The following is a 104,120-nucleotide window of genomic DNA, read 5'->3' as shown; positions in this document are numbered from 1 at the left end:
CTGTGCCACCATGCCGCCCAATGATAGATGAGCTACCACTCCCTCCACCCCAAACTTCAGGTGGGGCTGTGTGTTCTGGATCGAGTTGGTTAGGGTCCTGTTCGAATACCTGCCATTCCATTAACTCTCAACCCTCTCATCCCCAATGAGAATATATCCAATTCACATACCCAATTCCCGTTATCCCCTCAATCATTCCGCTTGGCCTGATATTATGTTTGTTTGGCACCGATCAGAACTTCTCAACCTTATCAAGTGCAGTCACTCCTAATGAATTATGAAGTTCAGGACTACCTTGCCAATAATACCTCTCACCATCTAGATTTCTTTGCTGGCTGCCTCCATGAGCATCTATTGCAACAAATCCATTTATTGTCTGTCTGCACACACTGATTTCTTGCACTGACTTTGTGCATTGTTTTCTTTAAGAGTCATAGAACCCAGCAATATTTGTTAGTTCCTATCTAACACGTCCCGTTATTCCAGATTGAATTCCGACCTGTTTTCTCAATTCCCTAAATACAGTCCGTTTTGATATAACGCGATAGTTCCATTCCCATGCATCCCATATAAGGAAATTGTGTAATAGCAGTACCACTTAAACCAATGGGATCAGAATTGCATTAGGAAAGTTCTCGTTCCACAAATAATGGTCTAAATTCTTGAACCATATTGAATCCAACTCGTGTTGAAGAAACATGCGTTATAGCATAACCAACTGTATATTTGAATAATTAATCCTGTTTAGCTTTGGATTCTATCAGCATTATTTCCCATCAATTGCAAACTTAGATTCCTGCGCTTGCAGCTTCAGTTTGATCATTTCCCATGATATTGAGCAAAATAAAAGTCTTCAAACAGATCCCCAGGTATCATTGACCCCTGGGACAATGATAATCCTGCAGCTCCATCCCTGGGTCCTAGCCATCAATGCCTGAGTTGAGAATCTGAAACGCTAATTAACATAAATTACTCTGCTTTTAGAGTGCTTGATACCAACAGCCAGTGATTGATTGCTTTGTAGAAAAAGCTGACTGCAGATTTTTAAGAAAACCTATCATTATTTTTTTCTCAGCTTTGTTGATGTAATGTGCATTGGCCACAGAAACAGAGGGTGCCCATTACTCTGTTTGTACAGCACTCAGTTTCCACATAATTTAAACAGACAGACTTAGATTAGACTCGCTACAGTATTGAATTAGGCCATTTGGCCCAATAAAGTCCACGCTGACCCTTTGAAGAGTAACCCACCCAGACCCATTTCCCTACCTTATATTTACCCCTGACTAACGCAAGCAACATTATGGCAATTTAGCATGACCAATTCACCTGACTGGCACATCTTTGGATTGTGGGATGAAACCAGGGTGCCTGGAGGAAACCCACGTGGACACAGGGAGAATGTGCAAAGTCCACAGAGTCGCTCGAGGCAGGAATTGAACCCAGGTCCCTGGCGCTGTGAGGCAACTGTACTAACCACTGAGCCACCGTGCCACCCTTATTCAACTTTCTCATTAATGTACAAGTATAACTCCTTATGGTGAGTTTTGTAGTGGTAGTGATTCTGGAAGGTTTGGGTTTAAATTCAGATGCATGTAATAACATGTTTGAACACATTTAAAAGTTTTAAAAGCTCTGCAAACAATCAGTAAAGGTCACACTGGAAAGATGGAAGTCAACATTACAATCTTCAAGAAAAATAAAATTTTACTCAACTCTATCACCTGATATCAAAGGCCTTGATTAATAAAACTAGTGGCATCACCTATAATCAGGGAATTGAGAGATTGGTTCAAGTTTCATTTGGATGGATATCTCCATATACATTACATCATCCTCTGCCACCAACATACAGACCCCATCTCTAAGTATATATTTCCCTCTCCACCCCTATCAACGTTCCAGAGAGACCATTACCTCCATGACTCCCTTGTCAGATCCTCACCTCCACCAGCCCACACCCTACTCCCGGCACTTTCCCCTGCCACCACAGGAAGTGCAAAGCCTGTGCCCACACCACCTCCCAAGGCCCAAAAGGATCCTTCCACATCCAACAGAAGTTTACCTATACCTCCACAAATGCCATCTACTGTATCGGTTGCACCCAATGTGGTCTCCTTCACATTGGGGAGGCAGGACACCAACTTGCAGATCATTTCAGAGAACATCTCTGGGATACCTATACCAACCAACCCCACCACCCTCTGGCTGAACACTTCAACTGCCCCTCCCACTCCACCAAGGACATGCAGGTCCTGGGCCTCCATCGCCAAATCCTAACAACCCAAAGCCTGAACAACCTCATCTTCCGCCTTGGGACCCTCCAACCACACGGGTTTAATGTGGATTCCGCCAGTTTCCTCATTTCCCTCCCCCTACCTTATCCCAGACCCAAGCCTCCAACTCGGCACCATCTTCTTGGCCTGTCCATCATCTTTCCCATCTGTCTGCTCCGACCTATCACCTTCTCCTAACCTTCATCTACCTATTGCATTCCCAGCTACCTTCCCACCAGCCCCCCCTGCAAGGGCCCCGGAACGACAGTTTGGCCTTTGAGCTTGCGCTGCCGTTTAATACCATCATGGCAAATCTCATCTTAGCCTCAATTCCACTTTCCTGCCTAATCTCCATAACCCTTTAACCCATTACTTATTAAAAACCTGTCCACCACCTTTTACATTTACTCAATGTCCAGACATCCACCACACGCTAAGATAGTGAACTCCACCAATTCACAACACAGAATAAATTTTTCATCTTGATTTAAATCTGCTACCTCTTATCCTAAAATTATGACCTTGTTCTAGACTTCCCCACATGAAGAAACATCTACTTTATCAATCCCCTTTAGCATCTCAATTTAATCTCTTCTCATATGTCTAAATACTGCAGATATAGGCCTAAACTGCTCAATCTCTTTTCATAAGACAAACCCCTCATCTTGGGAATCAATCACGTGAACCTCCTCTGACCTGTCTCCAAAACAACTACATCCCTCCTCAAGTAAGGGGACCATAAATTGTACACAATACTCCATGTGTGGTCAATTGCCTTCAAACATATTGAAACATCACAAGGCGTTTTCCCAACTTGTAATGAAACCAACTTTAACTGAGAGCTATATGAGATGACATTAAGATGGAGGACCAAAGACCAGCTTAAAGAAATCCATTTTACACTGCACATTACAGGGAGATGGAGTGTGTGAACAAGTTCCAGCATTTAGGGTCCAGACAGCTGAAAGAACACAGTGAAGTATTGGATTGCAGCAACAGTGGAAACCTGGTCGATTCTCTTAAAACAGGAGAATTCAGTGTCTTCCCTCCTATGCTACAACAAAACCCAAGGAAAGAAATTGTGACAGTTCAGATTAAAATGTTCAAAAGTTGAACTCTTGTCTGTATTGGTGCTGAGCCAGTACTAAAGTACACTACTACATTTCTGCTGATCTGAGCAACAGTGATCTGGAAGAGATTACTGCCACCCGATGCTATCCTTCTCGAATTTCTTTCACATTTAGAGAAAAAAACGAAATGGAGTAAACAGCTGAAGGCTCAAAGTATTGCCTGAGCATTCATTACTAAGGGTTCTAAGGTACTGCAACATTTGCCTAAGCAGAGTCCGGAATAGGAGGAGGAGGAGGAGGAGGAGTAAGAGGAGGAGTAAGAGGAGGAGTAAGAGGAGGAGGAGTAAGAGGAGGAATAGGAGGAGGAATAGGAGGAGGAAGAGGAAGAGGAGGAGGAGGAGGAGGAGGAGGAGGAGGAGGAGGAGGAGGAGGAGGGAGGAGGAGGAGGAGGAGGAGGAGGAGGAGGAGGAGGAGGAGGAGGAGGAGGAGGAGGAGGAGGAATAGGAGGAGGAGGAGGAGGAGGAAGAGGAGGAGGAATAGGAGGAGGAGGAATAGGAGGGGGAGGAATAGGAGGGGGAGGAGGAGGAATAGGAGGAGGAATAGGAGGAGGAGGAGGAGGAGGAGGAGGAGGAATAGAGGAGGAGGAGGAGGAGGAATAGGAGGAGGAATAGGAGGAGGAGGAATAGGAGGAGGAATAGGAGGAGGAATAGGAGGAGGAATAGGAGGAGGAATAGGAGGAGGAATAGGAGGAGGAGGAGGAGGAGGAATAGGAGGAGGAGGAATAGGAGGAGGAGGAATAGGAGGGGGAGGAATAGGAGGAGGAATAGGAGGAGGAGGAGGAGGAGGAGGAGGAGGAGGAGGAGGAGGAGGAGGAGGAGGAATAGGAGGAGGAGGAATAGGAGGAGGAATAGGAGGAGGAATAGGAGGAGGAATAGGAGGAGGAATAGGAGGAGGAATAGGAGGAGGAGGAGGAGGAGGAATAGGAGGAGGAGGAGGAGGAGGAGGAGGAGGAATAGGAGGAGGAGGAATAGGAGGAGGAGGAGGAGGAGGAGGAATAGGAGGAGGAGGAGGAGGAGGAGGAGGAGGAGGAGGAGGAGGAAGAGGAAGAGGAAGAGGAAGAGGAGGAGGAAGAGGAAGAGGAAGAGGAAGAGGAAGAGGAGGAAGAGGAAGAGGAAGAGGAAGAGGAGGAGATCGGATGGATTACTGCAGTTCAAGTGCAGTTCAGCATCATCTTCTCATGGACAACTAGGGACAAGCAAGAAATGCTGATCCAACAAACAATGTCCACATACCATGAATGAATACATGACTTAAAAACTCCAAGTATTTCATTGGCTGCAAGGCACTCTGGGACCCCACCTGATATTATAAAAAAACGTGCTACAGAATTGCAAATTCTTTTGCAGACAGCCTTCTGACTTCAGTTGCAGGGCTTTGCTGAAAAAGTTGGAAAAAAAAGGCCACAGAAGAATAAGTCAACAATGATGTATTTACATCACAGATTTAACCACTAGAATCAAATGACATTTCCATTTACATTGTCTCATGGTACACACTCTACCATGGATATTAAATTAATATTTATACTGAAAAGCTTTCATCTGAAACCTTACCATCTCAAATTACAGGTCAGGTGGCTTGCACAGCTGTCTATTTGTTTCTGACTGTTTCTCTAGTTAAGCATTTATAGGTGCCTTTGCGTTTAGGATGACGACTGTTCCATTTATCAATCCTTTAATTCATTAGTTGATTGCAGTTTATGGTCCTTATGCTGCACATTTGTTTGAAAGCACTCATTATTGCAATATATCATGCACATTGAGTGCATTCTTAAAAGGAGACAGCTTCTCTTGTAAATAATCACCCCATTGATCAGTAAAACGCATATTTATCCACAACAAAATGCACAAATGGATACTTACAATATATAAAATTCTTCAGAACTTTACTGGATTAATGTCATTGAGTCATAGAGATGGACAGCATGGAAACAGACCCTTCAGTCCAACAGGGCTCTTTTTCTCTTATTTTGACTTTCCATAACTAAAGGTCACAAAGCTTGTGATGTGCAACGCACGTAAAATGTGGGAGATTTTGATCTCACAAGACATGAGGACAGCCACATCTGCATGAAGTGCCAGAGGGCAGCAGTCCTTGAACAACATGTGGCTAATTTGAAGCAGTGACTCTCCCCACAAGGAAAAAGGTTTCAGAATCAGTCATATGAGCATGTTCATCCACATCATGACAGGTAGACAAGGTGGTGTGCAGTGATGACAGGTGAGTGGGTGACCATTTGCCAAAAGGAGACAAGCAGATCCAGGAAAGCCAAGGCTCCCTGGAGTTGTATAACAGGAATCGAATTTTAGATGCCTATTTTGTGAGCAATATAATGGAGTCGTTTTGGATGACCTGAGGGAAAACCACAGTACAAGGTTAGTTTGGGGGAAAAAAAAGAAGAGGCTGGTCGGCAGATTAGTAAGGTAATCATGGTGGGTGACTTAACAGTTCAAGGGATACAGAGTCTAACTTGTATCCATGATTGAGAGTCCCATATGATCTGTTGCTCCCAGGTACAAGGGTTCAGCACATAACAGAACGACTGAATAAACATGTGAAAAGGGAGGGTGAACAACCAGTGTTTTTTTTTGGGACCAACCACATAGGCAAGAGATTGGAGGTCTTGAAGGATCAGTTTCAGGAGTTAGGGAGTAGTTTGTAACACAGCGCTTCCAGGACAGCAATCTCAAATATTTCCCACACCATGGGCTTCACCATTTAAGCAAATCAGGGAGGTAAATGTGTGGCTTGAGGGGTGATGCAGAAGAGAGAGGCTTAGACTTTTGGGACATTGGAATACCAGAGAGGGAAAGAGAAAGGAGATGGTGAATGGGGAAAAGGAAGTGAGGAAAGGCTTCAGTGAACAAAGAAATGATTGCCTTCCAATGGGCAAAGTTCAACTGAATGAACACAAATACAGAGAATAGTGAACAAAACGGAGGAACTGGAAGCAGAAATTGCTCTGGGGGATATGACATAGTAGCATTCATAGAAACTTGGTCAAGCCAGAACAGGATTGGATACTTAACATCCCGGGTTAGAAGGCTTCCAGAAAAAGCAGGATGGGTAAGAGGGGAGGAAGTGTAGTAATCTTGGTCAAAGATAGTATCATTGCCCTGAACGAGATACAGTTCGTGACTTGGAATCTACTTGAATGGAGGTGATAAACAGGAAGGGAGCAGTGGCCTTGTTGGGTATTTATTACACACTCCCAAACAGTGGGAAGGAAATAGAAGACAACATTTGTAGATAGATTATGGAAGTCTGAAAGATAGGTAGGATTGAGAGAGTTGATGAGTTTAATTACCCCAGGGTAGATTGAGAAAAGGTAACGTGGGGGGCACAGATGGGGAGAAATTCCTGCAATATGTGGAGAACTTTGTGGAATAGTGCATTTTTAAACACAATGTATTATATTTGGACAATTTCAGCTGAATTTGAATAGTTTTAAATACCAAATTTGCCAAACAGTTCATGTCAACAAAGCTGGAATTGATCAGCCTTCACTCTTGATGCAAACTATAATTTAATTGCTTTAAAATATAAAGATAGAAATTGCAACAGAGGCTGTTCTCAAATAAAAACCAATTGCTCGTGTCAAGTAGCTCTTTGCAATTTTTATAACAAGCATTAACGTAGAATCTTAACTACCAAGTAGAATTCCTACAATTTTCTGAATCTATTTGCTAATCAAACAACACCCAATGAGAATCAATATTTTATATTTTAGATGATGCACACTACTTGCAAGTAAGTTTCTTCTAACTTGCTACACAGTATACAGTAACATTGAACTTATTTATTTTTTCTACTTTTTAAACCTATGATTTTGTAGCAGTTGCCTTTATACCTAAGATGGTATCAGGAATGGCAATTTTGTCTAATTTTCACTACCCCTGTATCCTTGTACTTGAGCACACACGACAATAAACTTAAGTCTAATTTCCTGTCCTAATAGGGAGGGGCTGTGCTGCGTCTGATCCTAGGAAAGGAGGCAAGCCAAGTGGAGAATGTCAGAGGAAGGTAGCATTTGAAAAATAGCAATCATAACATAAGGCTCAACAGTAATATGGGAAAGCATAAAAATCAATGATTAAGATCTTAGACTGGAAGGAGCGGGTTTTAGGGGTCTAAAGGTTGAACTGGAGCATGATGATTGGAAACACATTTTCTGGATAAAACAGTGAATGAAAAATGTCAGAATTTTAAAAGGGAGGTGAATAGAGTAAAAGCTATGACATTCCCAACAAAAGTACATATCCAGAGGCAGAGTACCCTGGATGACAGAATATTAATGAGAAAATAAGAAAAAGGAGGCATATAATTCATACCAGAATAATAGCAGCAATAGAAATCAGGAAGAGTATCTCATGTGCAGGAGAGAGGCCAAGGCTGGAATATGAGGAAAGGATGGCAGGCTGTGCTGAAACAGAGTACAATGTTTTCAAGCATATTAATAGTAATAGATGAGGAAAGAATAGGTTGGGGCCCATAAGAAACAAGCAGGGTAAGCAGTTCACTGAAGTAAATGATATGGCAGAGGTACTTAATGAATATTTTGCTTTTTTATCTTTACCAAACTAGAACATAGAAAAGTACTGCACAGTACAGGCCCTTCAGCCCTCAATGTTGTGCTGACCTTTTACCCTACTCCAAGATCTGACTAACCTACATATCCTTCATTCTACTATTATCCATGGGTCTAACCAAGAGGTTGCTGAATGTCCCTAATATATTTCACTCCACTACCACTGTTGGCAGTACATTCCATGCACACATCACTCTGTGTAAAGAACCTCCCTCAAACCTTCCTCCAATCACCTGAAAATTATGTCTCCTTGTGATAGCCATTTCCGCGTTGAGAAAAAAGAAGTCTCTGGCTATCTATTCTATCTATGCCACTCATCATCTTGCACACTTCTATTACATCATCTCTCATCCTTCTTAGCTCCAATGAGAAAAGCCCTAGCTCCCTCAACCTTTCTTCATAAGACATACCCTCCACTCCAGGCAGAATCCTGGTAAATCTCCTCTGCACACTCTAAAGCTTCCACGTCCTTTCTATGGGACGGCAACCAGAACAGAACATAATATTCCAAGTGTGGTTTAACCAGGGCGCTATAGAGCTACAGCATAACCTCACAGTTCTTAAATTCAATCGCCCGCTAATGAAAGCCAACACACCAAACGCCTTGTAATAACCCCATCAACTTCAGTGGCAGCTCTGAGGAATCTATGGACATGGACCCCAAGATCTCTCTGTTCCTCCATACTGCCAAGAATCCTGCCTTCAGCCTTGTAATCTACATTCAAATTTAACCTTCCAAAATGAATCACTTCACACTTCTCCAGGTTGAACTCCATCTGCCACTTCTCAGCCCAGTTCTGCATGCCCCATCAATATTCCATTGCAACCTACAACAGCCCTCCACACTATCCAGCATTCCAACCTTCAACTCATCAGCAAATTTACTAATCCACCCTTCCACTTCCTCATCCAAGTCATTTATAAAAATCACAAAGAGCAGAGGTCCCAGAACAGATCCCTGCAGAACACCACTGGTCAGAGCTCCAGACTGAATACTTTCCATCTACAACCACCACCTTCTACAGGGCAGCCAATTCTGTATCCAGCCAACTGTCCCATGCCTCCTTACTTTCTGAATAAGACTACCATGGGGAACTTTATCAAACACCTTACTAAAATCCGTATACACCACATCCACTGGTCTAATGTGTTTTGTCACATCCTCAAAGTTTCCAATAAGGCTTGTGAGGCATAACCTGCCCCTCACAAAACTATGCTGACTATCTCTAATAAACTATGCTTTTCCAAATAATCATAAATCCTGTTCTCAGAATCCTATCCAATAATTTGCCCACCACTGACATAAGACTGACCAGTCTAATTCCCAGGGTTAACCCTATTCCCTTTGTTGAACAAGGGACTAACATTTGCTACCCCCCAATCATCAGTTACTACTCCAGTGGACAGTGAGGACACAAAGATCATCACCAAAGGCATAGCAATATCTTCCTTTGCTTCCTATAGTAACCTTGGATATATCTCAGGGGACTTATCTATCCTCACCTATTTCAAAATTTGCAGCACATCCTCCTTATCATCAACCTGTTCCACACTGCCTCACAAAATGACAAGGTCCTTCTCACTAGTGAACACTGAAGCAAATGCTGCCTAACGTGAAAACCAATATGGCGTCCCTCTAGTCAGCCTATCCACATATTGAGTCAAGAATCCTTCCTGGACATATGACAAAATCTGCTCCATCCAAACTATTTGCACTAAGGAGGTTCCAATTAATATTAGGGAAGCTGAAGTCACCCATGACAACAACCGTTACTTCTGCACCTTTCCAAAATCTGCATTCCAATCCACTGCTCTAGTGGTGGTGATGGTGTCTACAGAAAAGTCCCAATAAAGTGACTGCTCCTTTCGTGTTTCTGAGTTCCACCCATACTGACTCTGCATAAACCCTCCTTGATGACCTCCATTTCTGCAGCTGTGACACTATCCCTGATTAGTAATGCCACTCCCCCACCTCTTTTACACCTCCCTCACTATTCCTTTTGAAACATCTAAACCCCGAACCAGCCAACTGGGATATCCTAGATTCTAATGGCCACAACACCGTAGTACCAAGTACTGATCCATGCTCTGAGTTCATCACGCTTACTCCTGACACTTCTTGCATTAAAAGACATTTCAACCCATCACACTCACTGCAACTTTACCCTGTTAACGGTCTATCCTTCCTCATACAACATGCAGAGAGTCTATCTGCCTGTTCACCAGCTACCTTATCCACTGATCTACACCTCAGGTTCCCACCCCCCTGCCAAACTAGTTTAAAACCTCCCGAACAGCTCTAGCAAACCTCCCGCCCAGGATACTTGTGTCCCTTCAGTTCAGGTGCAACTCCTTGTACAGGTCCTACCATCCACAGAAGGTATCCCAACGATCCACATTTCTGAAGTCCTCCCTCCTACACTAGCCCTGCAGCCACGTGTTCAGCTGCACTCACTCTGTTTCTAGCCCCTGGCACTGGGGTTACTACTCTGTCCTGCTCTTAGCTTCCAACCTAACTCCCCATATTCACCTTTCAGATCCTCATCACTTTTCCTCGCTGTCACTGGTACTGATGTGCAACACAATTTCTGGCTGTTCACCCTCCCCCTTAGGGATCCTGTAGACTCGATCCGAGACATCCCTGACTCTGGCACCCAGAGGCAATGTACCATCTGGAAATCATTTTTCCAACCACAGAATCTCCATCTGTTCCTCTAATCATTGAATCTCCTATCAAAATCACACTGCTCTTCTCCCCCCTTCCCTTCTGAGCCACAGAGCCAGGGTGAGTGCCAGAGACCCGGCAACCGTGGCTTTCCCCAGTAGGTCTTCCTCCCATCCCCATACACCCCCTCCCCCCAAGAACAGTATCCAAAGCAGTACGCTGACTGAGGGGAACAGCCACAGGGGATCCCTGCACTGACTGCATATTCCCTTTCCCAATCCTGACAATCACCCAACTAATTTTATCCTAACACTTAGGATGATAGGAGTTATAGGGAGGTAGTCACACTTGTCAGCCTCCCAAACGATCCAAAGTTCATCCAGCTCCAGTTCCCTAACAGGTTTTTGAGGAGCCGGAGTTGGGTGCACTTCTCGCAGGTGAAGTCAGCAGAGACACTAGTGCTGACCCTTACCTCCTACGTCCTGCAACAGGAACATTCAACTGCCCTAGGTTCCATTTCCTTTGCTCTAAATTGCCAAGAGTTAAAAAAAATCTTACCAACATGCCACACAATCTTTGTTAGAGGATGACGATGGATAGGAGATACGTGGTGTTTCAGGTCGAGCTGCTGCCTGAATATTTTAGTTCACTTACCAAGCAGTCCCTGTGTCCGCTTCTGTTCCTGTTCAGCCTTTGCTCTGCTGATTCACAAGGTAAGTATATTGTATTCAAACTTCCCTTCCCACTGTCCCCTAATCCCCTCTGATTCGCCGCACTTCTTCGCTGTCTCATGGAGGGTGTCCTGTGGAGGTCTCCTGTACAGTTGTGATGACTGTGGCAATGTTTCCCAGAATTCTGCTATGATGACTCTTAACCGTCGTCTGATTCACCACCTTTCTTGACCATCTCACAGAGGGTGCTAACAGTCACTTACTCGAAACCACGAGTGTTGAGCAACTGAATGTCATAGTGATAAATAAAGGTGCTAAAAAGTCTGGCAACACTCCAGATAGAGAAATCCAGATGAGATGATCCTCGATTGCTTAGAGAGTTAAGGGAGAAAATTGCAGAGTGGTTGACAGAAATTCTCCAAGCCTCTGGACACAGGATTAATTCCAGGGGTCTGAAGGATTACAAATGGAGCACCATTTTTTAATAAAGGGACAAAGGATAACCTAGAAACTACAGACTGGTCAGTTTGACAGCAACAGTAGGAAAACTGTTGTGGCCATAGTCCATGATTCCATAAAGATACGCTTAAAGAAAAGTAAGTTGATAGTAGAAAGTCAACATGGCTTTGTGAAGGGCAGATCATGCCTGACAAATTTAATTGAATTTTTCGATGAGGTGACACAGGCACTGGATGAGAATTGTGCTGTTTGATGTTGCATATTTGAAAAGCATTTGCTACAGTGCAACATGACAGGTTGGTTAGCAAATTAGAAATGCTTGGGATCAATGGATCCTTGGCTGCATAGATTAGAAGGTGGCTAAAAGCTAGGAAACAGGAAATCAATGGGCATTTCTCGGATTGGAGACAAATTAGTGTTGGGACTATTGCTTTTTCGTATTCATATAAACTACTTATAGACGAGGATATTGAAGACAGATGATACTAAGCATAATGAATTGTGACGATAATGCTGAGTGACTTCACAGGAACATTGAGAAGTTGACCAAATAGGCAGACGCCTGGCAAGTGAACTTCAATGCAGAGAAACACGAAGTAATGCATTTCGGTAGAAGAAATACAGGATCAATGGTACAACATTTAGGGGAGTACAGGAGCAGTGGAACCTCAGGGCTCATGTGCATGATTCTCTGAAGGTGGCTAGGTAAGTTCAAACGGTTGCTAAGCAAGCTTTCAGGATTTTTAGGTTTATAACTAAAGCTGTACAGTATAAAAGCAAGGAAGTGATGCTACACCTCTACATATTATTGGTCAGCCCACATTTGAAGTATTCCGTTCAGTTCTAAACACCCTATTTACAGAAGGATATTAAATCCCTGGAGAGTTCAAAGCAGTTTTACTAGAATGATACCAGGAACGAAGGGTTTTAGAAACCAAGGAATGATTAAAGGGATTGGGTATATTCTCCTTGAAGCAAAGATTAAGAGGTGACCTTACTGAGGTGCTCAAAATTGTAAACAATTTTGACGGGGTAAAGAGGACTTTCTGTTTCCACTGGATAGTAGGTCAGTAACTAGGGGTCACAATTTCAAGACTGTCAGCAAGAGAGCTAAGAGTGAGATGATGAGAAACTTCTTTACTCAATGTTAGGATTTGAATACACTGCTTGGGAGAGTGGTAGGGGAGGCAGATTCCATAGGCAGTTTAAAAAGAGAGCTAGATATAGATGTGAAAGTGGTGAAGTTAGAGGACCATGGAGTGGGACTAGCTCCATAGCTCTTTCAGGAATTGATACAGACACAATGAATCAAAAGGCCTACTTATTTGCAGCAAAATTCAATGATTCTATAATTTTTAAGGGACAAACTACTTGGGACAGGGAGAAATTTCTTCTGAAGATTGCGAATATTGTGAATTCTAAACCCTCAACACAAACCCTAAAAGGGTAGTAAATATCAAGTGAATCAAGGGATGTAGGTAAGGGCAAGAAAGAGAAACTAAGGTCACATTGAACAGCAGAGAAAACTTGCATGGTCTATCCATTTTCCTGTAATGAATTATGTAATGTTACAAATGTTTCTCAAGTATCCAGAAAGAGCAGTCATGAAATAAAATAATTCTCATAAAAAGATTTTACTGGAATATATAAACAGAAGTTGTGATTTTTATATACATGCACGAGACAAATCTCACTAAGTCCTGATATATGAATCTGAGCATCAAACTGGACCATGCATTTAGAGCTGCAAGATCACAGAGCATTGTCCATCAATACACATACAGACTTAAAGATGTCCACAGACTCATTTGTAACAACACTTAAAAAGTTTGAATATTGTGCAACATTGTCAGATACAAATACAGATAAGACAACCTTACAAAATAATCTTTATTTTACATAGCTCTGTATGTTTGCAAGATTAACCTGCAAATGAGATTGATTTTGGAATGTGCAGCAAACTAACAGTCTATTCATGTGGCAGAACCAAATTAAACCAGGGTTGACAGGATCTGTCTAGCTGAACCATCCAGGTCTTCTTTCCTGGCAATTTCACAATCAATATTAGCCATAAAGGTTTTCCCATGTACAATTTGTGCAGGAACAGAGTTGCACCTTAGAGTAATTGTTGGGTAACCCCATCCCATTTTTATTAACCTCTCCATTGAGGCTTCTCCTACTTTTAAGATTCATTGCAGTCCTTTGTGCAGGATGGCATGAAGATCAAGTCGCAGTCTGTGTCACCATGGTACGGTGAACAAATTTCTGTTAAAATAATCTGTGATTAACTAGCAAAAGTTTCAATGAAAAGTAGTTTTATACAGGGCTTGAAGATACAATTGATCACCCTTCCCTGATGGGCTAGTAACTCAAGCAGGCTATCACAGCATAGTACTGATCTATATAGCCTGGAAAGATTCTGAACTTGAGCTAACTAGGTTCGATCCATACAGGCATAGCAGCACCCTCAGTCAGCGAGGATTGCCATTTGCTCATTAGTTAATGGCTCCAAACTTCACTATGTGGACACACGATAAGGGATTGCACAGGAAGAATAGTTAACAGAAAATTATTACAAAAGGCTGCTCAAATCTCTGCAAGGCTGCACCTTTAGGAGAGGAGATAAAATAATACTAGTTCTTTAAAACTATCAGGAGGAATAAATTGCCTTATTCTTCAAACTCACTGACAGCAATTTTCTTCCTTAAGGATGAAGTGTGTTGGGCAATGAAACTGTAGTTTCAGCATCAGTATTAAGCACACAGCTGTGCGCCTTCACAATATAAACCACTGACATGAATTTCTTTCACAAGCAGGATAAAAATCCAGACATGCAGCATCAATACATTGAAACTCAGCTTTTTAAATCATCAAGAGCTGAAAATGTCACATCTATTTTTTGGTTATCCGGGAACTAGTGTTCAAAACTAGTTCAATCCCAGTCCAATCTTGGGTCAAGGCATCCAAAACATTAAAATGCCGAAACATTCTAACTATAGATAATCATGATCAGAAAATTATATTCATTGAACCTTCCTCTTAAAATAAAAATTGGAAGATTGACGAAGCAAGTTGCTCTTTTTAACCCAAAATGACAATTTTCCCACAAGAAATCCAGGAGGGGAATGAATAACCATTAATGCTGTAGTCCACTAAAATGGCTTACAGATGACACCGGGAACTTCATTGCTACATGTACCACTGGCAGTGTGTTGTTGATTGGTTCATCTGTAGAAAAGAAGCTACATATGCAAAAAAGAACTCCCAAAAAAAATCACAAGTGCCAGAGGATAAAGGTAATTCAATTACCAAGTCACACGGCTTTGCGATGATATTCCGGTGGTGCGACTTCGTAATCACTTGGACTAAAGAGACTCGAAGCATTCTTCACCAAGTACCTGAAGGGTTAGGGACGAGAGAAAAAATTGTTGAGTTGGTAATGTAGCAATTGAAAACAGTTCCTGAAAAGCTCCGTGACAACTTAGTTACATCCCCTCTGCATATAATGAGACCTTCCTGGAGAATATTAAAGAGCTGAGTCTCAATTTCAAGGGCAGTACACTTGCAAGTACAGCAGGAAGAGGTATACAGAGACCGGTACCACCAAAATTTAAATGCAAGTATGAGAAAGCAAGGTGGTCCTTTAAACCCGCTTCAAAATAATATCATAGTGATCTTAACTGCCCTCTGCCTGAGCTTTCCCGTTCCCTGGCACATTAAAGGTCCAGCAGCCAGATTACAACTATTGCATGCCACTTCACCTCGTCTAATATGAATCACCACAATTTGGATGAGAAAAACCAGATTCACTTCATCAACATAAAAGATTTCTCCAAATATCTCTGGCATCTTCCAAGCCACAACAGCCTATTTCAATGCATCAAAAGTTTGAATTTGCCCTTTCTGATTTACATCTCTTGTCAAATCATTTGATTCTTCCCTTCTTCCATTATCATTCAGTTTAGGCTTGAACCAATATCCTTATGTCATTTAATCTTTCTGTCTTCCACTCTCTCTCAGATTACCCATCTTGCCTCACCTCTGCACTTATGTAAAACAATTAAATCTCAAAACATCTTCTGGACCTGATGGAAGATCAACCTGAAATATTTTGAGTTTCCCTCCCCCAGGGATACTGTCAGACCCATTGAGGTTTTTAAATATAACCTTAACGTAATGAAACATCCCATGATATTTTAAAAGGCCATTACAGCAGAAAGTATAGCAATGAACTACAAAAGATGATGCTAGATCAGATTATCAAAGTCCTAACCAAAGAGGTATATTTTAAGAAATATCTTAAAGGAGGACAATTCGGGAGAGAATTCCAGGTTTGGACCTGAAGTAGCTCAAGGCATGTCTACCAAGAGAAAAATTATAATTGGAATGCTCAAGAGGTCAGAATTAGAGGAACACGGGTATTCTGGAGAGTTGGGCAGGTATTCTGGAGAGTTGGGCTTGAAGGAAATAAAAAAAAGAGAAATGACAACTTTAAAATGAAGATATTGGCTAACTGGTGGCTAATATAGTTCAGTGATTAGAGATGATAGGAGAACAGCAGTTGTTGCAAATTAAGATGAGGACAAAGCTTTGGATGGCCTCAAGTTTAGGAGAGAAGAAAGTGAGAGATCGACCACGGCTGTATTAAGTGTCTAGAGGTAATGAATGCATGGATAAGGCATTTGATGATTTTAATTTGCACTAATGCATCAACAAATTTTAAATCATGCATTAATGCATCCCATTAAATTCCCTAGTGATTCTTATCCCTGTAGCAATTCATGATTACTGAAGTTGACAGCACAGAAGAAGCAATTCCATCTGTGATTTTTTTTCCTAACAGCCATGAGGATTTAATAATTCAGCTTACTTTAAGAAATCGTGCAAGTAATTCAGCAACAATGCTAAACTCTTCTCATCCAAAGGTGTGTATGCCAACATTGCTCCAATTCGCACTGTGGAGAGAAGCAAAACACTTAGCATTTAAAATATGAAAACCAACCATTCACCCCAACTGGTTCAGGTCAATGTTTATGCTCAACTGAGAGATAGAGAGGAATGCAGATGCTGGAGAAGTCAGTTGATAAAGTGTGGCGCTGGAAAAAGCACAGGTCAGGCAGCATCTGAGGAGTGAGAGACACAACATTTCAGGCTCAGCCCTTCACCAAGACCTACACAATACTCCACACAAGGCACCTTTTCGCCATTTAAACTCTTCAACCTCTTTGAACCTAATCAACATGTCCTTCTCTTTAGAAGCCATTTAACTGGGCAAGAACTTTCTTTTTTTTTTCTTTTCTCATTTATCTATTATTTGATATTATAATTGGATGAAGTTAAACTTTAGACTAAAAATGGCAGGAAATCTGAGACCCGTGTTATGCTCCTCTTGCTTAATGTGGGAGCTCAGAGACGCAATTGATGTCCCTGACTCCTTCACGTGCAGGAAATGTGCCCAGCTGCAGCTTTTGTTAGACTGCAAGATGGCTCTGGAGCAATGGGTGGACTCACTTTGGACCATTTAGTGGATACACATTTAGTGAACTGGTCACACCACAGATTAGCATTGCTGACGGAGAAAGGGAATGGATGACCAAAAGGCAGAGAAAGAGCAGGAAGGCAGTGCAGTTGTTCCCTATGGTCATCTCCCTCCAAAACAGGTATACCATTTGGAATACTGTTGGGTGAGATGGCCTACCAGGGGAAGGCAGAAAGAGCCAGGTTCATGGCACCATGGTTGGCTCTGCTGTACAGAAGGGCAGGAAAAAGAGTGGAAGGGCTATAGTCATAGGGGATTCAATTATAAGAGGAGTGGATAAGCGATTCTGTGGTCAAAAACAAGACTCCTGAATGGTATGTTGCCTCCCAGGTGCCCAGGTCAGGGGTGTCTCAGATCGGCTGAGACAGAACATTCTGAAAGGGGAGCGTGAACAGCCAGTTGTCGTGGTGGATATGGGCACCAATGATACAGGTTAAAAAAAAATGGGGATGAGGTCCTACAAGCAATATTTAGGGACTTAGGAGCCAAGTTATAAAGTAGGACTTCAGAGGTAGTAGTCTCAGGATTGCTATCAGTATTACGTGCTAGTCAGAGTAAAAAATGAAAGATAAGGCAGAATTAACGCATGGTTTGAGAGATGGTGCAGGAGGGAGAGGTTCAGATTTTTGGGACATTGGGACCAGTTCTGGGGGAGGTGAGACTATTACAAATTGGTCTGGACTGGAATCAATGTCCTAGGGGCGCTTTTACTAATGCTGTTGGGGTGGGTTTAAAACTAATACAGGGGGGTGGGAATCAAATGAGGTTAGTGGACAGTGAGGAGATAGTAACTAAAGCCCATAAGAAACTAGACAATGAAGTCAGCGTGATTAAGGGGAAAAGTAGGCAGGGAGCAGATGATGAATAAAGAGTACTGGGCTAATGTTATGATTCTTGGCAGTGTAGATGAGCAGAGATTTGTGCCCATGTATATAGATCCCTCAAAGATGCCACCCAGGATGATAGGGTTGTTAAGAAGGCACACATTGTGTTAGCTTGTATTGGAAGAGGGATTGAGTTTCAGAGCCCTGAGGGCATTTTGCAGCTGTAGGGTGGCACGGTGGCTCAATGATTAGTACTGCTGCCTTGCAGCGCCAGGGACCCAGGTTCGATTCCAGCCGCAGGTGACTGTCTGTGTGGAGTTTGCATTCCCCCTGTGTCTGCGTGGGTTTCCTCCAGGTGTTGCATTCAGTTCTGGTCACTGCATTATAGAAAGGATGTGCGATTTACTGGGATGTTACCAGTACTTCATCCTGGGATTGTATTCATTAGAGTTCAGAAGGTTGAGGGAGATTTAATAGAAACTTACAAGATAATGCATGGTTTAGAAAGGGTGGACGCTGGGAAACTGTTTTCATCAGGCAGGGATACTAGAACTCGTGGGCACAGCCTCAGAATTAGAGGGGGTCAACTTAAAACGGAAGTGAGGAGACATTTCTTCAGCCAGAGGGTGGTGGGCCTGTGGAATTCACTGCCACGGAGCGCAATGGAGGACAGGACATTAAATGTCTTTAAGGCAAAGATTGATAAATTCTTAACCTCGCAAGGAATTAAGGGTTACGGGGAGAGTGCGGGTAAGTGGCGGTGAAATATCCATTAGCCATGATTGAATGGCGGAGCGAATTCGATGGGCTGAATGGCCTTACCATTCCTATTTCTTATGGTCTTAAAGGAAGGAAAGTTACAGACAGTCAGAGAAAATGGGTGAGATTCTTAATGAGTACTTTGCATCGGTATTTACCGGAGGAGAGGGACACAATGGATGCGAAGGTTGGGGACAAATGTTTGATTACTCTAGGTCAAGTTGGCATAAGGAGGGAGGAATTGTTGAGTATTCTAAAAGGCATTAAGATAGACAAGTCTCCAGCTCCAGATGGGATCTATCCCAGGTAACTGAGGGAAGTGAGAGGGGAAATAGCTGGGGTCTTAGCAGATATCTTTGCGGCATCTTTAAATACGGGTGAGGTCACAAAGGACTGGAGAATTGCTAATGTTGTCCCCTTGTTTAAGGAGGGTAACAGGGCAATATTAACCAGGGCATGGTTTTAGCCCTGGGAGGAGGAAGCTGGGAAAATAGGAGTACAATGATTAGTGCTCCCAGGGATGGGAGCTTCAACAGAGGTGCAATGAGTGAAACAGAATAAAGTAATGTATGTAATTTACTTTAATATGAATTCAACTTAAACTAAACTGCAATCAAATTAAATAAAAGTTAAGTAGATATGTTTGTGCTGGTAGAATAGTAGGTTGTTTATTATTCAACACCAGGTTATAGTCCAACAGGTTTATTTGGAAGCACTAGGTTTCAGAGCACAGGCTCCTTCATCATGTGGTTGTGGAGACCAAGATTGTAAGACACAGAATTTATAGCAAAAGTTCACAGAGTGATGTAACTGAAATTATATATTGAAAAATACCTGGATTGTATGTTGAGTCTCAACTTTTAGAATTACCATGTTGGTTTCAGTTCTTTCATATGTAAATTGTAAAACTTTTTAAAAAAAAAGTTACATTCTCAAATGAACTTTAACAATTGGTATCATGTTGGCCCAGATAATGTATTGAAGGTGTTAGCTCCCTGCATGAGACTGTCTGTGCCCCAATGGTTATGTAAAAGTTTTGAAAAAGGTTTTAATAAAAATAATTTTAAAAAAGGTTAACAGAGATGATCCAGGTAATTATAGACCAGTAAGCCTGATGTCAGTGGTAGGGAAGCTGCTGGAGAAGATACTGAGGGGATCAGATCGATTTACGTTTGGGAAAAAAAAGGGCTTATCAGTGATAGGCAACATGGATTTGTGCAGGGAAGGTCATGCCTTACAAGCTGAATAAGATTCTTTGAGAAAGTGACAAAGTTGATTGATGAGTGAAGGGCTGTAGATGTCATGTACATGGACTTCAGTAAGGCGTTTGATCAGGTTTCCCATGGTAAATGATGGAGAAAGTGAAGTCACATGGGGTGCAGGGTGTACTAGCTAGATGGATAGAGAATTGGCTGGGCAACAGGAGACAGTAGTAGTGGAAAGGAGTTTCTCAAAATGCAGAACTGTGACCAGTGGTGTTCCACAGGGATCCGTACTGAGACCATTGCTGTTTGTGATATACATAAATGATCTGAAGGAAGGTTTGGGTTAATAAGTTTGCAGTCGACACTAAGATTGGAGGAGTAGCAAATAGTGAAGGGGACTGTCAAAGAATGCAGCAGAATAGGTAGATTAGAGAGTTGGGCAGAGAAATGGCAGATAGAGTTCAATCCAGGCAAATACAAGGTGCTGCATTTTGGAAGATCCAGTTCAAGAGTGAACTTTACGGTAAATGGAAAAGTCCTAGGGAATGTTGAGGTACAGAGGGATCTGGGTGTTCAGGTCCATTGTTCCCGGTCAATACAGTGGTCAAGGTGGCACATGGCATGCTTTCCTTCATCGCACTAGGTATTGAGTACAAGAGTTGGCAGGTCATGTTACAGTTATATAAGACTTTGATTCAACTACATTTGGAATACTGTGTGCAGGTCACCACATTACCAAAAGGACATGGATGCTTTGGAGAGGGTGCAGAGATAGTTCACCAGGATGTTGCCTGGGATGGAGGATGCTAGCTATAAAGAGATTGAGTAGATTAGATTTGGAGATGCCAGTGTCGGATTGGGGTGTACAAAATTAAAATCACAAGACCGGGTTCAATTGGGAGCACACTAACTTTCGGAGCGACGCTCCTTCATCAGGTGATAGTGGAGGCTCAATCCTAAAACCGAATTTATAGCAAAAATTTACAGTGTGATGTAATTGAAATTATACTTGAAAAATTGACTATCTGTTAAGCCTTTCATCTGTTAGAATACAGTGATAGTTTCACTTCTTTCATGTGTAAATCACAAAACTTTTTTTTAAAAAAAGTTGCATTCTCGGGTTAGCTGTTAACAATGGTGATAGCTAGACAATATGTTGAAGATGTTGGCCCTGTGTTCTGTCTATGCAATGATGTTTAGATTGATTCTAATCTAAAAAGTGAGATAACGGAATTCTACATGAATGCATGCAGTTTTTGAGCAAAGTACAATGTAACCCTGAAAGTACAAATGCACCCTACAAAATATATGTGCGCGCATGTGGGTCTGGGGCAAAGGCTACAACAACGGATGAATGGGCACCGCACAACAATCAACAGGTAGGAGGGTTCCCTCCCAGTTAGGGAATACTTCAGTGGTCCAGGACATTCAGCCTCGGACCTTCGGGTGACCATCCTCCAAGGTGGACTTCGGGACAGGCAGCAGAGAAAGGTGGCCGAGCAGAGGCTGATAGCTAAGTTTGGTACCCATAGGGAGGGCCTCAACCAGGATCTTGGGTTCATATCACATTACAGGTGACCACCATTGCACTAGACACCCACACAGACACAAGACACTCTGCAATCACCACACACACACACACACCAACCCAGACAGAGAGACACACAAAGACCCGCATGCACACATTTTGTAGGGTGAACTTGCAGGGTTACATTGTACTTTGCTCAAAAACTGCATGCATTCATGAAGAACTCCATTATTTCACTTTTTTAGGAATCAACCTAAACATCATGGTATAGGCAGAGAACACAGGGGGCCAACACCTTCAACATATTGTCTAGCTATCACCATTGTTAACAGCTAACCCGAGAATGCAACTTTTTAAAAAACGTTTTTGTGATTTACACATGAAAGAAGTGAAACTAACAGAAGAAAGGCTTAACAGACAATCAATTTTTCAATGTATAACTTCAGTTACATCACACTGTAAATTTTTTGCTATAAATTCTGTGTTAAGATTGAGCCCTCCACTATCACATGATGAAGGAGCGTTGCTCCAAAAGCTAGTGTGCTCCCAATTAAACCTGTTGGGACTACAACCTGGTGTTGTGTGATTTTTAACTGAGTAGATTAGGATTCTTTTTATTAGAAAGACAGAATTTGAGGGGGGGTGACCTGATTAAGGATTACAAAATCATGATAAGTATAGACAGGGTGGATAACAAGAAGCCTCCCCCAGAGTGGGGGACTAAATTACTTGGAGTCATGAGTTCAACGTGAGGGGGGGAAGTTTAAAGGAGATATGGAAAGTTCTTTATGTAAAGGGTGTGGGTGCCTGGGATCCATTGCCAGCAGAGGTGGTAGAGGCGGTCACAATAGTGTCATTTAAGACTTATCTAGACAGATACATGAATGGGCAGGGGACAGATCCTTAGAAAAGAGGCGACAGGTTTAGATAGAGGATCTAGATCGGCGCAGACTTGGAGGGCCCATGGGCCTGTTCCTGTACTGTAATTTTCTTTGTTACATCACATTTCTGAAAAGCACCATGCAAATGCAAGTTCTATCTTGAAAATTTTTATCAGTGGACCAGAAGAGGATTAAGTGTTTAGTAGCATAGCACTTGGTGCCTGTTCTCAAGTGAAGAGCGACAGATTAGACTAATTTATCCTATCGTACCCACAAGCTCATTGGGAGCAAAGAATAAAAACTGGAAAAGAACCAAAACCAAATTTTAAAAGCCAACTAAACTTACCAAACAACCGAAGGAGATGTGGTGCTCCATAAATCTGTGACATGGGTGCATCTGGATGATCAGCCAAGATTTCGGCATACTGTGGTCTCTCAAATTTGTACAGTAGTTGCGTACCCAACATCACATTGAAATATTCCTTAATTCCAGCAACTACTTCATTAACTGCATATTCCCTAAGGTTGAAAAGGAAAGATACTAAGCAATCAGTAGGGACCCTATTATCAGCTTGTTAGAAAGGATAAAGACGTGGGAATGACACATATAGGCAAGCATCAAAAGAATTCAACTTGTGTCAGTGCTTAATGTTTTTTCTCCGATCACCAGTCTTGTTTCCTCCCTTTGGTATATGTCCTTTACAAGGGTCTGAAGATGGGTTTTTAATCGAGGTCACACACTCACCCTCAAACATCTCATGCGCCCTGCTCTTAAATCACAGGAGATCAGAGCAAAAACTTCAGGGATCAGTTTACTTTGTACTTTGAAAGCAAGTTACCACACCAGAGAAATAAAATCACTCACTTGTTATTGTCAGTGTTCCCACGTGACTTTTTGTAGTTGGCATATTCTTCCAACACTGTGTCTACATTCTTTTTTGCGGGCAAGTGAAACAGCTTTAGTGAGAGGAAAGATCATTGTTAGGTTATATGGCCATGTGTTAAACACTACTGAGCATGCAAATCTTGAACAATAAAAACTGATAACAAAAACCTATTCTCATTTCTAAAAATAGCAAACCATCAACTGTGCACCAAAGGTTTCCAATTATATTGTCAAAAAATAATGTCTGGCTTATGGATCAATTCTTGATTATTTATCCGATGCATGGTTATAATTTCTGGAGAGCAGTATATGAAAAATACACTAACACAATCACCAAAAATGTAAAACAAATGGTCACTTTTAATGCATGAGGCGAATTGCTGCAGCAGTGAAGAAAATGCCTTTGTCTCATAACTAACATGTCACATACTTTCAACACAGCCTGTGAAATTGGTCTGCAAGTTATTCAGACCACTGACAAGGCTTCTGATCTTATCCCAGGCAGGAGCAGATTATGTCCATTGCCAACACAAGTTGAGGGTAACATTAAGAATACATAGCATTCACAGCATGGATACAAGCCGTTTGGTTTTAATACTCTACACAAGTCTCCTCCCACTCTCATTTCACCTCATTTACAAACCTACTTATTCTTTACTCGTTCATTGTGATAGCATTTTCAGTGTAAGGAAGTTTTGCTCAACTATTTTTGGATAGATTAGCTTCACTATATCGGAGTAAAATACCCGACGACAAATTAATTTCTCGGCTGTCACCAGATCGTCAGCACCTTCCAAATCTACGACCACTTCCAACTAATAGGACAAGGGCAGTTGATATAAGGGATCACCACCACCTTCAAGTTCCCCTCAAAACCACTCATCATCCTGACATGGAAACATCTCACCATTCCTTCACTGTTGCTGGGTCAAAATCTTGGAATTTCCTCACGAATGGCATTGTGGGTCAATCCACAGCAGATGGACTGCAGTGTTTCAAAAAGGTTGCTCAACACCACTTTCTCATGGGCAACTAGGGATGGTCTACATGATGGTCAGCCAGCAACGCCCACCTCCCACAAATAAATACATTTTTTGAAACGCAGTCCAGCTCTATGGTTGCAGCATCTTTTCAGTACAGTCTTGCAAATCACAATTAATTCCACCCCAAAAGTAAAATTGGTTATTCTGTTGCCTCTGTTTCAAGAAATCAAAATAAAGAGTTATCTTGGTATAAAAATCCTTGAAGTACTAGCTTGGTTTCAAAAAAGTACAAAAAATATGACAGATTCAACATGCAAGTGACCTTCAGGCAGCCATGAACAACTCAAGAACTGCTGTCAAGATGTTGACCATTTTATGAAATCACTTTCCAGATTCAACCAGGTGCACTGAAGAATGACATTTTAACAAATGGAGACTCAATTCCCCTAAATTTTCCCTCTGAAACATCACTCTTCCTCAGGGAAATATAGTGCAGTCCTGCATGTGAACAACATTCATTACATTCAAGAAGCTTAATGTGTACAACTCCCAAGAGTATGACCCTCATGAGAATTAAAGCACATCACTGGAAAGCAAAGTCATAATGAACTTCATCTTGCCTTGCTTGCAGGGAGCAAGAAAAAATATAAGGAAAGATGTGTGCAGACCTGTTAAATTCAAGGAACAGGGTATATGGTGGACATTCTACTTTGATGTTAAAACTGCAAAGTCAGGTAGCTTCTGTACTTGGGCCAAAAAATGCTTCAACTTCAAGCATGCTCTGACTCTTCTAAACATTTTCAATTTACCGTCATCTATTTGGTGGCACAGTGGAAACTGTCAAATTTGTACTTACTGATTATGTGCCTTTTGTTGTGGGCTCCTGCTTACTTAGAATTTGTATCAAGGCTGTGCAAACAATTTTCAATAAAGGCTGAACAATCAGGAAAGGAGACCCTCATTTAATTAGTCTGAAGGCATCTGAACGCAATTCTTAAGCTGAAATGCCAGCACTGAACCCATGTCATCACTAATTATCCTGTCTTAGCAGGTTAAATATTAACTTTCATTGTGTAATGCTCCAGGAGCTTTTCTGTACGGTCACAATCCATGCACTCAGCACCTTCCAGCATTTAAGCACGGCAGGAAACTCAAGACTTCAGGATGTATGCATCTCAAAATAAATGCCTTAAAAATACATTCCCTGTAAAATTATCCTAAGCAGTTTAAATCTAATCAAGATCCAGAAAGGATACAGAAAAACACTTTTGAAGCTTTCAACCATATCCGTGGGTAGCAAAATAGATTCATAAATAAGAATTGAAAGATAACCATTTTAAGAGTCTTTAAGAATATTTCAAGACGTTGTTTTATGTTTTTATCAATGCTTTTTTTAAATACTAACTTTACAGGACTGCTTACAATAGCACCCAGCAGCTTGCAGTGTCAGCAAAACCTGTGATATTACAGGTTCAAAACAGATCAATCCCAGCATTGCCAAACTGAATAGTACAACTGTTCTAGACATGATTTCCAAGTATGAGCTGGCATTAATTGAGTACTTTTCACAACCACAGGAAGTCATCAAGAATTTTTGAGCTAGTGAAACACTTAAGTGTAATCAGTGTGGCAACACAGGAAACAAAGCACAGTAAGATCTCACAAATAGCATTTGACAGCAGCCAGATAAATTACTAAAAACATTGAAAAGTTTAGGGTGTAGGTTTGCTCGCTGAGCTGTAGGTTTGATATCCAGACGTTTCATTACCTGGCTAGGTAACATCATCAGTGGCGACCTCCAAGTGAAGCGAAGCTGTTGTCTCCTGCTTTCTATTTATATCTTTCTCCTGGATGGGTTTGTGGTGATGTCATTTCCTGTTCGTTTTCTGAGGGGTTGATAGATGGCATCTAGATCTATGTGATTGTTTACGGTGTTGTGGTTGGAGTGCCAGGCCTCTAGGAATTCTCTGGCATGTCTTTGCTTAGCCTGTCCCAGGGTAGATGTGTTGTCCCAGTCGAAATGGTGGGTTTGTTCATCCGTGTGTAGGGCTACGAGGGAGAGAGGGTCGTGTCTTTTTGTGGCTAGCTGGTGTTCATATATCCTGGTGGCTAACTTTCTTCCTGTTTGTCTAATGTAGTGTTTGTGGCAGTCCTTGCATGGAATTTTGCAGTTGACGCTTGTTTTGTCCATGGGTTGTACTGGATCTTTTAAAAGTTTGTTAGTTTTTGTTTGAGTGTGTTGGTGGGCTTGTGTGCTACTAGGATTCCGAGGGGTCTTAGTAGTCTGGCTGTCATTTCTGAAACTTCTTTGATGTACGGTAAGGTGGTTAGGGTTTCTGGCTGCGTTTGGTCTGCTTGTCGTGGTTTGTTCTGAGGAATCTGCACACTGTATTTTTTGAGTATCCGTTCTTCTTGAATACGTTGTATAGGTGGTTCTCCTCTGTTTTCCGAAGTTCGTCCGTACTGCAGTGTGTGGTGGGTCGTTGGATTAGTGTTCTGATACAGCTTCGTTTGTGTGTGTTGGGATGGTTGCTGGTGTTGTTAAGTATTTGGTCAGTGTTTGTCGGTTTTCCGTATACACAGGTTGGTAGTTCTCCGTTGTCCTTTCTTCCAACTGTGACGTCTAGGAATGCGAGTTTGTCGTCAGTTTCTTCCTCCTTGGTGAACTTTATGCCTGTGAGGGTGTTGTTGATGATGTTAAATGTCTCTTCTATCTTGTTTCGTTTTGTGATGACAAAATATTAACCAGGGCATTAAGGGAAAACTCTTTCAAATGGCGCCACTGGATTGTTTTGTGCCCAGGACAACTGACAGGACCTTAATTTAAAAATCACACCAAAAGACACCACTTTTATCTGTGAAACACACCGTGAGCCAAGACTTTGCTCTTAAGTCATGACAGTCAAATCCACAGCCATCCGATTCAACAGTGCGGGCATTATTCACTTACAGTTCTCTTCTAACCAGCTTCTGACCAATTACAGGCGGCAATGTAATCTTAAGATGGAACTCAAGTACAAATTTCGCACATGCCCATATTGGTGCTATTTCAAACCTGTTATGGATGAGGGCAGTGGCTTTACATACAGTGAAATTGGAATTATCGGAAACAGCTCAACAATGCTTCTCTAACAAAGTGCATGCGCGCGCCCAGAGAACTTTTACTTTTCCCTTTCACTTTTCAGCTTTTCTTAAACTAATTAATTTCAGCGGCTAGTGTTAAAGGAGAGTTAAGGGAAAGTAAGATTGCACTTCATCTTTACAAAAGCTCAGTTAATATCTGTAAACAGCTAACCACCTTTTTGTGCGACAACCTTAACCTCCCGCATCCTAAGCTTTCCTCTGGATATGCTGCAATGATATAGAGCAATATGCTTGCCTTGGAACTTAGCAGCATCTCATTTCATAGTGAATGACCCCCTCCCCTCTCTTGCTCAGGGTCAGGGCAAAGGTTTAAAATACAGATAAATACTTGCTCCAAACCAACTGCATATAAGTATAATACATCCATGTCATCAATTCCTAAAATCCTCAAGCAGCAAATACTACATACTTGCCCTCAACTGTTTTTTCTGAATATTTGATTTACAGAAGCAAAGATCTCCTCAGTGAAAAGACAGATATTACCTACAAGGTAATTGATTTCTGTTACACAACCCTTGAAAATCAACCTTATAACATCGCAGTGGTCAAGGACAATTTGGGAACATCACATGCTTTATCTGTCCTCCAATCTGGATAGCATCCTAAAGGGGGTGAACAGGAGTTGTTAGATCAGCCAAGATCCTACTGAGCGGGAGGGCAGGTTTAAGGTCTCTGTTCCTAATTTGATTTTTTATAACTTGGGATATAATTATTATTTCTCCACTGTCACTGGTCAAAATTCTGGAATTCCCTCCCTAACACCACCATATCGACAGACTGCAGGAGTATTAAATGATGCATTACATAATTTACTATTTCTCCTGACTAATGCAAAGATGTCTGCTGTATATGCACATTTCTTGGCACTAGGTGGATGACTGTGTACAGAATTGCTCAACCTCAGGAGCCTAGGAAGCATTCAAAGCTTCACAGTGCACTGAATCGTTTTGAAGTGCAATGATTGTTACGGAGAGAATTACGGCTACTCATGATGCATTGGTCAGAGCATATTGTCCAGGAATTGGGGCTTAATGTTAAGATGTACAAGACATTTGTATGGCCACATTTAGAGTACTGCCATATTTCTGGTCACCCTGCTATAGGAAGGATGCCATTAAACTGGAAAGGGTGCAAAATAGATTTACAAGCAATGTAACCGAGAATTGAAGGCTGGTTATAAGGAGATGCTGGGACATTTTTCGCTGAGGCATGGGAGGCTGAGGGGTGACCTTGTAGGAGTTATAAAATCATGAGGGGCATGGATAAGGTGAATAGTCAAGGTTTTTACCTCAGAGTAGGGGAGTCCCAAACTAGACAGCATAGGTTAAAGGGAGGGGGAAACGATTTAAGGGAGATCTGGGGAAAGTTTTTCACCAAGAGGATAGCCCACATATGGAATGAGCTGTGAAAGGAATATGTAGAGGCAGGTACAATTAAAACATGTAAAAGTCTTTTGAACAGGCACATGGATGTTCAAGTTTTGAGATGGCTCAGGGAATCCTTGATGGACTCTACCTGTAAGCCTCTCTTGATTCAGCCCGGAGATCGTACTGTGGTCGTCTGGAATACAAAACTTTTACAAACAGTTTAGTTTGAATTATTACCTTTATTTACCAATGGCATCAATGTTACACTATAACATAGATACCTACAAGCCAGGCTTGAGCTAAGGTTGTAAAACCACTAGCAGTGTAGCAGCGCCAGCTCGTACCCCTAAGAGCTCCCTCGGGCTACTCCTCACTGCTGCAAACAAGTTGGCTTTAAAAAGAATTTGGTATTAAAATGACAAAGCCACCTGTCCTTAATCAGATAAGCAGCAATAAAATGGTAGAAGTTTGCAGAGAAAGAGAAACTCGCTGACAGGTCTGAGTATGCTTGACTAATTAAGCTACATGCACAAAGTGGGACACCCTGATCAAGCCAAGCCAAATGGCTAATTGCTTTGACTAGATTACCTTCTCTTAACAGTACATCATAATGAAAGGCTAGTCTAAACTATGTGGAAAAGGTCATAAGGCAACCTTGCTCAGCTAACATGCTGTTATGATTGTCCTACAAAATGGCTTTTTCCTTTAAAGTCATCTTAGGCTCCCAAAGTGCAAGTTAAATCCATAACATTCCCAGATCTCGAGCTCTAGGGAACAATACACAAACATTCAATCCATGATAAACCAGTGTTCACTAAAATCTTTCCACCAGCTTCAGTCGTGTGTGTGTGTGTGTGTCCCTTGAACCCTTCAGTCAGTGACTGAAGAATGCTTTCTCTCTCTCACACGTGAGCATCTTTCAACTTTCTTACTATGTCAATTTCACCGTGTTTTCCTAGCTTGTATGGGTAATGAGACATTCACCTTCCAAAACTGTCAAGATTAGGGAGCTAAGCTTCATAAATCCAAACCTGCACAGTGTGGTATACATGAAAATGTATCAGGATTGTTCTACTACGTGCATATTCCACTCAGCTGATCAAATTACAAGTTCTTTTCCTACTGAGTATGAGTTTAGTTAAGAGTTTTCTATGTAAAACAGAAATTTAGTTATCAGGTATTCAACTGTGGAATATGCACACCTCCAGTCCCCTGGGTGAGAAGGAAGCTCTGCCACACATTCCACAAGTGAACAAATGTTATCACCTTATATATACACCAATCCACTGACACTAAGAACAGATGTCCTTAATTCTTTCCCACATCTCCTTAGCGGATGTGTAAGGCTACCAGCTTTCTCATGGATAGGAAGTGATTAGAGGGATATGGACCAAACACAGGCAAATTGGACTAGTTTAGTTTAGGAAACCTAGTCGGCATGGACAAGTTGGATTTAAGGGCCTGTTTCCGACTATCATTAATTGAGAAATCCCATAACCAATGATCAGTCAAATCTGTTCTTTATGATATCGACCAAGGATGCAATGCTGGCCAGGGCACCAGGATAGCCTACTATCAGTTGGGATGCTTTCAGGATAATCAGAATGTGCAATAAATTATAGCAAAACTCACATGCCATTATCAATTATTTAAAAATACTTGCTAGCCTTGAGTACCACAGAATGCTTTTGTTTTACCATGTCTACTTTACTTTAAAACCCAAAACATTTTTTCCAGTCCACTCTCAAGGGTGCATATGTATTTGGAGGGAAAGATAATCAAATATTGATGCATTAAGCCAAGACAGCCTCTGCTTCTTCAGGTTGCCAAACATCCTAACTAGTAGGAAACTATCCTGATCGTCCAATTGTTCAGTGCTTAGTTTTTGTCTAAGCAATTGCTTTAAAGTGGTATGACTGTTAAGTGTAATGTAAAGCTTGAAATGCCACTCTGGCTCATGAGGTTTAGAGTAATTCTGTAAAGATTCATCCAGCTAGTGCTAAGTAACGTGTATCCAATGCAGAGACATCTTGCTAAATAATTTCCACAGCAACTTCCAAAATGTACAATGTGCAACATGTATCAGACTGGAGAAAATTAAAAGTTACGTGAACTCAGCTTAGTAATAAGTAAACCTCGCAATAATTATCACAAAACACAGCACACACAAGTAAATCAGCTGGAAGACAAGAACCTGCTTTATTGCAAGATGAATGTTCCTTCTTGAAAGTCATGCATCAATCGATTTCTGAGCAAAATTAGATGTTAAGTATATGCTTTAATTATCTAAGATTTAGTTGGCAATCTCCCTAAAAATAGAATCTCAGAACGAAACCACACAGAAGAAAGCCACCCAACATGCAGCACTTTTAATACAGCTATTCCATTAGTCTCACTAATGTTATTTATCCACAGTCCGATAAATTTCTCACCTCCCACTAGTTCTCCAATATTTTACCGATAAAGTTATTACTGAATCTACTTCAGCGCAATTCATCTACTTCAGCGCATTTCAGAACAACTGTGCAAAGGCACAGTTTCTTCATATCAATCACCTTAACCCTATGAATCTTATTGCCACTGGGTGGAGACGATCTGGGTTTGAGTCCCAGTCTACAGCTTGATAGTCACCAAAGTTTATTCTTAATGTGGACCATCTGATTATCAGTCAATAAATCCTTCCATTATGCCCACGGCTGTTAGAGGAGGAGAATGCAAGTCAGACATGCTTGAGTTAGTGTGGCATCCCTCAAGCTAGTGCCTCTGGTCACAGGCTAGTGATCTGTCCCGGGTAAAATAAGCTATGAAAACATACAAAACTACATGATTTGTTGGTCACATCATCATGGAAAGCCTCAAAGTTTGTAACTGGAAACAGGCTCTCTATTTACTATGAAAACCTCTCAATTTAGGACACCTTTATTTATTTTTTTTTCCTTAATCTACATCGCTCTAAGGAGAGTTCACTACAAATCTTAGTTCTTCAGGTTGCTTAAGTAAATTGTTCAAAGCTCGCAACATGAAAGGCAGGCCACGGTTCCTAGAGAGCACTCTGCCCAAAACAAGATGACTTAATTTCATCAAAAAAATTCTGAAATTTGATTTTAAATGTTTTTTTAATATTGATATGAATTCACTTTAGACTGAGAACCGAGCATCATCTTTCAGTTTCTATTGGTAGAATTGCTGAAGTTACAGCTCTGGCAATATGGGATGGAAACTCATCTTAGCAACCAAAACACAGGAGCAAGTGGGCAGACTGTACCCCCCCACAAGCTGAGCTAACCTAGTGACAAGTAAAAAATCTATTGTTGTGAAATATTCACAGCACAGAAACAGGTGATTTGGTTCATGAATCTGTGTCTATGCATCTTTCCAACCCTTCTTTTCCTCATCCTATCAACATATCCTTCTTAGGTGTTTTCACCTCATCTTGTTACCTTGCTTGTCTGCAATAGCAAATTTGTAGCCAAATTTACAGTGGCAGCAAATCCTGCTTTGAAGCAACCAGATAGACTGCATACCTGTTTTTGACGTGTGATCAGGTCCCAATCGTCCACGAGCCATGGTTTCAACTCCTCTGGAATCTTAACCTTGACTTCTACCCTGTTCATAAATGTCTCCTCCTGCAGAAGACAACAATTTACCAAGTTACAGCTTCTTCCTAGGTCTACACACAAATTGAACTTGCTGCACACTGCATTTAAAAAACACACCCACAGTCCTATCACCTCAAGGTAACTCTTTATGAAGTAGTAGGAGTGCTCAATTCGATAAAAATTGCAGAATTTTAAAAACAGGCTTCCCGTCTTCTCAAAGCCTCAACCAGCAAAAGCTCCGAATACCTTAAGGACCAACCATTCAGGGGTGGAAGTTGTGTCATAGGTATGTAGATTTCCATTTTGGTTCATTTGGAGATGAGCCTTAAACATGTCCCATCTCAAACAAATAAAGCTTGGAAGACATAAGATGTGATAGAATGATACCCAGTTTAAAAATGTTGGGACAGCATAGATTTAAAAAATTAGGCATGAACCAACTGTAAAGCTCAAGATCAGGAAATAATATGACACCATACAAGACAAAGACTACTTTTTTTCTTGACTGAGTCCAGTACAAGAAAGTGTAACCTCCTTTGAGTGGGCTATTTATAGGGAGGAAGCAGGAGAATGGGGTTGAGAAACATATCAGCCATGATGGAATGGTTGAGCAGACTCATTGGGCTGATTATCTTAATTCTGCTCCTATATCTAATCGTCTATTCAGTCATCATGTCAGGCAGGACTTCTTCAAAACAAAATTTACTGAAAATTTGAAGCTCTCGCTCTAAAAAGTAATGAAGCTAAAAGTAATGAAATCTCAGAAATATCCATCTAATCCAGCTGAATTTCAAAGCTTTTTAAAAGGTTACCTACTAAATTTTGATCTATACTAGTCTATGTAGACAATCCTCAATGTAACACTTTTAATCCTGCCAGCCTTGAAGTAAAAAGTAAAGGATTGTGATTTAATATTAAGTCCACAAGCACTTAAAACTTCCCTGCAATACAACTTGTACATCACATTACACATTCAACCAGACACTGTGCTTATTTAATCAAGCTTTTTTAAAAAAAATCTCTTGGTACCATTAAACAACGTGGATCTAGTTACACCTCAGATTTCTGATGAAATGTAATTAGAACTGAGCAGAAAGTGATATGAAGCAGTAATGAAAATTGCTGAAGGGAAGATGTTGAAGCTTTTTGTCTTAAACACCAAATTAAGGAAACAATTATTTATACTGCATGAGAAAAAGGCAAGTTGCGTCTGATTGGTATGTCCCCATGGCAAAGACTTGACCAGGGAACTGTGGCCTCCCAACATGTTCTTTCTACTTATAAAGGACAGTTCCCACACACATACATGCAACCTCAGCAAGCATAGGATAAAAAGACCTTTGACAATGTCTTTTTCCACTAAACACTCAAGTTCCACACAACTACGTGACTGTACATGATGAAAATTAGCAGGTAATCAAATGATATCTACCAGGAACTATGTTATCGAGATTGGAGGGTTTGAGTTATAAGAGGAGGCTGGGATAGAGGAAGAGATAGGGGTGGGTACAATGACAACATTTAAAAGATATTTGGATAGGTAGGCGTGTAGGAAAGATCTAGAAGGATAACAGCCAAACGTGGGCAAATGGGGCTGGGTCAGTTTAGGAAATCTGGTCAGCATGGACGAATTGAGCTGAACAGTCTGTTTCCATGCTGGATGACTCTATTGACTGTAGCTGTAAATAAAAGTCACAATTCAACAAGATCAACTGGTGTTTCTTTGTTAAAAATTCAAAAATGTTAGGTACCATTTTTATTCCATCCATGAGGAAATGTCACTTGGTCCCATTTTCTTTTCCCTCCACTCATGAAAGCTGATTTTACCATGGGTTCTATGCCATGGATGCCAATATTCAAAGGGTAATTGAGACCATATACATGCCACTATTTAGTAGACCAAAGTGTCCATTTTTAAAATTAATTCATTCATAGTGTTATAAAAGATCCAAGACTTGTATGAAGAAATACCTGTAGATTTAATTATGTAAAATATCATTTTTAAAGAATTTGAACTTCAAGCTAGTGGCATATGGGTGCTGTTCTGTTCTTGTGAAAGGGTGTTAAAGAACTAATTAGGTCAGTCTTTTTAGATCCAAGATTTTAAACCGCTATGTGCAAGTTTATTTATACTACAGGGGTTACAACTGAAGAGACAACGTATAAAGCTATTAGAAAAGCAGAAACTAAAATGAAGTTTTTAAAAAAATAAGTTAGCTTGAAAGATTTCAAGCAGTTCACTGAAACTTCCAGATATGGGGTGTTTGGTTAGAACACTGCAGTTTATCAAAAGACTAAGAAAGCCTAAGCTATCGATTGCGAAAGTGATCAAAGGTAAAGGGCTTCACAACTTAGATCTGAGTAGTAGTAGTTAAATCAAATCAATGGATTTGACAGGGAAGCAATTTCTCTGAATATTTAAGTAATTGTCAAGATGATGATATTCGGGAGTAGATGGGATTTTGTTTTGCAATGTTTCAAAACTTTTCAAACAATGTTGATTGAGATAGCTGATTGAGATGGTTTGTTTCACTTCATTTTCCTTTCTTTTGCATAATAAATTTGATTTATTGTTGAAACCAAATTTGCAGACTTGTGTGTTCATGTTTCAGCAAAAGACTACCACGTTAAAGAAAAATATTATCTATCAAGCCAGATTTCATTCTGGCATCTAACCTGTCCAATTGGCTGGGATCATAACGATAGGAATAGAACTGTTGGCAAGGCCAGCGTTTAATGCCCATTCATAACTGAGCTTGAGAAGGCGAGTGACCATGCCAGCAAGAATCTCTGGACAGTAAATCAAACCAGAAATATTGGCCAAGCTTTTGATGTCTCCAGTACAGATACTCAGTCAGAACAAATTACTGCAGATGACAGAAACTGTACTGAAAAACAACAAACTCCTGAAGAAGGGCTTGTGTCCAAAACATCGATTCTCCTGCTCCTTGGATGCTACCTGATCTGCTGTGCTTTTCCAGCACCACGCTCTCAACTGAAAACAAATGCTGGCGATCAGAGCAGATCAGGCAGCATCCATGGAAAAAGCAAGGTAACTAAGTCTAGATGACTCTTCAGTTATCTGGACTCAAACAGATACTCAGAGCCCCAAGTGTAGCATCAAAACCTGCCAATTTAAATACTTTAATTACTGTTTTGGCTCATCCGTTCATCAGTCGCAGACTGAATCGAAGACATTTGGCTCCATGTGGATTAACAATCTAATTCACTATGGAGCTAAAAGTGGCATTATATACTCAAACTGAGGGAGAGAAATTGGACCCATTTCCTAATGGAGTAATAACCATTATGAAGTAACACTTTGAAAGAATGTGTGTTAGTATCCAGAGCTCAAATACACAGGCGTTTGAAAATTATGTTTCAAAACATAGCACTATAGAAGCTCTCTTCATCGACAGTTACTGAAATCCACTCGTAGCATCTTTGTTAGTTGAAATCCCAGGCATTTCAGAACATCATTTACAGATCCAATTTATGTTGACTTAAATTTTGGTTTTATCACTGGTTATTAAACACACATTCAGTTGCTGTGTTACATTCTAGTGAACTACATACACTTTCCATTGTGGGGTCCACTCTTGCCCTTTTCTTCCTGGGTGGCTGTGGTGTTTCACTAGTGCTACTTCCATCACCAGCTGTGGGAGCTGATAAAAGACCAAATTAGTTACTCACAGCGAAGCTAACAGACTGCTCTTACATACACTCAACCATCAGCTGAGGCACTGACTTAAAGACCTCGAATAACTGACTACTAGAATATATTCAATATACATATTCATCATTTCTATGCAGCATTACTAAAAATCACTATATTACATTTTGGTGACAGAACTGAGGAGATTGGAAGAAATATTTAGGATTTGTCTTGCTTTGTTTAATAGTGCTGCATTACATCAAGCATTACCTGGACTTTTAAAATATTATTGATGCATCATAAGTGACGCTCATCTGTGTTTCTTCCTGTTCAAGATGCACAGTCAGTCCTGACTGTCCTTTATTAACAGGAGATTGCGTCAGTCAAGTGGTCAGAAGACTCAATTTCAAACGGCGATCAAATATTTATCAGGTCACTATATATTTTGCCAAATTCTCCAATGCTAAGCCAAGCCATTTACAGAATCTCAAGAAATTAAAGCACAGAATGCAGCCATTTGGCATGCCATGCTAGGACAGGTTCTTTGAAAGCAGTTATTCTTAGCCCACATTTCTGTTTTTCATCCATAATCCTTTAAAGTCTTCAACCCCATTTACTTGTTCACCATCCTTTTAAAAATTATTTCCATTACTTTGCAGGGTCAGCATTCCAAATCAAACAACTCTGGTGAAAACAATCCTCCTTTGGTCTTTTACCATGAATTTAAAATTCATGATCTCTAATCATTGACCAATGTAGAGAAAACATGCCCTATCAAAGACCAAAAGAACTCAAATGATCCTTCCATAAGCTTTTAAGGAAAAATCAGTTTTCCACTTGGGTTTTACTACCAATGTAAAACATACAAAATCACCCTACGATTACCACCAACAGGCCCGCATCCGGCCAATATATTGCTTTTCTCTCTCCACAATGAGCTGAGTGATAAGTACAGAAGAAAGCACTTGAATGCTCTTAAAATTCATGAAATATTTCACAGTTCTACCATAACATTGCAATAAATTCTAATCGGCACCACCTGCCTGAGCCTGTCTCCAGAGCATAACCCACACTTTAAACCCTGCACCCCCCTCCCATTATCCTGCACCTACCCCCGCCGCTCACCCAAACCCTGCTCCTCTTGACACCTGCCCAAATATTCAACCCCTCCCTCCCCAACAACTGCTCTGTCTCTCTACCTCACCTCCTCCTTCGCAGCCAACATACCTTCTTCCATATTTGTTCATACATGTGAGCAAGGTGAAAGACTGAAAATGAACGAAATTCCCTGAACCAAAAGTCGGAATTCCCCCAAAGCTGTAAATTTGTTATTCCTAAACATACCTCTGAGTACATTTTAAACAAATGTCAATCATAGGATATGGGTATCACAAGCAAGGCTAACATTTATTGCACATTGCCTACTGGTTCTCAAGGCTGTACAAGCAGACTACTCTAGAAATAGCAAGTAGGACCCTCTGACAACAGGCAGGCAATTTCTGAGACAACTAAGGAGATAAGTATTCCTGAGGGATACCCTTTGGGGCGGCACAGTGGCTCAGTGATTAGCACTGCTGCCTCACAGTGCCAGAGACCTGGGTTCAATTCCCAGCCTCGGGCAACTGTGTGTGTGTGTGTGTGTGTGTGAGTTTGCACATTCTCCCCGTTTCTGCATGGGTTTCCTCCAGGTGCTCCGGTTTCCTCCCACAGTCCAAAGACATGCAGATTAGGTGAATTAGCCATGCTAAATTGCCTGTAGTGTTAGGTGGATTCGTCAAGGGCAAATATAGGGGGGTGGGTTTCTCTTCGGAGGGTCGATGTGGACTTGTTGGGCCGAAGGGCCTGTTTCCACACTGTAGGTAATCTAATCTTGTACAGAGATAACTGCTTGAAGGTTGCATTCAGTAATACAAGATCTGAACCTAAGATAAGTTTTAAGGATACTTACCTTTCTGTTTATTCTTCTTTGTTTTTCTGAAAGAGAGAAAAACATTTACAAATGAGTATCAAATGCATTTTTTAAAAATCATATCAATGGGAAAATAACAAATTATTGCCGTATCAACTTCATAGCTGGCACTGACTGAACTGGACATGCCCAGAGCCTTATTCAGGGAATATATACAAAAAATTATAGTTTATGCTTCCAAGGCAACATAGAATTTTGTTTTAATTCATAGTCATGCTGCACAGATGGCTCGCCATCTGATTTTTTTTTTAAAAAAGGTGAACTAAGGAAAGAAGAGTTACATTGCTACAACAAACAATTCTTCTTTGCTGCTTATTCTCCATGGTAACTCCAGTTTCACATATCATGGATTGATTCTCTCGCTTGATAGTAATGGCTCAGCAAGGCACATGCCAAATTATGAGGTCAGAGATTGCAGTTGAATACAGTTCTGCCATTAACTCTTCGTATTTTGTCAATCAGGGGTTTGAAAAGGACAATAAATCCAACTTGGTGGAAAAGCTAACTGAACCGCATTAAAATTAGTTTCAAAAAATTGGAACACACCTGAAAAGTTATCACGAGATTCAGTACGCAAGTTACTTACATTTCAACATTCTTCTGTTGCATGGTGGAAGCCTTCTTGGCTGGTGCAGCGCCCCTCATCTTGCCCTCTGCCCATTGCTCTCTAGAGATAAATAAACAGAAAATAAAATAATTACTAACAGAAAAAGGGAACACTTCTCAAACAGTATTAGAGTCATAGAGATGCACAGCATGGAAACAGACCCTTTGGTCCAACCCATCCATGCCGACCAGATATCCCAACCCAATCTAGTCCCACCAGTCAGCACCCAGCTCATATCCCTCCAAACCCTTCCTATTCGTATACCCATCCAAATGCCTCTTCAATGTTGTGATTGTACCAGCCTCCACCACTTCCTCTGGCAGCTCATTCCATACGCATACCACCCTGTGTGAGAAAAAGTTGCTCCTCAGGTCTCTTTTACACCTTTCCCCTCTCACCCTAAACCTCTAGTTCTAGGCTCCCCCACCCCAGGGAAAAGACTTTGCCTATTTACCCTATCCATGCCCCTCATAATTTTGTAAATCTCTTTAAGGTCAACCCTGAGCCTCCAATGCTCCAGGAATTGTCAACATTTTAAAATTAACTTAGACTGCAATAAAGAATATTTGCTTGCAATCCCTATTATCAAAACTTGTGTTTGCAATTAGCATAGAAACTATCTTTGTGAACTTGTCACTAAATTATTTACTCTGACTAGAAAGTGATTATCAGGTGGATACAAGGATCCCAGTACCACTTCAGAGATGATTAGGTGTCTTTCCCAGTGTCTTAGCGAAACCTATATTTTAATCATCACCAAACTTCTGGTCGTTGCAAACTGTGTAAATTGGAAGCATTTCCTAGAGGTTGCAAGCTCCATCTCTTGAGATCGTGCCCCACAGTGGCACTGAGGCCCAGGTTATGCCCTTGCCATTTCTCATGTCTGAGGCACAGTAGAGGTGAGCAATGAAGGTGATGGCACATGTGTGTGTTGGTGGTGATGAGAGGCTTCATAAACATCTTCTTGAACCCAAATCATTAGCCAGAGGCCTTCAATGAATCAACTGGCATAGCAGAATGCACCATCATTTTGATACAGGCCATGAGCTGATAGATGACAGTACAAGAGATATCATGCAATAGGACACACACGTTAGACCAGGCAGCAAGACATCAACTTCATGAAATCATCCTAGGAAAGACATTATGTTTGAAATAATAATAATCACTCAAACCTCGAGGTCTATGTTCTAGGCACAGCTATCAGCTGTTGCCTAATTCATAATCTACCTTCTTCATACAGTCAAAAGTGGGAATGTTCATTGATATTGCACAATGTTTAGTACAGGCTATCTTCAGATCCTGAAGCAGTCCGTACCACCCCGACTTGGCCAGATACATGGCAAGTAATATTCATGCCAAAGAAGTGCCAGTGACCACCTCAGCCACCTGGAGACAGTAAGGACTGCAGATGCTGGAAGCCAGAGTCAATAGATGTGAAGCTGAAAAAGCACAGCAGGTCAAACAGCATCATAGGAGCAGGAATGTCAACATTTCAGGCCAAAACCCTTGTCAGGACTTTCCTGCTCCTTGGATGCTGCCAGAAGCTAGCCATCACCCCATAATACTCAACGGCATTACCATCAAATGAATCCTCCAACAATATCTTTGGGTTACCATTGACCAGAAACTGAAAGATCAACATAATAACGTGCTTACTAATACAGCTCAGAGACTGCGAATACTGAGGCAAGTAACTCACCTTTTGCCTCCCCAAAGACTGTCTACCATCTACAAGGCATGGGTCTGGAGTTTGATTGAATAATCCCTACTTGCCTGGATGAGTACAGGTCAAGAAGCTTGGCAGCATCCATGAGAAAGGAACCTCGATTAAGTGGCCTCCCCATTAACCACCTTCAATATTTATTCTCTCTCCAACAGCATTCAGTAACAGTAGGGTGTACCACTTACAAGATGTACAGCAGCAATTCTCCAAGGATCTTTTTACAGCATCTTTCAAATTTGCAGCTTCCAACACAGAGGAGGACCAGGGCAGCGAATGCAAGGGAACACATGCAAGTTCCCCTTTAAGCCATACACCATCTTGAACGTGTAATGTCAAGCCTTTTTAATCACTGGGTTCAAAATCTTAGAACTCCCTCCCTCAGTGATTTCAGGAGGTAGTTCATCACCACCCTAAGTGCAGTCAGCAAGAGGCTATAAATTATGTCTTCACTAGTGACATCCACACCTGGCAAACAAAATAAAATATAAAAAAAAATTCTTACAAAGATCAGTTTTTTTACATTTTTAGCTATTATATATTGACATCAATATGTCAACTTTAATAATCATACATCTTATTACTACAGTGGTTTATTGCTTTTTTGTTGGCCTCTGCAGTCACATTAATGTTTAAATGTTAAATGGGGTCATATTGAAATGTACTGTAGTACAGTACTAAATAGATGAACGTTACTGAGGAAATTTAGTGTGCACCCAAAAATTAGGAGAGAATGTGTAACTTCAAAATGGGAGTGAGATCTATGCAGCTGGGTTCAATTAACTTGGCTTTATCTGAAGATAGTACTTGTCCTTCCCTCTCCAAATGCTCCAGTACAGAATATTGTTTAGAAATACTGTTCAACTCTTCTAGATGTAGTGCATATTTTACAGTGTCATGATTGTGACAGTCAGTCATTCATGCAGATGCCCACTTCTACAACTCTCTGTACATAGCATAGCAGTGATGGACCTAGAGGGAAATTCACTGTCTAGAGAGGGAATGTGGCACTCAGTAATTTCAAATTACAGCAAGATTTTTCTCATTTTTGATTGAACAAGTGTCTAAAATTTCACTTCAAATGGGAGAATGAAAACATCGACTAGATCACTAAAGAGTGGAAATATCCAGCTTTGGGGACACCCAATTCCTGAAACCCGAACTGTTTTGTCTAATTATTGACAGGCTGTTTTTTTTTGTAGTTAGAAGAGCAACTTCAAGGTGCAACTTTGAAATTTCAGCAGAAACTGGAGTACCTGCCACAGGTATAATAGGGAATTGCAAAACAGGGGATACGGTTACAGAATAAAGGAGGCATTGATTTAAAACTGAGATACAAAGAAATTTTCTTTATCCGAGGGTTGAGACACAATCTGGAATTCTCTGGCCCAGAGATATGGAGGATAAAGGAGAGATAAGGAAAGGTAACAAAGAGACCTTGAAATGCTTGAAAGTGGAGTTGCAAGTAGATAGAAGGCGATATTTAGTATGCTTACCTATATTGGTCAGTGCACTGAGTATAGGAGTTGGGAGGTCATGTTGTGGCTGTACAAGACATTGGTTAGGCTACCTTTGGAATATTGTGTGCAATTCTAGTCTCCCTCCTATAAGAAGCATGGTGTGAAACTTGAAAGGGTTCAGAAAAGATTTACAAGGATGTTTTAAGGTTTGGAGCATTTGAGTTAAAAGGGAGAGGCTGTTTTCCCTGGAGCGTCGGAGGCTAAGGTGTGTCCTTACCTAAGGGGCAACTTTTTCATGCAGAGGATGCTGTGTATATGGAATGAGCTGCCAGAGGAAGTGGAAGAGGCTAGTACGATTACAGCATTTAAAAGGCATCTGGATGGGTACATGAATAGGAAGGGTTTACAGAGATATTGGTCAAGTGCTGGCAAATGGACCAGATTAGGTTATGATATCTGGTCAGTATGATAAGTTGAACTGAAGGGTCCGTTTCCATGCTGTAAATCTCTACAACTCTAGATCGATTTTTTAAAATAGAGGAGCTGAGAGCCATGACATGAAAACAGAGTTGAAGCCTAGGAAGATCAACGATGATTTTATGGAATGGTAGAACAAGCTTGAGAGGATGAATGCCCTACTCTTGTTTATGTTATGTAGTTAGCCTGATTTAAGTTGTGGGAAGGTATTCGAATTGATCACTAAGGAAGTTTCTGCTGGACAGTTAGAAAAACAAGGTATCAAGGTGTTCAAGAAGACCCATCATTATTCCACAGACCCCACCACCAGAGATATATTTCACTCCCCACCCCATTAGCATTCCGCTGGGACTATTCCCTCTGCAACTCCCCCTTTCGGTCCATACTCCCCACCAACTCACCCTTCACTCCTGACACCTTCCCTTGCCACTGCACTAAGTGTAAAACTTGGGCTCACACTTTCCCCTTCACTTGCATCCAAGGCCCCAAAGGATCCTGCCACATTCAGCAGATATTTTCCTGCACACCCAAATACCTCATTTACTGTATCCGTTGCTCTCGATGTGGTCTCCTCTACATTGGGGAGATAGGATGCCAACTCATGGAATGTTTCAAGAAGCATCTCCCCCTTCCACGGCAAGTGCTGGGCCGTCTCCACCGCCAAACTCTAGCTACCCAATGCCTGGAAGAGGAACATCTCATCTTTTGCCTTGGGATCCTCCAGCCACATGGCAATGAGAATGTCGATTTTGGAACTGTTATCGATTAACGAAGCAGGCTCAAGGAGCTGAAAGACCTAATTTTCTCCCTTATTTATATATTCACCAGTTTCCTCAGCTCCCTTCCCCCCACTTTATCCCAGATCCAACCCTTCAACTCTGCACCACCCTCTTGAACGGTCCCCCATATCCATCTTCCTGTCCGCTCCACCCTGCCCACCAACTTATCACCATCACCCCCCCCCCCCCAACTACATCCAACTATCACCTTCCAGCTACCTTCCCCCACAGCTCATCCCCACACTCATTTTTCTCTCAGCCCTCTTCTCCACTCCACATTCCTGATGAACAGCTTATGCCCAAAATGTAGATTCTCCTGCACCTTAGATGGTGCCAGATCTGCAGTGCTTTTCCAGCACCACACTTTCCGACTCTGGTCTCTAGCATCTGCAGCCCTCAATTTCTCGTATTCAGGAAGGATCAGCAGTTTCAATTTATCGGACCGCTTTGAAGAGTAGGATGCACAGCGAGTAAAGGCCAGCCTATAGACATGTTGCACTTGTATTTTCGGAAGGCACTGGATAAGACGCCTCATCAAAGGATTGTGAAAAATAAAAATTCATGGTGTAGGGGGTAACTTACCAGCTTGGAAGGATGACAACTAGCTGGCAGAAAATATATTAAATATATATTTTACGGATTGGCAGCATAGACAAGTGGGGTCCACAGGAGGCTGCACTTGGACATTAACATTTTATGAGGAGAAAGTGAGGACTGCAGATGCTGGAGATCAGAGCTGAAAATGTGTTGCTGGAAAAGCGCAGCAGGTCAGGCAGCATCCAAGGAGCAAGAGAATCGACGTTTCGGGCATGAGCCCTTCTTCAGGAATGAGGAAGCCTTTCCTCATTCCTGAAGAAGGGCTCATGCCCGAAACGTCAATTCTCCTGCTCCTTGGATGCTGCCTGACCTGCTGCGCTTTTCCAGCAACACATTTTCAGCATTAACATTTTATATCAATTACTGAGAGGGGAGTGAAAAAGTAGTAATTAAATTCGTGAACATCACAAATATAGGTAAGGCAGCTTATTATTAAGAGGACATAATGAGGATTCAAAGTCATTTACACTGGTTGAGTGCAAGTAAAAATCTGACTAATGGAATATAATGTGGATAAATGTGAATCAATTACTTTTTGGCAGGAAGAATTTAAAAAGCCATATTTAAACTGAGAACAGCTGTAGAGGGATCCAGGTTTTGTAGAGCACGAGTCATAAAAAGTGTGAAACCACAGCCTATTCAACACATACAGACTAATGAGATCATACCATTTATCCCAAGAACTGAACATCAAAGAAAGGATGGTAAACTTTAGCCATGGAATTGGTCTCAAATACTGTGTGCAGTTTTGGTCTCCATATTTAAAGGAGGACGTAAACGCATTGGTGGCCAGCTCAGAGGTGGTTTACTCGATTAATATCTGGAATGAGTTAATTGCTTTATGCTGGGACAGGTCAGGCTTTTCTCCGATAGAGTTTGGGGGGGGGGGGGGGGGGGGGGGGTGAATTGACTGAAGTGTACAAGATCATGAATTGTTTTGACAAGGTAAACAAGAAAAGGATAATTCTGCTTTTAAATAGCTACCAAGCACCTATTCACTCCAATCCCATTTTCCAGCACTTGGTCTGTAGTTTTGTAACCCATCTAAATACTTCATCTATATACTTCTTATTGTGATGGTCCCTGCCTCTTACACCCTTTCAATTCAGATGATTGCAAGACTTCGGAACACACTGCCTCAGAAGACATGTGAAGCTGGGCCAGTAAATATTTTAAAGGGAGCTATAGATTCTTTCAGACAAGGAACTCAACAGTTATTGGTGGTGAGAGAGAATGCGGATTGGCGTAGCATGTTCAAGAGGCTGAAAGGCCTAATTTTCCTCCTTATTTATATATTCACATGAGGGGAAGCAGCAAGATATTCTCAGTGTGATGCAAGATTAGAAAGCTAGCCAGATTGACTAGCAGGCTGTAGACACGTTTATGTTCAACAGCTAAATACCATACAATATTACAGGACATCTTAATAGGACCAGGGTTGGTCATCAAGAATGGAGAAATAATTCTGTGGCAAAAACTGTACAACATAACAAGCAATCACCTCAAATAATTAGGTCAATTTTCAAAGGTGGGAATAATTTGGAGTTCTGTTATACTACTCTAGTGTCAGCCTTGGCTCAGTCACAAACATACTCACTCCCGGGGTGGGGAAGAAACAGGAGCAAAAGCTTTTCACTCACTCAAAAGGTCCAAGTGCATGGTACTCCCAAGCACAGTACTGAAGCGTATCAAAACTGTCAATCTCTGTTGCACTGCCATGGCAACTCCCTGACCAATCAGAATTTAATCATCGAATTAAGTCAATTAACATTTCTGCTGAATCTCCATGCCAACCATGAACCAAAGAGCAGCCTCTGATTTATATTAATTGCGGCGTCCATTCCAATAATTTTGGTATAACAGTCTTGATGAGTGCAATAGGAAAAGTTTCAACTTAGAGAATGAGTTTTAGAGCATGGAAAGAGGCCCTTCAGTCCATCACATCCATGTCAGCCACCAAGCACCTTATCCACTCCAATCAATCAGCTTTTCCAGCACTTGGTCTGTAGGTTTGTGTCCCATGGTGCTTCAAGCAATTATCTAGATACTTCTTGTTGTGATGGTTTCTGCCTCTAATGCCCTTTCATGCAGACTTCATGGCTCAGTTTAGCAATTTTTAAATACTGAGGAAGCGGGATACTATCTTTCAGAAGAAAGATCAAGCAGATCGTTCACTTAGGCAGTTGTGAATGAGAAAGATCCCATGACTTTTGATCAATAATCAGCAGACTAAAGTGAACTGGCTTCTAATTTATCTCATTGACACATTTCCAATAATGAAGTGTAGCACCTCAAGAGGGCTATAAGGGCTTTAAAATGAAGCAGGTACAATTTTACAGCATCATTCATTCTCGAAACATTTCAAGATGCTGTATATTCAATAAACTACTGCTGTAATATAGGAGCCACCTTAAGAGACTAAGACACAAATAGAAAGTGGGACAGAACACCAGCGTTTCACTGGATAATGTTAATGATAATGTTACCTAGTATGGTGAGAAAACATCTGAAAACAAACCTTCCAGCTCAGTGAGCAAACTTACAACCAGGATCCATGACAATGTAGCAGAGAGCAAGCTTCCAACTAATTATGTGATAATGACTATCGAAATAATCTGTTCTTTTTGAAATTCTATTGACATTGGCTGAGGAATAAGTACTGGCCCAGGGAAAAGGAAAACCTCTTGTGCTCTTCTTTGAAATTATGTGCCGGATCTTTTATACCCATCTAAAAAGGGACAAACGGTATCTAATGTTTCAACTACATCTCCACCAGTGGGACAGAGGTTGTAAAAAGCACTATACAAATGTGCATATTTCTGTGTTTGGCTACAAGCACTGTTTATGGGAAAAATCAGTCAACCTGTTCAAAGCATAAGATATATAAAAATGGGAAAGCTTAACGATTCCTCAAGGCAGCACATTATCTGACAAAGGAAGAAGCTACATGGTAGCTGCAATAAGAGAAGCAGCCCATCTAAACATTAAACCTATTTCAGAAATTCTCTTTTAATAAACAAGATCTTTGGACATCAGAATGCTGGAGTTTTAAAAAAAACTGTAAATCAGTGCTCATTGGAAAGTCATTAAGCTGAACTCCTGAACAAGCAATGACAGTAAAATGGATTTCAACATCAAGATAAGCTTTTAGTAAAATAGCAGTGGAGGTCGATTAACGCGCTGGCATTCATCCTTGAAGCCATTGAGAATCAATCCCATGTAACACAGCCAGAGTGCCCAATTGAGCAGCATGAAAATAGGTTGGAACATTTCACAGACATTTCCATTTTCTCGCATGCATTTACCATGTTAAAATGCTTGTTCGTGAGAAAAAGCAGCAGGTCAACTTTGCAAAGCAGACTAGCTGCTTGCTGCAACTTGTATGGGCAGACTGATCAGACTGCTGTGCAAATCATCATGGTCTGAATAATAAATTCACTGTTACTCAGCCACAAAGAAAGCAGCATGAAAGCATTTGTAACAAGCTGATACCCTGATGGAAACAAAGGCAATACTATGCTTTACATAAGTATCATAGGTTTGCACAATTTCCCTCAGCCAAATCGTTTCCCTGCCTCTCCTGCTTTAACCCAGCAAGTGTCAGTCTCAAGACACAAAGCCAACAGTTGCAATTCTTCTATTCACCAGCCTTGTTCAGTTATACTCACTGATTAGCCTTTTGTAGTTCCTTCTGCTTTTGCAGGTTTGTGTCCACATACTTCAGCACTCGGCTCTCTGGAACCCATTCATCCCAACTAAAAACCGAAAGAGAAAGTAATATGACAAGAAAAATCAACACATTAGAAATTTTCACAACTAAAAACTGAGGGATTACAACTGCACATGTTCAATGTTTATAGGGGATGCAGGGGAGAAATTAAAAAAACTAAAACGTTCATGCAACTAAGAGAACAAGACAGATAGTTCACTGGAATCCATGACTTACAACCCATGACGGAAGTTTTTTTTTAACAAACTTTCATTATTAAGCAAAGGAGGGAGGACTGGTTTATCCATTATGAGTCACAATAATAAAAAAAAGTTAATCAACCCTTGAATTGACCTGAGCAAGTTATAATAATGCATATCTCATAACTTTGAGGGATGCACAATATTTTAAACCACCCAGACTTTAGCTGAAGACATGTGAATTCACTCTTACAACGAGCTGGTATTCAAAACAGGAGTAGCCTCTGAGCAGACACCAAACACACAGGTAATTTTCCAGACTAAAAGCACGTGATTGCATTTCCATTTCTGTCAATAATTCAACAGTTTTACCTGTGGCTAAAGTCAGTCGGCTATTCTATAAAAGTTTAATTATGCCTAACCTACAGGACATTTTGATGCAATTTGCATCTCGCCCAAGATCGGCAGTTGCAGAATTTGAAGTACAGTTTCACAACAAAGCCCACATTACTGCTCCAGAAAAAGAACCAAGTAACAAATTTTAACAGAAACAAAATCAAGAAATCATAAAATATGACCATTTTGCATGCAAGATTTGAAAAACATACGTTAGAATGGGATTTTTTTCTCAAAATAAGTTAGACAACATCTCTAACAGGGTAGTCATATTTTACGAACATCCACATATTGATGTCCAAATATAATCTATCCAACAATATCCAGTCAACATGTATTCCTGTAGCTCCTGTTACTCAATGTATTCAGCAGTCTGATAGTCAGTGAAGCTCAAAGCCCCATCTTCACTGACTTTCTGAAACAGCAGGGGCGCGGGGAGAGGAGGAATCTACCCACCCGGAGCAATCCTATGCCACAAACCTAACAATCACTACATTGGATAGCATGAGCCTGATGGAATCTTCTGCACCCAACAAACTCCCACTATATCCAATGCCGCCAGAGACCCACCTCAAAATCCTTTGTATTCACTGTGCTGTCATTTGATGATATCAGCTGCAGATGTAAACACCAATGATACCTGACTTCCTTTAACATAACAGATTCCAAGGCAGAATGTTTGACTGACAGCCACTGCAGGTCAAGTCAAAATTTCATACAATTAATCAGGAAAAGTGAATCAATTCCATTCAGCTCACCCCTGCCTCTGGTATAGAAATATTCAAGTCACTTGTCTAAATTCGTCCTGGTCCTGTCCAATTCCAAGTAGAGTCTTATGTCTCACATTTTGTAATTGTAGGGCACTGATAGCTCAGCATCTTTCATCCCTCTGCCCAACACTTCATACACAGATTTTTACTAAAACACAGATAGAAAGTTGGATTAATTTGACAGAAAAAGCTGGCATAATGGTCAGAAAAATAAGAAGAAATCTGATAGGACTGATCAGTAAATTATGTAGGGATTGAATAAAATAAATCAAGAAAATTGCCAGCACATGCCTGAGTTTGTGATTACAGGTCACACATTTAAGATAATCAAAAGGACTAAAGAAGAAATCTGAAAATAAGCTCTCTGGGGTGGAAGAGGTTAACCCCAAGTTGCTGAAAGATTTGAAATCAAGACAGATTTCAATATAGTACAAACAGAAACTGCTTGCCGAAGCAGACCAGTCAACGAGAAAATAAATTTAAAGTGACGAAGAACAAAGTGAATTTACAGAGTTGTTGCAAGTTTCCTGGCAAAATGGTAGAAACAGATTAAATAGTAACTTTCAAAATGGAAACTGGGGAAAGATTTGCAGGATTATTGAGAAAAGTAAGTGAAGAGGGGTGTAGGAGGGGGTATGACTAATTGCATATGTAACTTTCTTTGGATTCTTGTTATCTAATTTCTGAAGGCTTCCCATTTTCCAGATGCCCCTTTACCTGCAAACATCTGCCCCCAATCCGCTTTTGAAAGTTCTGGCCTAATCCCATCAAAATTAGCCTTTCTCCAATTTAGAATTTCAACCTTTAGATCCGGTCTATCCTTTTCCATCACACCTCAGCCACCTGCCCTGCCCAATTTCCCAAGAGCAGGTCAAGTTTTGCACCTTCTCTAGTAGGTACATTCACATGTTGAATCGGATAGTTTTTTGTACACACAAATTCCTCTCCATCTAAACCCTTAACATTATGGTAGTCTCAGTCTATGCCTGAAAAGTTAAAATCCCCTACCATAACCACCCTATTATTCTTACAGACAACTGAGATCTCTACAAATTTGTTTCTCAATTTCCCATTGTCGGAACAACCTTGATTATCGGAACGAGATGGGCAGGTAGTATTTTGTTTGGATTACGGATTATGATCAGATCAGTTATCTGAACAAATGAAGGAAGCCATACTGGACGTAAAAAAACGACAAAAAAAGCACATTTCCAGTTTTTATTTTATTCAATCGACAAAACATATACTAACACTGGATATTGCTTAAAAATTCATAATATTTTCCAAATAAAATCACTTTTCGTGTAAATAAAATTCATTGAGGTGGAGGTTGGTTATTATTTTTTTCAAGAAAATATCCAGTCGCTGTTGTTTGAAGTGATTTTGTTTCTTGCTCCACTGCTCCAATCATAGCTTTATGTACACTTCAAATGAGATGTCTATTAAATGTACATTGTTAGCGTCAATTTATCAATCTTGGACGAATATATCTTTAGACATGACATTTATGCCTCACATCAGGTATAAGAGTCAAAATAATTATATCTAGCATGAAGTAACTTTTAACTGTAAATATTTAACCCTTAAAATTAGTTATGGCTAAGTAAATATGGATACTTTTGGCAATTTTGCTTGGTCATAATTTCCGACAATTAAAATACTGGAAATACCAAAATCACCATTTTCATCATTCAATATAAACTCTTCACTCATCCTGATTTCACTTCATTTGCCAGCTTTCAAACTGAAACAGATCATTCAAAATTCTGATAACACACTCACCATTTCAGACCAGGTGAAATCCTATCCATTCATTTGCAATCTTATTTGATTACTGAAATGCTATTCTGACCATCCTTCAACCACAGACCCTTCCGCACTCCATAAACATTAGACCACTTAAAATTCCATATGGTGATGCAGTCAACCCATCACCCTCCTTGCTGATGCACTCAGAATTCCCACTCACAACCAGTGTCCATAACACCTCTTTAATGTAACGTTTTTATGGAACCTTGAGATCTTGTTCGGATAATCCGAAATTCAAGATAATTCATGTTCAGATAACCGAGGTTGCTCTGTATTAGGGGGTCTATATTACAATCCCAATAAGGTGATCATCCCTTTCTTAGTTCTCAGTTCCACCCAAATAATTTCCCTGGACGTATTCCCAAGAACAGCAGCAATGCTATCCCTTATCAAAATGGCCACTCCCCCTCCTTTCTATCCTTCCTATAGCATTTGTATCCTTGGAACATTAAGCTGCCAGTCTGACCATTTGCGCCACATTTCTGTAATTGCTATGACACCCCACCACCACCCCCAACACCTCCCCCTTACTAACTTAAATCCTCCCAAGCAGTTCGAATAAATCTCCCTGCCAGTATATCAGGCCCCTTCCAATTCAGGTGCAATCTGTCCTTCTTGGACAGGTCACTTCTACCCCAGAAGAGATTCCAATGATCCAAAAATGCAAACCCTTCTCCCCTGTACCAGTTCCTCAGCCACACATTCATTGCTCTATCCTCCTATTCCTACCTTCACTAGCTTGTAGCATTGGGAGTAATCCAGATATTACTACCCTCGAGGACCCCCTTTTTAAAGTTTTGCCTAACTTTCTATATTGCCCCTTCAGAATCACATCCTCTTCCCTTCCTATGTCATTAGTTCCAATGTGTACAATGACCTCTTGCTGGCCCCTCTCTCCTTTGAAAACATTTTGCACCCTCACGGAGATATTCTCGATCCTGGCACCAAGGAAGCAACACATCATTCTGATTTTTCACTGCTAGCAGCAGGAATGTCTGTCTGCACCTCAGACTAGAGAAAGCCCCTGATCACAATCGATTGCTTGGAACCCGACGTACCCCTCCTTATATTAGAGCCAATCTCGATACCAGAAACCTGGCTGCTCATGCTACATTCCCGAGAGTCCATCACACCTACATGTTCCAAAGCAGCATACTTGTTTGAGATGGGAACAGCCACAGAAGACTCCTGCATTACCTACCTAGCCCTCCTACCTTTCCTGGAGCTAACCCATCTAGGTGACCGTATCTGTCGCTTTTCTCCCTTCCTATTACTGCCATCCATCACGACCCCTCACTCTTGTAAATTCCTCATTGCCTCTAACTGCCGCTCCAACCAATCATGCGACCTGATAGGATTCATGACCAAAGACTCTTACTGCAGACAATCATAAGTAACATGAAAACTCTCCCTAAACTCCCACATCCGACAGAAAGAGTATATCACTCTACTGAAGACCATCTTTGGGTCTGTTGATATGAAGGAGCAGAAAATAGCATTGTCTTTTTGCTCTAAAAAAGTGCTCCAGGCTAACTGAGTGATTAAATTTTAAAAATATAAACTGTAATAAAGAGACAGTTCTCAAAACACAATCAACAAAGAACCCACCTCTCACTACTGTAGACTTACAGCAAGGTTACATGTTAATAACTATGCACTTTTCTGTTCCTGTGCTGTGAGCTCACCCCACCTGTTCCTCCAAGGTCAGCTGTGAAATTTCGCTGTTTGTTAATTTTTCCTAGACACACTCCAATGTCCAGAGATGAATGAACTCAAATAGCAAAGGCAATAACTGTGCAGATTCACTGCTGTGTAAGTTAGCAGTGTAGGTTTGTTTCTCTCCCTCTCTAATCATGTGATCACTGGCTTTTGTCTGTCTTCTTCCTTTTAACAGTGCCGTTGTTTTGATCTTTTTTCACCAAAGTTCCAAAACAACACAACACTTTATAAAACAGCAATTGCTGCTCCTGGAATTCGAGGAAATCATCTTAAACACCTAAATTACCTCAAAAAAAAAGGAGCAGCTCTTACAGCCACCATTTTTCCCGTTCTCCATGTTGGATTACCCAAAAGGCCCGAGTGTGTTATAGAAGTTTAGATTAGATTAGACTTACAGTGTGGAAACAGGCCCTTCGGCCCAACAAGTCCACACCGACCCGCCAAAGCGCAACCCACCCCTACCCCTACATTTACCCCTTACCTAACACTACGGGCAATTTAGCATGGCCAATTCACCTGACCTGCACATCTTTGGACTGTGGGAGGAAACCGGAGCACCCGGAGGAAACCCACGCAGACACGGGGAGAACGTGCAAACTCCATACAGTCTGTATACAATAATATTTAACCTGACACTTACATCATCCTGACAAGTTGTCACGGCAAGGCATTTGCAGATAAATGAAATATGAATCTCTAAAATCAGAATCACATCACCCAAGGTGCACTGCAGACAAATTTGATCAAGACAGCCAAATCCCAGATATTGTCCATCATAAAGAGAAAGAGCCACTGAAATCGCAAACTTCACATTTCCACCATTAATATTATTGCAAATTTCAGTGTGTGGACTCATGAACTAGGAGCAGGAGAGCATTCAGTCCCTCAAGTCATCCGTCATTCAAGAAGATCATTGCAAAATAAATAAATGTTTGGGTACAAGGACAGTTGTACAAATTTCAGTATTTGAAGCCCAATAAGTTTTGGATTTTGTACTGTAGTTACAGGTTGAAATTATAATTCATGAAGTCGATACCTTTATATTTTGGAAGCTTCTGGCCACATCAAGTGCCATCTTGCAAACAAGCATTGATATGTAGTATCAGCTTGGCTCAGTTAGCAATGCTCGTACCCAAACAATAGGATTCAAGCCTATCCCAGGCTTAGAATGCATCTTCAAACCAACATTTCACGACACACACTGCAGACTTTCAGATTACATATAAAAGCCAGGTCCTGCTCCATGTGGGCATCCAAGGATACAATGACATAATTTGGCAAGGAATTATTCAGCTTGCCAGCCAACATTCATTTTTCAACACAAGTCATCAATAATAAGAACTGCTCAATCAGCAGCCGCATTTTGTGGGAACTTGCTTTATGTGATGCATGCAAATAGTTACTTTCAAACGTAATGTGCCAATTTGAACATTCTGAATGTCAAATTATGAAACCTGAATTAAAATATATTTTCTGTGCTCAACATTTCTTCCCAGCTTTTCACACAATCATCCAAACTCATTATGATAACCATGCAGATGGTCTTGCACATCTCCAAAGATGTGCTGGTTAGGTAGATTGGACATGCTAAATTGTCCATAGTGTTAGGGATGTGCAGGCTAGGTGGGTTAGCCATGGGAAATGTAGGGTAGGGGGATGCTCTTCAGAAGGTCAGTGTGCACCAGTTGGGTCAAATTGTCTGTTTCCACACTGCTGGGATTCTATAATGTCACTTTCTGCTTTTAAGGGCAAATAGCCAAAAGTGACAAGTTTCTTTTTAAAAAGCCTGCAAATGGTTACAATCTGGAAAGCACTGCCTGAAAGGAAGCTAGAAGCATTTTCCATAATAGCTTTCAATAGATAAATTGAAAAGATAAATTCTGGATGTGGGAGAACTTGAGAGTGTACGTAAAGAAATCAGGACACAATGGGAATAAAGGAATAGATCATTCAATTAGCTGGCACATGTATAATTAGTCAAATGGTCTCGTTCTGAGCTGTCTCATTCTAGCTCTCGCCATGCTCACCTTGAGAAATGGTGCAGGATGTTCCATTACATTAAATTGTGGTATGCAAATACAAGTAACTGCAGCGACAGCACTGATTTTAGTGGATCGTTAAAGACAGATTACCTAAAGTAAACTCACTGCTTTCTACCAGAGTGAATTGCAGTAGTGAATAAAACATTTCAATCTGATGGAAAAAATTAGATAAAGAACTCTATGGAAATGAAAAGCAGTACACGCAGAATAATTTATCAACATTAATAGTAATCTGACACCGCATTAGAAAGGAGTCAGTCTCAAGCCCATCCTCCCTCCTTAAATATACATACAAAAATCTTTAAAATTTCATATTAACATTATGAGACATCTCATTATAAAGCCAGTCAAATAGTACAAGTCCAGCATTAATATCAGTAAACACTATCATTAACAGTTTTCACACAAGCTCATTTGTCACATTGATTCAACTTCAACCCAAGCAAAATCTTGTTCCCTCCCTTCCCAAAGGTACCAGATCTCAGTGTCACAGATCCAGCAATCTTCTCAACCAAACAGCCATTCCTCATGTCAATTAACACATGTTGACAGGCTTTTGACGACGATGGATCTCACATGACCTGATCTTAATTCAGCTGGTGGCCTGCACATATGCCCTAGCCAATGACATGTGGGAAGCCTGTCTGACTGATTTTCCTTGCAAATTCAGGAAGTTAGGTTCAAAATTGTGCCAAACAGACAAGACTGAATAAACTTGGCATACAAAGGTCTGAATTGGGAACATTTGGCACATTTCCCCGACTTCAATGCAATGTTTACATTTGGAAGAAGAAATTTAAGAGATATTCTCCATTTTTATTTTAAATGGTTTGTGCTACAATTTTCCAACAAGTTCACACTTATCTCTCTTCACACGTTCATTTTCTTAGTAAACCTTGTTTTCAGGTTTATTGAGCTTCAGAAACCAAATAAAGTGAAAATAAGTCTGAAGCAGCATGGAAAACAATGACATTTCATTTTAGTCTTAAGTAAAATAATTCTAACTAGTCTTTACAATACCTGAAATCTTGAAGGTACCACACACCTAAGCTGTTTAAATAGGCGAAACAATAAAGAATTACATATTTGGTATTTTTTCTCATTACCCTAACCTATTCACCTAATAAAATACATTCTCAGGACTCAACTCTATTCCAACATACCAACATTTACATTTGTTACTGTTGAAGGAACTAGGGTCATGGGCACTATGACAAGGCATCAACTTTGTAATAAAGAGATAGAAACATCTTACAATTATTTTTGAGGGTACGTGCAAAATGAAAACATTGTTGTGAAATGGCTAATTGACTAAATGTTTCTAACAGCAATAACGTTTGCAGTTTATCTATGTGTCTCTTTTTTAAAAAATGCTTTAAAATATTCAGTTATGCACCACAATTTCTTTGCATGTCACTTCCATGAATGAAAAATACAGCTGTCATTTGCTGCTGTCACCATTTTTTAAAAATAAACTTACATATAGTACTTTTATTTTTGCAATCTATAAACTCCTTACTGAAAATGCACAATCATCTTGATACAAAGACCAAGTACCATTAAATCAGTTCCTTTCAGTAGCTTTCGTCTTAACAAAAGTGATTCTCTCTTTCTGGATGTGTGAAGACTTTGCAGGGCGAGGTCCAGACAGCTGCAACCCTTAAATATTTAGTGCACAAGCAACTTTTGCACATGAGCCTAAACAGCACGTGGGTCAACAGATGTCTCAGAGACTTTAATACCAAGTCAAGCATGTCCTTAGTCAAAGTCTAGCTGTGCACCTCCAATAGATATTTTGCACACAGTTGCAAACATGCAATAACCTAATTGTTTTCCACCTGCTGGAGAACCTCCAGGTTGCTACACAGCCATTTGGCTTAGAGAGAGAACGTTGATAAAGGACTCAAATGAAACCCTACTTCAGCACCACCCCACACACCAAAGCTCAACAAATCCCCAGACATCACTACCATCCAAAAACTTCAAATCAGAAAAAATTCCCTTCCAAGTGTCCTTGCAAAATTCTTTGGTCAAAAAGACAAATAGAATCCAAACCTCTTCTGAGAATAAACCAACCACATTCGTCATGCAAAAGCTATAAACTTGTACTTCACCCTTCCTCCTTTTTGCAAAGGAATACCTGGCCAGCATCTGAAGCCAGATCAACAGTGGGAGACAAAACCGTGCCAGATGAATATCTGACAGAGCTCATTTGTTTGAAGAGCTTTGTTTAAAAAAAAATCCTGCTATTTTCAGTCCTACAGTTCTGATGACAAATTCTGAATTTCTAAACAAAATGATAGCCTAAAACACTTGTACACCTCCCTAACACACCCAATCCCCCCAGAAAATACAAACTACATACCTTAGTGCTGCTCTGAGCATTTTGACTACAAACATTCAGCATCTGTTCAAATATTAAAATAACCAATGGCTGCTATCAGTGTAATTTTCATATTATAACCAACACTACTTACTTCAGGTGTGTGATTTGCACATGATTCAGCCAACATAACATGGGAGCAGACTGACAATATTTTTAAAACTCTGTGGTTGACTTGTAGAGATAAGTCGATTTTCACCTAGCAATGGCTAAGGAGGATCTTTTGAAATTGCTTAAATTAGCTTCTGACTGTTCCATTTCCTCTCAATGAATGTTTCAGCTCTCCAACAGTTGAACTTTCAACATGGTCATGGCTATGTTTTAGTCTGTTCAACGTTAATGGCAAAATGCAAATGGAATACTACAGTGAAATTTACATGGACATTTACTAAATTATTGACCAGAGAGATCAATGAAGCTTAGAAAATGTGATTAGTGTAAATCATTTTGCTTGTGATCAGTTTTTAGATACTAATAACTGACCAGATACTATCTGGGGTACAGCTGCTTAATTTGAAGAGCCGAATGTACTGAGAGAGATCCTGCCAAGTAAGCACCTGAAATGAACAGAGCAGATAAGAATCTATAATCTCCAAGTTTAAAAAAATACATTAATGCAACGGATAAAAGCTATTTTTTCTTGTCAAGTGACTCCTTGCGACTTGTGGATATTTCAAGAGGTGAGGGCTGCATACAGAACTCAAACAGATTCCATGACAACCCCATTGTAAGTGCAACAGGCAAGTGAAATCATGCACGCTGACTTGTTTTAATCTGATCAATGATAAAGGCTGTTGACAAATGGTCTGGCAAATTCACAGCATTCCTTCCCAAATTGCAAAAACATTACAATACAGAAGTGCCAGAGGTGCTAAGGAAATGCCAGTCATAACTGTGATTACAATCTTTTTTGGAGAGATGACCCCCACCCCACCAAAATTCCACTAAAGACAAATAGACACAGTATCCCTATCTTGCCACCTGATTTTACACTTCCTACCACATGTCTGTTTTCCCACTTCAAGGCAGAAGGTGCATAAAATTCCAGTTTGTGTTTATGTCACAATGCTATGAAATATCCTCCATCAAGTTTCAGGAACTCATCCTACAGTTCAACATCAACTTCCTTCAATCTATAACTGATTTTAAAACCAGCTTTTTTTCTTGCATTGGTAAATGTAGGCAATAGGGGTAGGCCATTCAAGCCTGATCTGCCATTCATTTTGATCGTGGCTAATCCTCAGCCATGAAAGTGTTCCAAGTATTAGTATCATGGGTTTCCTGATGCCGGGTCATTCATTCAGGTAAAACCCCTGAAAATAACTGACAGGCTGGCCACTGTGTCTGGATTGTCTTTTCTCAACACTCAAATTGTCAAAACTCCAGGGAGAGCAAAGAAAACACTTCAAAGACATTTAGGAACTTCCCTTGAAGCACAGCAGCATTGACAGAGAGGAAGAGTCTGCTACAAAATGCTCAGAATGCTGATAAAGTGTCCATCAAGCTACATTCTGAGTCAAACTCCAAAGACAATGATGAAAATGATGAAGCAGGGTGACAGCACAGAAAGAAATAAAAAGCAGCAAATCCTGCAATCTGAATTCCAATATCTCATGGGATGTCTCATCTGATATGACGAAGAGCTGTTGTTCAAAAATCAGTCTTCTTAAGTCACATTCAGAGCTACAGGAGAACCCTGAAACCCCATGTGGATGTCATCTTTAAATTGAGGGACATGAGCGACTTAGACTGAGGCTGCAGTATTTACAATTCAAGGTTAGAAAGAAATTTGGTGTTTGCACAATGTACCCTTAATATGATAAAACAAATTAAACCCCAAATTTTTGTCAAGTGGTGAGTAAAAATAGCTAGGGTTCTTCCTTCACATGGCCTCTAATTGCAATTGAAATACCATTACAGTGGTTTTCATTCATTGGAGTAATCTATCTAAACAGTTCCAATCATTTATGTCACTGAAGTTTGCCACAGAAGTAGCATTGATCATATTAACATCACAAAATTCTAGCCTCTCCTAAAGCATTTGGATATTACCCTTCCCAGTCAAGCAAATTCACAATTTTAGATGCAATCTGTCTCTCATATTTAATACTTACTTTTTATTCCAGCCACTATAATGTATGAAGTATTTCACTTGTTTGTCCTTTATAGCAACTTTTACGCACTGCAACAGAAAAAACAAATTAATGGAAGTTAACTAGATTAAGTTCAGCACTCATTAAATCACATTATACCCAAAAATTCCACAGATTTAATGTATCATACAAGAAATATTTTGCATTAATATTTCAATTGATGTTGAAGTCAAATGTACACACATTAATCAGCAACTAACATTGCAAGAAAAAGGGCCAAGAGTGAGAGATCATGTATGGAAATTATTTCCATTCTAAACAGGTTGGCAGTGTCCCTTATCTCTTCTTCCAAGCCTGCAATGACAGATCAAATACTCCCCAAACACACCCAAAGATATGGTGCTCTTTCCATTGATCTAGGAAAGACTGAATTTAACCATGATAGATGCTGGCCACAATTTCATATTCTGACATTAAAGTCACCAAACATTTCCACTGGGTGGCAGCCCTGGATAAATAAAATCAAAATGTGGAGTGAATTTTGTAGGGATAGATAATAATCTCCACATACAAAGTTGTACCCATAGATCCCAAGCCAGTATGTGTATATTAAACAGTACAAGCCGGATCAGAAATCACACTGATTTAGGATTCACAGAGAAACAGACTGAATCAAAATTGTTGGTAAAAATGCCAGAATACCATCGCATTTCACTTAATATCGTTAAAAAGAACTTGGCAGAAACTAAAACAATCAAATGTAATTCTCAAAATACCAGTAAAGCCCAGCATTCTCACATAATAAAATGGTTTGGATGCGCTCAGTAATGAAATTCAGTTACCATTATAGTACTGTCCTTAATTATCTTAAATGGAATACAATACTCATAAGGGAAAGGAACAGACAAGAAATCAGCTCCTATTTACTGACAATACCCCAAAGGATAAATAAACCAGGAAGACAGAATTTCAGCATCAGTTTGCGCTGGACAAACACTTAAAAGTGACAAGGGATTATTGCTAGCATTTGTCATCCTTAGAGGGAATGAAAAGAAAACCTTTGGGCCGTCCAGCTGCTAAATCTCTATCAATGACCAAAGACCACCAATGAAAAGCGAAGAGGCTGGGATGCTAACAGGGTTTATTCTTAAAAAGGGTGTTTAGAACTAATGAGAATTCCTCTTATCATGCCATTCCATTCCAAAAGGAGGTTACCCATTGATTTACCTTGACATCTGCTTAGGAAATGAAGTTTTTTGGAAAATCAAAGCTTAATTTGAAAAACCCTTTACTTTATGTTTATGCTGTGGATTAAGTTATCAAAACCCTCTTTGCCCAAGTTCTCTTTATGCAAATAAAACTTGAAGCAGCTAATAAAATGCATAACATCTGCTATGTAATGAGAGCAACTGGATAAACAATGACACTTTCCCAAAACTGTCACTCTGAAGTGTTATGACAATGAACAGTTACACTGGTCATCATGCATGCACAAGGTTCGGAAAAGACTCAGTCTTTGCAAATGTCTGGACCCAAGTTGGTATGTGTGGTAAAAGCACCGTGACTGCTCTCCAGGAACCTTGTCAAGCCATTCCTGCTTGCTGTTTACAAGACATACAAATACTTGTGAAAGAAAGGCTGGTGAGAGTCAGCACCTTCAACGATATAGAGAACTAAAAGTAGCTATTGGCAATTGAACACCTCAAGCCTGCACTCCCTTTCAATACAAACACAGCTAATCTCATCTCAATTCCACTTTCTTGCCATTCTCCACAACCCTTTAAGTGATTACGAATTAATAATCTATCTATCTCCTTAAATTTAATCAATGGCCCAGCATAAAGAGCATTGAGGTAGTGAATTCCACCAATTAACTTCCCTTTGAGAAGAGTAATTCCTCCTCATTTCTATTGTAAATCTGTTATCCCTTATCCTAAATCTATGGCTTCTTGTACCAGATTGCCCCACAAGGGAAACCATCTGCTCTACATCTACTGTGTCAATCCTTTTAATACCTTCTATACCTCAATCTGGTCTCCTCTCATCCTTCTAAAATCTAGACATTATTTAACTCAAACGCTCCATTCCTGGCCCTATCCTGGTAAATCATCTCTGAATGCCCTCCAGTCTAATAATATCTTTTCTACAACAGGGCAACCAGAAATGCACACACTACTCCAGAACAGCCCTTACCAACATCCTGTTGGAAACTTAACATTACATCTCAACTCCCAAACTCAATAGTCTGAGCAATAAAGGAAACTGTGCAAAATGCAAATTTCAAACGATAATGTACCTGAATCGCAGGGGATCTCTGTTCTACAACACCATCCAGGACCCTATCATTAATTATACAAGCCCTAACTTTTGTTTGTTTTACCAAAACGCAATACCTCACATTTATCCAAATTTATCTCCATCTGCCACTCCTCAGTCCACTGACCCAACTGATTAAGATCTCTGCAATCTTAAACATACTTCTTCACTGTCCACACTGCCACCTATTTTGGTGTCATCTGCAACTTACTAACCATGCCTTCTATGTTCTCATTCAAATCATTTATATAAATGACAAACAAAAGTGGACCCACAAGGGTCGGTGTTGGAACACCACTGGTCACAGGCCTCCAGTCGAATAAACAATTCCCCACCACTATCACCCTTTTTCTCATAATGTAACAGCAATGTTATATCCAATTGGCAAACGCACCTCATATCCCATGTGACCTAATTAGTCTACCATATGGAACCTTATTAAAGGCTTTACTAAAGTCCAAGTAAACAACATCTATCGTTCTACCCTCATCAAACTCAAAGTTTGAGAGATACAATTTCCCTCACACAAAACCATGTTGACTGTCCTTATTTATTCCTTACCTGTCCAAATGCATGTAATTCCAATCTTTCAGAATCACTGATCCACCAGTTTCATAAGCTAAAACCCTCATTTCTGGAATCAAACAAGTGAATCTCCTCTGAGCAGCCTCCAAAGCAAACACATCCACCTTCAAGTAAGGTGTCAATGATGAATGGTGTAAATTGGTTCCAGGCGTCAAAAGAGACAAGTGTACTACCAGGGATGACCAAACTGTTGCTCAAGGTCCATGAAATATCAGCCATGTTAGCAAACCTAACTCAAGTTTGAGTGATAAAGCCCTGACTACTCAGACAGACAAGACTTGTATTTTCAACCTGCAGATGATATATTGTTGGCAGCACAGAAGCTGAAAGAACCAAAATAACTCTTCCATCCTTGATAACAAACAGGTTAATGTGGGCACATGAAGAACACAGTACAGAACATAAATTGATAAGGAGAGATTTAATAATGCAAGTGTTGATAAACCAGAAATCACTGTCGCTAAAACAGAAAATTGTGGAAAAGCATTATTACAAATTATTTAGCACTTGAGATAAGAGAATACATCCTCATCAGAATCCCTTTTTGACTAGAAAAAGTCTTTAGCCCTTTAGTCGGTCTAACTAAGACAACATGGAGAAGAAAAGGATTGTGTTTTCATCATCTACGAACAGGTTTGTATTATGTGTTCTTGAGTAGATGATGCTTACCAGACCATAGTTATTGTACATCCCCAAATTAAATAACTTGTTAGAACTTTCCAAAGAAGAAATTTGAAAAAAAAATGAAAGATTGACAGACTTCTGTCAGACAAAAGTACTTAGGATTATGGAAACAAACCAATTGAGTCAAGATATATATCAGACAAACAGCCTGTTAAATGTGATTCTGCCCTGATGTTTACAAGTTAACTCAATACAGTGAGGTCTGCATTCATGCCTGGACTGGGTAGAAGAGGTAGTTTCCTTGCTGAGCAACACCCATGTATTGGTTGCATTTCTATAACAATATGGTTGTTATTCACTAATTCTGTTGCTATTTTTTTCCACAATTGGTATACAGAATGATAGAGTCATAGAGATGTACAGCACAGAAACAGATTCTTCAGTCCAACTCATCCATGCTGACACGATATCCTATGTTAATCGAGTCCCATGTGCCATGGTCCATATCCCTTTAAACTTTTCCTATTCAGATGCCTTTTAAATGTTGTAAATGAATCAGCTCCAACACTACTTTTGGCAACTCATTCCATACACAAACCACCCTCTGCATGAAAAGGTTGTCCCTTAGGTCTCTTTTATAAATTTCCCACCTCACCCTAAACCTGTATCCTCTAGTTTGGGACTCCACCAAACCAGGAAAAAGACCTTATCTACTTACCCTATCTATGCCCCTCGTGATTTTATAAACCTCTATAAAGTCACCCCTGTCGCCGATGCTCCAGGGAAAAGAGCCCTAGCCTACTCGGCCTTTCCCTATGGTTCATGCTCCAGCACTGGCAACATCCTTGTAAATCTTTTCTGAACCCCTTCATGTTTCACAATATCCTTCCTATAGCAGGGGAACCAGAATTGCACAGTGTTCCAATAGTGACCTAACCAATGACCTGTATAGCCACCAACATGACCTCCAATTCTCATACACAATACTCTGACCAATAAAGGAAAGCATACCAAACACCTTCTTCACTATCCTATCTACCTGTGACTCCATTTTCAAGGAACTATGAACCTTGACTCCAAGGTGCCTTTGTTCAGCAATGTTCCCCAGAACCTTACCATTAAGTGTATAACTCCTGCCCTGATTTGCCTTTCTGAAATGCAGCACTTCACATTTATCTAAATTAAACTCCATTTGCCACTCCTTGGCCTATTGGTCCACCTGATCAAGGCCCCGTTATACTCTGAGGTAACCTTCCTTTCTGTCCACTACGTCTCCAATTTTGGTGTCACCTGCAAACTTATTAACCAGACTTATGTTCACTTTCAAATCATTTATATAAGTGATGAAAAGCAGCGGACCCACTGATGTCTGTGGCGCACTGCTGGTCACAGGCCTCCAGTGTGAAAAGCAACCCTTCATCACCACCCTCGGAATTCTACCTTTCAGCCAGCTCTGTATCACTTTTTTCATTTCAAATGCAAAAAACCTGATGTTTATTTCCAGATTTGTTTCAGGCTTGCAATTTATATTCATTGTAGCCTTGTTTCCTTTCCAGTATCTAATGATTCTTTTATCATTCCAGAGGATTAAGGTTGGTTCTCACTTCTGTTCAGTTCCTTTGCATCAATTTCCTCTGAACTCATTGGAGGACATTAATTGTCAATTAATTTTTCAGATGCAGGCACACCATTCACCTCAAATCTCCTTCCAGCATAAATGAAGATTATCTTCTCCAAATGCAAATTCTTTATTGTCCCATAATTCAAATCTTCAAAGATTTAATTCCCTCGAGTCAGTAATTGCATCTCTTATTTGGTGTTTTTACCCTTAATTTCCTTCACCTGTGATATTTGGCCTCACTGCTGCTTCTGCACTAAAAAAATTCCCTTAACAGCAGAACATAACTTCAAAGGGCTTTTGTTTCAAAGGCTTTTTAATTTAAATTCTTATAAAGCCCAAATCTCACCAGCAAATTTAAATTCTTAAATCAAATGTGAACATGCTGTTCTAGCACCTTGCACTCTGTACAGGGTAGGAGAACAAAACTTGCCTGATTAGCATCCCTCTCTTACCTCAAGGTTATTGCTCCACCTCAAATGATAACCGTTCTCATCTGTCTCTCTTTTTAAATAGTTCAGAGAAGCTCTGTAACAATATGATCATTCATCCTGAATTGCAAATACACTGTTCTCCTTATTCATTTGAAATCAAGATTTGTGTAGGGGTCTAAAACTAGGATACAAAAATCAGAATTCTTTTGTCCTCATGCAACTCAAGCCTAGAAACAACTAACTAGTACTTCTAGTTTGCCTTAAAAAAATTTGGAATACTCTTAAGTGACAAAGAAATCTAAGTTTTTCAATAAAAATAGCTCCACAGGCAGTACAACGTTAGAAGAAGTTGTACATGCTGCCCAACAGATAAAATTGTAAATGTAAGCAGGCTAGATTCAGTTCTGATGAATCCATAATTGAAACATTACTTATCTCTCACCTCAATACAATAAATCTGCTGTGTATTTTCAGCAATTTTCTGATTTTAAATTCTCTATAACACAGCATATTGATCAGACACTATTACATTTCAAATTGTTTTTTACAGCTTTTTCATTGAACAGAAGAGATAGATGTTTTTGTGACCAAGAGAACAGACTAAAGGTAATTTGGTCATTAAAATAAAATAAAATTCCATTCAACTAAGCAGAAAAACCCTTCAGAATAAGAGAGCTTCTGGATCACGTACCTTTGCCTCATAAAGCAATGGCCCGTGGAAACACAAGACACGTTCACCTGGTAAAATAAAGAAAAGTGAGTCATACAGCACTGTTAACATTCAATCTCAAGCGCAATTACATTGAAATGTTCAAAATTATTTTATCCCAATCTTTTCGGAAAAATACACTTTGGACTCCAATTTATTTAAATGAAGCAGAAATTACAATGTTATAAGACTTTTCCACCTTTCTTCTGTCCCAAAAAAAGTGTGCCATTTGGACTTGAATCATTAGTTCTCTTTCCCTCTCCAAAGATGCTGCCAGACTTACTGAGTTTCTCTAACGCCTCATCTTTAATTGATTGCAATGAAAATCATGCAAATAACTTTGCCTGTGCTATATTATTAATACTCAATCAGTGCAAACTTGAATTGTTTTACAAAAACACCCAGTCAGTTGCTGGTAATTGATCATATTCTATTATCATTGGGGGGGGGGGGCAACAAAGAGTGGGGAGAGCACCTGTACACTGCACCAGCCGAAAACTTTAAACAGCGCCCCCTAGTTCTAGGCTGCCCCTCAAGAGGGAGCACCCTCCTTGCAGTCCAACAAGCACCCTCAATCTAATTTTTCAATAAGATCAACCCTCCATTCACTCCAATGTTTATACAAGCAATCTGCTCAATCTTTCCTCAGGACAACCCGGCATCCCAGGATTCAGAGTCTAATGAGTCTTCACTCACTTGTTTGCTATGCAAACATAGTCAACGCACTCAAGTACCAACAAACAAAGTCAAACTGAGGTGGGGAGGGAGTGTAGCTTTACAAAGTGAAACTTAGTATGGAAAATCAAACCAGAATGTTTGATTCATTTCAATTGAGAACTGAATCATTACAAAGAGAAAACTAAATAGCACTTTGTATGATCTCAGGATGCTTCAAAATGATTTACAGAAAATGAAGAACTTTATGCAGTGCTGTCATTATTGTAATGCCAGAGATGCTGCAATCAAGTTGTATAGATTTAGGTTCCACAAACAATGATTAACTGCCAGATCATCTGATTTATTTTTAAAGTGCTGCTGGTTCAGGGATATATATTGATCAGGAAATGACATTCTAGAGAGTTCAAGAAGCAGCAGTTATAAACTGATTCAGAGATTCAAAATGCTGGACCAGTGGTCACTCAAAAAGCACCATAACAGGCTCAGCAACATAGGCGCCACCAATGCACACCACAAGTTGCAAACGCCTTCCAGCTAATGGGCTGCACAGCCAGGAGGACCAGCAGTGAGGGAGAAAGATAGATGAGAGGAGGACTTAGAAGAAAAAGGGCTGGAGGAAAGATTAATTTGATTCAGCACACCAAATATTTCAGTTCAAAACTAAACGATTGCCTTTCCCTCGCACACAAATACACAGTGATCATTTCTTTCAAGTAATGTAAACTATTGTCCATTCATCCATATATCTATCTAAGCTCCCCATCTGTAAGTAATCTTTGAGTGTTCACGCTGGCTCACAGAGCTCATATCCAGGTAAGAATGTTATAGCTGCACTCAGCTGCCATTTTAAAATGAGATGTTAAACCAGGATCCCATCTGTGCTGTCAAGTTATTATTTTAAAAGAGGAATTCTCTGTGTCCTCAAATCAATACCACTAATGGTTATTCATGTGTTTGCGGGTTGTTGCTGCACATAAATATGAATCTGAATGGTTAGAGGAAGCAGCCAAGCAGCCCACCATATCTCTGCTGGCCCCCTGCACAAATAACAACAGAGCCAGATGTTTCCATACCCTTTCCTCACAGTATTGCAAATATCTTCTCTTCAGGAACAACCATAGGAACAGGAGTTTGTCATTTGGCCCTTCAGGCCTACTTAAGTAGTTGATAGTGAAACAGTAACGTGACTGAGCTAGCAATCTAGAACCTTAGGCTAATATTCTTGATATGTGGGCTTGAATCTCATCATGACAGATGAAATTTGAATTCAAGAAGAAAATGCAATGACAAAGCTAGCCTAATGACCATGTAGCTGCTGTCAATTGTCATAAAAACCCATTTGGTACACTATGTTTTTCAGGCAAGGAAATGTGCCTGAAGACCCTAAGCAATGTTATTGCCCTCTCAGCAATTGGAGATGGGCAAGAAACACACCTTTCCAGTGATGTCCACATTCCATAAAGACTTTTTAAAAATAAAATCCCCACAATGCAATAAGACCTAGCTGATCTGATTGTGGTCTCAGCTCCACTTACCTGCCTGCCCCCAAAAGCCTTTAATTCATGTCTATAGAAAGATTTAACTCAGTATTGAATCAACTTAAAGAACCAGCCCTCCAATACCTTCTGGAAAAGAGAATTTCACAGACTGACTAACATCAGAAAAAAAATTCTCCTCATCGCCGTCTCAAAACAGAGACATTTTACTCTTAAACTGAATCCCCTAGTTTTAGTCTTCCCGACAAGAGGAAATATACTCCCAATATCCAATTTATCCAGTCCAATCATCATCTTATGTATTTCAATAAGATCACCTCATTCTAAACTCCAAGTGATAAGGCATAATTTGTTCAACCTTTCTTTATAGGATAAGCCTTTCATCCCAGCAATGAGTCAAGTGAATCTTTTCTTAAGCAAGTATATGTTTTCTCAAAACTATACATAGTACTCCATATGGCTTCATCTGCTATACTCACATAACTTTCTGCATATCACATACCAGGTCCCCAAAATCCTTCTGCACCACCGAGACCTCCAAGCTCTGTCCATTCAAGCAGTACCTGTTTTTTCAGTCTTCTTGCCCATTCCAACTGCCTTTGAAAATCATAACTGAATCCAGTCTTCACACTCTCTCAAGTAGTACATTCCAATTCCTTAGCACTCATGCAAAGAAATATATTACATCACCTTAAATTCTTTTTGCTATTCACCCTACAATTGCACCCTTTGGTTCTATTTTTCTACCAAGTTTCTCTCTCAAGAAACTCCTCACGATTTTGAGCATCTCTATCAAATCTCGTCTTAATCTTCTCTTTCCCAAGAGAACCAGTCCTACTTTCCACACTACCAACAAAAGTGAAATCTCACATCTTTGGAACATTCCCAAGAATCATTTCTGCAGCCCTACAAATGCCATCCCATCCTTCAGAGTCTAGCAACCAGAACCAGACAATACACAAACTGAAACTAAATCAATGTTTTATTTAAAAGAGTAATCATAATTTTCTTGCTTTTATACACTGTATATTTATTTTTATAAGTCAAGGATCCCAATTACATTTTAACCACTTTGTCAATACACCCTACTCAAGTTCTGCTCCTGCAATTTGGCAGCCATGTTGGGCATCACAGTGGCTCAGTGGTTAGCACTGCTGCTTTGCAGCGCCAGGGACCCAGGTTAGAGCACAGCCTCAGGTGACTGTCTGCGTGGAGTTTGCACATTGTCCATGTCTGCGTGGGTTTCGGGTGTTCCAGTTTCCTCCCACATGACGTGGGAGTCAGGTGAATCGGCCATGCTAAGTTGCCCATAGTGATAAGTGCATTAGTAGGAAGTCGGTGAATGGGTCTGGGTGGGTTGCTGTTTGGAGGGTCAGTGTGGACTTGTTGGGCCGAGGGGCCTGTTTCCACACTGTAGGGAATCTAATCTAATCTAAATGGCAATAGTAACTACACTCAAGATGCTAAGACAATGAAAGGTACTACATCAATGTAATGATCCATTTCAATGTCTAATTTCCTTATTGCATTTTCCATCATAGCAACTTCTTCCCTCAAAAATTCTGATGAATGCAGTTATAATAACTTTCCATGTAAACCAATCACAACTTCACCCTAATGGAGTGGTAGCTTTGTCATACTTCAGTTTTCTATCTGCCTTAACCTCAGTCTTGATGTACACAACTCGCCTACAATCCAAACAATGACACATTTAGTTGTAAAAAAGGTAAAATCAAATGCTTTTGAGATGAACCAAAATTGACCTGATACATTAACCCTACCTACCTCTCTTCACAGATGCTGAATGATTCCAGCATATTCTGTTTATCTAGACAGCAAGTTCACCAGCACCTGAAAAAAAGAAAGTACAGGCTGTTTCAGATGCAGACTCTGTCAGAGCAGTTCTGACAGAATCTACACCCAAAATATTAAGCTATCTTTGCCGCTGCTAATGGACTTGCTATGTATTTCCAAAGTTTACTTTATTTTCTCACCTTATGGTTAACTATTTGCCAATGTAGACACAGCTAGAGTACAGAAGCAAAATCCAGACTAAAATGTTGCCTTGTCACCACTTTCCATCTAGCAGTCATACAACAAAAGAATATATTATGCCTTCCTGTTTATGATTTATCATGTTACAACTGAGGTTGGACAGTTTCACAAAACATGCGAAGTCCAGGAATTCCAAATTTCCTTCCAGGAAAAACACATGGACAAAACATTAAAAGACAGAAAGGAGCAAACTCTCTTTTGCTACAAGAAAAAAAAAGATGATTTCAGGAAAAAAAGCGATGTAAAGCATGTTTAACTAGACTAGCTGGCTGACTTACCTACCTCCTCCCCACGCATCTGGAAAAGGGCACGGCCAATGAAGCAATTCTTTTGACAACCTTGGAAAGTACACTGCAATGAATGCTTCCGTTGCATTGGGCATACAGAGCAAGTCGTTACAAAGTTGTCACTACCAATGCAAACTTGCTCCATTGAAATCAAAGGCAAAAATGACACAAATCTGACTTTAGCTGAAAACGTTGTGTGGGGGGGGGGGGGGGGGGGAGAGAAAGCGGTCAAGATCGACTAAGAGTATTGCAGGATTATATGAAAAAAACAACACACGCACATACAATCTGGCGGCAGAAACATTCTGCGCAACTTTACTCTGCGCAAATTAAGTGCTACAAAGGATAAAGAACGAGTACAATGTGCTTACATCCAGAAGTCTAACCAGCTGCAAAATCTCCACTGAGGCGCCTGCAAAGCTCCTGGTGCCCAGGGAGGGTGCCATCCACGCATGCGCACTAAGGGGTGGGTGGGGGAAGGAAAGGAGCCAGGCCCCGGCGCCATTGTTCCCCCTCCTCTTCGTCCCCATCGCCCTGTCCCCGCGGGGCCTCACCTTCCTGAAATTTGGGTCTAGGGTCCGGTTTCGGAGCCATCAAGTCAAACCGTCTCTCCGTGCTAAATCCGAGCGCCTGTGCTGCCCCTCGGTCTCCGCACCATAATCGCGGCCCGGTCCGCTCTCGCACGGCCGCCGAGCAACACGACGCGCCGGCTGGGGGGAGGGGAGGTGTCGTCACCCGGGCGACGCGACACGCCACCGCACTACGTCACGACGCGATTACCACTCCACTGCACCGCGCTGTCATCCCAGGGCACGCCGGGAATTGTAGTATGCAACTTGCACACTCCTGCAAGGGGAGTGCTGGAGAAAGCCAAACTTAGGAATTGCTGTTATTATAGAGTCGTAGAAATGTACAGCACGGAAATAGACCCTTCTGTCCAACTTGTCCATGCCGACCAGATATCCTAATCTAATTAATTCCATTTGCCAGCACTTGGCCCATATCCCGCTGAACCCTTTTTATTGAAATTCAGACTTTCAACACCCAGACTTCTTTGTTTTATTGTACTGGAGAAACTCAGCAGGTCTGACAACATCTGTCCTTGTTTTGAGTTGACAGCACAAAAAAAAGGCAAAAAAAAGCAACTACATTTCTCCAGTGATTACAGTTTCAGTATGTTTCTGTACTCTGTCGTTATTCTGGGATGATTTGGAGATGCCGGTGTTGGACTGGAGTGTACAAAGTTAAAAATCACACAACACCAGGTTACAGTCCAACATGTTTATTTGGAAGCACTGGCTTTCAGAGCGCTGCTTCTTCATCAGGTGATTGTGGAGTATTAGATCGTAGAATACTGAATTTATAGCAAAGGTTTACACTGTGATGTAACTGAAATTATATATTGAAAAATATCTGGATTGTTAAGTCTGTCATCTTTCAGAATGGACATGTTGGTTTCAGTTCTGTCATAAGTAAATTTCAGAACTTTCTTAAAGTTACATTCTCAAGTGAACTTTAACTTTTAAGTCCAAAGATGTGCAGGTTAGGTGAATTGTCTATGCTAAATTGCTCGTCGTGTTAAGTGGATTAGTCAGGGATAAATGTCAGGGAATGGGTCTGCATAGATTGCTCTTCAGAGGATCAGTGTTGATTTGTTGGTTCGAAGGGCCTGTTTCCGCACTGTAGGGAATCTCATCTGATGTGGAGTCTAATTTTAACAATGGATGTCGTGTTGGCCAAATGATGCATTGAAGGTGTGAGGTACCCTGTATGAGGCTGTCTGTGCCCCAAAGTTCAAACTGGTTCTAATCTAAAAAGGGAATTTAAAGAACCTTACATGGAGTCGTGCAGTTTTTGAGCAAAATAAATGTAATTCTGCAAGTAGAAATTCAGCCCACAAACCTAAACTGATACGAGTGTGTGCGCATGCACAGATGTGCTTATGGGGGATGTGGGGTATTAGTGTCTGTGAGAAACTGTATGCTTATATGTGTAAGTGTGACTGCAAATGGGTATAAGTCTTTGTGAGTGTGGGAGTGTATGTGTGTGTTTGAGAGAGAACTTGTGTATGAGAGAGTCTACATGAGTGTATGGGTCTGTAGGGGTGTATGTGTGTATTGTGCAATGGGGTCACCTGTAGTGTGACACAAACCCAAGATCCCAATTGAGGTCATCCCCATGGGTACCGAATTTGGCTATCAGCCTCTGCTCAGCCACTTTGCGTTGTTACCTGTCTCAAAGTCTGCCTTGGATGATGGTCATCTGCAGATCTGAGGTCGAATGTCCTGGACAGCTGAAGTGTTCTCCAACTGGGAGGGAACACTCCTATCTGTTGATTGTTGTGCTGTGTCCATTCATCTGTTGCCGTAGCCTCTGCTCAGTCTCATCAATGTACCAAGCCTAAGGGCATCCTTGCCTGCAGAGTATGAGATAGATAACATTGGTTGAGTCACATGAGTACCTACCACGTACATGGTGGGAGGTGTCCCCATGTGTAATGGTGGTATCCGTGTTGACACTCTGACACGTCTTGCAGCGTCGACCGTGACAAGGTTGTATGGTGTTGTCCTGAAAACCATGCAGTTTGCTGCAAACAATGATCTGTTTGAGGTTTGGTGGTTGTTTAAAGGCGAGACTTGGAGGTGTGGGGAAGGTCTTGACGAGGTTCTCACTCTCATTGATAAAGTGTTGCAGGCTGTGAACAACAAGGCATGGTTTCTCGGCTGCTGGGAAGTACTGGACAACAGAGGCTTGTGTCTGTCTCCTGAGGAGGTCATTACGGTTTCTCGCTATGGCACGTAGGAACTGACGGTCGATGAGTTGAGCATCATACCCCATTCTTATGAAGGCATCCTTGAATACTTGGAAGTACTCATCACGTTCCTCATCATCTGAACAGATCCTGTGTATGCATAGGGCTTGATCGTAGGGGATGCCTGTTTTAATATGTTTTGGCTGGAAGCTGGAAGCATTCTGAAAGATGGCAGATTTAATAAACAATCCAGGTCTTTGTCAATATATAATTTCAGTTACATCAGACTGTAAACTTTTGCTATAAATTCTGTGTTTTACGATCTTATACTCCACAACCACCTGATGAAGGAGCAGCGCTCTGAAAGCTAGTGCTTCCAAATAAACTTGTTGGACTATAACCTGGTGTTGTGTGATTTTTAACATTATTCTGGGAGCGACGGGAAGGGGTGAGTGTAGAGGTGTGGGATATTGGGTTGGGCACAGTTTGTGGTCCTGTCACCCATATTGTGGGAGGGGCAGATTCCACTGTTGAGGACAAAGGAAGACAGAACAGAGCTCACCCACTGTCCCCTCTCCCCCATCTGCAGAAGTTGGAACAGATATGACTGAGATGAAGAATGGAATAGATTCCTTCAAAGAAGTAGGGCATGAGGAGGTGTAGTCAAATAACTGGGTGTAATGGGTATTGACTGTCAATCTATCCCCTGAGATGGAAACAGTAAGTAATGGACAATACATGCCAGCCTACCCAATGATTCACACATCCCATGAAATAATAAATAAAAATCTACTCCTGATTTACTTTCAATGTGTTTCAAATTACAACAGTCTCTGTGTAACACCAAATGTCTATTTTCATCTAGCCAATTGCCATCCTGCTGCTGTTCTTTGGTTCCTGGTCTTTCTCCCAAGAGAAATGTAAAGGCAAAGGAAAAATGATCATTATCTCAGAAGTCTATAGAGCTACTGTCTCATTAGAGATAAATGGTGGGGGTTTAACCTGAAGGTCACCACACAATAGGCAAGAGATGAGGTTGAGAAGGCAGGACTTTCATGGTAACCTCAGCTGGTGCAGAAATTGAACCCATTCTGTTAGTATCATTCTCCACCGCAAATTTCCTCTCCCTCTAATATGGTCTAAGGTGATTTTCCATCAGTGAATTTAAGAGAATGAGTGAAAGGAACATTAGCCAGGAGTTACATTTCCTGGCTGTTAATTGTGACCGCCTGCTGAGAAAGTGTAGCTTTGTGCATGTCCCATGAAGGAAGTGTTGGAGTTATACATAGAAATAAATTGCAGGCAGTCCTGGCTCAATCTTGAAAAATGAACATTACACTTGAACATATTGAATTAACAGATGGGAAAAATACCTCTAACCAATGATGCTGATTCAAATACACCTGATCAGGTCATAGAGTCATAGAGATGTACAGCATGGAAGCTCTTCCTCCTCTGTAATATGGACATTTTTCACGATGTTACCACCTATTTCCCTCCAGTCTATATCTTCCATGTCCTTTTCCACAGTAAATACTGATGCAAAATACTCATTTAGTACCTCCCCCATTTTTTGCAGCTCCACACAAAGGCCGCCTTGCTGCTCTTTGAGGGGTCCTACTCTCTCAGTCTTGTAAAATAAACATTACATGTGAATGTATTGAATTAACAGATGGGAAAAATGCCTCTTGCCAATGAAGCTGATTCAAAATGCGACTGGAGATTTAACATAAACGGCTCCGTTTCAGAATGGCAGACAGTGATCAGTGGGGTACAGCAGGGATCAGTACTGGGACCGTAGCTTTTTACAATATATGTTAATGATATAGACGATGGTATCAGCAATAACATTAGCAAATTTGCTGATGATACTAAGCTGGGTGGCAGGGTGAAATGTGATGAGGATGTTAGGAGATTACAAGGTGACCTGGACAAGATAGGTGAGTGGTCAGATGCATGGCAGATGCAGTTTAATGTGGATAAATGTGGTTTAATGTGGATAAATGGTTATCCACTTTGGTGGCAAGAACAGGAAGGCAGATTACTACCTAAATGGAATCAATTTAAGTAAAGGGGCAGTACAAAGAGATCTGGGTGTTCTTGTACACCAGTCAATGAAGGTAAGCATACAGGTACAGCAGGTAGTGAAGAAGGCTAATAGCATGCTGGCCTTCATAACAAGAGGGATTGAGTATAGAAGTAAAGAGCTAAAAATGTGTTGCTGGAAAAGCGCAGCAGGTCAGGCAGCATCCAAGGAACAGGAGATTTGACGTTTCGGGCATAAGCTCTTCTTCAGGAATGGTTCTCTATAGGAGAACCGCCGCCTTCTATAGAAGCAAAGAGGTTCTTCTGCAGCTGTACAGGGCCCTGGTGAGATCACATCTGGAGTACTGTGTGCAGTTCTGGTCTCCAAATTTGAGGAAAGACATTCTGGCTATTGAGGGTGTGCAGCGTAGGTTCACGAGGTCAATTCCTGGAATGGCGGGATTACCTTACACTGAAAGACTGGAGCGACTGGGCTTGTATGTCCTTGAGCTGAAAATGTGTTGCTGGAAAAGCGCAGCAGGTCAGGCAGCATCCAAGGAACAGAAAACTCAACGTTTTGGGCATAAGACCTTCATCAGGAGTGAATCAGGTTTCCTGATGAAGGGCTTATGCCCGAAACGTCGAGTTTCCTGTTCCTTGGATGCTGCCTGATCTGCTGCGCTTTTCCAGCAACACATTTTCAGCTCTGATCTCCAGCATCTGCAGACCTCACTTTCTGCTTGTATATCCTTGAGTTTAGAAGACTGAGAGGGGATATGATTGAGACATATAAGATTATTAAAGGATTGGACACTCTGGAGGCAGGAAACATGTTTCCGCTGATGGGTGAGTGCCAAACCAGAGGACACAGCTTAAAAATACGAGGTAGACCATTTAGGACAGAGATGAGGAGAAACTTCTTCACCCAGAGAGTGGTGGCTGTGTGGAATGCTCTGCCCCAGAGGGCAGTGGAGGCCCAGTCTCTGGATTCATTTAAGAAAGAGTTGGATAGAGCTCTCAAGGATAGTGGAATCAAGGGTTATGGAGATAAGGCAGGAACAGGAAACTGATTAGGAATGATCAGCAATAATCATATTGAATGGTGGTGCAGGCTCAAAGGGCAGAATGGCCTACTCCTGCACCTATTATCTATTGTCTATTGTATTACCCCTGTTTAATATCTTAAGAGAAAGACAGCATCTTTAAAAATGCAGCACTTCTTCAAGTTTGCAATACTTTTTTTTAATTTCAAAAATATACTTTATTCATAAAATATTTTGATGATCTGTACAATTGGTCATACATCCGTAAACATTCCATTTCTTGGTATACAGAGACAGAGAAATCATTCATATAAATAGGTCTGTACGATTACATATTTAGCAGGGGGGTCAGCAGAGCCCCCTTACTGCATCAGACTAGTGTGCAGAGGCAGGCAGATGTTACACAGTGGTCTTTCCCCAACGCGCCTTAGCGGCAGCTGCCCCAGACTTCAGCACATCCCTTAACACATAGTCCTGGACCTTGGAATGTGCCATTCTGCAACACTCAGTCAGGGTCACCTCCTTCAGCTGGAAGATCAACAGGTTTCAGACCGTCCGGAGAGTGTCCTTCACTGAGTTGATGATCCTGCAGGCACAGTTGATGTTCGTCTCAGTGTGCGTCCCGGGGAACAGACCGTAGAGCACGGAGTCCCGCGTCACCACGCTGCTCGGGACGAACCTCGACAAACACCACTTCATTCCTCTCCAGACTTCTTCCATGTAGGCACATTCCAGAAGGAGGTGTGTGACGGTCTCATCTCCCCCACAGCTGCTTCGAGGGCAGCGTGGAATGCGGCTGAGAGTCCGGGCATGCATAAAGGATCTCACAGGCAGAGCCCTTCTCACCACCAGCCAAGCCATGTCTTGGTGCTAGTTGGTAAGTTCTGGCAATGGAGGCATTCTGCCAAATGGCTTTGACAGTCTGCTCAGGGAACCGCTCGATAGGATTCACCTTCTCCTTTTCCGGAAGGGTCTCAAGGACACTATGTGCTGACCATTTCCTGATGGACTTGTGGTCAAAAGTGTTTTTCTTCATAAACTTCTCCACGAAGGATAGGTGATACGGAACGGTCCAACGGATTGCACCTAAATTGGAAGGGGACTAATATACTGGCAGGGAAAATTGCTAGAACGGCTTGGGAGGATTTAAACTAATAAGGTGGGGGGATGGGGCCCAGGGAGATAGTGAGGAAAGAGATCGATCTGAGATGGGTACAGCTGAGAACAGAAGTGAGTCAAACAGTCAGGGCAGGCAGGGACAAGGTAGGACTAATGAATTAAACTGCATTTATTTCAATGCAAGGGGCCTAACAGGGAAGGCAGTTGAACTCAGGGCATGGTTAGGAACATGGGTCTGGGATATTATAGCAATTACAGAAACATGGCTCGGAGATGGACAGGACTGGCAACTGAATGTTCCAGGATACAAATGCTACAGGAAGGATAGAAAGGGCGTCAAAAAAGGAGGGGGAGTGGCATTTTTGATAAGAGATAGCATTACAGCTGTGCTAAAGGTGGATATTCCCGGAAATACATCCAGGGAAGTTATTTGGGTGGAACTGAGAAATAAGAATGGGATGATCACCTTATTGGGATTGTATTATAGACCCCCCAATAGTCAGAGGGAAATTGAGAAACAAACTTGTAAGGAGATCTCAGCTATCTGTAAGAACAATAGGGTAGTTATGGTAGGGGATTTTAATTTCCAAACATCGACTGGGACTGCCATAGTGTTAAAGGTTTAGATAGAGAGGAATTTCTTAAGTGTGTACAAGACAATTTTCTGATTCAGTATGTGGATGTACCTACTAGAGAAGGTGCAAAACTTGACCTACTCTTGGGAAATAAGGCAGGGCAGGTGACGGAGGTGTCAGTGGGGGAAGCACTTTGGAGCCAGCGACCACAATTCTACTCATTTTAAAATAGTGATGGAAAAGGATAGACCAGATCTAAAAGTTGAAGTTCTGAATTGGAGAAAGGCCAATTTTGACGGTATTAGGCAAGAACTTTCAAAAGCTGATTGAGGGTAGATGTTCACAGGTAAAGGGGTGGCTGGAAAATGGGAAGCCTTCAGAAATGAGATAACGAGAATCCAGAGAAAGTATATTCCTGTCAGGGTGAAAGGGAAGGCTGGTAGGTGTAGGGAATGCTGGATGACTAAAGAAATTGAGGGTTTAGTCAAGAAAAAGAAGGAATCATATGTCAGGTACAGACAGGATAGATCGAGTGAATCCTTAGAAGAGTACAAAGAAATCATGGAAGGGAAATCAGGATGGCAAAACGGGGACATGAGATAGCTTTGGCAAATAGAATTGAGGAGAATCCAAAGGGGTTTTACAAATATATTAAGAACTAAAGGGTAACAAGGGAATGAATAGGACCCCTCAAAGATCAGCAAGGCGGCTTTTGTGTGGACCCCAGAAAATGGGGGAGATACTAAATGAATATTTTGCATCAGTATTTACTGTGGAAAAGGATATGGAAGATATAGACTGTAGGGAAATAGATGGTGACATCTTGCAAAATGTCCAGATTACAGAGGAGGAAGTGCTGGATGTCTTGAAATGGGTAAAGGTGGATAAATCCCAAGGGCTTGACCAAGTGTGCCCGAGAACTCTGTGGGAAGCTAGAGATGTGATTGCTGGGCCTCTTGCTGAGATATTTATATAATCGATAGTCACAGGTGAGGTGCCGGAAGACTGAAGATTGGCAAACGTGGTGCCACTGTTTAAGAAGGGCGGTAAAGACAAGCCAGGGAACTATAAACCAGTGAGCTGGACCTCGGTGGTGGGCAAGTTGTTGAAGGGAATCCTGAGGGACAGGATGTACATGTATTTGGAAAGGCAAGGACTGATTCGGGATAGTTGACATGGCTTTGTGTGTGTGAAATTATATCTCACAAACTTGATTGAGTTTTTTGAAGAAGTAACAAAGAGGATTGATGAGGGCAGAGCAATAGATGTGATCTATCTGGACTTCAGTAAGGCGTTCGACAAGGTTCCCCTTGGGAGACTGATTAGCAAGGTTGGATCTCATGGAATACAGGGAGAACTAGGCATATGGATGCAGAACTGGCTCAAAGGTAGAAGACAGAGGATGGTAGTGGGGGGTTGTTTTTCAGACTGGAGGCCTTGACCAGTGGAGTGCCACAAGGATCGGTACTGGGCCCTCTACTTTTTGTCATTTACATCAATGATTTGGATGCGAGCATAAGAGGTACAGTTAGTAAGTTTGCAGATGACACCAAAATTGGAGATGTAGTGGACAGCGAAGAGGGTTACCTCAGATTACAACAGGATCTGGACCAGATGGGCCAATGGGCTGAGAATGGCATCTGAGAATTCAGATAAATGCGAAGTGCTGCATTTTGGGAAAGCAAATCTTAGCAGGATTTATACACTTAATGGTAAGGTCCTAGGCAGTGTTGCTGAACAAAGAGACCTTGGAGTGCAGGTTCATAGCTCCTTGAAAGTGGAGTCGCTGGTAGATAGAATAGTAAAGAAGACATTTGGTATGCTTTCCTTTATTGGTCAGAATATTGAGTACAGGAGTTGAGATGTCATGTTGCGGCTGTACAGGATATTGGTTAGGCCACTGTTGGAATATTGTGTGCAATTCTGGTCTCCTTCCTATCAGAAAGATGCTGTGAAACTTGAAAGGGTTCAGAAAAGATTTACAAGGATGTTGCCAGGGTTGAAGGATCTGAGTAAAAGGGAAAGGCTGATCAGGCTGGGGCTGTTTTCCCTGGAGGCTCAAAGGTGACCTTATAGAGGTTTACAAAATTATGAGGGGCTTGGATAGGGTAAATAGGCAAAGTCTTTTCCCTGGGGTCGGGGAGTCCAGAACTAGAGGGCATAGGTTTAGGGTGAGAGGGGAAAGATATAAAAGAGACCTAAGGGGCAACCTTTTCACACAGAGGGTGGTAATTGTATGGAATGAGAGGCTGGTACAATTGCAACATTTAAGAGGCATTTGGATGGGTACATGAATAGGAAGGGTTTGGAGGGATATGGGCCGGGTGCTGGCAAGTGGGACTAGATTGAGTTGGGATATCTGGTCGGTATGGATGGGTTGGACTGAAGAGTTTGTTTCCATGCTGTGCATCTCTATGACTCTATGACTCTACTCGGAGTGTTCCACGGCAGCAAGGCCAGGCCCATCCTTCGCAACACCGGGGACAGGTAGAACCTCAGTACGTAGTGACACTTGGTGTTTGTGTACTGGGGACCCACGCACAGCTTGATGCAGCCACACACAAAGGTGGCCATCAAGGTGAGGGTGGCATTGGGTGTATTTTCTTCTCCCGTTGCGCAGATCTTTATACATTGAGTCCCTTCAGACCCGGTCCATCTTTGATCTCCATATAGATTGGAAGATGGCCCGGCTGCCTGCAGCGGCACAGGTTCTGGGAACAGGCCAGACCTGTGCCACGTATAACAGCAATGACAGTGCCTCACACTTGATGACCAGGTTTTTCTTGTGATGGAGAGCGACCATAGCTTCCATCTGCCCAGTTTCTGCCTCACTTTGCTGATAAGCTACTCCCAAGACGTGGCGCACGCCCCAGCCCCCCAAACTAAATACCCAGCACCTTCAGGCGGTCAAGTTTGCAATACAGTGTCAGGTTAGATATGGATACTCAATTCTGTGTGAAATCTGAGCTGGGAAGGTTTCTGAATGTAGCTTCCACCCAGAACTATTTAAGTATTGGTTACAAAAGACACATTGGGTTGAAACTTTTCATCACATGCTCATCAGGATATTTGCAAGAATACCAAATAAAACAGAACAACAATTTTATACTACATGAGAAGAACCTGCTGATCGGTTGACAAATGGATGCTGATTGGTTGAAATGTTACTATAGAGAATTTACAAGTTCAATGATGACTGATAGTCAACTGATGAGTTTTGTTTAATTGCAAAACAGGCAGATTGAGTCTGATTGGTCAAGGTAATACCCTGAGAAATGCACCAGACAATGGCAGCCATCTATTTTGTTGAGTTGAAATAGGTGCAGTTTGTGCATATATATGCAAAGGAAAGGGCCCCGTGTGTTAATAGATGTAACCTTCTTTATGCACAGGTGTGCCACACCGAAAAACCCAACTGACAATTTAATGAGTGCAATGCAAAAAAGCCTTCAACAAAATGTATCTTTTATCATCAATACTCAAGTCACATATTAATAAGTGATGAGGTGCAATTTAATTTTAATATAATGTTGACATTGTATTAAGTGGTATCCACTGACAGGGCAATAGCATGCATTCATCATATAAACCATGGATGATGAATGTGATGAGCTTTATTTTAAATTTAGGATAATGCTGGCAGTTGTGTGGAAAATGTTCCATTTCTCAGAAAAAGCATGTCTCATCTTGATAAGATTGCAAGATAATTCAAGTGCACTGCTTGAGAGGCTGGTAAAAGCAAATTTAGCTGTAATTATCTAAATGGAATTGTTTAAATTCTGAGGGTGAAATATTTCAAGGCAATAGGAAAGAACAGAGAAAGATAAAAACAACTAACTGGAAAGGTCTTTCAAAAAGCAAGCCCAGGGAGATTGAGCCAAATTGCCTCATGTGCTGTATGATTCTATAATCATGAAGAAAGGATAAGGTAGCCTATCTGTCTCATATATATTACAATTGCTACAATGAAGGAGGTCATTGAATCTGTACTGGCTCTTTGAATGAGCAACATGGTTACACCTGTTCCTCATAATACTACACATTCTTCTGATTCGATTCCCTACAGTATGGAGACAGGCCCTTCGGTCCAACAAGTCCACACTGACCCTCCAAAGAGTAACCTACCCAGACCCATTCATTTACTCCTGACTAATGCACCTAACACTATAAGCAATTTAGCATGGCTAATTCATCTAGCCTGCACACCTTTGGATTGCGGGAGGAAATCCAAGCAGACATGAGGAGAATGTGCAAACTCCACCCAGACAGATTAGACTTTTGATTAGATTAGACTTACAGTGTGGAAACAGGCCCTTCAGCCCAACAAGTCCACACCAACCCGCCGAAGCGAAACCCACCCATACATTTACCCCTTACCTAACACTACAGGCAATTTAGCATGGCCAATTCACCTGACCCGCACATCTTTGGACTGTGGGAGGAAACCGGAGCACCCGGAGGAAACCCACGCTGACACGGGGAGAACGTGCAAACTCCACACAGTCAGTCGCCTGAGTCGGGAACTGAACCCAGGTCTCAGGCGCTGTGAGGCAGCAGTGCTAACCACTGTGCCACCGTGCCGCCCTTTTGCAAATTACCATTTTACTGCCTTTTAATACTTCAGTTATGCCTGCTTCCATCACAGTCTCAGACAACACATTCTAAGCATTAATAACTCACCTGTGGAAATTTGTCTCATTATCACTTATTCTGTCAATTATTTTCAATCTGAAATGGACTGAGGTGTGGCAGATGGAGTTTAATTTAGATAAATATGAGGTGACGCATTTTGGAAAAGCAAATCAGAGCAGGACATGCACACTTATACACATATCCCTCCAAACCCTTCCTGTTCTTATACCCATCCAGATGCCTTTTAAATGTTGCAATTGTACCAGCATCCACCACTTCCTCTGGTAGCTCATTCCATACACATTCCACCCTCTGCATGAAAACATTGCCCCTTAAGTCTCTTTTAAATCTTTCCCCTCTCATCCTAAACTTATGCTGTCTAGTTATGGACTCCCCCACCCCAGGGAAAAACTTTGTCTATTTACTGTATCCATGTCCCTCATAATTTTGTAAACCTCAATAAGGTCACCCCTCAGCCTCCGACGCTCCAAATAAAACAGCCCCAGCCTGTTCAGCCTCTCCCTATTGATCAAATCCTCCAACCCTGGCAACATCCTTGCAAATCTTTTCCGATCACTTTCAAGTTTCACAACATCTTTCCAATAGAAAGGAGACCAGAATTGCACGCAATATTCCAATAATGGTCTAACCAATGTCCTGTTCAGCCGCAACGTTACCTCCCAAATCCTGTACTCAATACTCTGACGAATAAAGGAAAGTATACCAAACACCTTCTTCACTATCCTATCTTCCTGCAACTCTACTTTCGAGGAGCTTGAACCTGCACTCCAAGGTCTCTTTGGTCAGCAACACTCCCCAGGACCTTACCATTAAGTGTATAAGTCCTGCTCTGATTTGCTTTTCCAAAATGCAGCAACTCGCATTTATCTAAATTAAACTCCATCTGCCACACCTTGGCTCATTTCATATTGAAAATAATTGACAGAATAAGTGATTCTGACCAATGTAGGAAAGCATACCAAACACCTTCTTCATTATCCTATCTGCCTGCAACTCCACTTTCAAGGAGCTATGAACCTGCACTCCAAGGTCTCTAGGACCTTACCATTAAGTGTATAAGTCCTGCTAAGATTTACTTTCCCAAAATGCAGCACCTCTCATTTATCTGAATTAAACTTCATCTGCCACTTCTCAGCCCATTGGCCCATCTGATCAAGATCCTATTGTAATCTGAGGTAACCTTCTTCGCTGTCCACTACACTTCCAATTTTGGTGTCATCTGCAAACTTACTAACTATTCCTCTTCTGCTCACATCCAAATCATTTATATAAATGACAAAAGGTAGTGGACCCAGCACAGATTCTTGTGGCACTCCAATGGTTACAGGCCTCCAGTCTGAAAAACAACCCTCCACCACCACCATACCTTTGAGCCAGTTCTGTATCCAAATGGCTAGTTCTCCCTATATTCCGTGAGATCTAACCTTGCTTACCAGTCTCCCACGGGGAACCTTGTCGAACACCTTACTGAAGTCCACATAGATCACATTTACCGTTCTGCCCTCAACAATCCTCTTTGTAACTTCTTCAAAAAAGTCAGTCAAATTTGTGAGACATGATTTCCCACACACAAAGCTATGCTGACTATCCCTAATCAGTCCTTGCCTTACCAAATACTTGGACATCCTGTCCCTCAGGATTCCCTCCAACAACTTGCCCACCACCAACATGAGGCTCACCGGTCTATAGTTCCCTGGCTTGTCCTTACCGCCCTTCTTAAACAGTGGCACCGCGTTAGCCAGCCTCTAGTCTTCCAGCACCTCACCTGTGTCTATCGATGATACAAATATCACAGCAAGAGGCCCAGCAATGACTTTCCTAGCTTCCCACAGAGTTCTCGGGTACACCTGATCAGGTCATAGAGTCATAGCATGGAAGCACTTCCTCCTCTGTAATATGGACATTTTTCACAATGTTACCATCTATTTCTCTACATTCTATATCTTCCATGTCCTTTTCCACAGTAAATACTGATGCAAAATACTCGGTTAGTACCTCCCCCATTTTCTGCAACGCCACACAAAGGCCGCCTTGCTGATCTTTGAGAGGCTGAAAATGTGTTGCTGGAAAAGCGCAGCAGGTCAGGCAGCATCCAAGGAGCAGGAGAATCAACGTTTCAGCCATAAGCCCTTCTTCAGGAATGTATTTTGACCTGCTGCGCTTTTCCAGCAACACATTTTCAGCTCTGATCTCCAGCATCTGCAGACCCCACTTTCTCCTCGATGATCTTTGAGGGGGCCTACTCTCTCCCTAGTTACTCTTTTGTCCTTAATGTATTTGTAAAAACCCTTCGGATTCTCCTTAACACTATTTGCCAAAGCTATCTCATGTCCCTGTTTTGCCCTCCTGATTTCCCTCTTAAGTATACTCATACTGCCGTTATACTCTTCTAAGGATTCACTCAATCTATCCTGTCTATACCTGACATATGCTTCCTTCTTTTTCTTAACCAAACCCTCAGTTTCTTTAATCATCCACCATTCCCTATACGTAGCAGCCTTTCCTTTCACCCTAACAGGAATATACTTTCTCTGGATTCTCGTTATCTCATTTCTGAAGGCTTCCCATTTTCCAGCTGTCCCTGTACCTGTGAACATCTGCCCCCTCAATCAGCTTTTGAAAGTTCTTGCCTAATACCGTCAAAATTGGCCTTTCTCCAATTTAGAACTTCAGCTTTTAGATCTGGTCTATCCTTTTCCATCAGTATTTTAAATCTAATAGAATTATGGTCGTTGGCCCCAAAATGGCTTCGAAAGAGTGGAAGTTCTTTCCAGTCGGTGGGGAAACTAGGCCCCTTGGGTTCAGCCTTAGAAGTAGAGAAAGGAAATAGATTTAGAATGGAAATGAGAAGACATTTCTTCAGACACCGAGTGATGGGCCTGTGGAATTCATGCCAAGGAGCGCAATGAAGGCCGGGACGTACAATATCTTCAATGCAGAGATTGATAAAGTTATGATCTCACAAGGAATTAAGGGCTACGGGGAGAGTGCAGGTATGTGGGGTTGAAATGCCCATCAGCCATGATTAAGTGGACTCGATGGGCCGAATGGCCTTACTTCCTTTTGTGTGTTTTATGGCCTTATGGCTGCCTGACTATGAAGCTAAAGTCGCCATTGCCTTCGGGGGCTATAAAGCTGCTTTCTCATGAGGGTGAAACACAGCTGGTGTTGCTGTAACCTGAGGGTCACCATGCCTCAGGCGTCCAGACAACTGAGCTAACCGCCCCCCAAGATGATAGAATGGATTAATGGAATAATTGATTGAAAAATTTCTGGATAGCAGAAACTATAATTTACAGTGCTGATCTACAGTACCCTTTCCCCAGTTCCCCACCTCACATTCGGCTCCTGCAGTTGTTATTGTGACATTAGTTACCATACAATTAAACCGATCATATGTCTCCAACCGGTCGAAACTGTCAGCCAGTGCTTGAGAATCGAAAAGACTGATAGAGAAAACTTGAAATCTGAACAACAGAGCAGCAGAAAATGTCGAAAGAAATAGAACGAAAACCGCTGGAAACACGTTATTAAAATCCTCAGCTGAAGCTAAAAGGACAGAATCGGAACTGTTTAAGCTGGAAGAAGGGTAATAGAAGGTAAGAGATTATTCTGTTTGCATTTATACATTTAATGAAGAAATTGTAAAATTAAAGGACCAAAATATGCGCCCAACGTGGGGCTCGAACCCACGACCCTGGGATTAAGAGTCCCATGCTCTACCGACTGAGCTAGCCGGGCTGCTGAAAGTAGCACTATCCATTCTGAATCTCTGCGTGGTTGGTAAATGGCTTCCTATGTGTTTAGTAGGTTTTCTGTAGATATTGCTGTCAGAGGGGAGTCAGAAACACAGGTCTCTCTCTGTTTAATTTCCCCTCCCGAGCCCAGTTTCTGAGTTTCCCGCGCTCGCACTTCCGGCTGCCGGCTCACGTGACTAACGAAATGTAACAATGCAATGTAACAACAAGGGGCTGCGCGCGCAGCAGGCAGTGCTCGACCGAACGTGAAGGAATGGACTTGGAAACTACAACTACCAAGTCCCTGGGGAACCCAAGTTCCGAAGGAGACTCGTAAATATAAGACTGTAGCTGCTGTGTGGGACCAGCATTTGTAACAAGGTGCAAGGGCAATACAGGAGACTGATAATGCAAAGAGCCATTACAGCCACGATGGGCCAAATGGCCGCCTTATTGCAATGTAACGCTTGTATTTTTCTAGCACTCTTTCTTTTAAATTTCAGGTCATCATCATCCATAATATTGAACAAAGTGAGAACTTTTAAAATATATTTTTATTGAGAAAATGATTTTTTTTCTTTTGAATATTACAGCAAATACAAAACCAAACAATTTAAAGCAATATTTAAAAAAAACAAACCCACTAATTACATAAATAAATAATAACTAAGCTAAAAAAAAGAAAAATCTTAATAATAATGACGAGTAAAGCGAGAATTTTAAGGGATGCTGTTTCTGATGTTGTTTCTGACCCACGAGAGAAGGAAAATCCAATATTCCGGTTTTAGTCACGCCAAAAGACTCCGCAATCAGAAAAATGTTGGTACAACTGTCTAACTTCATCCTCAATTGAAAGCCTGCCACCCTATTTTTGAAATAAAAGATATCGGTATTTACTTCAATTACTTTTTTTTACTCCGCGTGCGGCATAGCAACAGGGTTACATCTACTTACAAAGCGTGTCCACGCCCTCAGGTGTTCATTCTATTAGGGGATATTTGGAGATTTCTTGTGGGGTCCGTACCTCTGAGCCAGGAGTGCGGGGGCTCAAGTCCCACCTATCTCAGAGCTCTGCATCTACACATGTTGTCTAGAAAATATGGTGACGTGGATCACCCCGGGCAGCGCCAACGGGACTGAATGAAACACACGGTCAGTTAATTTATATTGGTGTAAAAACCGAAACGTCGAATTTCCTATTCCTTGGATGCTGCCTGACCTGCTGTGCTTTAACCAGCAACACATTTTCAACTAATTTATATTGGTGGCCAGGCCTCGCTGCTGTTATTTCTTTGCTGAGGGCAGTGTGGTAATTTCTTGCTTAATATTGAGTTCTAACTGTTAATCAAGCAGAAGTAGCCCCAAGGTCCGGTAACCATTCTGTATTGATGTTGGGGGCAGGGACTAGATTACATACAGTTAATTGAATTAGAATGCTTTTGTAAGAATCGATCATGATGCGTTTCCACCTCAGGAAGGATCGCACTGTAAGTTTGAACTAAGGATGTTAACATTGAGGAAATTGTATAAAACTCCATTCATTTATTTATCCAACCCGAGGCCAAACGTTTTGTTTCATTGACCAGTTGTCTCTTTCCCTCTCTACTGCAACCAGCAATCTTTGATCTAGTCAGGAGGCTGTGGGTTCAGGACCACATATTATTTTTCTTCAATACGATGTGGGTGTTGGTGGTAGGGCTATCATTTTTTGCCCATCCCTAACTGTCCAGAGGGACAGACTTCCTGCCCCACGCAATGTGGCTAACTCTTAACTGTTCCCTGAAATGACTTCGCACCAGATCTAAAAGCACCCAATCCCTCCACCACCCGACCCTCAGTAGCTGCAAAGTGTACCATCCACGATATTCACTGCAGAAATTCACCAAAGATCCTTAGACAGCAGCCCCCAACACTGCAACCATTACCATTGAGAAGGACAAGGGCAGCAGAGACATGGGAAGACCACTCAAGGCAAATTTCCATTCCAAGTCACTCACCATCCTGACCCGGAAATATATCATAATGTGGAGGAGCCAGTGGGGTGGACAAAGTTTAAAATCACACAGCACCAGGTTCTAGTCCAACATAGTTATTTCCTGTTGGACTATAACCGATTGTTGTGTGATTTTTAACTTTGGAAATATATCACCATCCTTTCAGTGTTGCTCACATCCATGAATTACTTTTTTTAAAAAACACCATTCAGTTCACCCAATGGGTAACAAATGCTGACCTTGCCAACAACCCCTGCATCCTATTGAAGATTAAGAAGAACACGAATACAGGCGAAGGGTTGCAGTGAGGAGTGGAGGGGGTCGTTAGGGCCAACTGCCTGTCCCTGTTCCGCGGTTATGTTAGAGCCCGGGTGTCCTTGGAGAAGGAGCACGCGGTGTCCACCAACACCCTGGAGTTGTTCAGGGAAAGGTGGGCGCCGCAGGGAGTGGAGTGCATCATTTCCCCCTCCAACTCTATTTTGATTTAGTCCCTGCCCTCCCCTTCACTGTTTGTTCACACAGCATTGCCCTTTGATGTGAAGGACACTGCTTGTCACTGGCCACTCGGGTGTTTTCCTATCTTCCTGGTGGTGGAAATTGAATAAAGATTCGTGCATTTTGTGTCTCTCACTGTGTCTCACACCTGCACACACACACCATGGGTGCTGGGGAAAAATAAGCACTATCGCAGTTAGGCGGTAGTGTGGGGGTTAATAAATAAAAAAGAAAAAAATGGGTCTGTGCCCTCCAAAAAAAAGAGAGAGAAAAAAAAAATAAAGGCGAAGGGTTGAAGTCTCTTGATGGATGAGGTTGAACGTTTGTCATGCTGGAAGAGAGCTGTTGTTCCGCCAGAGGGCTCTGAACGGACGGCCTTCAATCCCAGCCTACAGTCCCCACTGTCAGAAAATAAAGTCACTTTGCACACAGCGAGTGGAAAAAAATGAGTATTTTCCTGAAAGTTCACGACAATGAAAACAAAATCTATCCCCATACAGAATGATGACTGTTTTTTTGTTGGAAATGCTGAAAGAATCCTAAACAAAAACAGAGGTTGCTGAAAAAGCTCATCAGATTGGCAGCATCTGTGCAGAGAAATCAGAGTTAACGTTTTGGGTCCAGTGACCCCCTTCTCATTCTGGCTCAGAAGTCAAATATTTTGAACTCCGAGAATTGTGGTTACACTGGGGTTTTTAAAAAATCCAGAGTTCTCAACACAGCGAGAGTAATTTCCTTATCTCCTGAAAATGTAGCTTGCGGAATGGAACACCAGAGCAGCGGCGGGGGCTGTCATCAGTTGGTCCATTTCATTCTTTAATATTAAAAAAAGGGGATTGTCACAATCGATTTCTTTCGGCGCATTCTCAATGTAAAAGTGTTTCCATGAAGTACATCCACCTTAACGCACAGTTGGACATACATCAGAAACCGTGACTGTCAATGAACGGATATGTACAAGAGGTAGCGCCAAGTCCTTAAATATTCCACAATTATTTTCTTAAACTCGACAACGAATTCCAAAGCAAATCGTTCAGTTTCCAAACACCATACAGTTAATTCCACAGCCGCTTTTGGCGAATCAGTTGCTTGACACAAGAAATTCGAAATGTTGCAAAAGGAATGGGAGAAATGGATAGTCCGAGAGTTTTTACAGCACGGCAAGAGGCCATTCGGCCCCTCATGTCCGCTCCAGGCATCAGACATTCACCTCCTCTGATCCCACTCATTGTCATCCAGATCATTCGAAAGAAACTCTGAGGCAGCGGATGATGATTGCCCACCGGGGAATGGCTGGAGTAAAAGCTCACGCGAAGGAATCTCCCCTTTCTATCCCGGGAATTTAAATCCACAATCAACCGGATCAACCCGCCCCTCCCCCACCTCCAGGGAGGCTGGGTTTGATCATCAGGGATCGACCTGCTAATGAATGCCCGCTGCCCGATAAAGACTCATCAAATCTTTCCAAACAAAACGGGAGAAACGATTCGTGGTCAGTGCCGGAAAGGCGAGTGATCCCTGCTTCGGGGGTAGCTCAGTGAGCCGGTGCTTTGTGAAGGTGGACCTTTCTGACTGCCTCAGGGACACAGTTATTCCCTAACCCTAACGCCCGTACAGGGACAGACCCAACACACACACACACCACACCCACACACCACACCCACACACACCCACACACCACACACACACACAAACACACACAAACACACACACACCCACACACTACACACACACACCCACACACACACACCACACACAAACACACACACACCACCCATACACACCCATCACCCACACCCACACACCCCACACACACACACACATACACCACACACACGCACACCCACACACCACACATAAACACACACCCATCACCCACACCCCCGCACACATATATACACACACACCCACACCCAAACACCACACACAAACACACACACACATACACACACATATATATACACACACACACCAACATACACACACACCCATACTCCCACACAGCCAGACACACACACCCACACACAGAAAGACACATACACACCCACACATAGCGACACACACGCACACTCACACACTCACACAGACACACACGCTCATCCACACACAGACACACTCAGACACATAGACACACACACCCACACAGAGACACACACAGACACACATACACACCCACACACAGCGACACACTCGCACACCCACACACTCAGATATACACGCACATTCACCCACATACACACACCCACACCCACACAGACACACCCACACATACACACACACACACACAGCGACACACTCGCACATACACACACACCCACACCCACACACCACACACAAACACACACACACACACACCCACACACAGGGCGCAAGTTAACTTGGAGTTTTCCTGGAGGTTACACCTGGACACAGGGCTTGGTACACTGGGAGGCTGACTGACAACGCTCTCCATCCCTGGTGTTCAGAGGGATTCCCACCGGTAGCTCGGCTTTGAAAGGGCCCGAGTGAGGTCGGATGGCGCAGGCGTGTCTCAGGCCGGGTGAAGATATCTTCCAGAATATCTCCCTCATGGACTGGCGGAAATCTCTCCTCAGTAAGCAATACAGCACCGGGTTCAGGCAACTGTTGGTGTGCGCCAAGCAGACAGTGACTGGGAACACATAGGCGTGTAAGGTGTAGTAGGTTTTGTCCCAAGGCACCGCGTTGAGTTTAACCAGGACCCCCCAGAGGGTAATAACGTGGTTGGGAAGCCAGCACAGAAAGAAAACCAGCAGCAGCACGGTGATGGACCTGGTGACTCGGGACTTTCTCTTCGGGTTGTTGGTGCTGATGTGGTGCTGAGCCAGGATTCGGAGGAGGAGAAGATAACAGACTGTCAGCGTGATCATGGGCAGGACAAACGCCAGCGTGATCTTCTGGATGTGGTACAGGGCAAGCCAATACTGGCCATCGTCAGGAAAATTCAGCAGGCACAGCTTCTCGCCGTTCAGGGAGCTGGTGCTGGCAAACAAGGCGGTGGGCAGAGTGGCCATACTGGCCGCCAGCCAAAGCAGCAGGCTGACCCATCTGACCGAGCATCGCAGCCGGCTCTTCCGGGATCTGAGAGCCGAGGCCACCGACCAGTAACGGGCCATGGCCATGGCGGTGAGGAAGAAGACGCTGGCGTACATGTTCATCACGGTGACCGACAGGATGATCTTGCACATGGCGTCGCCGAAGGGCCAGCTGAAGTCCAGAGCCGTGTCCACCGCCCAGAACGGCAAGGTCAGCACGAACTGGAAGTCGGTCACCGCCAGGTTGAGGACGAAGAAGTTGATGGTGCAGTTGTTGCGCCCTTGCTTCGCCCTCATCAGGAAGAAAACCAGCAGGTTGCCCACCAAGCCAATGGCACACACGATGGAGTAGGTGATGGAGATGCTGATTCTCAGAGCCGGGGAGCCGTTCCCGGAGACTTCATCCTCCAAAACACTGGAGTTCCGTGGTCCCAGCATCATGCTTGAGTTGGGGATCCTTGCAGCTGTAGCATTGGTCCCGGTTCCATCCATCACCTCCTGCTCCAGCTGAACGCAAGTGGCTTCCTGCAGGGACCATGCCACTGCCGGGAAAAGTTCCCCAACTAAAGCCGGACCCCTCCTCTCCAGCCCCTGGTGTGAGTTGAGTTGACCCAGATTGACCAGCCCTCTCTGGATGGAGATACCTGGCGCCCGGGCTCTCTCCTGCTTTCTCTGCTTGGAACAACCCAGCAGCCGCGGTTCGAATGAACCAAACTGGCTGGCCCGCCCCCCCTCCAGCCTCCCATTGGCCAGCCCCCGGCCGTCCCTCCTACTCCATTGGTCGCTGAGCATGTCAATCATAGCCCACGGCGCGGCCCCGCCCAGTGCGCGCCTGCGCACACCTGCTGTCCAAGGTGCTGAAACAGAAGGTGCCTTTGAGCGAGGAAAATGTGAAAGGGCACGTTCACCAAAGCGCCTTGTGGCTCGGCTGGACGTACCCCATGTATTTATTCGCACCGACTTGTATAGTGGGCCAGCCATTAGTGAGATCATTCTGATTGTGAGATGAGTTGAAAGGCAGCTCATGCTGGAGATGGAAGTGTAAAATGTTCTGGTGTTGGTGGTGGTGCCTCCAACAGCTCTGCAGTTCACCCCCTCCACCAAACCCTCCAACTCTCTGTCCCATATTTGCCCCCGGAAGACAGTCCTAAAACTCAGCTGTCTGATCAAGACGTTTGAAAATGTGTTGCTGGTTAAAGCACAGCAGGTCAGGCAGCATCCAAGGAATAGGAAATTCGACGTTTCGGGCATGCACCCCCACCAAATGGACTGCAGCAGAGCATGAAGTCAGCTCACCGACACCCTCTCAAGTGTGCATAAGGATGGGTAATGAATGCTGGCCAAGTCAGCCTATAGGTTGTATTACACAGCTAAAGCTGTGCTTTAGCCAGCAACACATTTTCAACTGTGATCTCCAGCATCTGCAGACCTCATTTTTAACTGTCTGATCAAGACCACGGTCCTCTTTGTTTGACTCGTTTTGTAATGCCCCCGCTGGATATTTGGAGTGTTTTATTACGTTATAGGCGTTGTATAAATGTATTGTTGTTGACATTTGATTTCCGTGCGTAAGGATGGAACCACGAAATGTAAATATTGCGTGTTCGTGAATAGACTGCCTGTGCTGGATAAGATTGGTGAGCTACGGAGGCAGGTAGCCACATGGAATTAGCAGGTTGTGGTGATAACAGAGACCGAGATCAAATATGAAGCAACGACGTTTTAAATGCTTCTGCTTACAAAGAAAACTTAGGAGGGGCAGGAAGGAGGAGAGGTGGCAGTATTTAGTAAGGAGAACATCACAGTACTGGAGAGGATGTCCCAGAGAGGCCAAGGAAAGAATATATTTGCCTGGAACAAACATAGGTGCAATCATATTGTTCATCGTTATCTGTAGCCCACCAGCTAGAGGGGGGAAATGTAGAGGGCATACAAGTAAGAAAACTTGAGAAATACAATATTGCAGTGTAGTCATACTGGGGCACTTCAATTATCAGGATACATTCTGCGATGGCAGTAACACAAATAATAGAGGAGCGAGTATTCCTCAAGTGGTTCAAGAAAATTTTCTACAGCAGCACATTTCCAGTCCAGTAAGAAAGGAGGGACTGCTACAGCAATTATTGGGGATGAGGCGGACTAAGTGTTAGTGGAAGAACGCTAGGAGACAATAAACATTACATCATAAAGTTTAGGCTGGCAATGGAAAAGGATGAGGAGCAATTCGGATGAAGTATGATGAATTGGGAGCAAGACAATTTCAATGAGATTATAATAAATCTGACAAAGATTCAAAGATTAGCAAATCTGCAACTCAACTCAACTATGGCTGTTTTTGACAATCACCTGATGAAGGAGCGTCTCTCCGAAAGCTAGTGTGCTTCCAATTAAACCTGTTGGTCTACAACCTGGTGAAGACAGTGTTCAAGTCCATTCAAGGTATGTTCCCACAAAGGAAAACACTAGGGCAAACTATTCCAGAGTTCCTTGAATGGCAAAGGGGAGAAAAATCAAAATGGAGCAGAAGATGTGTTCTCATGACAAATATTAGGTGAATATAGCAATTATGACCCAGGCTGAACATAGAAGAGAAGAATTGAAAAACAGGTGAATTCCTCCTTCAGTGAATGAGCACAGATGGACAAAATTGAGCTCCTTCTGCTCTGTAGCCATCTATGAACCTAACCTTACATCCCAATGTGGTGGTTGCCTATAGGTTGTATTACACAGGTCCAGATATATTCTCAATTAGGGCTTTCACTATCAACCAGGTACCAGAATCATATACTTTAATTAGTCTGCTCAGACAGGCCAGGACATACTTCTGGAATAGATGAGATATAAGTTGGGTATTCAGGCTCAGAGGTAGGGACTCTACAACTGTACCATAAGCGTCCTCTATACCATAATAATTATCACACACATTTCCTCCTCAATTATCAAATAGCTGGAATGAAAGGTTTAAGTAGGGAATTTTCCTTTTGAATTAAATAATCAGGAAGATTCTGTATGCAGATGACTGGTTCTTAGATTAGATTAGATTACTTACAGCATGGAAACAGGCCCTTCGGCCCAACAAGTCCACATCAATCCGCCGAAGCGCAACCCACCCATACCCCTACATTTACCCCTTACCTAACACTACGGGCAATTTAGCATGGCCAATTCACCTGACCCGCACATCTTGGTGACTGTGGGAGGAAACCGGAGCACCCGGAGGAAACCCACGCAGACACGGGGAGCTGCCCTTAACAAAGAAAACATCCAACCTTAAAGAAACTTTCAACTGCAACCAAGCTGCTTGTTCTTCAATCAGTTACTCCAAATCTGAGGTTATCACTAAGCCATCACAAAACATGTGCTTTGATGTATTAGACAAAAAAAAACTTGTTTGAAAATAAGTACAAATGGTTTTATGCTTGTATATGCCATTTTCATTCTTTATTCATTCATGGAATATTAGTGTTGGTGGCAAGATCATAATTTGTTTTCATCTTTAATTTCCCTTGAATCAAGAGCTGGTTAAGTCAAACCAAAAGTCAATTGAAAATCAGCCACACTGCTACAGGTCTGGAATCGCATGTAGATGGATTGGATAAGGGTGGCAGATTCCCTTCCATAAAAGGGAATTTGGTAAATCAGATGGGCTCTTAAAACAATCAATAAGATTTGTCACAACATCATTAGCTTTGAATTTTATTAATTGCCTTCAAATTCTATTCACTGCAATACTTGTCCAGATTACCAGTCCAGTAGTAGTGCCACTATGCATCATTGTCTGAACATTGATGGGTGGAGGTGATGTTTTATATTGCCTCTTGTGTTTTTAACTTCTGAATTTGTAACTCATTAGATTATGTAAGGTGAGGTAAAATAACAATTAAAAAGGCTGCAGTCTACAATGTAAGGCACCAAAGAAAGAAAGAATCTGCTCGTAGTGGGCATTTCAGCAAAATTTAGGGAAAGAGCAGTATGAGCAATAGGATATCTGTTCATTTGTAGTTCACAATTAATTTTATCTTAATTTGGTAGTAGCCAGAATGAAGATATGTACAAAACTGTACTACATTTCCTTTTACGGTTAGCAGATTGTCTTATAGAAAAATTATTCCATTAATAATTTTTTTTATATCTTTATTCATTCATGGAATATGGATATCATTGGCAAGACCAGCATTTATTTCCCATCCCTAATTGCCCTCGAACTTAGTGACTTACTCAGGCATTTTAAAGGACAGTTGCTTGCTGTGGGTCTGAAGTCATGTGTATGTTAATCTTAGTAAGGATGGGAGATTTCCTTCCCTAAAGGATATTAGCAAGCCAGATGGGTTTTTATGATAGTTTATGATAGTTGTCATGGCCATCATTACTGAGGCTATCTTTACATTCCAGGTTTATTAATTAAATCTAAATTCCACCAGTTCTTTAAATTGTTAAGGCCATAATGGGATTTGAAACTTACTCCTGAGGATAACAAAAAATAACTCATCTGCTTCTCTAAAGCTGTCCACCATCGACAAGGTCCATATCAGGAGACACTGCACAGTAGCCACTTGTCAGCACATCCACCATCTTCAACATTCACTCCCTGCACCACCATAGCGATGTCCAGCAGCAACAGTGTGTACCATTTACACAATCAACGAGGTTCCTGAAGCAGTATCACCTAAATCCACAACCACTACCACCTAGAGGAGAACTGCAGCAAATGCATGGGAACAGCACCACATACAATTCCCTACAAACCAGGTACCGTCTTGATTTGGAACTGTATCACTGTGTCAAAATTCTGAACTCCTTTACTAATGGCACTGTAAGAATCGCTACACCTCAATGACAGCAGCAGTTCAAGCACTACAATTTACCACCTGGGCAATTTGAAACTGGCAATATATGTAAGCCAGTGATACCCAGACCCCATGATTGAATAAAAATAAATTAACTGGGCATCTGGATCAAGAGCCCAGAACATTATCACAAAGCCACCATGTCTCCCCTTAATTTATTTGTAATGTTGCAAGTTTCACCCTGCAGCACTAAATAAGACAAGAATCAAGAAATAAATGCCTTTCACAAAATCAGCCCATTGCTCAGAAACTTGTTTATTTGAACATCTCCTAGAACAGAGAAGGAATTCAATTTCAGTGTGTGTTGCATCCTTTGTATATTCATAACCATGGATATCATTTTCAATTGAATCACAATTCAGATTTTGACTTTCAAGTGACTGCTCAGATGATAAACAGAAAATAAATGGCAGGATAAAATTCCTGGAACTCCCACCCTAACAGCTTTGTGGTTCAACCTACAGCATGTGGACTGCAGTGAACATAGAACATTACAGCGTAGTACAGGCCCTTCGACCCTTGATTTTGCGCTGACCTGAGAAACCAATCTGAAGCCCATCTAACTTACACTATTCCATTTTCATCCTTATGCCTATCCAATGACCATTAAAAGCCCTTAAAGTTGGCGAGTCTACTGCTGTTGCAGGCAGCACATTCCATGCCCCTACGACTCTCTGAGTAAAGAAACTACCTCTGACATTGGTCCTAAATCTATCATTCCTCAATTCAAAGCTATGTCCCCTCGTGCTAGCCATCACCATCCGAGGAAAAAGGCTCTCACTGTCCACCCTATCTAATGCTCTGATACGTCTCAATTAAGTCACCTGTCAACTTACTACTCTAACAAAAACAGCCTTTCCTCAAAAGACCTTCCCTTCATACCAGGCAATATCCTAGTAAATCTCCTCTGAACCCTTTCCAAAGCTTCCACATCCTTCCAATAATGCAGTGACCAGAACTGTACGCAATACTCCAAGTGCAGTCGCACCAGAGTTTTGTACAGCTGCTGCATGGCTTCATGGTTTCAAAATGCAATCCCTCTACCAATAAAAGCTAACACGCCATATTCTTTCTTAACAACCCTATCAACCCAGATGGCAACTTTCAGGGATCTATGTACATGGACACTGAGATCTTTCTGTTCAAGAATCTTACCATTAGCCCAGTACTCTGCATTCCTGTTGCTCCTTCCAAATTGAATCACCTCACACTTTCCACACTATGCCGACCAGGTATCCTAAATAGTACTTGACCCCCCATATCACGATAACCCTTCCTATTCATATACCCATCCATCTGCATTTATAAATGCTGTAATTGTACCAGGCACTACTCTTTCCTCTGGTGGTTCATTCCATTACATCACCCTCTGTGTGAAAATGTTCCTTCTAGGCCCCTTTTAAACCTTTTCCGGTCAGCTTAAAACTATGCTTTCTAGTTTTGGACTCTCCTACCCTGAGGAAAAGACCTTGTCTATTCACCATATCCATGCCCCTCAAAACTTTATAAAACTTTATAAGGTATTCCTCCACCTCCAGAGGTTCAGGGAAAAATGTCGCAGCCTGTTCAGCCTCTCCCTGTAGCTCAAATCCTCCAATCCTGGCAACATCCTTGTAAATCTTTTTCAAACCCTTTCAAGTTTCACAACATCCTTCCTACAGCAGGGAGACCAGAATTTAGTGCAGTATTCCAAAAGTGGCCTAACCAGTGTCTTGTACAGCCTCAACATGATCTCCCAACTCCTGTATTCAATGCACTGATCAATAAAGGAAAGCAAACCAAATGCTCTCCAGTCCACCTGTGACTTCACTTTCAAGGAACCAAAAACTTGTTTTCAAAAAAAGCGTCAGAATTTTTAGTCTCAATAGGACAGCATTTTATTTTTGTTCTTTCAAGGGATGTGGGTGTTGCTGACAGTACCTGACTTCATTGTTCATCCTGAATTATCCCTTGAACCCAATGGTTGGCTAGGCAATTTCAAAGGACAGAGAGTCAACAAAATCACTGTTACAGGTAAATAAATCACAGTCAGATTAGAGAAGGATGATCTAAAGAATCTTAGAGAACCAAAAAGGCTTCTATAACAACCTAATGTTAAGTTTCACAATTACCATTGCTGATAGCTAACTTTCAACTCCAGATTTTATGAATTATTTCACCACAGAGTCAGTGTCCCAATAGCAATGCCCTGGGCTTCACGATATTGGTGACATTGGCAACGGACAACCATCTCCCCATTGATGGTCTACTATTTAATATATTGAATATTGTGACTACATTATTTCCTATTCCCACTCTGAGAATTTTCATTATTTTTACATAAATCATGCTTACTAATGTTCTTCCGACATCTACGGCAATATAAAATACTTGAGAGTTAGAATTTTTGCTATACAGATGATTAGATATTTATTATGAGTGGATTAAGGAGCTTGAAAGAAAATTACATTCATGCCACACAAGTGGGTATGTGTTAAGTTGTAAGTTATTTAATAATTTATGCGTCACTATCTGTTGGCTATCAATATAATTAAACTGCAGCTTTCCATTTCATAAGGCAATGATTTTCACTGTGTGTGTTACACACCACTTTGTGTGCTTCAGGAGCTTCACTCTAGCATGGCAATCTCTGGTGTATCCACGACAGAGAGAGGCAGTGGTCGAAGGGCATCGATATACAAATAAATATGGAAGAATAATAGAAATTTAGAAGGTGTAATTTTAGAAGTCATGAAATATGGCAGTGATGTAGCCTTGACTTAGTGCTAACATTGTCATGTCTGGAGTGGAAGCTGCACTCAAGATGGTCTGGTGACTGGAGAAGGAACTTTGGAGTTCTGTGATAATATGCAGCAGATACTCACATATGATATATCCCCCACATCTTCAATACATGGGCTGGGAAAACCTCCTGCCATTGAGGACAGCCATCCCCCACTCTTAACTGTTATAGAGATAGTTCCAGCAGTGGGAATACTATTCACTACTTGTCAGATTTTTAATCAGGCCGAAAATCCCTCCGCTCCTTCAAAATGTATCTTCAGGAGGAAATACAATGTTAGCAAGAAGCATGGCATTGACTTGAGGTCTTTCTGGTGACACTGTGACTAATATCTCAGGATGAATTCACAAATCCAATTGGAAGTTATATTGGAAAGTAGCCTGATTCCAAGAACAGTCTGTACAATATTTATATCAAAATCTTTGTTCTGTTGTGTTTCACGCGCAACTTCCTCACTGAGTTTGCAGGATTGGACAATTTATTGCAGAGACTGAGGGATTTCTGGAAATTCCACCAGTTTCCAATATCATCCAATGATGGCACAGAGGAATTGCACTAAGCAAACCTTAGCACCTTTCTCCTAAAGGAGGCAGCTAAACCTTGTGATCCCACGTGCAATGGAAGTCCTCTTCATTTGCATTGTTACATTCCATACAGCGTGGGGGTAGGCCCTTCAGCCCAACAAGTCCACACCGACCCTCCAAACAGTAACTCACCCAGACTCATTCTCCCTACATTTACCCCTGACTAATGCAATTAACATGATGGGCAACTTAGCATGGCCAATTCACCTAACCTGCACATCTTTTGGAATGTGAGAGGAAACCCACACAGACACAGGGAGATTATGCAAACTCCATACAGACAATTCCCTGAGGTGGGAATCAAACCTGAGTCCCTGGCACTGTGAGGCAGCAGTGCTAACCACTGAGCCAAGGTGTCACCGTGCCACCCTACAGGAATGCTACTTTTCATTAAATCCAAGAAGCCTGTGAATAAAATCCAATTGACTCAGATCCTAATCCCACCTTACCAGCTGACTGCTATAAAAGTGCAGTGTTCTGTCACATGCTGCGCTACATTTCATGAACAGAGGTTTAAAACATTCTAAACAGATACTCAAGAATTGGACTGAATGCTTGGGAGTGATTCCATTTTTTAATTTAATCAAACGGTTCAGATGGTTTGCATTTAACAATGGATATTTGGCAGCAAATGCCAGGTAGTAATCTGATCATATTTAACATCACATCTATCCTATCTCTATTTCAACCAGATATTTATCCATCATCTTTCTCTAACACTGTCTGATTATTTCTGACGTATGCCTTTTCAGCATGTCCATTTTCTTGGGTGGTGGTGGTGGGAGTAGAGACAAGGAGCGAACTTAGTACTTGCGTTCTGAAGTTGAAAGTCTCAGGGAGTTAAGCAGACGAAGAGAAAGAGGTGTTTGGTTGCTTTTGCCTGAACAAAGCAGCTGGGTGGTGAGTAGGATTGATCATTCTTTCTGGACTTAAAGTGAACAGAAATTCCTCAGTTTGAGTTTAAGACTCCAATCTTTTGTTTCGTATTTTCTTAAAAAAAATCTTATTAAGTATAATGGGTAAAGTGCAGGGATCCTCGAGAGATATATTAAATAAAATATGATCCATAAGGCTGGTCAGATAATGTGTTGCTGCTGCAGCATGTTGGTGCTGCTGTACACCAAGGGCGAGCACTCTTGTAGTAAATGTTTGCAGCTGAAGTAATCCTTCAGCCCCAAGTCCAAGCTGCAGACTGTGCCCCATGTCATGGACGGGACAAGTTACCTGGACACTTTGCTCTAGGAGGTGGCCACACCTCTTGGATGAGGTACAGATTTGGTTGGCAATCAGGGACAGGAGCGAGTGTTTGCAGGTAAGGCAGGTACGAGCACTCAAAGGGTTAGCTTTCAAGAAGCTTCAGTCCCTGCCATTACCAGCAGTTATAAGTCTTGCAAGCTCATAACTGCAGGTGGACAAGAATGGAGAGTGCAGGGAGGAAAAGCAAACTGACCACAGCACAAGGTACAAGGAGCCACTTAAGTTTGGGGAGGCTTTAAGAATGTAGTTGTGGTCAGGGTATAGTATAATTAGGGAGATGGATACTGTTCTCTGCAGCTGTGAACAGGAGTCCTGAAGCCTGCCCAGTGCCAGGGTTAGAACAACTCGTCAAGGTTGGAGAGGAGCAAGGAGAGAAAGAGGAGGATCAAATTGTTGTCCAATGACATTATTTAAGATTAGAACTGAGGTTCTGTTGAAAGATTTTGAGTGGTTAGGAGCTAAATTATGAAACAGAACATCCAAGGTAATGAGATTGGGATTACTACCGAGCCACAGGTAAACTACTGGCAAATAAAGTCAGGGAATTAAATGCTTGGCTTGAAGGCTGGTGTAGGAGGAATGGATTTCAGTTCATGTGGTACTGGCACCAATACTGGAGTAAGAGGCTTCATTTGAACCTTGCTGGGGCCAGTGTCCTGGTGAATTGAATATCCAGGGCTTTAAAGAAAGCTTTAAATTAAATAAAGAGGGGAAGGGTTCTGGAGAGACAATGCATTGGCTGAAATAACAAAAAGATACGGCAGCATTAAAGGGTAATTAACCTGGTAACCAGAATGGGACAGGAAAGGGGAAAATCTACAAAGGTAAAATTTCAGCTGCAAATAGGGTGAAAGGGGGAAAATGACAAGAAAGCAAAATTAATGACTCCTTACTTAAATCCCTGCAGTATTCAGAACACAATAAATGAATTGACAGTATTAGTGTAGGGTAAAAAGTATGTTCCTATAGCCATTGTGGAGAAATGATTACAAAGAAATTAAAGATGGGAACTAAATGTTCAAAGAAATGTCATTTGTCAAATTTGAGACAGAGGTGAGGAGGAATTTCTTCTTTCACAGAGTAATTAATCTGTGGATCTCTTTACTCCACGGAGCTGTCAAAACTGGGTTGTTAACTATCTTCAAGACTGAGACAGACAGATTTTTAATCAGTAAGGGGAATCAAGGGTTATTTGGAAAAGGCAGAAAAGTGAGGATAATCAGATCAGCCATGATCTCATTAAAGGACAGAGCAGACTCAATGGGCTGAATGGCTTAATTTTGCTCTGACCAATGGTTTTATCCTGCACTCACTATTTCCACATGTCTCTATCTCTCTCTTCTCCCTTAAAACCTACGTCTTTGATGAATTTATCAGTCACCAGTCCTCATATCTTGCACAGCTCAGTATCAAAAGTTTTTTCTAACTGTGCTTCTCTAAGTATCTTGGGATGTTTTGCTATGTTAAAGGTGCTATATAAATGTAAGTTGCTGTCATTCTCTGATCAGCTGGCCCAGATCATCTGTAATTGAAAAGGACAAGAACTGAATAAATTGATACTTGTGCCTGAACATTTTCATTGTGCAGGAGGATGATTATGCATTGACTCAAAGTAAAATAAGGTTGTATTTTGTCAAGTGCCATATCTACATGCTGTCTGTTCACATCTGAAAAACGTGGGGAACAGAATGGCTCCAGACACTTTTTTTGCTATTTACACACTGCGTCATAATTCAGTTTAGGCTGTGTGGGGGTTTCAGAGAGAGGGAAAGAGCATGTGAGAGAGGAAGTTAAACACATAATAAAATATTAAAATAATGTCGCACAGCAACGATGTACTACAGCAAACAACAGATGTGTTGGAAAGCTACAAATTTCTAACATAAGCAGGAAGCTTCAAATTACCTCCAAAAACTGTAAAAGTGCAAGTCCTTGTGGAACCCAGTCTGAACTCTTTGACTGTGTCACTCCATAACTCACTCTGTGAACCTCTTCCCATCATGTGGATAATTTATTTAAAAGTGTGTTTTGACTATGATGAATGACAAGGTGGTTGGTTAAGGGGAGGGAATGGCACATTTCCAACATTAGACTCAGTCTTGAATCAGTAGAATACACATTATAGAGTCATAGAGTCGCGGTAACAGACCTTTTGGTCCAACCCTTCCATGCTGACCAGCTATCCTAAGTTAATCTAGTCCAATTTGCTAGCACTTAGCCCATATCCCTCTAAACCCTTCCTATTCATATACCCATCCAGATGCCTTTTAAATGTTGTAATCATACCAGTCTCCACTTCTTCCTCTGGCAGCTCATTCCATACCTGCACCACCCTCTGTATCAAAAGTTTGCCCTTTAGGTCTCTTTTAAATCTTTCCCCTCTCACCTTAAATATATGTCTAGTTCTGGACTCCCCCACCTCAGGGAACAGACCTTGGCTTTTTCCCTATCTATGTCCCTCATCATTTTATAAATGTCTATAAAGTCACCCCTCAGCCTCCGACGCTCCAGGGAAAACAACCTCAGCCTGTTCAGCCTCTCCCTATAGCTGAAACCCTCCAATCCTGACAATATCTTTGGAAATCTTTTGTGAACTCTTTTGAGTTTTACAACATCCTTCCTGTAGGAGGGAAACCAGAACTCCAGACAATATTCCAAAAGTGGCCTTTTGGACACAAAAACAGAGAAGATGGTAAAAGAGGGGGAGGTGTGGCGTTGTTGGTCAAGGACTGTATTACAGTTGCAGAAAGGATGTTTGGGGCCTTGTCAACTGAGGTAGTATGGGCTGAGGTTAGAAACAGGAAAGGAGAGGTCACCCTGTTGGGAGTTTTCTATAGGCCTCCGAATAGTTCCAGGGATGCAGAGGAAAGGATAGCAAAGATGATTCTCGATAGGAGTGAGAGAGACAGGATAGTTGTCATGGGGGACTTCAACTTTCCACTATAGTACGAGTACTATAGATGGGTCAGTGTTTGTCCAGTGTGTGCAGGAGAGCTTCCTGACACAGTATGTAGACAGGCCTACAAGGGGCGAAGCCACATTAGATTTAATACTGGGTAATGAGCCCGGCCAGGTGTTAGACTTGGAAGTAGGTGAGCACTTTGGTGATAGCGATCACAATTCTGTTATGTTTACTTTAGTGATAGAAAGGGATAGGTGTATACCACTGGGCAAGAGCTACAGCTGGGGGAAAGGCAATTATGATGCAATTAGGCAAGATTTAGGAAGCATATTTTGGGGAAGGAAACTGCAGGGATGGGCACATTAGAAATGTGGAGCTTATTCAAGGAAAAGCTACCGTGTGTCCTAGATAAATATGTACCTGTCAGGCAGTGAGGAAGCTGTAGAGTGCGGGAGCCGTGGTTTACAAAGGAAGTGGAATCTCTGGTCAAGAGGAAGAAGAAGGCTGATGCTAGGATGAGATATGAAGGCTCTGTTAGGGCTCTTGAGGGTTACAAGGTAGCCAGGAAAGACCTAAAGAGAGAGCTCAGAAGAGCCAGGAGGAGACAT

The 104,120-nt window shown here is 41.6% G+C and overlaps 2 protein-coding genes and 1 non-coding gene across 3 annotated transcripts; all 3 read right to left on the bottom strand.

Annotated features, from left to right (window-relative positions):
* Nucleotides 1-13,404: 13,404 nt before the first annotated feature.
* morf4l1 (mortality factor 4 like 1) lies at nt 13,405-70,419 on the bottom strand. The gene is made up of 12 exons (XM_060853369.1): nt 70,249-70,419; nt 65,161-65,207; nt 58,914-58,981; nt 47,440-47,526; nt 38,715-38,795; nt 38,108-38,133; nt 36,081-36,169; nt 32,430-32,531; nt 23,391-23,482; nt 22,872-23,044; nt 16,660-16,744; nt 13,405-15,187 (listed from the first exon to the last, which is right to left on the bottom strand). The coding sequence occupies exons 1-12, from the start codon at nt 70,286-70,288 to the stop codon at nt 15,103-15,105; spliced, it is 975 nt and encodes a 324-aa protein (XP_060709352.1). The 5' UTR covers nt 70,289-70,419; the 3' UTR covers nt 13,405-15,102.
* A 15,110-nt stretch (nt 70,420-85,529) lies between these two features.
* On the bottom strand, nt 85,530-85,602 carry trnak-cuu (transfer RNA lysine (anticodon CUU)). The gene has a single exon. It is a non-coding gene; the product is annotated as a tRNA-Lys (tRNA).
* A 4,881-nt stretch (nt 85,603-90,483) lies between these two features.
* On the bottom strand, nt 90,484-92,133 carry rxfp3.3a3 (relaxin family peptide receptor 3.3a3). Its single transcript, XM_060852844.1, has one exon. The coding sequence runs from the start codon at nt 92,131-92,133 to the stop codon at nt 90,484-90,486; it is 1,650 nt and encodes a 549-aa protein (XP_060708827.1).
* Nucleotides 92,134-104,120: the final 11,987 nt, after the last annotated feature.

The sequence above is a fragment of the Hemiscyllium ocellatum genome, chromosome 39 (genome assembly GCF_020745735.1).
Source record: "Hemiscyllium ocellatum isolate sHemOce1 chromosome 39, sHemOce1.pat.X.cur, whole genome shotgun sequence".
NCBI classification, from domain to species: Eukaryota; Metazoa; Chordata; class Chondrichthyes; order Orectolobiformes; family Hemiscylliidae; genus Hemiscyllium; species Hemiscyllium ocellatum.
The sequence above is the reverse complement of the archived record's forward strand: the minus strand, read 5'-3'. Positions and strand labels throughout refer to the sequence as shown.

What these genes read in the sequence shown, in the direction of transcription:
- morf4l1 (XM_060853369.1), bottom strand. Translation starts at nt 70,288, where the DNA reads ATGGCTCCGAAACCGGACCCTAGACCCAAATTTCAGGAAG. An exon ending in TATAGTGGCTGGAATAAAAA is followed by an intron (nt 47,527 to 58,913) that starts GTAAGTATTAAA and finishes TTCGGTTTTTAG; the next exon opens with TTGGGATGAATGGGTTCCAG. An exon ending in ACATCTCCTTCGGTTGTTTG is followed by an intron (nt 16,745 to 22,871) that starts GTAAGTTTAGTT and finishes TTCTCTCCACAG; the next exon opens with TGCGAATTGGAGCAATGTTG.
- rxfp3.3a3 (XM_060852844.1), bottom strand. Translation starts at nt 92,133, where the DNA reads ATGATCTCACTAATGGCTGGCCCACTATACAAGTCGGTGCGAATAAAT.